Here is a 144,179-nt window from a genome sequence, read left to right as displayed (position 1 = left end):
AATCCCTGTTACATCCCCTATCAGGGGACGTGTATATGGCATCGATTTTAGGAACCGGGAGATGGAAAAAGATGCTTGGTCGGTCCTCCTACTTCAAATTTGGGGCACTGCGCGTGCAATCTAATGTGCCACCAGATATGAGTGGCGTGTTAAGTAGTACTATTCTTATCAGTTTAATCCCTGTTACATCCCCTATCAGGGGACGTGTATGGAATATATTTTAGACAACCGCAAAGAGTTGTCAATAGTTGACACACTCATGACATAAATGTTATTTCTCTGCGTCAATCTTGGTGTATCTTTTAGGAGATTGCAGGTGATGTTTTTTTTTCAAAGTCTATGGTCGTGCTGAGGTAGTTCAGTGACAGTTAAGTGACCCAGAAAACAATGATTCTGCAGTGTGGGCCCATTGTTGGCCTAGTAGGCTTTAATGATCCCCTTAGATGATCACAAAGAAAATGTATGTTTTTTCTATGCAAAATTATCCAGCCGATCGCTTTTGGTCTGTTCACAATGAAGCAACAACCTTATCATCTGGGGTGTGCCAACATTGCCATTGCCACCACACATAGAGGTGGTCGCTTCATTGTGATACGCAAGCCCCTTCACCACAACAAGGTAACGATCACGAAGGGGAATTGACGCATGTATGTGTCTTTTTTTTGTTTGTTTTTTGAAGCCACAGTGCAGCACCAGAGGCCAGAAAAATTTATGTTTGTTTCCCAGGCAGAAAGTGCCCTAAAACATTGCGGTTTGAACCCTAGTTGGTGGCGGATAAGTCACGCAAGTCATCCGGCATTCAGAGATAAAATACAGCAGCGTGTGGACCATTTTTAGCCCTAGGCAGATCATCTCATCACTAGGCCTTTTTAAGTCGAATGTATCGCCCACTGTCATTCCCTTCGGGATCCATCCCTCATTCATCTTAATAAAGGTGAGGTAATCTAGACTTTTTTGACCAAGGCGACTTCTCTTCTCAGTGACAATACCTCCTGCTGCACTGAAGGTCCTTTCTGACAGGACACTTGAAGTGGGGCAGGCCAGAAGTTCTATCACAAATTGGGATAGCTCAGGTCACAGGTCAAGCCTGCACACCCAGTAGTCAAGGGGTTCATTGCTCCTCAGAGTGTCAATATCTGCAGTTAAGGCGAGGTAGTCTGCTACCTATCGGTCGAGTCGTTCTCTGAGGGTGGACCCCGAAGGGCTGTTGCGATGCGTAGGACTTAAAAAGCTCTGCATGTCCTCCATCAACAACACGTCTGTAAAGCGTCCTGTCCTTGCCGGCGTGGTCGTGGTAGGAGGAGGATTACTTTCACCTCTTCCCGTGTTAGATGCCCATTGTGCTGTGACATCACCCTTATACGCTGTGTAAAGCATACTTTTTAATTTATTTATTTTTTATTTATTACATTTCAGGCACTTTCTGCTTATACCGGGGGGTCTAGTAGCATGGACACCCAGTACAGGTTGTTCTCCTTCAGCCTTTTTTACGAGGGTCCCTCAATAGGAACGACAGCATGAAAGACCCCATTTGCACAAGGTTGGATGCCGAGCTACTCATGTCTCGTTCCTCGTCCTCAGTGATCTCACTGAAGGTATGTTCTTCCCCCCAGCCACGTACAACACCACGGGTACCAGATAGGTGACAATGAGCACCCTGGGATGCCTGTTGTGGTTGGTCTTCCTCCTCCTCCTCCTCCTCAATGCCACATTCCTCCTCTGACTCCTCTTCCTCACACTCCTCTACCATCGTTGCCGCAGGTCCAGCAAGCAATGCTTATAAGGCTGTTTCTGGTGGTGGTGATGGTGACCACAACTCTTTCTCTTCACGCTCATCTACGGCCTGATCCAGCACTCTTCGCAGGGCACGCTCCAGGAAGAAAACAAATGGGATGATGTCGCTGATGGTGCCTTCGGTGCGACTGATTAGGTTTGTCACCTCCTCAAAAGGACGCATGAGCCTACAGGCATTGCGCATGAGCCTACAGGCATTGCGCATGAGCGTCCAGTAATGTGGCAAAAAAATTCCCAGCTCCGCAGAGGCTGTCCTAGCACCTCGGTCTTACAAATACTCGTTGACGGCTTTTGGCATGTTGTTTCGCCGCTGGATGTCTGATAAGTGCGCCATGGCCGTGTAGGAATGCCTGAAATGGCCACACACCTTCCCAGCCTGCTTTAGGACGTCCTGTAAGCCTGGGTACTTATGCACAAAGCGTTGTACGATCAGATTACACACATGTGCCATGTACAGCACATGTGTCAACTTGCCCAAATTCAATGCCGCCAACAAATTGCTTAAATTGTCACACACTTCTTTGCCGATCTTCAGTTGGTGCGGAGTCAGCCACTGATCCACCTGTGCGTTCAGGGCGGACAGGAGTGCTGGTCCGGTGTGACTCTCTGCTTTCAGGCAAGTCAACCCCAAGACGGCGTGACACTGTCGATTCCGGGATGTGGAATAGCCCCTGGGGAGCTGGGGGGGTGCCTTTGATGTGGAGCAAGACGCAACAGAAGAAGAGGACTCAGCCGAGGAGGTTATGGAAGAGGATGGAGTAGGAGGAGTAGAGGAGGTGGCAGCAGGCCTCCCTGCAAGTCGTGGCGGTGTCACCAACTCCACTGCAGAGCCACGCATTCCATGCTTGCCAGCCATCAGCAGGTTTACCCAATGCGCAGTGTAGGTGATATACCTGCCCTGACCGTGCTTTGCAGACCAGGTATCAGTGTGCCAGACATGCCATTACTTCCTTTTGCATAATCGAGTACAGGTTGTGGATTGCCTTTTGTGCAAAGAAATTTCGGCCGGGTACCTTCCACTGCGGTGTCCCAATAGCTACAAATTTTCTGAAGGACTCAGACTCCACCAGTTTGTAGGGTAAAAGCTGGCGGGCTAAGAGTTCAGACAAGCCAGCTGTCAGACGCCAGGCAAGGGGGTGACTTTGTGGCATTGGCTTCTTCTGCTCAAACATGTCCTTGACAGACACCTGACTGTGGGCAGATGAGCAGGAACTGCTCAAGGCGAGAGACGGAGTGGCGGATGGTTGAGAGGGGGCAAGGAGGACAGCAGTGGTTGACGTGGCTGAAGATGCTGGATCAGGAGGAGGATGGCGGCTTTGTGTTTGTGTGCTGTTTGTACTCATGTGTTGATCCCATAGGCATTTGTGATGTGCGATCATGTGCCTTCCAAAGCAGTTGTACCTAGATGGGTGTTGGACTTCCCACGACTCAGTTTCTTTTGGCACAGGTTGCAAATGACATCGCTGTTGTCAGAGGCAGACACACAAAAAAAATGCCACACTGCTGAGCTCTGCAATGACGGCATTCTGGTGGTGGCAACAGCATGCGTTGATTGGCGTGCTGTCTGGCTGACCCCGGGTGCCGATACATGCTGTCTGACTGTGCCACTAGCTCCTTGCGATGACCTCCCCCTGCTTCCAACTCGTCTCCTCCTCCTCTCTGTCTCCCCATCTGAACTTTCCCCTGTTCTACTTCTCTTCTAGCGGGCACCCACGTGACATCCACGGACACATCGTCATCATCAACCGCTTCACTTGTATCTGACAACTCAGCAAAGGAAGCAGCAGCGGGTACAACATCATCATCATCATCACACCGTACGTCCATGTTTGTAATGCTACCTGACTGAGACATATCCCTGTTATCTACATCCTCTGGCAATAATGGTTGCGCATCACTCATTTCTTCCAACTGATGTGTAAATAACTCCTCTGACAGATCAAGTGAAGCTGCTGAGGTGCTATTTTTTGTGGTGGCGGCAGGCGGGCGAGTGGTAACTTGAGAGGTGCCCGAAGCTGAGCTGGAGGAGAATGGTGCGTCAAGGTTCCTAGCGGAAGCTGTAGAAGATTTGGTGTCCTGTGTTAGCCAGTCAACTATGTCCTCAGAACTTTTCGAGTTCAGGGTATGTGGCATCTGAACACTGGGCATCATTCTACAGCCAAAGGGAATCACAGGACCATGACCACGACAGCCCCTGCGGGGTGGCCTGCCTCTGCCTGTCATTTTTTTTTCCGATTAGTAGTACTATGCGTGCAAGCTACTGTGACACCAGATATGAGTGGCACTGTGCACTGGCAGAAGTTGGCAGAGTAGACACTGTAGGCCTGACACACACGCTTGCAAACAACTAACTGCTATTTAATCTATTACAGTCAAATTTCTAGTTTTTTTTATTTTATGTACACTACTGTTACACCAGATATGAGTTGCACAGGTGTGACACTGTGCCCTGGCAGGCCCTGAAACGCACATGTGTGAAGGATACTGACTGCAATTTATTTCACAGTCAATAAAGTTTTTAGTTTTTTTTATGCAAGCTATTGTGACACCAGATATGAGTGGTGGCACTGGGCAAGTGGGCACAGTATACGCTGTGAGCCTGACACACCCGCTGGCTGGCAGGCAACTGCAATTAGATTGCACAGAAAAAAAAAAAAAAGCAGACTGATGTTCTAGCCCTAAAAACGGCTTTTTCGGGTGCTGTCCTTACAGCAGAGATCAGATGATGTAGTGGACACTGAATACAATTGCCTAGCTATTGATTTCCCTATTAAATCAGCAGCAGCTACACTGTCCCTCCTCTCACTAAGAATGCAGCTTCCGAATGAATCTAAAATGGATGCTGTCCAGGAGGTGGGAGGGTCTGGGAGGGAGGGTCTGCTGCTGATTGGCTGGAATGTGTCTGCTGACTGTGAGGTACAGGGTCAAAGTTTACTCAATAATGACTAATAGGGGGCGGACCGAACATCGCATATGTTCGCCCGCCGCGGCGAACGCGAACAAGCGATGTGCGCCGGGAACTATTTGCCGGCAAACTATTCGGGACATCTCTACTGGCCTCAGCTGATTGGCTGGTGTCCTAGGTGTCGGACCCCCACTGATCTGATATGATAGATAGGGGTTCGACAGGTCATCAATATAAATTCCAGGGTAACACATTTAAATGCATTAATTCACTGTGCATAAATCCTTTTGCTAAAGGGGGCACTGACCGGAGAGCTGCCTCCCAGCCAAATAGACAGCATTACAGTTTAAATGCAATAATATGAACTTTTCATCACAAGCAATAAGAATGAAATTATGTAATAAAACAATGTAGAAAATGAACATATACATGAGCATAACATTTAGCCATCATCATCATAAAAAAGATACCCCTTGATAAACTCTTACATCCTCACAATACCGTGCCGTGCTGCTCTTCCAATCTTACATCATTGATCATTACTTGATTATCGTACTGTCATAGTGCCCTTATAAATAATAGTGATACCCCTTAAAATAAGGGTGTCTAACAGCTCAGTCATTATTTGTTCTCATGGATGAGACCTAGCGTGCAGTCTTAATTTCTGGCAATGTTTCTTGGGAAATAGTATGCAATGCAGCTTATGTTAGTCAAGTCAGAAACTGCTCCAAAAAGAAGAATGATGGGTTGCTGTTTCTTCTGGAGGAGTCTCTGGTTTGATTGACATTAACTAATATACATACTATTTCCTCATTTGTCCACGAGAATAGTCAACAGAAATAATTAGTGCCAAAATAATATTACTGTCACAAAAATTGTGCCCATTAAAAACAACAGTGTAATGTAACTAGGGTTCCCAAAATAATGCCACCACACATTGTCCCTGATATGTCCGTCACCTTTAAGTCTGCCATCATGGTTCTGTGGCACAATGAGGGAGCTCAACCCCCTGTTAGCATCATGGATGTCACTGTAGCTACTCAACCCATCATCTAAGGGGTGAAAAAGATGGGATCGGTGCCAGCAGAGTGTCAGCTGTTTGCTACAGCTGACACCTGCTGCTCATGGTGGCAGTTCAGTGACTGAGCCTCTGCCATCTTGATCATTGGGGACAGCATGGCATGGATGGGCACAGAGGGGGCAGCCATTACCTTTATTCTGGCTCAGATCTCCACCCTCACAAATGTTGGAGATTGGACACTGAAAGCAGCAGTTTTAACTGTTATAGGCTCTGATTGTTTAGCCTGTACAGTGACAGCGGAGACTCCAGGGCTGTGACACTTTACACTGTCACAACCCTTTGTAACAGTTCAGACGTAGCTGTATGTCTGATTGCAGAAACTGATATGCAATCTGGATGTAACGCTATCTTCATTTGCATCAAAGCGGACTGATAATATAGACAATTATGGGGGAGGAGCATTTGTAGAAATTGCCTCCACTGTTATCAGTAGTGATGAGGGGCATTGCGAAAATTGGCAAAGTAATATTCGAGTAATGCACACGCAATACAGGCGTGGGTCACTGTTGCTACATTTTCCAAGCTGCTAGAAGTTTCCGGAGACTGAAAATAATGGTTGGTACGGCAGAATATAAAAAATGGCTTTATATGCAGATAGAGTTCTCCAATATATTTGCGATTGCGCTAATTGGCACTAATGATGCGAATATTTTGGCACAGCACGTGAAACTTCACATTTTATCAGGTCTGACTACATATTACTGATTGGTGCACATAGCAAAGTACAAAGCACAGCAATGACAATGTCTCTCTGAGAACTTTAAAAAACTGTAGAAAATGGCTGCTGGGGAGGTTCTTATATAGTAAGGGGTAGGCAACTTTCCTATTGGTTGCTAGGGATGCTTCTAAGCTCAGACAAAGACATTGCAGCCTTCTCATTGGCCCACAGCAAGAAGAAGGGAGGGATCATGTGTTCAGATGAAAATAAATTTAGAATATTCGAAAATACGAATATATATCACTATATTCTAAATATTTCCGAATTCTCGAAGTGCCGATATTCACGATTAATATTAGAACATTCGTGCCCGACACTAGTTATCATAGATATAGGGAATGTTTGGTTTGTTCCGAATAATTGATTGAAACACTAGTATTGGAAATTAGAGAATCAAAAATCTAAACTTGCCACTATGAAAATGCAGTGGAATTTGCAGGTAGTCTGTTATAGAGCAGGAGGAGCTGAGCAAATTGATATTGTATATACTTTTTTTGAGAAAACATTCATAACTTCTCATTTATTCATTAAAACTTCTACTATTTCTATTATTAGGAGTCATGTGGATAGTCCTAATCAGTGACTGATAGCTAACTGTGCATGCCTATCAGTAGGTAGGACCGCCCACGTGACTCTTAAACATAGAAAGTGAAGGGATTTAAATGAATACATGACATTATATGGAATGTGTATCCATAAAACTATATATCAACCTGCTCAGCAACACGTGCTCTATATCACGATGAGGTTGCAGCTCTTTGCTTAGTGTCACAGCCAATCTCTAAGCAAATTGTGTCATGCTCATCAGCTTATGCGCAGCTTAATCCTATTCAAGTGAATGATCCTGAGCTGCAATACAAAGCACAGCCATTATACAAATTCACAACACTGTGCTGAGTATGATGTGAGGAGGTCGCAGTGCTCACTAGGGCGCCACAGCCTCTTTAAACAGCTGATAGGTGGCAGTCATAAAGCAATACAATACTTCCAGTACGTAAATAGATGGAATGTGCAGCGAGTCTCCAAAGTGATGTGGGTTCAGTTCACATGGAGCATAAATGGACAAGTGAGACCGCGTGTTTTCCCTCCTCTTAAAATCTAGGTGTATTCCCTCTCACCACGTCAAGAGAAAACCAGGGTCCACAGATGTCCTTTCCTTTAAAACGTTGATGTTCCACAGGACGTTTTAAAGGAAAGGACGTCTGTGGACCCCGGTCTTCTCTTGACGTGGTGAGAGGGAATACAAACGGTCTCATTTGTCCATTGATGCTGGCAGTCAGATTTCCACCTATCAAATATAGGTCATCAATAACCCACTCCAAAAAACAACCGTTGTAATCACATAACCGTTTTGACTGAGCTGGGCTCAGTACTTTACTTTTCTGCCTGAGTGGAAGGGGGAGGAGGTGCTTAAGCTGCTGATATCTCCTGATTGGTAGCAGCTAGAAGCATAGACCTGGTCTTGTTTGAAAGCTGGCATTTCAGCCAAATGACATTAGCCCAAGATAAGCAGGAGATATCACTGTTCGAAATCAAGTCAGGAACAATCAGGGGTAAAACCTGCTTTTACTTTCACTTTAAGCTTTATTCACTGCATCCCGATTTCTAACAGTGATAACTCCTCATGTACTGAATATAATGCTATCTTTCTTGTATTGTTTGAAAGGTTTGAATGTCAGCTTTTAAATATGCAAAGCACATATTTGTAGCTGCTACTAAACCAGATATATAAGAAGCTAGTTATGCCACTAGGGGTTAAAATGCTATTGTGTCACCTGAGTTGTGCATCAATAAGATTTACTGCAAACGCATATTAAAAATCTACAATAAAAAGTGGGAGTGTTTTTTCCAATTTTAATGTGACTGTTAGGAGGTTAATGGAAACCTGTCGTTATGAAAATGCAATGTAATCTACAGGCTCTCAATCACTGATAGGACCACCTCGTTGACTTCAAAGGTCAGAATAAGCAGGAATTAAAATGAATACATTGCTGGTTATATTAAATGTTTTCCCGTAAAACTCTATATGAATCTGCTCCTGCTCTATAACATGCTGCCTTTAGCTCAGACATCATGTTCAACATGACAAATTGCCTTTTTCAAGGCAGACTGGCCATAGACCTTACAAGAAAATTTCCAGGTGGGACGATGCCTGGTTGAACACTCCTCCTTCATAGCTCCCGGCTGAATACATAATGATCTGATGCTCTCAGCATTAGTTAATGGTAGAAATATCAAGCACTTATGCACCTGGCTGGAGGCAATAGGTCCTCTTCTGAATTCAACCAAATCACCATCCTCAAGATTGTTGATACTTTTGAATACTGTAGTGGGGGCAGCAGTGCTTTGTGCTGCACTGTGGAATTTTGTTCTGTTGGGGTGGTACTTTGTGCCTCACTAAGGTATTTCTGGCCCTGCCTCCTTACTTGTATGTTGCCCTGCCTTCTGTCAATTTCGACCCACCTACAGTATAACACAATGGACTACTTTGAATTTTTTTTTTTTTTTTCCAGGGCCACTTTAGGTTCCCAGTCCGCCCCGGTTACCTTTAATTGCTAAGTTGCTACATTGCTTATTTTAGATCCCTTGGGGCAATTCAAGAAATCCTATAGATAAAGTCAGTGTTATTAGCCATTTGCAATATGATTTTACATCAAGGGGAGCCATATGGGTATATGAGGCTTCAAATAAGTTTGTTGGAAATTTTCCATAGGTTGGCAAAATCTAACTTTTTATGCCATTATTTTTAAATCCCTCCTGGGCACTGTAAATAAAATTATGAGCTCAATATAAAACTTATGTTCAAAGTATTTAATTTGCTGAGGTCTGTATTGCAATTAAAAAAATTAAAAAAAAGTTGGGATTTGAAGCTTAAGTACCTTTATGAGAAAGGGGACTTCTGTGAATAGGACATTAAAAGCTGTTTACTTTAATGTCTTCCATAAATGCGATAAACAATATGGAAATTGAGAACTTACTTTCAGCAACAAATTGTTACTTGACACATTTTCTAATCATAATAAGACACTCCAGGGCTGGCGGTGTTTTTGCAATAATTGCGTCTCTCAAGTGATTTAAGATGCAAGAGCAGCATCCTGTACTCTGACAATACACCTGAGGGATACATTTAGGGCACAACAAATCAGTATCCTGTTGTGCCTCATTGCTCAATTAACTGTTATTATGAATGACAAAATCATATGGTAAAAGAAAATGAAGAAATTAATACAATGACTTCCTCCTTTAAAAATACCTTTGGGACTGAATAAAGATCTCATAAACATAAAAGCTTATGCAACAGGAATAATTTGCCGGGGATGAAGACAGGCGTGCACTTTGAAAGCACTACTATACTATGAGTGACAGTCTGGAATAGATTGAATATTTTCTGAGCTTTGCTTTTGATTTATTTATTTTTTTCTTGAATTTTTTTATTTTTTTATTCCCTTTTTAAAAATGGTGGAAAACATTATGAAATGTCATTAAATGTAGATTTCATGCCCATTAAAAGAATCCCGTCATCAGTTCATGGTGCCCTAATCATGGGATCTGGGATCCCTTGTGATGGAGTACCAGGTTTTACTCTAAAATACTGCAAAAAGGAGGTGGAAACAGTGAGATGAGTCCACTGTATGACCTCCAAACAATCTGAACCTTGCTCTGCTTGATTTACAGGTATCTCACTATATGTCAGGGAGAAGTCCCAGAATGGAGTTTTTTTTCAATGCCATGTTTAAAGGATTCATCTGGATCTATTTGTGCGAAAAAGATATAAAAAATGTTGTGCATGCACCATACTTGACCACTTTAAAGTCACAAGAAACTTGAAGCTGCTTTCATTATAATTTATGGTAGTATCTATAAATCGTTTGTACATTGTTTGTGTAGTCTGATGGTATAGAGATGAGCGAATTGCTGTAAGTTTGATTAGGTTCAGATTCAACTGGACTTACTGGCCAAAAAGCTGTGGATCAAATCTGTCTTGGGTCAAATTCTGACTCTATTAAATCAATTCACTCACCTTTATTTGCAATACCCAAACAGCCATCACAAATTGTAATGATGCCAGTTGTCCACAAGACAGCAGAACTAAACTTTGTCTAGAGCAGTTGCCTTTCCCAAATCCTATCAATGGCTCTTGGTACTCAGATACACCAAGGACTTACAGTATGGCTGAATTGTATAACAACTGGAAAGTCACAAAAACAACGTATATAAAGCACAAATCAACAGTAGCAGAAAATAAGACCTTTGAAATAACCTCACCAGTGGAAGACAAAAAAAAAACAAAAAAAAATAACTAAGGGTCAAAGAAGGAGTAAAAGAACCACTGACTGTTGATGACATATGTGAAATACAGATATACAGTGGTGAACAGAAACAGAGCAATTCTGAACTGACCTTATTTGAATTCTAATCAGAAAATGAGCGTAGACAATACAACAGCACAGCAACAAACAAAGGGTGAACACAGTAAGAGACAGTAGAAATATGGATCCCAGAATACACAAAAGGCACAAAGAACTAGAATAAGGTACAGTTAAGAAGTACCAAGTCCAGAATGAAGACCTAGCACAGAATAACTAGAAGAGAATGCTCCTAACAAATGTTATAGCTAACAACCAGAAGGCTCAGCAATCAGCAACTCTACTCTAATCAAACAAGTAAAGTAGGCAATAATCAAACCCAGATTCAGATTCAAGGCAGTTGCATAGCAACTAGTGTTGAGCGCGAATATTCGAATTGCAAATTTTTTTCTCGAATATCGTAACTTCGAGATTTCGCGAATATTTAGAATATAGTTCTATATATTCGCAAAATCGAATATTCGTTTTTATTTTTATTTTTTTATTGTTATATTTTTTTCTTTCCCACTTCCCTAAAGTAGTTCTTGCCTGTCCTTAGGATTCCTGGCTTCCTGGCTGCTCCAGTCAGTGCCCGTTGCCGCTTCTGCCGACTTCCGTGCTCATGGAGCGTCCCCATCACCATGGGAACGTCTCCATATACTAGATAGTACTGTCGGATTTGAGAATTACGTTGAAATCGCAATTCGATTAATTCAAGTTATAATAATCGAATTGCGATTTCAACTTGGACCTGGTTTACTATGGTTGGCTTGGTAGAATTAGCGAATATGACAAATGTATTCGTCATATTCCACAAAACGAAGATAACAAAGTATTCTCCATCTTCGTTTTAGCTACCTATTCATCAACTTCGCTAATTCTAGCAATCATATAGGAAAGTTTACTATAGAGACATCTAAGTTTAATTCGCTATGCGATTATATTACTTTGCTTTTTGTATTATAAATAGATTATAATAATTATCAGGTATTATAATTATTCCATTTATTTTAAAAAAAAGCAAAGTAATAAAATCGCATAGCATAGTGAATTAAACTTAGCTGTCTCTATAGTAAACTTTCCTATATGATTGCTAGAATTAGCGAAGTTGATGAATAGGTAGCTAAAACGAAGATGGAGAATACTTTGTTATCTTCGTTTTGTGGAATATGACGAATACATTCGTCATATTTGCTAATTCTACCAAGCCAACCATAGTAAACCAGGTCCAAGTTGAAATCGCAATTCGATTATTATAACTTGAATTAATCGAATTGCGATTTCAACTTAGCACTGCTATATTCCATATTAGGCTAGAATGAACGAATATGGAAAATAGCAGTACTAAGTTGAAATCACCATGCGATTACTTCGAGTTATATTAATCGCATTGCGATTTCAACTTGATGCTGCTGCTGGGTCTCTCTAATGGAATGGGTCTAGAATTAACGAACTGATATTGAATCTAGCAGTGCTAATTTTTAATCACAATGTGATAATATTTGCTATTATTATTAACCACATTGTGAATCCAACTTTTATAAGGCACTATTCTGACATACAGTACTATATTTGTTTTATTAGTTAATTCTACCAATACCACCTATAGCAAAATCTCCAAAGCTGGAATTGCAATGCAATAAAAATTTTTTGCATTTTGAATTCAACACTATTGCTAAAATATTCGTATTGCTTGTATTGTTATAGTGACCACTACATCTTATAGGTTAAATGTCCACCATCGGTATTACTGGCGGTCACGGACATTAGCCGTGGGTTTATGCAGCCACACCAAGCAGGTGGCCACGACGCCCGCATAAGGATTGATCTATGTTTAATTATTCTGCTGGATGAAGTATAGCTACGTCATTGGGTGTGAAGCGGTAAATGATTATGGCACAAATTATAGTGGTTACATCACACTACAATGTCTGTAACATGTATGTATGGATAGCAGACAAATGTCTCTCATATGCACATAGCACCTCTATTTACCTGCTACACACTGTATATCCTACGCTATAAAACCCACACCAACCTCCCCTCCCCCCTTAAACCCTCCACCACCTTAAACCCCCCTCCATCATGTCCCCCCCCACCTCCTCACTTACACACAGTTTATGAGAAGTAATGATTGACCTCCAGTATTTCAGTATTCGCTGGTTCATTTACCATAACCCAGGGTGCACCACGTGGAGGCGAACCAGTGTACACGCCATACCATTCCGTCACCTCACTACACAGGTACACCTCTCCTTAGATGGCCATTGGCCAATACCCCATTGCTCATACCTCACACACATGCAATTTAAATACAATGGAATGTTATAACGGTAACCTAAAATCACATTTTTTCCATTTAAAGACATAATTATTATTGTTTTTTTGATGACATGATCACATTAAGTACAAATACTTGTATTTTAATAGTTTTGGATTACATGTATGCATGTTGTACAACAGGGATGTCAAACTCGTGGCCCTCCAGCTGTTGCAAAACTACAACTCCCATCATGCCTGGGCATACTGCAGCTATCAGGGAATGCTGGGAGTTGTAGTTTTGCAACATCTGGAGGGCCATGAGTTTGACATCCATGTTGTACAAGGTCTATGATTGGACCTGGTCCCGTCACGCGTGCTGCTAAGAGCGCCACAGTCCACAGTATTCGGTTTGAATTGTGGCACACACATGACCACCGGCACAAGAAAATAGTCATAGTGAATAAGTGGTGCGAACATAAGCGGCGCCATGTCTATTACCTTGTTTCCATGTAACGGCGGCTGCTGTATGTAATGATAATGAATTATTACTTTGGCCCAGACTAAATTGTCCGTACTGTAACACCATTGGTTACAATAAAACAAAATACAACAAATTTTATAGAACAATAAAGTTTTATAAAACAATCTTTAAATAAAAAAAAATATTAAGAATGTATAACAGAATCCCCCCCCAAAAAATGAAAAAAATAAATAAATTAAGGCATTTTTTTAATTTCTTGGAGCTTTTGGAGCAGTCCAGCCATGGCCTTTTGGTTGGCATCCTCTGCTAGGGTCAGCTCATCCCTCACCCTTTTCAGCAGCTGCGCCCTCAACTTTTTCATCCGGTCGCACTGCTCCCGCTGCACATTTTTGACTTCTTTAATTAAGTTGTTTATTGCTGTAAAAGTAAAGGAAATATAAATGTAAAATCTACTTTAAAAGACAATCATTGTTTGGTGTATAAAGCAGATAAAGCCCTGTCTGACCCAGGAAGAAGTACATCAGCGACTTAAAAAGATTAAAATAGACAAATCGCCAGGACCGGATGGCATACACCTCCGTATCCTAAAGGAATTAAGTAATGTCATAGCCAGACCCTTATTTCTGATATTTGAAGACTCTATACTGACATGGAATGTCCCACAGGATTGGCGCATGGCAAATGTGTTGCCAATATTCAAAAAGGGTCCAAAAACAGAGCCTGGAAACTATAGGTCGGTAAGTTTAACATCTGTTGTGGGTAAACTGTTGGAAGGTTTTCTGAGAGATGCTATCTTAGAGCATCTCAACGGAAATAAGCAAATAGCGCTATATCAGCATGGCTTCGTGAGGGATCGGTCATGTCAAACTAATTTAATCAGTTTCTATGAGGAGGTAAGTTCTAGACTTGACAGCGGCGAACCAATGGATGTCGTATATCTGGACTTCTCCAAAGAATTTGACACTGTACCACATTAAAGGTTAGTATATAAAATGAGAATGCTCGGACTGGGAGAAAACGTCTGTATGTGGGTAAGTAACTGGCTGAATAATAGAAAACAGAGGGTGGTTATTAATGGTACACACTCAGATTGGGTCACTGTCACTAGTGGGGTACCTCAGGGGTCAGTATTGGGCCCTGTTCTGTTCAATATATTTATTAATGATCTTGTAGAAGGCTTGCATAGTAAAATATAAATTTTCGCAGATGACACTAAACTGTAAAGTAATTAACATTGAAGAGGACAGTATACTACTACAGAGGGATCTGGATAGATTGGAGGATTGGGCAGATAAGTGGCAGATGAGGTTTAACACTGACCAATGTAAAGTTATGCACATGGGAAGGAATAATGCAAGTCACCCGTACATACTAAATGGTAAAACACTCGGTAACACTGACATGGAAAAGGATCTAGGAATTTTAATAAACAGCAAACTAAGCTGCAACAACCAGTGTCAGGAAGCTGCTGCCAAGGCCAATAAGATAATGGGTTGCATCAAAAGGGGCATAGATGCCCATGATGAGAACATAGTCCTACCACTTTACAAATCACTAGTCAGACCACACATGGAGTACTGTGTACAGTTCTGGGCTCCTGTGAACAAGGCAGACATAGCAGAGCTGGAGAGGGTTCAGAGGAGGGCAACTAAAGTAATAACTGGAATGGGGCAACTACAGTACCCTGAAAGATTATCAAAATTAGGGTTATTTTAGAAAAAAGACGACCGAGGGGAGATCTAATTACTATGTATAAATATATCAGGGGTCAGTACAGAGATCTATCCCATCATCTATTTATCCCCAGGACTGTGACTGTGACGAGGGGACATCCTCTGCGTCTGGAGGAAAGAGGGTTTGTACACAAACATAGAAGAGGATTCTTTACGGTAAGAGCAGTGAGACTATGGAACTCTCTGCCTGAGGAGGTAGTGATGGTGAGTACAATAAAGGAATTCAAGAGGGGCCTGGATGTATTTCTGGAGTGTAATAATATTACAGGCTATAGCTACTAGAGCGGGGTCGTTGATCCAGGGAATTATTCTGATTGCCTGATTGGAGTTGGGAAATAATTTTTTATTCCCCTAAAGTGGCTTCTACCTCACAGTTTTTTTTGCCTTCCTCTGGATCAACTTGCAGGATGACAGGCCGAACTGGATGGACAGATGTCTTTTTTCGGCCTTATATGCTATGTTACTATGTTAATCCATTATATATTTGTTTAGTTAGGATTATTAATAGTTCTTTAGATTTTAGGGTTATGGACTTAGTAGTTAAATTAATGCTTTTGATGTAGATTAATTACTTTATAGTGTTCATGTTTTATATTACTGTTGTGTGTTGTACGTTCTTTGTTGACAGTTTCATAGTTTTTCCACCATTTTTTAGATAAATATTAATATGGTTTTGTGCACTTTATTTTTTAGTCTAGGAAAAATTTTATATTTTGGATGCTCGTTACATCCAATATTAAACAGTATGCCTCATTCAGATACTTTACGGAAATCAGTACACCAGTAACATCAGCTAGCTGTAAAAAAAACTTTACGTGGAATTAATTGGGGTCCGGGTTTTTGGACTGAGTCCCCAGACAGATATACTGGCATAGGTCACTCCCGTACTCCATCAAGCCTTTTTAATAAAGTTTGGATTAAAAATGCTGTTCTTTTCAAGTGTGGACAGGAGATGTGAAAACTGAACCTGCAGAGAAATGAGCATGGTCTCTGACAGACCCTAAAGAGTGGTGATATACTAATAGTTTTGCTACACTTCTTGGAGTAAACGCAAAGTGGGGGACTTTAGGTTATGCAATATCTGAAGTCTGAATAACAATTAGAGGTTGAACTTGAACTTGTTTATAATACTTTTCTTGAATAAAATCTGCCTGTGGTGAAGACTAAACTCACACCTGTATATGTGTGGGGACATTTTTTAAATTAAAACATCAACAGAACATATTTACCCTCCTGGTGGGTTGTGGTCACCACCTCGTCTTCTTCCTCCTCCTCCTCCTCCTCATCCTCCTGAACCTCAACTGCCTCAGGTGGGCTATGGGCCTGATGCCCTGATGGTCCTGCCTGCTCCTCTTCCTGCTCCTCTTCCTGCTCCTCATCCTCCTCATCCTCCGTCATCGCCTTCTCTTCCACCACCTTCTTCTTATTCGAGCGCTTAGGGCGCACTTTAGGAAGAGGCAATAATGAACAAATTAAACAAATTTGTAATGAACAAATAAAAAAAAAAAAAAAAGATAAACAAGCAAAGCAAAAAAAAAAAGCTAACGGTACACAAATTAATCTATGGTGGGACCTGGATGGGATAATGATTACCCCATGTTTGATTTCACATGATTTGGTGTTTGATGAAACTATGAATGAAGTCTTTCAGATGGTTTACAGTTGAGTATGTTAATAGCTAGAATGAGGTAGCGGGGGGTATTGGGATATTGAAATGAGTTGGACCAAGTCAACTGTTTTGACATTGGATAAGGCTTTACATCATATATCTGTATCTCGCTGTGAGTGTATGTATATATTGTAAAGGGATAATCGGCTACGTGTCCCAACATTTATAAAATTCATGCTGGAGAACTTTTAGGCAGAAGAGAAACCCAACTAAATTATTAACGTTACCATTGTACCTGAATACCAGTATAGTCTGTCTTCCACACAATTATCATTTTGCTGTAACAGCTGCCTACATTCAATACGCTGACTGTGCTGTTAATAGTGTGCCTGCCAAGCTGTATGGTAGGAAATGTCTAAAGCCGATTAGTACGCCTTAGACCTTTTCAAGGGTATGCAGCCCACAGAGAGGGCTCTGAGTGTCGCCTCTAGCACCCGTCCCATCGGTTTGACACCACTGAACTAAGTTATCAGTTGTAAAGGGATATAAATACTTATTTGCATAACTGAACACATAAATAACAATAGGTGGGCAATAGAAAATTAACGTAAGCATCATACCTGGACAGTTTTTGTCTCTGGCCTCTTTGATCAGATCCATGCGATGCCGTTTAAGGTCTGACCATTTTTTTAGCATTGCATTTTTGGAGTGTATTTTTCCATGCAGGTGCCACAGCCGGCGTGCCTCTCTACACACTATAGCCTGCTTCTCAAAATGGCATTTTAGGTCATCGTACCCCTTCTCCAACATAGTCTGCAAGATAATAATGAAAGGATGTAATCCCAAAGTAGTAAAATACAATTATTAGTAATTATAGTCATGTCAACCATCAAAAATATAATGTAATATAAAAACGGTAAAAGAGTAGATATTTATATAGTTCCCTATGGAACTATATGAAAGTTAAAAAAAACTCCATAGTGGCCTCCCCTTTAACAGTGACTTTGACAGTGGCCTCCCCTTTAACAGTGACTAGAACTGTGGCCGCCCCTTTAAGAGTGACTTGAAAAGTGACCGCCCCTTTAACAGTGCCTAGAACTGTGGCCGTCCCTTTAAGAGTGACTTGAATAGTGACCGCCCCTTTAAAAGTGACTTGAACTGTGGCCGCCTTTTTAAGAATGACTTGAATAGTGACCGCCCCTTTAACAGTGACTGGAACTGTGGCCGCCCCTTTAAGAGTGACTTGAATAGTGGCCTCCCCTTTAACAGTGACTTGAACTGTGGCCACACCTTTAAGAGTGACTTGAATAGTGACCGCCCCTTTAACAGTGACTTGAACTGTGGCCTTCCCTTTAACAGTGACATACTTTTTTTGGTAGAATTACTTACAGTGATCAAAGCTTCCAGCTCTTCTTGATTGAAATTGCTCTTTGCCATTTTCGAATAAACTTATCTCTGTCTCTAATCGGTCTCTCTCCACTCCCCTTGCGATCCAAAGACAGGCACGCACGCACATACGGACGCACAAACACGATTATTTAAATGACGTATTATCTCGATAAACAAAACATGGTAGACTGTATAAGTTGAAATCGCAATTCGATTCATTCAGGTTATAATAATCGAATTGCGATTTCAACTTACTGCTATATTCCATATTCGTTAATTCTAGTCTAATATGGAATATAGCAGTGCTAAGTTGAAATCGCAATTCGATTAATTCGAGTTATAATAATCGAATTGCGATTTCAACTTTTTATGTATATTCTTAATATTGCTCTAACTTCATCTTTTAGAATATTCGTAATATTCTAAAAGACGAAGTTAGAGCAATATAACGAATATTCTAAAAGACGAAGTTAGAGCAATATTAAGAATATTCGTAAAATACACATATAGATTGTAATTTAGCTAATATACTGCTATAGTAATTTTTTTAATAGTGTACATATTTTACAAAACTTAAGTTCAGAAGAGGCAAAAAAAAATTTAAGAAAAAAAAGGATTATAGCACTATATTAGCTAAATTACAATCTATATGTGTATTTCACGAAAATTTGTAATATTGCTCTTACTTCGTCTTTTAGAATATTACGAATATTCTAAAAGCCGAAGTTAGAGCAATATTAAGAATATTTGTAAAATACACATATTAGCCTAGCCATAGTCAATTAGTCATAGGAACGTTGCCTTATACTATCAAAAGAAAAAAATCGCAATACGCGATTAATTATATCGCATATTATTCGCGGTAATTGGAATAAATAGGAATATTCGATTTCGACGAATATAACACGAATATTCAATCGAAATATCGCGAAATATCGCGACATCGAATATGGCACCTCCCGCTCATCACTAATAGCAACTTCCTAACGACAGTTTGTAACTAGGTAAACAAAGCAAATAGTACAATGGGAAAAGTAAGGCTCTATTCAACTATACAATATGAAATGGAAATTCTCCTGATGCTTATGAAATTATAGCTGAGATGTATTTACCTGTTGAAGTTACATATGGCAACCATTGATTTCCAATATAAAATAATGTATGGTGTATTCAGCACATTATCCTTTTTGTTGTTGTTTCATGATAACTTAGTATTCATTACAGTAGTTGAATACACTTTTCAATACAGTTAAAAAAGATATGCCAACATATGCCACCCAGATTTATGCCATGTCATATAGTGGGTCAGAGATCTAAACTGATGCTCTTGGGCTCCAATACAAAGTTTGTAACCCTTCCATCTACCACATACCACTTTTAATACTTGAAAAGATTTTCCAGAATTATTAGAGTTTTTAACAGGCATATTCATGTAGTGGCTTATAACATGTACATCTTCCCCATGATTATTATTATTATTTATTTATTTCAGTTTGGACCTGTTTTCACCATGTAAAAAAATCACTTTGGTTTGTTTCCTTCCTGTATGTAGCATTTACTAACAAAACCCATGATGCACTTCTCCTTTTTCTGATACAGCTCCAGCACTGCCTGTAACAATTCCCAGCTAGTTTATATATCGCCTGCATACATTCCCCCTGTTGCTTCTTCGACACATCCATGGACATAACATCACAGGAAATAAGAAAGAGCTGCATGGACATGGTCACGTAACCACTGTCCAGAACAGATGGTAGGAGCAATAAAGGTAAAAGAAAGATGTTACAACTTTATAGCTACCTTCATAGGAAAACCACTTTAAGCCTATCAACACCAATGCATATGGAGAGAGCATTCTTCACTTTATATGTCAAGCATACACTGTGTAGGTCAAGCCGGACTTCATAATACAGTGAAATAAATAGAAAGGTCATAAACTAATCATCAATTTATATCCTCTAGCCGGTTTACCAGAATGCTTGAGTGTGAGGAAATCCTTTAAAACACAGAGAGAAAATAAAGGCTATGAAAATCTTTTGGGCACATTTTTTTTAATGATTAGAATTTTACTCATTTCTGACTAAAAACTATTTTTCCAATTAGCCTTTATTAAAAATGTTTAGCTGTTTTTGATAAACAATGATTAAAAAAATCTGTCTGTTTGCAGCTTTAATACTTTATCTCTGATCTCCTGACCTCATAAACAATCAATTAAGCATATTCTTATAAGTTTTATAAGAGTTTCGTGATAATGAGTGTTTGAGTAGAGTTAAGAGATGAGAAAATTTTTCAAAAATGTGATTCTATTTTTCGGTTCGATCCGAATAAATTTGCAGCAAATTACATACAAGAACAGCTATTTCCGGGCTGCAGAGAGCCTTTATAGTGGTGTAGAATCACTGCACACTTCAATTATTTGTGCAGTCACGGGACCAAAACTGACCAAATAACTCAAGTATAAACTCAGCCTTACAGGTCGATGTTAGCACCAAGAATAAGTGCACTTCTTTTACACCATCGCCAGCTGATTCCACATAGATGTTTACAGAACCTGTTCTATTAAACACTTCTTCAAGTAGAGCTCCCATGTCAGCAGTAAGTTTGTGTTAAAATCACTAATTCATTTGCCCTTCCTCTGATCCGTCAGAACAATAACCCACAAAAAATGGATCCTGTCTGTGGAGTATATGCCTTAATTCGGTCAGCATTTGCTCAATAATCCATCAGTATTGCTAATGCCAAACAAAAACAGGGGTGGATCTAAAACAGAAATGACACGTGAATGGATTATTTGCATGTCTTCTGTGTTTTGTACCCACTCCTGCTTTTGGCTACCAAATCATAAGCAAATTCTGATGGGACCATACAGGCCTTACAGCTGCTACACGTACAGGATCAGTTTTGCATCTCATTTTCCCTTCCTTCTGACAGATCAGAAGAAATCCCAAATAAATAATGTCAGCCAGGCCGAAAGGCAAAATAATGGCCCATTCATGAAGTGGGGAGGGTGGGAACAGCATGAGGAGTCCACAGAGTGGATCTATGACATAGTGGTGAGGTGGAAACAGCACAAGGATACCACAGAGTGGCAAATGACAGAGCATGGAGTTGGCAGCATCAGGATAAGGCCACTGAGTGGCATAATGGCCGAGTCTGGAGTTGGCAGCAGCAGCATCAGGAGAAGGCCACCGAGTGGCACAATGACAAAGTATGGAGTTGGCAGCATCAGGAGAAGGCCACCGAGTGGCACAATGACAGAGTATGGAGTTGGCAGCAGTATAAGGAGGCTACCGAGTGGCACAATGACAGAGTCTGGAGGTGGCGGCAGCAGCATCAGCAGAAGGTCACCGAGTGGCACAATGACCGAGTCTGGAGTTGGCAGCATCAGGAGAAGGCCAACAAGTGGCACAATGACTGAGTCTGGAGTTGGCAGCAGTATGAGCAGGCCACCGAGTGGCACAATGACAGTGTATGAAGTTGGCTGCATCAGGAGAAAGCCACCGAATGGCACAATAACAGAGTCTGGAGTTGGCAGCAGCAGAATCAGCATCAGGAGAAGGCCACTGAGTGGCACAATGACCGAGTCTGGAGTTGGCAGCATCAGGAGAAGGCCACTGAGTGGCACAATGACCGAGTCTGGAGTTGGCAGCATCAGGAGAAGGCCACCGAGTGGCACAATGACCAAATCTGGAGTTAGCAGTAGTATGTGGAGGCCACCGAATGGCACATTGACAAAGTATGAAATTGGCAGCATCAGGAGAAGGCCACCGAGTGGCACAGTGACAAAGACTGGAGGTGGCGGCATCTAGAGATAGCCTTGCGGTTCGCCCGGTAGTTTTTTCGCGGCAAACTTTGCTCGTTCGCGGTTCGCCGAATGGGCGGACATATGGTGATGTCCTTGTATTGTAGATAGAAAATAAAGTAGGCGGCACTCATCACTGGTACAAATTACCTCTTCTTTATTGAAGACTCAAATCCAATATGGTGGAGCTGGGGCGGACCAAAGGCTTCACAGAGCGCTTGTTCAAGCGCTCTGTGAAGGCTTTGGTCCACTCCAGCCCCATTGTGTTGTATTTGAGTCTACAATAAAGAAGACATGATTTGTACAAGTGGTGAGTGCAGCCTGGTGAGTGCCGAGTGCATCACTGTGGAGCTTCTGCCTTACCCCAGGCATTTGAACGCAAGCGCAAATACCCAGCCACCCACCCACAAGCCATAGCACTAAATGCGCAACTTTCCAAATTACTGGCCCTGGAAATGTTGCCATTTAGGCTTGTGGACACTGAGGCCTTTCGCAGCCTGATGTCGGCGGCCGTCCCTCGTTACGCAGTCCCCAGCCACCACTATTTTTCTCGGTGTGCCGTGCCCGCCTTACACCAGCATGTGTCCTGTAACATCACCCGTGTCCTGACCAATGCAGTTACTGGGAAGGTCCACTTAACCACTGACACATGGACAAGTGTTTTCGGGCAGGGACACTACATTTTCCTGATGGCACACTGGATGAACGTTGTGGAGGCCGGGAGCGAGTCGTACCCTGAGATGGCACAGGAGCTACCGACGCCAAAGATTGCGGGCCATAATTTCATCAGGGTTTGAGCCACCACCTACTTTAGTGGCTCCAACCCCCACTTCTCCTCCTCTGCCTCCTCCTCCACTTCCACCTCAGAATTATCCTCAGTAGCTGGTAGCAGTGTAGCACTGTAGTGGGGAAGCGTCAACAGGCCGTGCTTAAGCTGACCTGCTTTGGTGACAAACAGCACACCGCAGCAGAGCTGTGGCAGGGGATAAGAGATCAGACTGAGCTGTGGATCTCTCCACTCAACCTAGAACAAGGCATGGTTGTGTATGATAATGGCCGTAACTTGGTGGCGGCTTTAGAGCTCGGCAATCTTACACACATCTCATGCCTAGCCAGAGTTTTCAATTTAGTGGTTCAGCGGTTTCTCAAAACCTCCCCCATTTGTTTGAGCTACTGGTGAAGGTCGCGTGTGTGCCCATTTCCGCAAGTCACCGACAGCCTCCGCAGGTCTGGCAACGCTGCAGCAGCGCTTACAATTGACAGCTCACTGACTGTTGTGCGACGTGAGCACGTGCCGGAACTCCACATTCCACATGTTGGCCAGGCTTTGTAGGCAGCAGAGGGAAGTAGTGGAATATCAGCTGCAACATACATAGTGGTTGCCTTTCTAGTCAGCTTCCGTTCTTCACAAGGGAGGAGAGGGCATGGATGTCTGACCTCTGTGAGGTTTTAAGAAACTTTGAGGAATCAACACAGATGGTGAATGGCAATAACGATATTATCAGCGTCACAATCCCACTTCTGTGTCTACTCAAAAGCTCACTACTCACAATTAAGGCCGACACTTTGCATGTTGAAGAGGTGGAAATGGGAGTAGACAACACACAGGGTGATTGCCAGACCACCCTCAGTTTGTCTTCTCAGCGCAAATTGGACGATGATGATGAGGATGAGGAGCAGGAGACGGTTGCCTCCGCTACAGAGGGTATTATCCATGGAAGTTTTATGCCATCTGTTCAGCATGGATGAGCAGAAGAGGATGAGAAGATTGAGAGTCATTCTCCTGATAAGGACAGTGAAGTCTTGCCTGTTGTGACTCTGGCACACATGACTGACTTTATGTTAGGTTGCCTTTCCCATGACCCATGCATTTCACGCATTTTGGACAACACCGATTACTGGTTGTTCACACTTCTCAACCACCGCTACAAAGAGAACTTCTCATCTCTAATTCCTGTGGTGGAGAGGACGAGCAAAATGGTGCAATACCAGAAGGTCCTTGTGGAAAAATTGCTCCAAAAATTTCCAGCTGACAACTCTGGCGGCAGAGTACGTAGTTCCTTGGGCAACAGAGGAGGGGAGACGAGGGGAACACAGAGTAGTTCCAAAAGAGAGAGGGCAACACTCTCCGAAGCCTCGGACAGTTTCATGACACCCTGCCAGCACCCTCACCCTGATGCATGGCCTAGTGTCACAAGGAGGGAAAATTTTGGGAAGATGGTGAAGGAGTACATAGCAGACCTTGTCAGCATCCTCAATGATCCCTCTGTGCCTTACAACTACTGGGTGTCCAAGATGGACACAATGTACGAACTGGCACTCTATGCCTTGGAGGTGCTGGCCTGCACTGCCTCCAGCGTTTTGTAAGAGCAGGTATTTAGTGCTTCTGGGGGCATAATAACTGATAAGCGCATCCGCCTGTCAACTGAAAATGCTGACAGGTTGAGTCTTAAAAATGAACAAGGTCTGGATTGCCCCTCACTTCTCTACTCCACCAGAGGAAAGCGGCTGAACATAAAGGCCCTTTAAATGTGTTTTTTAAAATGTACTGAATACACTGTATTCCCATGCACCCCTTCCACCACAAAAAAAGGTATTTGGTTCAGTTTTTCTTTTCTCGTCCTCCTCCTCTTCCATCATTTCAACATGCTTATTAGAGTGCCTTCGCTCCTAATGTTGTAGACGGTCAGCTCACCTGTAAGCCCTAGCACATAATGTTTTAAAGGGTCAGCTCTCCAGCAGGCCCTCAACCATAATGTTTTACAGGGTTAGCTCACCAGCAGGCCCTCACCTACAATCTTTTAGAGGGCAGCTCACCAACAGGCCCTTGCAAATACTGTTTATGAGGATCAGCTCACCAGCAAGCCCTCACCTACAATCTTTTAGAGGGTCAGATCACCTGCAGGCCCTTGCATATAATGTTCATGAGGGTCAGCTCACCAGCAGGCCCTCGCATATAATGGTTTTGAGGGTCAGCTTACCAGCAGACCCTCAAACATATTGTTTTACAGGGTCAGCTCATCAGCAGGCCCTCGCCCATAGTTTTTTCAATGGTTAGATAAGCAAGCAGGCACTTGCCCATATTTTTTTCAATGGTCAGCTCAGCAGCAGGCACTCGCCCATAATGTTTTAGAGAGTCAGCTCTGCAGTAGACCCTCGCCCATAATGTTTTTGAGGGTCACCAGCAGGCCATCATAATTTTTCAAGGGTGTATGATGCCCTACTTTATGTGTAATAAAGGGTGTATTGGAGTGCCAGTTCCTTGTAATTTTTGGAAGCCATTTCCCTTAGTGCATAGACTTTATGAGTGTAGGAGTCCCACTACTCTTCTATGTTTCTATACTGCTACAAGAGGACATAGTTTTAAATTAGCGGGGCAAAGGTTTAAAAGTAATATCAGGAAGTATTACTTTACTGAGAGAGTAGTGGATGCATGGAATAGCCTTCCTGCAGAAGTGGTAGCTGCAAATACAGTGAAGGAGTTTAAGCATGCATGGAATAGGCATAAGGCCATCCTTCATATAAGATAGGGCCAGGGGCTATCCATAGTACTTAGTATATTGGGCAGACTAGATGGGCCAAATGGTTCTTATCTGCCGACACATTCTATGTTTCTATGTTTCTATACCTGAACAATTGTACCACAATGTGAATGAGGCTTTCCTTTATGTGATATACAGGTTGTATCGGAGTGCCTCTTCCTTGTAATTTTTGGCAGCACTTGCACTTTATAGACAAGTAAATATACAGGAAAGAATGTTTCCTAACAATTTTTCCTCTAAAATCGATTTTATCTTTGGTTTGGTGCGAATTATTGTCAGTCTGTAAAAGTGGCGTACTACTCGGACAACATTGTTCCCAGCAGTAACCTGGGAGTCCAAGATACATCCAGACATCCTCCCTATGCCGTTCCCAAACCATTTTGATGGTGTTTCCATCAATTTCTGACCTTTTCCTATGAACCAGACAACATCCCCTCTTCAGAGCAGGGGTTGCCTGGTTTAATGCTTGGGCTCTCCCATTGACCTCCATTGTGCTCGGTAGAGCACCCGAACACCCGAGCACCTTGGTGCTCGATCAACACTAGTGCAGAGTCCACCACTTGGAAAGGGAGCACCAGCAACTTGGCCAAAAGCACATTCAGCTTCTGCGCCGTTTGATGAGTGCACACATACTGTTGTGTCTTGGCAGCTTAACTGCCTGAAATCGGGTGCATACCACTGGGTGATGCAGCGGTTGCTGTGGCAGGCTAGACTACCACATGGGAGCCACGGTTCTCCCAGGCTACTTTATAGTGATGCTGCATATGTTGACGCAGGGCCGTGGTGCCAACATTGGAACCCTGGCCACACTTCAACATTTGGCCACAAATTCTACAAATGGCCATGTTCACCTTCTCCAGCGGCTTAACAGAAAACTGCCACACCGCTGAGTAGGTGATTTTACCCCCAACACTCCGCACTGAGTGACTGCTACCGCCGCTGCTTCTGTTAACCCCTGCACCACTACTTTCCGGGCAGGTAGGCTCCTGCGAAGCAAGTGGTCTACCCCGAGCATGTTTGGCTCCCGCCTCCCACTGCTGCCAACCTGCTCACTCCAAGCCACGCTAGCGATTTGCTGGCTGCACCACTTCCTCACAGGCAAGCTGTGACCCTCTTCTCACGATGATGATGAAGCCCCTAATTCAACCGGGTTATAAGTGCGATCAGCTACATCATCATCATCATCAAGTACTGTCCTCAACGATCTCTGGGTAAGGAGCCTGACCGCTCGCAACACCAGCTCCCACGCCACTCTCCTCATCACTACTTGTCTGCCTACTGGAGGAAGTGGCTGATGTATCCTCTACATCTTGGCTGGCCAGTAGCTGCTGACTGTCCCCTAGTAGCTCCTCCTCGCTGTATAGTGGAGCTGAGCCCACAGCATATAACACTTGTATGGCTGAGGACACAGAAAAGGACAGAGGCAGGTTGAGGACAGGTGAGGGCACAGGGCCTGCTCTCAGGCCATGCCAACTAAGGGTTGTGTCTGACGAACTCACCGACTCTTGGCTGGGGGTATCTGATGTCACTTGCAACGAAGTAGATGACCGAGTCAACCATTCAAGAACCGCTGGGTTGCTGGTCAAGACATGGCCGCTAGATGACACCAGAAGCTCAGGCCTCTCACTGAGACTTCTGCTGACACGCCCCCTTACTCTGCTGCGATCTCTGCCTGAGCCAGAAAAATTAAGGCCTCTGCCACTCCCCTGTGCAGGGCCTGGCACTTTTCTGTCTGACATACTGTTAGATCAAATAAATAAATAGTAAATTAAAACACCCCAAAAAAGTCTGTAATTTTCTCACTTCATCACACAATGGCTAATAAGCCCTTTTTTCCAACTAGTACATGCCAAAAAGGGCTTTAGAACATATAAATGCACCGCTGAACGACAAATAGGCCCTTCGTTTTTTTACACTTATAGACGCCACAAAAGGCTTTAGAACATATAACTGCACCGCTGAATGGCAAATATATATATATTTTTGCCACTAATACACTCCAAAAAGGGCTGTAATTTTCTCACTTTACCGCACATTGGCAAATACTTTTGTTGTGCCACTAATACACACGAAAAAGTGCTCTAGAACATATAACTCCACCGCTGAACGGCAAATAAAATATATATTTTTTGCCACTAATACACGCCAAAAACCTCTTTAGAACACATAACTGTACCGCTGAAAGTCAAATAGGCCCTTACTTTTTTCCACTTATACACTCCACAAAAGGCTTTAGAACATATAACTGCACAGCTGAACGGCAAATATACAGTATATTTTTTGCCACTAATACATGCCAAAAAGGGCTGTAATTTTCTCACTTCACCACAGAATGGCTAATAACTCCTTTTATTCCCACAAAAAAATGCCAGAACCAAAAAATGCTTTAGAACATATAACTGCACCGCACAAGGGTAAATGACGTAGAAATATTTCCTTGTAATAAACCCTGTTAATGGCTGTATCAAACAGCACTTGCACCCCAATAACAAGAACGGTTTGCTAGAATTACAGAGCTGTATAATGGTAATTTGCATCTGCAGTCAGTGCAGCAAGGTGTAATAGGATTGTTCCTATTACACAGGCTGTAACCTCTCCCACTGAAACCTGTTCTGTTTCAATATTGTGGAATGATTCCTCCCTATCCTTTCCCCAAAGTTCTATACAGCAAAATTAAAGTTTTAAAGTCTTTTCTACCACTGTCCCTAATGACTGCTGAGTTTGATGTCTCTCCCTGCACTAAGTACTCTGGAAAATGGCTGAACCCAAGATAGCTGAGGCTATTTATAGGGCTGTGACATCACAGGGGCTGGCTGGCTGCTGATTGGCTGCATGCATGGCATTGTGGGTGACCCCTCATTCTCAGAGTTTCTTGCTCCATGTCCAAACACGTGCAGCAGCCATTTTAGGAAAAAATTTGATTCGTTACCATGAAGCATGAGGAAATATGGATTCGGTGTGAATCAAATTTTTCCTGAAATTCGGATCAAATTCCACTTTGTCAACTTCGATACGCTCATCTCTATTTATGAGGTCAGGGGATAACAGGTAAGAGCTACACGTGAGCCATCAAGTGATACTCTTCAAACAGACAGATTTTTTTACCCATGTGCTCAAAAATTGCTGACCATACAGTTAAGATTGTTGCTGGCATTTTTGGTCAACAGCAATTCCCCCTAACCCCTCCCCCCCATGTTCATAAACATGTATACTTACCCAAGCATGTGGTGTGTTCTCAATGGGAGGGGGCGGTAAGCCATGGTCAAACTCCTCTGGTAGAATCTTATCTTCCCTGAGAGCAATAGGATCGGACATGTTGAATTTCAATATACCAAAAAGTAGTTTCTCTTTACATCTGCCATTGGGGGAAACATTCATCTAATGTCACCCTGGTCACATTTAAAGCCCAGGACCCAAGAGCCACTATACTGATCACTGAGACATCATAAAGACCAATTAGTGAATTGATTAAAAAATACTAAATATTTTATTACATTTTGGCCACTTGTTTGAAAATTTGTTCTAACATCCATCTTTTGGAAGCATTTAATTTAAAAAAAAAAAGAATTTGTTTCTGTAACAAGCAAGATCCTGGAAGTATTTTAATGGTGGAGCATGTACTGTAGCTGAAACTTTTCTTACGCTTCCCAGAAGTGCACTTTCCAAAACCCATTGTACATTAACATAAAGGTCTGCAATCTGTCAGCTAATATGAATGTGGTCATTTGTTAGGAAGTTGAAATAACATGATGCACTTGGGGCCTGCTATGCTGAACTTTTTGGCTATGATCATAGATTAGTGGATGATTTACGGAAGAGGAACACTTGGGTAGGCTATTTAAATTTTAAGAACAAAACTGACTATATAATTTCAGAAAATAAAGCACCCAAGGTTATTCATTGAATGGGATTTGTGCAAATGAAAATATTTTAACATTTAGCTGCTAATTAGATGTGCTTAATTAAATGTCAAAATATCTAAATTCTGAATGTTCTACATGAATTTGATGAGCCATCTACTGGTGTTTTTGTACTAACAAATGTGCCACCTGCTACCATCCTAGGTGTCAAAACATAAATTTGACTATCAATTTGACTATCAAATTAATTAATTGACTATCAAATTAATTGACTATCAATTAATTGACTATCAAATTAATTAATTGACTATCAAATTGACTATCAAATTAATTGACTATCAAATTAATTAAATAGCCACATTACTAACCAGCCTCCTACTTAAAAGGAATTTGTAATCAGAAAAAAAAAACTATTTTTTAAATCAAATTTTTTTGAATTTTTGTAGTTAATTTTTTTTTTCATGTCCATTTTCACACTGGCCACCAGACCTTATAATGGGCCATATTTTCCTGTTCTGTAAAGGCAACTTTTCTGTAGCTGTTCTCATTATCACCTCAGACAGAATTTCAACAACAAATAACATCTCTGTATACTGTAGATAACATAAGAACCACCATTAAAAATAGGTAATATAATAGCTTTTCAGCTCCCTCCTAACTTCTCCTATTGGACCATGTAGCTGCTCTCAAAAGGAAGTCTTAACTCAGCCCAATCTAAGTATGTATTGTTAATACCCACCTGTTCACTGAGCCAGTTACTTACTCACGTACACAAATTTTCCCCCAGTACAAGCATTCTCATTCTACGTACCAACCTTTTATGTGGCACAGTATCAAATACTTTAGAAATTAGCTATTTTTTCAAAAAATGGATTTGGACGGTTCGCAGAATTTTCTGAAAAATTCGGTTTGATCCGAATTTTTTTGCGGCGAATCGCATTAAAAAACTTATATTTCCTGGCTGCAGAGAGCCTTTATAATGGCTGAGATCGCTGTGCATTGCAGTAACATGCATAGGGAGTCTGCTGTGGTAGTGAAATAACACTGTGAGTCAGTATGATACGCAGATGACAGGCTTCGCTCTTGGAATCACTGCACACTTCACTTATTTGGGCAGTCACAAGGCCAAAACTGACCAAATAATTCAAGTATGAAGTACTTATAGGTCGATGTTAGTGCCAAGAAGCGCACTTCTTTTTACACTGTCGTCAGCTGATTCCACATAGCTGTCTATAGAACCTTTTGTATTAGGCGCTTATACACGTAGAGCCCCCTGACAGAATGAAGAGGGTGTCAGCAGTAAGTTTGTGTTTACGTCACAGATTATTTTGCCCTTCCTCTGATCCATCAGAACAATAACCCTCAAAAAATGGATCCTGTCTGTTGATCATCAACCTTTACTCGGTCAGGATTTGGTCAGTAATCCATCAGTATTGCTAATGCAAAAAAAAAAAAAACAGGAGTAGATCCAAAACAGAGATGACACATGAATTGAATATTTGCATTTGTTCTGTGTTTTGTACCCACTCCTGCTTTTGGCTACCAAATCATAAGCCAATTCTGATGGCACCATACAGGCCTTACAGCTGCTACACAGACAAGATCAGTTGTGCATTTCATTTTTCCTTCCTTCTGACAGAACAGAAGAAGGGTCAAATAAATGATGATGTCAGCCAGGCCAAAAGGCAAAATAGTGGCCCAATCATGAAGTGGCAAGGGTGGGAACAGCATGAGAAGTCCACAGAGTAGCCCTATGACATAGTGGTGAGGTGGATGCAGCATGAGGAGGCCACAGAGTGGCACAATGACAATTTGAAGGTGGCATCAGCAGCATCATAAGGAGGCCACAAAGTAGAACAATGACAGTATGAAGGTGGCGGTAGAATCAGGAGGCTGCAGAGTGGCAAGGTGACATAGTGTGGAGGTGGCAGCAGCATGAGAAGACCACAGAGTGGCAAGCTTGCATAGTGTGTAGGTGGAAGCATCATGAGGAGATCTCAGAGTGATCCATTGACATAGTGGAAAGGTGGGTGGCAATAACACTACCCGCTGACGATGGTGGGTGTAAGAAGAAGCACTTGGTATCAGATGTGTTACATCAGGCGAGTGGCAGCATCAGAATAGTAGATGAGGCAAGTAGCCAGAAGAAACTGGTCTCTTTTGTCAAAGTGTTGGTGTGGCACCATGGATAATTTAGTCTGACGCATCAGGCATTGTTGGGTGGAAATCCTGGCTGACCCACTCCTGATTCAACTTTACAAAGGTCAGTCTCTCCACATTTTGGGTGGAGAGGAGAGTTCTTCTTGGGGTAACTATGTACACGCTGCAATACAGTAAACACCCGCTCTAATGCCACACTACTGGCCGTGCAGGACCGCTTCTACAGGGCAAACTCTGCTAGTTGCGGCCACAAATCCAGTTTGGCTGTTCAGTAGTACAGCGGATGATCTTCAATGTGGGTTGGCAGGGTATTTTCGAAGTATGCCACAACATGCTAGTTCAGGTCCTGCTCCAGGTCCTGTGTGACTCCGTTCTCCCAGGAAAACGAGGTGCAGAACAGTGTGACACCTCCGTGCCCTGCACATGTGGTATGCTGGAGGGGCACTGTGAATTTTTCCTGCAGTGGAGGCTGAGGACATGGTGGAGGATGCGGAGGCAGAGGCGGACATTGTCGCAGGACCAACAGCTTGAGAACGTTGAGAAGGAAGCGGCATCACCTGGCCAAGTTGCTGGTGTGGCTGTGCAGGAACCACATTCACCAAGTGGACCGTAAAGGACATGTATTGTCCTTGACCGTAGTTATATCTCCACACATCAGAGCTGCCGTGCACTTTTGTAAACACTGATTGGCTCAAGGACTGGCCCACCTTCTGTTCTACATGTGTGTGCAGGGCTGGTACTGCCTTTTTGGCAAATAAATGAGGGCTTGGTACTCTCCACCTCGGCTCGGCACAAGCCATCAGTTCTCTTAAAGGTGTAGAGTCCACCACTTGGAAATGGAAGGACTGCAGCACCAGCAACTTGGACAGCAGCATGCTCAGCTTCTGCGCCGTTGGATGAGTGCACTTATACTGTTGTCTCTTGGCAATTGCTTCGCTGATCGATTGCTGATGGAATAACTGATGAGGAGTAGGAGGGTGAGGAGCAGGAGCATGAGGACAAGCAGATGATGGGAAGGACAAACAGCTCCCTTCAACTGAGGTGGTGGAGCCTTAACTGCCTAAAATCAGCTGTGTGCCACTGGTTGATGCAGCGGTTGCTGCGGCAGGCTGGACCACCACATCGGAGCCACGGTTCTCCCAGGCCACTTTATGGTGACGCTGCATATCTTGACACCCTGTTGACACCCTTGCCACGCTTCACCTTATGCCCACAGATTCTACATATGGCCATGTTCATCTCCTCCAGTGACTTAACACAAAACTTCCACACCACCAAGTAGGTGATTTTACCCCCAACACTACGCGCTGACTGACTGGTACCGCCGCTGCCTCCGTGAACAAGTGCAACGCTACTTCCCGAGCAGGAAGGCTCCTGCAAAGCAGGTAGTCTACCCCCAGACACGTTTGGCTCCCGACCTCCCACTGCTGCCACCCTTGTGACTCCCGGCCATGCTAGCGATTTGCTGTCTCCACTGCTAATGAAGCCACTTCGTCACCTGGCTTCCAAGTGCAATCAGCTAAATCATCATCATCGAGTACTGTGTGCACATCACTGATGTCCTCCTCAACGGTCTCTGGGTTAGTAGCCTGACCTCTCGCAATACCAGCTACCACGCCACTCTCCTCATCACTACTTGCCCGCCTACTGGATGAAGGGGCAGATGTCTCCTCCACATCTTGGCTTGCCAGTAGCTGCTGACTGTCTTCTAGTAGCTCATCCTCAATGTATAGTGGAGCTGAGCCCACAGCATACAATACTTCTCTGTCTGAGGGAACAGAAAAGGACAGAGGCAGGATGAGGACAGGTGAGGGCACAGGGCCTGCACCCAGGCCATGCCAACTAAGGGTTGTGTCTGACTAACCCACTGACTCTTGGCTGGGGGTGTCTGATGTCACTTGCGACGAAGTCGAAGATCGAGTCGACCATTTAAGAACCGCTGGGTTGCTGGTCAAGACGTGACCGCTAGCTGACACTGGGAGCTCAAGCATATCGAAATGACCCTTGCTGTCACGGCCCCTTACTCTGCTGCGACCTGTGCCTTTGCCAGAAACATTTAGGCCTCTGCCATTCCCCTGTGTAGGGCCTGGCACTTCTCTGTCTGACATACTGTTATCTCAAATAAATAAATAAAAAGGAAATTAAAACACCCCCAAAAAGTCTGTAATTTTCTCACTTCACCACACAACGGCTAATATGCCCTTTTTTTTTACACTAATACACACAAAAAAGGACTTTAGAACATATAACTGCACAGCTGAACGGCAAATATATTTAACTTTTGCCACTAATACACGCCACAAAAGGCTTTAGAACATATAACTGCACCTCTGAACGTCAAATATATTTTTCTTTTGCCGCTAATACACAACAAAAAGTGCTGTCATTTTAGTACTAAGTACTAATAAGCAATTTTTCCCCCACTAATACAAGGCAAAAATGCTTTAGAACATATAACTGTACCACAGAAGGGCAAATATTTCCTTGTAATTAACCCTGTTAATGGCTGTAAGACCGAATAACAAGAACGGTTTGCTGGAATTACAGAGCTGTATAATGGCAATTTGTGTCCCCAGTCAGTGCAGCAAGGTGTAATAGGATTGCTCCTATTACCCAGGCTGTAACCTCCCCTACGGAACCCTGTTTAACATAAATGATGTGGAATGATTCCTTCCTATCCTTTCCCTACAGCTTGAATAATCTTTCGCTGCACTTGTTAATCGTTTTTTTAGCACAGTGAAGTTTTTTCGAGCACCGTCCCTAGCACCTGCTGATGTCTCTCCCTGCACTAAGTACACTTAAAAATGGCAGAATCCAAGATTGCTAAGGCTATTTATAGGGCTGTGACATCACAGGGCTGGCTGCTGATTGTCTGCCTGCATGGCATTATGGGTGATCCCGCCTTCCCAGAGTTCCTTGCTCCATGTCCTTACACGTGCAGCAGCCATTTTAGGAAAAAATTTGATTTGTTACCACGAAGCGTGAAGAAATTCGGATTCAGTGCAAATACATTTTTTCCTGAAATTCTGAACGAGTTCCACTTGGTCAACTTCAATTCGCTCATCTCTAGTCAAGATATATGGCATCCATTGGCTCACCCTCATAAACTCATGCTGAAATGGTATCATATGCTTATATTCATTGAGATACTCCAGAATAGCATCTCTTTTGTCAGACCCATACATTTGCACCATATTTCTTTCCACATTAGCCACTGTGTATCTTTTACATATACAAATTCCTTCCATGTCTCCCTCCTCAAGCCTGTGGTGTTAAATCACTATTCCAGAGGTTCTGTTCCTGCTTCTGTCAGTATTGATCATGTATTCAACATCAAGACTAGTGATGAGTGGCAGGGGCAATATTCGAATTTGCAATATTTCATATATTTGCAAATTTGCAATCTTTTTATTGCGAAAATTGGCAATGTAATATGCGCTTATTGCGCACGCTATATAGACGTGGGTCTCTGTTGCTACATTAATTAATCATTAGTACAGGGGGGGATCAGCAGCACAGCAACACGCTGGAAGAGGCAGTGGGGTGGCAAAAGGGAGAAGGCGCGCCACACCAAACAGGCACGCAACTGTTCCCGGAGCAACCCCTTTGTGGCAATATTCCTTGCCAAGCGGTAAATGTTCCACAGTCTGGCACTTTTTTGAGGAAAATGCGGACGATAAGAAAATGGTCATTTGCAACCTGTGCCGTACCAAAATGAGCAGGGGTGTGAACACTAGCAACCTCACCACCACCAGCATGATCCGCCACATGACATCCTAATAGGTGGGCCGAACACCTGCGTTCACAACCAGTGTCTGTGGGTAACACCACTGCCTCCTCTTCCCCTGTGTTATGTGCTGTCCAATCCCCTGTCTAAGACGCAGGCCCAGATGCCTCCCACCATGCACCTGTACCTTCGCAAGCACCATCAGCTAGCACATCCACTTCTGTATTCCAGCACAGCGTACAGATGTCTATACCCCAGGCCTTTGAACGAAAGTGAAAATACCCAGCGACCCACCGACAGACCATAGTACTAAATGCACACCTTTCCAAATTGCTGGCCCTGGAAATATTGCCATTTAGGCTTGTGGACACTGAGGCTTTCCAAAGCCTGACGGCAGCGGCTGTCTTGCGGTACTCTGTCCTCAGCCGCCAATATTTTTCACGGTGTGCAGTCCCAGCCTTACAACAGCATGTGTCCTGTAACATCACCCGTGCCCTGACCCAAGCAGTTTTTGAGAAAGTCCACTTAACGACTGACACATAGATAAGTGCTTTTGGCCAGAGATGCTACATTTCCCTGATGGCACACTGGGTAAACGTTGTGGAGGCCGGGAGCGAGTCGTACCCAGGGATGGCACAGCTGCTACTGATGCCAAGGATTGCCGGCCCTACTTCCATCCACCACCTCCTCCTCCACTTCCACCTCTGAATTATCATCTTGCAGCACCAGTCAGACATCAGTCAGTAGCTGGAAGCAGTGTAGCATTGCAGTGGGGAAGCGGCAACAGGCGGTGCTTAAACTGATCTGCTTAGGTGACAAAAAGCACATCACCACAGAGCTGTGACAGGGTATAAGGGACCTGATTGAGCTGTGGCTCTCGCCACTCAACCTAGAACCAGGCATGGTTCTGTCTGATAATGGCCATAACTTTGTGGCGGCCGTGGAGTTCGGCAAGCTCACACACATCCCATGCCTAGCCCACGTGTTCAACCTAGTGGTTCCTCAAAACCTACCCCAATTTGCTTGAGCTACTAGTGAAGGTGCGCAGCATGTGTTCCCATTTCCGCAAGTCATTGCATTGCTATACCAGCTTCCGCCGGTCTAGCAACGCTGCAGCAGTGCTTATAATTGTCAGCTCACGGACTGTTGTGCAACGTGAGCATGCGCTGAAACTCCATGTTCCACATGTTGGCCAGGCTTTGTGAGCAGCAGAGGGCAGTAGAATACCAGCTGCAACATGGTCATCGCCTTTCCAGTCAGCTTCCGCTCTTCACAAGCGACGAGTGGGCATTGCATGTGGAAGAGGTGGAAATGGGGGAAGAAAGTACACAGGGTGATAGCCAGACCACCCTCAGTTCGTCTTCACAGCGCAAATTGGATGATGATGAGGAGGAGAAGCAGGAGATGGTTGCCTCCTCTGCAAAGTGTAGTACCCATGGAAGTTTTATTCCACCTCTTCAGCGTGGATGGGTAGAAGAGGAGGAAGAGGATGAGGAAATTGAGAGTCATCCTCCTGATAAGAACAGCAAAGTCTTGTCTGTTGGAACTCTGGCACACATGGCTGACTTTATGTTAGGCTGCCTTTCCCTTGTCCCTTGCGTTGTACGCATTTTGGCCAACACTGATTACTGGTTGTTCACCCTTCTCAACCTCTGCTACAAAGAACTTCTCATCTCTCATTCCTGAGGTTGAGAGGACAAGCAAAATGGTGCAATACCAGAAGGTCCTTGTGAAAAAATTGCTCCAAATATTTCCAGCTGACAACGTTGGCTGCAGAGTACGTAGTTCCTTGACCAACCGAGGAGGGGAGACTAGGGGAACACACAGCAGTTCCAACAGAGGCAGGGCAACACTCTCCTCCAAAGCCTGGGACAGTTTTATGACACCCCGCCAGTGCCCTCAACCTGATGCGTGGCCTAGTGTCACAAGGAGGGAAAAAATTTGGAAGATGGCGAAAGAGTATATAGCAGACCGTGTCAGCATCCTCAGTGATCCCTGTGTGCCTTACAACTATTGGGTGTCCAAGCTGGACACGTGGCACGAACTGGCGCTCTATGCCTTAGAGGTGCTGGTCTGTAGAGATGTCCCGAACTATTCCCGGCGAATAGTTCCCGGCGAACATAGCTTGTTCGCGTTCGCCACGGCGGGCGAACATATGCGATGTTCGGTCCGCCCCCTATACGTCATCATTGAGAAAACTTTGACCCTGTACCTCACAGTCAGCAGACACATTCCAGCCAATCAACATACCCTCCCTTCTAGACCCTCCCACCTCCTATCAAATAGCAAGGACAACATCCATCTTAGGGACAGCATCCATCTTAGATTCATTCTGAAGCTGCAGTGTCACAAATTTGACTAAGTTGTAATCGCAATGCGATTAATACAGGTTATATTAATCGCATTGCGAATTCTACTTAGAGCTGGGTTCCTAATGGTTACAGTGGCGTGGTGTCACCCAGTGCGGTAGAAAATGGTGTCACCCCTGCCCCCCCCCCCCCGAAGCCATAATAAAGAGATAAAGAGAAAAAAAAAGAAGTCACTAAGTCAGCTCCAATCAGATATCTGCATAGACCCAGAGTCTTGGTCTATGTGCAGATATCTGATTGGAGCTGACTTCTTATTTTCTCTTTTGCAAATAAACGTTTAAACTATATTCCTTACTAAAAATGACCAGTCCACACCATGTGGGTCTATATTTATGAGGGCCCCCCTGAGCATAGATTATTAAATGTGGCCGGGTGGCCCCAGCCCACAGTTCAACCCAACCCCTTATGTCTCCTGGCCATAACCCCTTATGTCTCCTGGGGCCGTCTCTATAATAATCCACAGAAATTTATTAATGGGGCTAGGTTATTAACTTATTATTATTGGGGTATTATTAAAATAATTTGGTCTATAAAGTCAGAGCCGCTCTACCTACCTCCTCCTCCCGGCACCAGAGACTCCTGCAGGGCAGCTGCCGCGGTGCCCCACCGCTCACCAGGCTGCAGTGAGTCACACCCCCGTCCCCCTTTACCACGTGACGGTGCGACAAATACAACCATTATGAACTCAGACTGGTTATATTAATCGCATTGCGAATTCAACTTAGAGCTGGGTTCCTAATAGTTGTATTGCTAGAATATAACGAAGATTGAGACTATAGTGCTACAGACGTGGACAAAATTGTTGGTACCCTTTGGTCAATGAAAGAAAAAGTCACAATGGTCACAGAAATAACTTTAATCTGACAAAAGTAATAATAAATTAAAATTCTATAAATGTTAACCAATGAAAGTCAGACATTGTTTTTCAACCATGCTTCAACAGAATTATGTAAAAAAATAAACTCATGAAACAGGCATGGACAAAAATGATGGTACCCCTAGAAAACACAGAACATAATGTGACCAAAGGGACATGTTAATTCAAGGTGTGTCCACTAATTAGCATCACAGGTGTCTACAACCTTGTAATCAGCCATTGGGCCTATATATATGGCTCCAGGTAATCACTGTGTTGTTTGGTGATATGGTGTGTACCACACTCGACATGGACCAGAGGAAGCAAAGGAAAGAGCTGTCTCAAGAGATCAGAAAGAAAATTATAGACAAGCATGTTAAAGGTAAAGGCTATAAGACCATCTCCAAGCAACTAGATGTTCCTGTGAGTACAGTTGCACATATTATTCATAAGTTTAAGATCCATGGGACTGTAGCCAACCTCCCTGGACGTGGCCGCAGGAGGAAAATTGATGACAAATCTAAGAGACGGATAATCCGAATGGTAACAAAAGAGCCTAGAAAGACTTCTAAAGAGATTCAAGGTGAACTTCATGCTCAAGGAACATCAGTGTCAGATCGCACCATCCGTCGTTGTTTGAGCCAAAGTGGACTACATGGGAGACGACCAAGGAGGACACCATTGTTGAAAACGAATCATAAAAAAGCAAGACTGGAATATGCCAAACTACATGTTGACAAGCCACAAAGCTTCTGGGAGAATGTCCTGTGGACAGATGAGACAAAAATCGAAGTTTTTGCCAAGGCACATCAGCTGTATGTTCACAGACGAAAAAATGAAGCATATCAAGAAAAGAACACTGTCCCTACTGTGAAACATGGAGGAGGCTCTGTTATGTTCTGGGGCTGCTTTGCTGCGTCTGGCACAGGGTGTCTTGAATCTGTGCAGGGTACAATGAAATCTCAAGACTATCAAGGAATTCTAGAGAGAAATGTACTAGCCAGTGTCAGAAAGCTTGGTCTCAGTCGCAGGTCATGGGTCTTGCAACAGGACAATGACCCAAAACACACCGCTAAAAACACCCAAGAATGGCTAAGAGGAAAAAATTGGACTATTCTAAAGTGGCCTTCTATGAGCCCTGACCTCAATCCTATTGAGCATCTTTGGAAGGAGCTGAAACATGCAGTCTGGAAAAGGCACCCTTCAAACCGGACACAACTGGAGCAGTTTGCTCATGAGGAGTGGGCCAAAATACCTGCTGAGAGGTGCAGATGTCTCATTGACAGTTACAGGAAGCGTTTGATTGCAGTGATTGCCTCAAAAGGTTGCGCAACAAAATATTAAGTTAGGGGTACCATCATTTTTGTCCATGCCTGTTTCATGAGTTTATTTTTTTACATAATTCTGTTGAAGCATGGTTGAAAAACAATGTCTGACTTTCATTGGTTAACATTTATAGAATTTTAATTTATTATTACTTTTGTCAGATTAAAGTTATTTCTGTGACCATTGTGACTTTTTCTTTCATTGACCAAAGGGTACCAACAATTTTGTCCACGTCTGTATATCGTTATATTCGTCAATTCTAGCAATACAACCATTAGGAACTCAGATCTAAGTTGTAATCGCAATGAGATTAATGCAGGTTATATTAATCGCTTTGCAAATTCAACTTACCACACTCTGCGTCAACTACGTAATTTTCCATGGGAGTTTTGCCATGGATCCCCCTCCGGCATGCCACAGTTCAGGTGTTAGTCCCCTTGAAACAACTTTTCCATCACTATTGTGGCCAAAAAAAGTCCCTGTGGGTTTTAAAATTCGCCTGCCTATTGAATTCTATGACGGTTCGCCCGGTTCGCGAACATTTGTGAAAATTCACGTTCGCCGTACGCGAACGGAAAATTTTATGTTTGTGACATCACTACTGGTCTTCCCTTCTGCCAGCGTTTTGTCAGAACGGGTATTTAGTGCTGCTGGGGGCATAATAACTAATAAGCGCATCCGCCAATCAACTGAAAAAAGCTGACCAGTTGAATCTTATAAAAAATGAACAAGGCCTGGATTGCTCCTGACTTCTCTACTCCACCAGAGGAAAGCAGATGAACATAAAGGCACTCTAAATGTGGCTTTTATGACGTATTGAATACACTGTATTCCCATGAACCCCTTCCACCACTAAAAAGGGTATATGCTTCAATCTCCCTTTATTTGTCCTCCTCCTCCTCCTCCACATCATATCAACATGCTTATTAGGCTGCCCTCACTCATAATGTTTTAGAGGATCACCAGCAGGCCCTCACCCATAATGCTTTTGAGGGTCACCAGCAGGCCCTCGCTTATAAAGATAGTCAGCTCGGCAGCAGGCCCTCGCCCACAATTTTTTTTAGATGGTCAGCTCTGCAGCAGGCCCTCGCCCACAAAGTTTTTTAGATGGTCAGCTCGGCAGCAGGCCCTCGCCCACAATTTTTTTTAGATGGTCAGCTCAGCAGCAGGCACTCTTCCATAATGTTTTAGATGGTTGGCGAGGGCCTGCTGCTGAGCTAACCATCTAAAACATTATGGGTGAGTGCCTGCTGCTGAGCTGACCATCTAAAAATTTTTAGATGGTGTCACGAGAAAACAATCTCTGAATCGCTTGAATAAGTGAAAGCATTCCAAAGTTATTACCACATAAAGTGAGATAGGTCAGATTTGCCAAATTAGGCCTGGTAAGGAAGGGGGCAAATGGCCAGGTGTGAAGTGGTTAAGCGAAAGCTGAGGGCTAACACAATAGTTCCACACCCAATGAGGCAATTTAAGACTATCTGTCTAGACTTTCTCTTTCTTACTTTCCAATATTTTATCACTGATTGTGCTAATTAACTTAAGGCAAACACATTGAAGTATTATACAGAATGATCTAGATGTGCTTCCTATTCTACTTCCTCTTCTCTGGCTAAAATTGGGTTACAGCTGTAGCCAGTAATAGGTTGAGCAAGCAGACTAAGCCATTTCTGGTGTTTCGAGTCTAAGAAGAGGAAGTAGAGAGGAGAGGAGACTGGAGCAATGGTGAAAAAATAGTGGAGGGGGTTGTTAAGGTAAATACTCACTGTTTTTAGTTTTTGATTTTTCCAAACCCATTTTAGTTAAACTCATTGCACCAGAATACCTTTTTAACATATGGTCCCATAACAGAGATTTCTAAGAGATACACACATAGACAAGTTCCTAATTTCCTTACATATGAAGTAACTCACACTTAAAAGGTTATTCCTCTCTTAAAATTTCACCATGACATGACATTATTATAGATTGAGTTCCAACCTCTGGTGACCCTTGCTGATTTAATGAAAGAAAGAACTAAGGTCCCTTCAGCTTATTCCCAACCACCCACTGTGCAGGGAACTGCAACATAAACCCATTATTGAGGTTGTTCAATAAGGTTGTATTGTAGTTTACTGCAGAGGGGATGAACAGGAGCAGCGATGTGCAGAGACAAGTTGGTTTGTACTGCAGTGCTTTCATTCTAGGAATTAGTGGAGGATCTGAAAGCTAGAACCACCCTGATCAGACAGTGATGGTGTTCTCCAGTGGTTTGCCATTGCTTCTAATTATAGGGAAGTCCCTTTAAATCAATGCCCTTCAGCTATTCAACACCAACAGAAATTGACAGTGCATTTCATGGCTGTCAATATACATTATGCTTGCCTTCTAATCAATACTTTCACTTGCTTCAGACGGCAGTGCATAAACTAAACTTTACGAGATGTCTACACAATAAATGATGTTAACTAAACCTGATTGATTTAGAGACATGTAAGAAAGCTCCACATGTAAGAGAATAATATGGAATAAAAAGCAAATGAAAAACAGGTTGTTTGTTCAATGTAGTTGATGGGAAAAGCTCTATCGAGGAATAAAACTTCCTGACACAGGCTTTTCTGACTGTTTCATCTTTTTTTTATTACTAGTATTATCTCATTGTAAGGATAAGTGGAATGGATTTTAACATTTCTATGGGACTATTCAAAATGTGATATCTGTAGGTAGTTTTAGATTTTTTTTATTTAATGTGGGATTGCTAAAATTGCATGGGTATGCTCTTCATGATATTATGTAGGAGCTTATGTGTATGCCTTTAGGCAATCAGATATATCTGCACACAGTAGCGTACACACAATCCATTGGGCTCTAGTGCAAAACTGATCCATGGGGCCCCCTCCCTTTCAACCCCCCCCCCCCCCACTACCTCCCCTACCAGTGGTGTAACTACAGTGTTATGGGCCACAGTGCAAACATTTTTACAAAGAACAGGCAGATTTTCTTACTAAGGGCTCTTTCCGTGCGGCTAATCCGCTGCGTGAATGACAGCCAAGTCCCGCTCCGGACAGCAGAGACACGGAGCAGTAACATGATTGACTGTGATCTTTTTACTACAAAATCACGGTGACAACTTTATCTCACTGTGATTTTGTAGTAAAAAGATCACAGAGAGGCACGGAGCATTATCAATCATGTTACTGCTCCGTGTCTCTGCTGTTTGGAACAGGGCTTGGCTCTCTTTCACGCAGCGGATTCCACACACAGGATCCTCTCGTGTTAAAGAGCCCGAAGCCCAATGCATGGCTACACTCACCCAGTCCTAATAAAATCTAGTCCTACCTCATCCAGGGTGTCACTGTCATCGGCGTGATGTCCGCTGGATCCAGAACAAGTACCCTGTGGTGAGAAAAAAAGAATAATCACATAAGGAAGGGATGGTGACTGCCCCTGTGAAATCACCAGCAGGGTGCACTGTGCTGGCCTGTAAAACTGAGCCATGCCAATGTATAGCAGGGTAATCTAGGACATTTCCCCTAAGTGCAACCACACACTACTAATGCCCACCTTCTGGCCCCTCACAGTAGTTATGCCCACCTTTGTTCCTGTCACCGTAGTTATGCCCCAGATATGTGCCCCCTCATAGTAGTTATGCCAAATATGTGTCCCCTTACAGTAGTTATGCCCAGATATGTGCCTCCCTCACAGTAGTAATGCCAGATTATATGTCCCCTCACAGTAGTAATGCCCAGTTATGTGCCCCCTCACAGTAGTAATACCAGATTATGTGCCCCCTCACAGTAGTAATGCCAGATTATGTGCCCCTCGCAGTAGTAATGCCAAATTTTGTGCCCCTCACAGTAGTTATGCCAGATTATGTGCCCCATCACAGTAGATATGCCCAGATATGTGCCCCCTCAGAGTGGTTATGCCAGATTATGTGTCCCCTAACAGTAGTAATGCCAGATTATGTGTCCTCTTATAGTAATAATGCCAGATTATGTGTCCCATCACAGTAGTAATGCCATATTATTTGCCCCTCACCTAATATTGCCAGATTATGTGCCCCTCACAGTAGTAATGCCAGATTATGTGCCCTTCACAGTAGTTATGGCAGATTATGTTCCCCTTCACAGTATTTATGCCTAGTTATGTGCCCCCTCAAAGTAGATATGCCCAGATATGTGCCCCCTCAGAGTGGTTATGTCAGATTATGTGCCCCTCACATTAGATATGCCCACATATGTGCCCTCACAGTGTTTATGCCAGATTACATGCCCCCTCACAGTAGTTATGCCTTCATATGTGCTCCCTCATAGTTTTGCCCCCCTCACAGTAGTTATGCCAGATTAGGTGCCCCCTCAAATTAGTTATGGCAGATTAGGTGCCCCTGAGTAGAGATGCCAACTTTTGTGCCCCCTCACTCTAGTTGTGCCCATCAAACACCCCCCCTGCCCCCAGTCTGAGGCAGATTCCCGGGCTTTCAGCTCTCCTCCCACAGCCAGCAGCTCGATTTGGGGCCAGCAGGGGGAGCTCCTGAGCTCTGAAGATCAGTGAAGCAGGGAGCAGAGAGGTTTCCCTGCTTCACTATGGAAACAGAACTGCCTGGCCGTGTGAGTGAATGCACGCTCCCCCCCTCTTCCTTGACCCTCTGCCCCCCCCTTACATATTATACATGTAATGGAGGCATTGAGCGCTCTGATGGGGCCTGAAATTGTGACTGTACTTCATGCCGGGCCCCATCAGAGTGCTCCATTACATGTGAGTACAGCGGGGCCCCTGCCAGTGGCGGGGGGGATCAGTCCACAGGCAGCCAGGCCCCCTGGAGTGTCGGGCCCGGTCGCAGCTGCAACCCCTGCGACCCCTGTATGTACGCCACTGTCTGCACACCTCTTGCTCCATACCTCACAGCATGCAGTCTCAGAGAGAGAGAGAGAGAAAGAAAGTGCAGCTGCATCTCCCACCTCCCCTTTTTTTTTAAAGGCCATACTTATTGATACAATGGCAGATTTAAACTTCAATTCACATGCATGCAAGCTGCACAGTGTTATAGGTGTAGAAAAGCTTGCTATTGTTCTTGTCCATACTATTAGATCAGATGGGTTGATCACCTTCTCACACAAGTACTGGCAACTAGTGATGGTCAGTTCGCAGTGTGTTCGCCAGCGAACACATGCGGGCTGCCATCTTGAATCACCCGTCCGGCGATGCACAGATAAGCCCTTACCTGTGCCTCTGTCGGGAGCCGGTCTGAAATCAAATGCAGTCACTGGGAGCAGGCAGTTCTGAGAACAGCCCGATGAAGGCCCCCGGCGGCTGATCTCGGAACTGCCTGCTCCCGGTGACTGCATTTGATTTCAGACCGGCTCCTGACACAGGCACAGGTAAAGAAAGCATGCAGTCAAGGAAAATAGAGAAACATGGTTTTGGAAAGAAGATGCTAAGGCTACTTTCACACTAGCGGCAGGACGGATCCGACAGGATGCCGCTATTTTGCCGTGCCGCCAGACTGGCGCTCCATTCCCATTGACTATAATGGGGACGGGCGGAGCTCCTGCACAGCATGGCAGTGAACGGCGAGAGGCCGCCGGACTAAAAAGTTGGACATGCAGTACTTTTAGTCCAGCTGCCTTTTGCCGTGCACTGCCGTGCTGCATCGGAGCTCCGCCCCCGTCCCTGATATAGTCAATGTGGACGGAGTGGCAGTCCGGCGGCACGGCAAAATAGTGTCAGGACGGATCCGACAGGGTGAACAACCTGTCGGATCCGTCCTGCCGCTAGTATGAAAAGTACCCTAAACCTTCCTAATAGTGTTGAGCGAAGTTTTGAATAATTCGATTCAGCTGCTTTGCCGAATTTCACAAAGAAATTAGCTTTGTGATAAATGATCTTGTCACAAAGCACATCCTTTGTAAGTAGTGATTGCAATGATGGGGAACGGTGATTGCGCCATCCCCTGACATTGAACCCCCCAAGATTGCTGCGGTACTCTCTTAGCGCTCATAGGTGACTATATATATATATATTTATTTTATTTTTTTACCGCCATTTCAGGGAAAATTGATCAGTTGCTAGAAAACACAAGGAAATTCGGCATCACGGTGAATCAAATTTTTCAGGAAAATTCAGATCGAAGTCCACTTTGCATACTTAAATTCACTCAACACTACTCCCTAAGGCTACATGCACACAACCGTGCCGTTTTTTGCGGTCCACAACGGAACGGGCGGACCATTGTAGAAATGCCTATTCTTGTCCGCAAAACAGACAAGAATAGGACATGCTATATTTTTTTGCGGGGCCACGGAACTGTGCAACGGATGCGGACAGCACACGGAGTGCTGTCCGCATCTTTTGCGGCCCTATTGAAGTAAATGGGTCTGCCACAAAAACAGTCGTGTGCATGAGGTCTGACATTGTTATTTTATGTATTTGTAGTCACAAATGCAATAGTATCTACAATTTAAGATACAATATAGTTAAGTAATTAAAAATTACCATTGATATTTTAGATAGAAATTTAGCATTTGTTATATGACTTCAAATCTATTTGATTCAGTCAAGTTGTGTTCTGTTTGCAGAAATAATAATACACTTGTAATATCATGCCTGACCACATGGAATGCTGTTAAAGAAAAGTACGTCTACAGTCGTGGCCAAAAGTTTTGAGAATAACACAAATATTAGTTTTCACAAAGTTTGCTGCTAAACTGCTTTTAGATCTTTGTTTCAGTTGTTTCTGTGATGTAGTGAAATATAATTATACGCACTTCATGCGTTTCAAAGGCTTTTATTGACAATTACATTACATTTATGCAAAGAGTCAGTATTTGCAGTGTTGGCCCTTCTTTTTCAGGACCTCAATCGACTTCTGGGCCAATTCCTGACTGATAGCAACCCATTCTTTCATAATCACTTCATGGAGTTTGTCAGAATTAGTGGGTTTTTGTTTGTCCACCCGTCTCTTGAGGATTGACCACAAGTTCTCAATGGGATTAAGATCTGGGGAGTTTCCAGGCCATGGACCCAAAATGTCAACTTAGTTATCACTTTTGCTCCATCGTGCTGGAAAATGCATTGTTCTTCACCAAACTGTTGTTGGATTGCTGGAAGAAGAAGTTGCTGTTGGAGGGTGTTTTGGTACCATTCTTTATTCATGGCTGTGTTTTTGGGCAAAATTGTGAGTGAGCCCACTCCCTTGGATGAGAAGCAACCCCACACATGAATGGTCTCAGGATGCTTTACTGTTGGCATGACACAGGACTGATGGTAGCGCTTACCTTTTCTTCTCCGGACAAGCCTTTTTCCTGATGCCCCAAACAATCGGAAAGAGGCTTCATCGGAGACTATGACTTTGCCCCAGTCCTCAGCAGTCCATTCACCATAATTTCTGCAGAAGATCAATCTATCCCTGATGTTTTTTTTTTGAGAGAAGTGACTTCTTTGCTGCCCTTCTTGACACCAGGCCATCTTCCAAAAGTCTTCGTCTCACTGTGCGTGCAGATGCGCTCACACCTGCCTGCTGCCATTCCTTAGCAAGCTCTGCACTGGTGGCTCTCCTATCCCACAGCTGAATTCTCTTTAGGAGACTTTCCTGGTGCTTGCTGGACATTCTTGGACACCCTGAAGCCTTCTTAACAAGAATTAAACCTCTTTCCTTGAAGTTCTTGATGATCCTATAAATTGTTGATTGAGGTGCAATCTTAGTAGCCACAATATCCTTGCCTGTGAAGCCATTTTTATGCAACGCAATGATGGCTGCACGCGTTTCTTTGCAGGTCACCATGGTTAACAATGGAATAACAAACACCCTCCTTTTAACAGGTCAAGTGTCATGGAACCATGAACCAGACGTACAACAAGAGATAAGTGGAAATAAGAAGGCTTTATTGCAAATCAAGCTGTAAGCAAAAGTCCAAACGGATGGCTAAACCGAAGCAGGGTCTTGCGTAGACAGGGGTCAGGAACTAGAAGGGTAGTCAGACGAAGCCTGGATCAGGAACCAGCAGGGTAGTCAGACGAAGCCAGGATCAGGAACCAACGGGGTAGTCAGACGAAGCCAGGATCAGGAACCAACGGGGTAGTCAGACGAGGCCAGGATCAGGAACCAGAAGCAGCAGCAGTCTTAGAAGCATGTGAACACAGGAGGACCAAGCAAGGAACTGAAGCCACAGACCTCCTATATAAATGAGCTAGGCATCCAGCTCCTCCCAGTGGGAAGGAGAAGCCGCAGGGTGGGAGGCTACAAGAAACCCAGAAACCAAGATGGCCGCCAGCACATGTCAAACGAAGGAGAACAGTGAGAAGGTAAGACCATGACAGTACCTCCCCCTCAAGGGCCCCTCCTCCGCGGAGTAAGGAACGGTTTCTGAGGGAAGCGTGCGTGGAAGGCTCGGAGCAAAGCAGGAGCATGGACATCTGCGGAGGGAACCCAGGAACGCTCCTCTGGACCATAACCACGCCAATGGACCAAAAACTGCAACCGACCGCGGACCAGGCGTGAGTCCAGGATATTGCTCACCTCATATTCCTCACGATTGCCCACTTGGACCGGACGGGGCCGAGGAACCGAGGAAGTGAAACGATTACACACCAATGGCTTCAACAGGGAGACATGAAACACGTTGGAGATCCGCATGCCAGGAGGAAGCGCAAGGGCATAGGCTACCGGGTTTACCCTGCGAAGCACTCGGAAGGGACCAACAAAGCGAGGCGCCAGCTTGGGAGTGGGCACTCGAAGGTTGAGGTTGCGGGTGGACAACCATACACGGTCTCTGACCTGGTAGGAAGGAGCGGGCGCTCGTCTGCGATCAGCCTGGAGTCTCTGGCGCTGCGCAGAGACCTCAAGGGACCTCTGGATCTGTACCCAAGAAGCACGTAGGACGGAAAGGTGATCCTCCACAGCCGGAATATCCTGGGGAGAGAATACCTCCGGTAACACGGCAGGTTGGAACCCATAATTGGCCATGAAGGGAGACGTCCCAGAGGAAGAGTTCACCGCCGTGTTCCTGGCAAACTCAGCCCAAGGCAGGAGGTCAACCCAATTGTCTTGGTGATCGGAGACATAGCAACGAAGGAATTGCTCCAAGGCCTGATTGGATCGTTCTGCGGCCCCATTGGACTGAGGGTGGTAGGCCGAGGAGAAAGAGAGATGAATCCCCAACTGGGAGCAAAAGGCGCGCCAGAACCTGGACACAAACTGACTCCCCCGATCCGACACAATCTCCTTGGGCAAACCGTGCAACCGGAAGACCTCCCTGGCGAAAATCGTGGCCAACTCTTGTGCAGAGGGTAACTTCTTGAGAGGAACACAGTGGCACATTTTGGAAAACCGATCCACAATCATGAGAATGACCGTATGGCCTCGGGATGCAGGGAGGTCCACAATGAAATCCATCCCCAGGTGTGACCATGGGCGCTCCCCGGTGGCTATGGGTTGCAAAAGGCCCAACGGAAGGTGCCGAGGGGACTTACTCTGGGCACAAACAGAGCATGCCGCTACATATGCGGCGATGTCGGAACGTAGAGAAGGCCACCAGAACAGACGTGAAACAGCCCAGGACAGCTGATTCTTACCAGGATGCCCTGCGGCCTTGGAGTTATGGTAGGTTCGCAACAACCGAGTGCGCAACTCCTCAGGCACAAAACACCTGCCGTTGGGTCTCCCAGAGGGAGCACCAGATTGAGCCGCCAAAATCTGCTCACCCAGGGGAGAGGTCAGGCTGGTGCGAATGGCGGCCAGGATCTGATTCGGAGGTATGACCGAAGTCGGAATCGACTCCTCCCCGGACAGCTCGGAGTACTGCCGTGATAAGGCATCCGCTCTGATGTTCTTGGAACCGGGTAGGTAGGAGACCACGTAATTAAAACGTGACAAGAACAGAGCCCATCTGGCCTGACGTGGTGTCAATCTCTTGGCCTCAGAAAGGTAGGTCAGATTCTTGTGGTCCGTCAGGATGAGAACCGGAACCACCGAACCCTCGAGCAAGTGCCTCCATTCTTTAAGGGCCTGCACGATGGCCAATAACTCCCTGTCACCAATCTGATAGTTGCACTCCGCGGAAGACAGTTTCCGGGAGTAAAACCCACAGGGAAGCAGAGGACCCTCTGGTGTTCTACGCTGAGACAGAAGGGCGCCTACTCCCGTCTCAGACGCGTCCACCTCGAGGACAAAGGGCAACCCAGGGTTGGGATGCGACAGAATCGGAGCCGACACAAAGGCGGACTTTAGAGCCTCAAAAGCTCGGATGGCCTCGAGCGGCCAGACCTGGAAATTACTGCCCTTCCTGGTCAGATCCGTGAGAGGCTTGGCTAGCATAGAAAAGTTCCTGATGAACTTCCGATAATAATTGGCGAAGCCCAAAAAGCGCTGCAGGGCACGGAGACCACTGGGCTGGGGCCACTGTAAGACAGCCGAAACCTTCTCAGGATCCATGGAGAACCCCTCAGCGGAAATGATGTAACCTAAGAAGGTTACCTGGGATCGGTGAAATTCGCATTTCTCAAGCTTACCGAACAGCCTGTTCTCTCGTAACCGTTGCAACACTCGTCTGACATCCATAATGTGGGCCTCCATGGATTCAGAATATATCAAGATGTCATCCAAATAGACCACCACACACTGCTGCAACAGGTCACGGAAAACATCGTTGATGAATTCCTGGAAGATTGCGGGCGCATTGCACAACCCAAAGGGCATAACCAAGGATTCATAATGACCGGTCCTGGTGTTAAACGCGGTCTTCCACTCATCGCCCGCCTTGATCCTTACCAGGTTATATGCCGCCCTCAGGTCGAGTTTGGTAAAGACCGTGGCCCCTTTGAGGCGATCGAACAGCTCGGAAATCAAGGGTATCGGGTAAGCGTTCTTGATCGTGATGCGATTGAGACCCCTGTAATCGATGCAAGGCCTCAACTCACCGCCCTTCTTTTTCACAAAGAAAAATCCAGCCCCTGCCGGGGACGAGGATTTGCGAATGTGTCCGCGTGAAAGCGCCTCCCTCACGTACTCCTCCATGGCCTCATTCTCCGCTACCGACAGTGGATAGACTTTGCCACGAGGAGGAACGGCACCAGATTGTAACTCTATGGCACAATCGTATGGGCGGTGCGGAGGTAGGGCAACCGAGCGCACCTTATCGAATACATCCCGGTACTCTTTGTATTCAGGAGGCAACAGAGAGTCCGAGGAAGTACACAGCAACTTGACAGGCCCATGGATGCAACTAGCCCCACACTGCGGTGACCACGAGAGGATCTCGGCCGATCTCCAATCGAAAGTCGGATTATGCTTCTGGAGCCAGGGGTACCCCAAGACCACCGGGTAGTGTGGAGACGAAATCACCTGGAGACAGACCGACTCTCTGTGAACGGCACCAATGGCTATCCCCACTGGAAGGGTCTCATGAGTCACGTGTGGCGGCAGAAGGGGTCTGCCGTCTATCGCCTCAAGAGCCAGTGGGGAACCTCGAGGCTGCAGAGGAATGGAATTGGCGGCAGCGAACACACTATCAATGAACAAACCACCAGCACCAGAGTCCACCAACGCCTGGGTCGTCACCGAGCCCCCGACCCAGGAGAGGACAACAGTGATCAGTGGTTTGTCAACACGGGAAACCGGGGACGAGGAGACTCCACCCAAGATCTGCCCCCGACAGGATCTCAGGTGCGAGCGTTTCCCGGACGGTTCGGACATGCCAACCGAAAATGCCCACCGAGACCACAGTACATGCATCGGCCCTCGTGTCTCCGGAGTACCCTCTCCCCCTCGGACAGGCGAGCAAACCCCAGCTGCATGGGTTCACCCCCAGACAAGTTATCCCCAGGAGGCATGGGAGGAGAGGGAGGCACGGGTGGGACAGCAAACGTAGGCGCCAATCTGTTAGAAGACCTCCGCAGGCTCTCCTTAAAGGAAGGCCTCTCCCTGAGTCTGGTGTCAATCAAAATCAGGAAAGAAATAAGAGACTCGAGCTCCACTGGTAGGTCCTTAGCTGCAACCTCATCCTTCAAGGCATCCGAGAGACCATGAGAGAAAGCAGCGACCAGAGCCTCATTATTCCAGCCCACCTCTGCTGCCAGGGTACGAAACTCAATGGCGTATTCAGCTACGGATCGTGAACCCTGTCTGATGGACATAAGGAGCTTCGCAGCAGAGGCAGCACGAGCCGGCACATCGAATACCTTCCGAAGAGAAGCAACAAAACCGGAAAACTCGGCAACCACCGGATTGTTGTTCTCCCATAAAGGGCTGGCCCAGGCCAAGGCCTTGTCCGAGAGCAGCGAGATCAAGAAGCCCACCTTTGATCTCTCAGTAGGAAAGGCATGTGGCAGCAACTCGAAATAAATGCCCACCTGGTTAAGGAAACCTCGGCACTGAGTTGGCTCTCCCCCAAAGCGCTGTGGAAGGGGGGCAGAACCGGTCATACCCCGAGACACCGCAGGCGCAGCAACCGGTGTCGGGGTAGACTCTTGCGCAACAACTGGAGCAGCAGTAGGAGCGGGCCCAGGAGCGACAACCGACCCATCGGCAACGGAAGCGAAATGAGCCGTGCGTTCAAGCAGGGTTTGCAACGCCACAGCGAACCGACCCAACAGGTGATCCTGCTGATCAAGTCTGGCAACCAGCGTAGGTAGCGAGGATGGCCCTGTACCGTTAAAATTCATGGCTTGGTCCTAATGTCATGGAACCATGAACCAGACGTACAACAAGAGATAAGTGGAAATAAGAAGGCTTTATTGCAAATCAAGCTGTAAGCAAAAGTCCAAACGGATGGCTAAACCGAAGCAGGGTCTTGCGTAGACAGGGGTCAGGAACTAGAAGGGTAGTCAGACGAAGCCTGGATCAGGAACCAGCAGGGTAGTCAGACGAAGCCAGGATCAGGAACCAACGGGGTAGTCAGACGAAGCCAGGATCAGGAACCAACGGGGTAGTCAGACGAGGCCAGGATCAGGAACCAGAAGCAGCAGCAGTCTTAGAAGCATGTGAACACAGGAGGACCAAGCAAGGAACTGAAGCCACAGACCTCCTATATAAATGAGCTAGGCATCCAGCTCCTCCCAGTGGGAAGGAGAAGCCGCAGGGTGGGAGGCTACAAGAAACCCAGAAACCAAGATGGCCGCCAGCACATGTCAAACGAAGGAGAACAGTGAGAAGGTAAGACCATGACATCAAGTCTGCCATTTTAACCCAATCAGCCTGACATAATGATCTCCAGCCTTGTGCTCGTCAACATTTTCACCTGAGTTAACAAGACGATTACTGAAATTATCTCAGCAGGTCATTTAATGACAGCAATGAAATGCAGTAGAAAGGTTTTTTCGGGATTAAGTTAATTTTCATGGCAAAGAAGGACTATGCAATTCATCTGATTACTCTTCATAAAATTCTGGAGTATATGCAAATTGCTATTATAAAAACTTAAGCAGCAACTTTTCCAATTTCCAATATTTATGTAATTCTCAAAACTTTTGGCCACGACTGTACATGCAATAGTCAGAACAAAGGAGACTCTTGGATACATTTTGTGTTTAATAAAACACAATTATAGGGGTTGTATCATCTCAGACATTGGGGGCATATCGCTAAGATATACCCCCAATATCTGGTAGGTGTGGGTCCCACCTCTGTGAGCCTGCACATGCATGGCACTCCCTCCATTCATTCTTATGGGAGTGCCAAATGTAGTCCAGCTTCAGATTTGTTCACCTTTTCTGCCGCAAGGAACCATAAAAAACGGACATAGGAAAAAATATTATTTTATTTTAGTTAAAAATAAAATTAAAATAAAAAAACAACACGTTTCTGGGATCAGCAGGTCCCCTTCATCAGATTAGCGTTGCATACCTGGTTAGGAGGAGAACAGGGTGCAATAGGAGAGTGTACAGCCTGGGTAATAGGAGTGATTCTATTACACCTTGCTGGAAAAATTGGGTATCCAAATAGCAGTTATACTGCTGCTTTTAGGTTGTTTGCACTATATGATACATCAGTAATTCCAGAAAACCTTTCTTGTTATTGGGGTGCAAGTTCTATGTAATACTGCCATTTACAGGGTGTATTACTAGGAAAGATACGTACATCCTATTAGCCGTTCTGTGTTGATTTTATATTGTTTTACTTTTGTTGGGGTGTATTAATAGGAAAAAAAGGGAAAACATATGTCATAATTGCTGTTCAGCAGTGAAGTTACATTGTACTACAGCCATTTACGGGGTATATTAAAAGGAAATATACATATGTCCTATTAGCCGTTCTGCGGTAAATTTTGATTGTTTTACTTTTTGGGGGGGCTTTATTAATAGTAAAAAGAATACATCTTAATTGCCATTCTGCGGTGAAGTTACATTGTACTACAGTTAAATACCCATAAATAAACAGAAAAAAACATGTGTGGGACCATATCAAAACCTCCAAAAAATGTATGCACAAAACCATACATAAAAGTACAAACATTATATCTTTATTAGAATGAATATCAAAGACAATCATAAAAAGTTGCAGAAAATACTGGAATGTAGAATAGAAAGGCCCCCTAAAATGGATATACCGTGGTCATTAGTAAAGAGATTAAACCACATACGGGGAAGAAGTGCACCAGCGAAACGTACGTTGGGCTTTTGGCCTTCCCTAGAGTGGTTAGTTACTCTCACTTATATGACATCAATTGTTTGGTTTTTACTATCTTTGCCATGGGTCTTACTTTGTGGTCTATATTAATATTTATCTACTCTTAGCAACATAATAGCCACTGTAGGCTTGTGTTTAATATTGTAATGATGGTCAACCAGATCCCCTTGTTTTGACCATTTGATATCCTTGACTTCTTGTCACTCCATATCATTGGCAATGTTTACTTTGTAGGATTATTTTATCCACAATTATTATTTTATATATATATATATATATATATATATATATATATATATACAGTACAGACCAAAAGTTTGGACACACCTTCTCATTCAAAGAGTTTTCTTTATTTTCATGACTATGAAAATTGTAGATTCACACTGAAGGCATCAAAACTACACATGTGGAATTATATACATAACAAAAAAGTGTGAAACAACCGAAAATATGTCATATTCTAGGTTTTCAAAGTAGCCACCTTTTGCTTTGATTACTGCTTTGCACACTCTTGGCATTCTCTTGATGAGCTTCAAGAGGTAGTCACCTGAAATGGTTTTCACTTCTCAGGTGTTCCCTGTCAGGGTTAATAAGTGGGATTTCTTGCTTTATAAATGGGGTTGGGACCATCAGTTGCCTTGTGGAGAAGTCAGGTGGATACACAGCTGATAGTCCTACTGAATAGACTGTTAGAATTTGTATTATGGCAAGAAAAAAGCAGCTAAGTAAAGAAAAATGAGTGGCCATCATTACTTTAAGAAATGAAGGTCAGTCAGTCAGAAAAATTGGGAAAACGTTGAAAGTGTCCCCAAGTGCAGTCACAAAAACCATCAAGCGCTACAAAGAAACTGGCTCACATGCCGACCGCTTCAGGAAGGGAAGACCAAGAGTCACCTCTGCTGCGGAGGATAAGTTCATCCGAGTCACCAGCCTCAGAAATCGCAGGTTAACAGCAGCTCAGATTAGAGACCAGGTCAATGCCACACAAAGTTCAGGCAACAGACACATCTCTAGAACAACTGTTAAGAGAAGACTGTGTGACTCAGGTCTTCATGGTAGAATATCTGCTAGGAAACCACTGCTAAGGACAGGCAACAAGCAGAAGAGACTTGTTTGGGCTAAAGAACACAAGGAATGGACATTAGACCAGTGGAAATCTGTGCTTTGGTCTTATAAGTCCAAATTTAAGATCTTTGTTTCCAACCACTGTGTCTTTGTGCGACGCAGAAAAGGTGAACGGAAAAGGTGAACGGATGGACTCTACATGCCTGGTTCCCACCGTGAAGCATGGAGGAGTTGGTGTGATGGTGTGGGGGTGCTTTGCTGGTGACACTGTTGGGTATTTATTCAAAATTAAAGGCATACTGAACCAGCATGGCTACCACAGCATCTTGCAGCGGCATGCTATTACATCCGGTTTGCGTTTAGTTGGACCATCATTTATTTTACAACACGACAATGACCCCAAACACACCTCCAGGCTGTGTAAGGGCTATTTGACCATGAAGGAGAGTGATGGGGTGCTGCGCCAGATGACCTGGCCTCCACAGTCACCGGACCTGAACCCAATCGAGATGGTTTGGGGTGAGCTGGATCGCAGAGTGAAGGCAAAAGGGCCAACAAGTGCTAAGCATCTCTGGGAACTCCTTCAAGACTGTTGGAAGACCATTTCAGGTCACTACCTCTTGAAGTTCATCAAGAGAATGCCAAGAGTGTGCAAAGCAGTAATCAAAGCAAAAGGTGGCTACTTTGAAGAACCTAGAATATGACATATTTTCAGTTGTTTCACACTTTTTTGTTATGTATATAATTCCACATGTGTTAATTCATAGTTTTGATGCCTTCAGTGTGAATCTACAATTTAAAGAAAACTCTTTGAATGAGAAGGTGTGTCCAAACTTTTGGTCTGTACTGTACATCCCTTGGTCTCCACCATTCATGGATTGTTACCATCTTAGCTCATAGAGCATGTTACACCATAAATAGCTGCGAGTCTTTTCTAAAGGACATATTTTAGACAAGGTCTCTATTTTAAGATGTGTAACATCCCCTGAAACTTACGGTTACTTAAGCGAGGATCACAGTATCATAATAGTCCCTTCCACCGATAGCAAGAGATGACTGACAGGAGGAGGTTGTGGCAGCCAGTACAGATGCACCTCATTGGCTGCTGTTTTCGAGGCTTGGCAAGTCAGTGGGAGGAGAGTTCTCTATTTATACAACACAGAAATTGCCCACGCAACGGCCCTCATAGTGCCGGAGGCTCTACCTTGCTGCACGCACGCTATCAGAGGCTTGCAGTGTTTGTTTGCCTGAATACATGTAGTTAGCCCTAAAAATATCACAGGCTAGCATCTTGTATGTCTTCATCACTATACACTCACCTTTAGAGTGATGTAGTAATATATCTGAGCAACACCCTCTATGATAGGTTGCTATTTGCTCCTGAGGAAATACCGATCAATATCGGCAGAAAAATAAGTCGAGCAATATAGAGCGCCTTTCATCAACATCGGCAGGAAAACGCGGCGAGCAATATAGAGCGCCTTTCCATGTTCAGTTTTAACAGAGCAACACCAGTGCAGAGTAGAGATGTCCCAAACTATTTGCCGGCGAATTGTTGCCGACACATTCCAGCCAATCAGCAGACCCTCCCTCCCAGACCCTCCCACTTCCTGGACAGCATCCATTTTAGATTAATTCGGAAGCTGCATTCTTAGTGAGAGGAGGGACAGTGTAGCTGCTGCTGATTTAATAGGGAAATCAATAGCTAGGCAAGTGTATTCAGTGTCCACTACAGTCTTGAAAGACTTATCTGTTGTCTGCTGTAAGGACAGCACCCCAAAAAGCCCTTTTTAGGGCTAGAACATCAGTCTGCTTTTTTTTTTTTCTGTGTAATCTAATTGAAGTTGCCTGCCAGCGTGTGTGTCAGGCTCACAGCGTATACTGTGCTCATTTGCCCAGTGCCACCACTCATATCTGGTGTCACAATAGCTTGCATAAAAAGAAAATAAAATAAAAACTTTTTGGACTGTAATACAATAGCAGTCAGTTGCCTGCACGCGCGTGTGTTTCATGCCCTGCAAGTGCATAGTGTCCCCAGTGCAACTCGTATCTGGTGTAACAGTATAGTACATTTAAAAAAAAAATATACAAATTGACTGTGAAATAATAGCAGTCAGTTGTCCTGCACGTGTGTGCGTTTCAGGCCCTGCCAGGTGGTCACAGTGTCACACCAGTGCAACTCATATCTGGTGTAACAGTAGTGTACGTTTAAAATAAAATAATACAAATTTGACTGAGAAATAATAACAGTCAGTTGCCTTCACACGTGTGTGTTTCAGGCCCTGCCAGGGCACAGTGTCACACCAGTGCAATTCATGTCTGGTGTAACAGTAGTGTACATTTACAAACCGGATTCCCAAAAAGTTGGGACACTAAACAAATTGTAAATAAAAACTGAATGCAATGATGTAGAGATGGCAAATGTCAATATTTTATTTGTAATAAAACGTAGATGACAGATCAAATGTTTAATCGGAGTAAATGTATCATTTTAAAGGAAAAATACGTTGATTCAAATTTTAACGGTGTCAACAAGTCCCAAAAAAGTTGGGACAAGTGGCAATAAGAGGCTGGAAAAAGTAAATTTGAGCATAACAAAGAGCTGGAAGACCAATTAACACTAATTAGGTCAATTGGCAACATGATTGGGTATAAAAAGAGCTTCTCAGAGTGGCAGTGTCTCTCAGAAGCCAAGATGGGTAGAGGATCACCAATTCCCACAATGTTGCGTAGAAAGATAGTGGAGCAATATTAGAAAGGTGTTACCCAGCGAAAAATTGCAAAGACTTTGCATCCATCATTATCAACTGTGCATAACATTATCCGAAGATTCAGAGAATCTGGAACAATCTCTGTGCGTAAGGGTCAAGGCCGTAAAACCATACTGGATGCACGTGATCTCCGGGCCCTTAAACGACACTGCACCACAAACAGGAATGCTACTGTAAAGGAAATCACAGAATGGGCTCAGGAATACTTCCAGAAACCATTGTCAGTGAGCACAATCCATCGTGCCATCCGCCGTTGCCAGCTGAAACTCTACAGTGCAAAGAAGAAGCCATTTCTAAGCAAGATCCACAAGCTCAGGCGTTTTCACTGGGCCAGGGAACATTTAAAATGGAGTGTGGCAAAATGGAAGACTGTTCTGTGGTCACACGAGTCACGATTCGAAGTTCTTTTTGAAAATCTGGAACGCCATGTCATCCGGACCAAAGAGGACAAGGACAACCCAAGTTGTTATCAATGCTCAGTTCAGAAGCCTGCATCTCTGATGGTATGGGGTTGCATGAGTGCGTGTGGCATGGGCAGCTTGCATGTCTGGAAAGGCACCATCAATGCAGAAAAATATATTCAGGTTCTAGAACAACATATGCTCCCATCCAGACGTCATCTCTTTCAGGGAAGACCCTGCATTTTTCAACAAGATAATTCCAGACCACATTCTGCATCAATCACAACATCATGGCTGCGTAGGAGAAGGATCCGGGTACTGAAATGGCTAGTCTGCAGTCCAGATCTTTCACCTATAGAGAACATTTAGCGCATCATAAAGAGGAAGGTGCAACAAAAAAGGCCCAAGACGATTGAACAGTTAGAGGCCTGTATTAAACAAGAATGGGAGAGCATTCCTATTTCTAAACTTGAGAAACTGGTCTCCTCGGTCCCCAGACATCTGTTGAGTGTTGTAAGAAGAAGGGGAGATGCCACACAGTGGTGAAAATGGCCTTGTCCCAACTTTTTGGGGATTTGTTGACACCATGAAATTCTGATTCAACATATTTTTCCCTTAAAATGGTACATTTACTCAGTTTAAACTTTTGTTCTGTGATTTATGTTCTATTCTGAATAAAATATTAGAAGTTGGCACCTCCACATCATTGCATTCAGTTTTTATTCACGATTTGTATAGCGTCCCAACTTTTTTGGAATCCGGTTTGTAAAAAAAAAAATACAAATTTGACTGTGAAATAATAGCAGTCAGTTGCCTGCACGCGTGTGCGTTTTAGGCCCTGTCAGGGCACAGTCTTACACCAGTGCAACTCATATCTGGTGTAACAGTAGTGTACATAAAAAAAAACTACTAATTTTACTGTAATAGATTGAATAGCAGTTAGTTGTCTGCATATCTGGTGTCACAGAAGCTTGCACGCATAGTACCACTAATCGGGAAAAAAAAATGACAGGCAGAGGCAGGCCACCCCGCAGGGGCCGTCGTGGTCGTGGTGCTGTGATTTCCTTTGGCCCTAGAATAATACCCAGTGTTCAGAGGCCACGTACCCTGAACTCGAAAAGTTCTGAGGACATAGTTGACTGGCTAACACAGGACACCCAATCTTCTACAGCTTCTGCTCGGAACCTTGACGCACCATCCTCCTCCAGCTTAGCTTCCGGCACCTCTGAAGTTACAACTCGCCCGCCTGCCGCCACCACCAACACTAGCACCACAGCCGCTTCACTTGATCTGTCAGAGGAGTTATTTACACATCAGTTGGAAGAAATGAGTGATGCGCAACCATTATTGCCAGAGGATGTAGATAACAGGGATATGTCTCAGTCAGGCAGCAATACACACATGGACGTACGGTGTGACGATGATGATGTTGTACCCGCTGCTGCTTCCTTTGCTGAGTTGTCAGATACAAGTGAAGCGTTTGATGATGACAATGTGTCCGTGGATGTCACGTGGGTGCCCGCTTGAAGAGAAGAAGAACAGGGGGAAAGTTCAGATGGGGAGACAGAGAGGAGGAGGAGACGAGTTGGATTCAGGGGGAGGTTGTCGCAAGGAGCTAGTGGCACAGCATGCATCGGCACACGGGGTCAGCCAGACAGCACGCCAGTCAACGCATGCTGTTGCAACCACCAGAATGCCATCATTGCAGAGCTCAGCAGTGTGGCATTTTTTTTGTGTGTCTCCCTCATTTGCAACTTGTGCCAAAAGAAACTGAGCGTGGGAAGTCCAACACCCACCTAGGTACAACTGCTTTGCGAAGGCACATGATCGCACATCACAAACGCCTATGGGATCAACACATGAGTACAAGCAGCACACAAACTCAAAGACGCCATCCTCCTCCTGGTCCAGCATCTTCAGCCACGTCAACCACTGCTGTCCTCCTTGCCGCCTCTCAACCATCCGCCACTCCGTCTCTCGCCTTGAGCAGTTCCTGCTCATCTGCCCACAGTCAGGTGTCTGTCAAGGACATGTTTGAGCATAAGAATCCAATGTCACAAAGTCACCCCCTTGCCCGGCGTCTGACACCTGGCTTGTCGGAACTCTTAGCCCGCCAGCTTTTACAATACAAGCTGGTGGAGTCTGAGGCCTTCAAAAAAATTGTAGCTATTGGGACACCGCAGTGGAAGGTACTCGGCCGAAATTTCTTTGCACAAAAGGCAATCCCCAACCTGTACTCGATTGTGCAAAAGGAAGTAATGGCATGTCTGGCACACAGTGTTGGGGCAAGGGTCCATCTGATCACTGATACCTGGTCAGGGCAGGTATATCACCTACACTGCGCATTGGGTAAACCTGCTGACGGCTGCCAAGTCGACGATATCCAAAACGACATCCTGCTAGCTCAACAGGCAACTGTCCCCCCCATAGAGAACAACGTGACAAACCCTAATCACACCTTCACCCTATGCCCATTAAAACTTGAAGACCTAACAAAAAGCATGAAAAACATGTCCAAACTAACTTATCCCCTGTCCAATATCCAAACTAAATCTCTTATTGAATGCACGACCACCATTGCCCCATTAATTCTAACAATTATAAATGACTCCTTTCTCAGTGGCAACGTCCCTGAGACTCTCAAGTTAGGAATCATAACTCCCCTCCTCAAGAAACCAGGAGCAGACATAAATATAATGGCCAACTTCAGACCGATTACCAACATCCACCTAATAGCTAAAATCATGGAGACAGCAGTGGCAAGCCAACTCCAGCTGCACGTAGAAAAGCATCGACTTCTAGATGAACACCAGTCGGGCTTTAGGCCAACACACAGCACGGAATCAGCCCTGGTCAGCCTATGGGATGAAGCCCTAGGGGTCGCAGACGAGGGAGGGGGGACCTGGTTGGTCCTCATAGACATGTCGGCAGCTTTTGACACTATCAGTCATCCCATCCTCCTAAATAGATTAAAAGCTGACATCGGAGTAGATAGCCACGGACTTGCCTGGTTTGACTCCTTTCTGAAAAACAGAACTCAGAGAGTCAAACTGGGCTCATTCTTTTCCCCAGTCGAGAAGGTGGAGTGGGGAGTCCCTCAGGGATCTCCCCTCTCGCCATTACTCTTTAACATATATGTCCGACCTCTGCTCGCTATTCTGAAGGAGAATAACATCAGCTATGAGTCTTATGCGGACGATACACAGATCCTTTTGAAAGTATCGAAATCCGCTGATGACTACAAGCTCACGCAAGAAGGACTAAATAAGGCCAGGAACTGGCTAGCACATAACCACCTCAAACTCAACCCGACCAAGACTGAGCTTATTGCACTACATAAAACACCTGAGGCTGCCGCCCCGTCTATCTTTGGGGAAAACGTTGCCATCGCCACACAAGGAAAGAGTCTGGGGATAATCTTGGATCAAGAAATGAGCCTCCATCCCCAGATTAAAGAAGTAATACGGAAAGCAAACTTCGCCCTATTCCTTCTAAAAAAAAGCCCTACCGTTTCTCCCCAACACATGCAGACAGGTCGTGGTGGGAGCTCTAGTCAACTCCCACCTGGACTATGGTAATGCAATGTATGCGGGGCTGCCAGAGAAAGATCTGGGAGCTCTGCAACACTGTCAAAACAGAGCCATCCGGCTCATCAAGAAACTAGACTGGACAGATTCTGTCACAAAAGCACGCAGGGAACTCCACTGGCTCCCAGTGAAAGAGAGAGTGCAGTTTAAGCTGTGCTGCTTAACACACAAAGCTCTCTACAAAACAGGTCCCATCTACCTGCAAAAAAAGATAACACGTCACCATCCTCCTATGGAACTGAGATCCACCTCAGCCTCCCTTCTGTCGGTGCCAAGAACCCGCCTCAAGACAAGGGGGGACAGACGTTTCTCAGTATTGGCCCCCAAGATCTGGAACTCCCTCCCAGAACACATTAGAACAGCATCAAATTACCTGGAATTTAGGAAGTTGGTTAAGACCTGGCTTTTTGTGTAGGATGACGTAGGGGCCCACCAATATAGCCGTCGACAAGCGCTTTGATCGGATTGAGTTCCTCTAGAGCGCTATACAAGGACTTAGTAACATAACATAACTGGAGATCGTCAAAGTGGTGTGTGACAATGGAAGCAATTTGTTGGCGGCATTGAATTTGGGCAAGTTGACACATGTGCCATGCATGGCTCATGTGTATAATCTGATCGTACAACGCTTTGTGGATAAGTACCCAGGCTTACAGGACATCCTCAAGCAGGCCAGGAAGGTGTGTGGCCATTTCAGGCGTTCCTACATGGCCATGGCGCACTTTTCAGATATCCAGCGGCGAAACAACATGCCAGTGAGGCGCTTGATTTGTGACAGCCCGACACTTTGGAATTCAACACTCCTAATGTTCGACCACCTGCTCCAACAAGAAAAAGCCGTCAACGATTATTTGTATGACCGTGGTTCTAGGACAGACTCTGTTGAGCTGGGAATTTTTTTGCCACGTTACTGGACGCTCATGAGCAATGCCTGTAGGCTCATGCATCCTTTTGAAGAGGTGACAAACCTAGTCAGTCGCACTGAAGGCACCATCAGCGACATCATCCCATTTGTTTTCTTCCTGGAGCGTGCCCTGCGAAGAGTTCTGGATCAGGCCGTAGATGAGCGTGAAGAGGAAGAGTTGTGGTCACCATCACCACCAGAAACAGCCTTATCAGCATTGCTTGCTGGACCTGCGGCAACGCTGGAAGAGGAGTCTGAGGAAGAGGAGTCAGAGGAGGAATGTGGCTTTGAGGAGGAGGAGGAAGACCAACCACAGCAGGCATCCCAGGGTGCTCGTTGTCACCTATCTGGTACCCGTGGTGTTGTACGTGACTGGGGAGAAGAACATACCTTCAGTGAGTTCAGTGAGGACGAGGAACGGGACATGAGTAGCTCGGCATCCAACCTTGTGAAAATGGGGTCTTTCATGCTGTTCTGCCCGTTGAGGGACCCTCTTATAAAAAGGCTGAAGGAGAACGACCTGTACTGGGTGGCCACGCTACTAGACCCCCGGTATAAGCAGAAAGTGCCTGAAATGTTACAGAATTACCAGAAGTCGGAAAGGATGCAGCAGTTCCAAAATAAATTAAAAAGTATGCTTTACACAGCGTATAAGACTGATGTCACAGCACCACGGGAATCTAACAGGGGAAGAGGTGAAAGTAATCCTCCTTCTACCACGACCACGCCGGCAAGGACAGGACGCTTTACAGACGTGTTGTTGATGGAGGACATGCAGAGCTTTTTAAGTCCTACGCATCGCCACAGCCCTTCGGGGTCCACCCTCAGAGAACGACTCAACCGACAGGTAGCAGACTACCTCGCCTTAACTGCAGATATCGACACTCTGAGGAACGATGAACCCCTTGACTACTGGGTGTGCAGGCTTGACCTGTGGCCTGAGCTATACCAATTTGCGATAGAACTTCTGGCCTGCCCTGCTTCAAGTGTCCTGTCAGAAAGGACCTTCAGTGCAGCAGGAGGTATTGTGACTGAGAAGAGAAGTCGCCTAGGTCAAAAAAGTCTAGATTTCCTCACCTTTATTAAGATGAATGAGGGATGGATCCCGAAGGGACTGACAGTGGGCGATACATTCAACTTAAAAAGGCCTGATGACTGAGATGAGCTGCCTTGGGCTAAAAATGATCCACACGCTGCTGTATTTTATCTCTGAATGCCGGATGACTTGCATGACTTATCCGCCACCAACTAGGGTTTAAGCCACAATGTTTTAGGGCACTTTCTGCCTGTGAAACATCAATTTTTCTGGCCGCTGCAACAATACCTAATGTTCTGTAGCAGCGGCTGCAACAATACCTAAACTGTAATGTACTGTGCAATCCCAATATGAGTGGTGTGTTAAGTAGTACTATTCCTATCAGTTTAATCCCTGTTACGTTCACAAGTATTAATATTATTATTATTATAATAAGGTGTGTTAAGTAGTACTATTCCTATCAGTTTAATCCCTGTTACGTCCCCTTTTAGGGGACGTGTATGGAATAGATTTTAGGAACCGGGAGATGGAAAAAGATGCTTGGTTGGTCCTCTTACTTCCAATTTGGGGCACTGCGCATGCAATATAATGTGCCACCAGATAGGAGTGGTGTGTTAAGCATTGCTATTCCTATCTGGTGGCACATTATATTGCATGCGCAGTGCCCCAAATTGGAAGTAAGAGGACCAACCAAGCATCTTTTCCCATCTCCCGGTTCCTAAAATCTATTCCATACACGTCCCCTGACAGGGGACGTAACAAGGATTAAACTGATAGAAATAGTACTAGTTAACACACCTTATAATAATAATAATAATAATAATAATAATAATACTAGTGAATGTAACAGGGATTAAACTGATAGTAATAGTACTACTTAACACACCACTCATATTGGGATTGCACAGTACATTACACGGCGCACGCGCAGTGCCTCAAATTGGAATTAAGAGGACCGACCAAGCATCTTTTTCCATCTCCCGGTTCCTAAAATCTATTCCATACATGTCCCCTGATAGGGGACGTAACAGGGATTAAACTGATAGGAATAGTACTACTTAACACACCACTCCTATCTGGTGGCACAGTATATTGCACGCGCAGTGCCCCAAATTGGAAGTAGAAGGACCAACCAAGCATCTTTTTCCATCTCCTGGTTCCTAAAATCTATTCCATACACGTCCCCTGATAGGGGACGTAACAGGGATTAAACTGATAGGAATAGTACTACTTAACACACCACACATATTGGGATTGCACAGTAAATTACACAGCGCACGCGCAGTGCCCCAAATTGGAATTAAGAGGACCGACCAAGCATCTTTTTCCATCTCCCGGTTCCTAAAATCGATTCCATATACACGTCCCCTGATAGGGGACGTAACAGGGATTAAACTGATAGGAATAGTACTACTTAACACACCTTATAATAATAATAATAATAATAATAATACTAGTGACTGTAACAGGGATTAAACTGATAGAAATAGTACAACTTAACACACCACTCCTATCTGGTGGCACACACAGTACATTGCACGCACAGTGCCCCAAATTGGAAGTAGGAGGACCAACCAAGCATCTTTTTTCATCTCCCAGTTCCTAAAATCTATTCCATACACGTCCCCTGATAGGGGACGTAACAGGGATTAAATGATAGGAATAGTACTACTTAACACAACACTCCCATCTGGTGGCACAGTATATTGCACGCGCAGTGCCCCAAATTGGAAGTAGAATGACCAAACAAGCTTCTTTTTCCATCTCCCGGTTCCTAAAATCTATTCTATACACGTCCCCTGATAGGGGACGTAACAGGGATTAAACTGATAGGAATAGTACTACTTAACACACCTTATAATAATAATAATACTAGTGAACGTAACAGGGATTAAACTGATAGGAATAGCACTACTTAACACACCACTCATATTGGGATTGCACAGCACATTACATGGAGCACGCGCAGTGCCCCAAATTGGAATTAAGAGGACCGACCAAGCATCTTTTTCCATCTTCCGGTTCCTAGAAATCTATTCCATACACGTCCCCTGATAGGGGACGTAACAGGGATTAAACTGATAGGGATAGTGCTACTTAACACACCTTATTATAATAATAATAATAATAATAATAATAATTATAATACTAGTGGACGTAACAGGGATTAAACTGATAAGCAATAGTACGACTTAACACACCACTTCTATCTGGTGGCACAGTATATTGCATGCACAGTGCCCCAAATTGGAAGTAGAAGGACCAACCAAGCATCTTTTTCCATCTCCAGGTTCCTAAAATCTATTCCATACACGTCCCCTGATATGGGATGTAACAGGGATTAAACTGATAGGAATAGTACTACTTAACACACATTATAATAATAATAATAATAATAATAATACTAGTGAACGTAACAGGGATTAAACTGATAGGAATAGTACTACTTAACACACCACTCATATTGGGATTGCACAGTACATTACACGGCTCACGTGCAGTGCCCCAAATTGGAATTAAGAGGACCGACCAAGCATCTTTTTCCATCTCCCGGTTCCTAAAATCTATTCCATACACGTCACCTGATAGGGGACGTAACAGAGATTAAACTGATAGGAATAGTACTACTTAACACACCACTCCTATCTGGTGGCACAGTAAATTGCAAGCCGTACGCGCAGTGCCCAAAATTGGAAGTAAGAGGACCGACCAAGCATCTTTTTCCTTCTTCCGGTTCCTAAAATCTATTCCATACACCGGCCCCTGATAGGGGACGTAACAGAGATAAAACTGATAGGAATAGTACTACTTAACACACCACTCCTATCTGGTGGCACAGTAAATTGCAAGCCGTACGCGCAGTGCCCAAAATTGGAAGTAAGAGGACCGACCAAGCATCTTTTTCCTTCTTCCGGTTCCTAAAATCTATTCCATACACCGGCCCCTGATAGGGGACAAAACAGAGATTAAACTGGTATGAACAGATTTTTTTAATAAAAAAAAAGAGAGGACAGCCTCTGTGGAGCTGGGTATTTTTTGGCCACGTTACTGAACGCTTATGCACAATGGCTGTAGGCTCATGCGTCCTTTTGCGGAGGTGACAAACCTGGTCAGTCAAACCCAAGGCAACATCATCAACCTCATCCCATATGCGTTTTTTCTGAAGCGTGCCCTGCAAAGCGTGCTGGATCAGGCCGTAGATGAGCATGAAGAGGAAGAGTTGTGGTCACCATCACCACCAGAAGCAGCCTTGTCGTCGATTACTGAACCTGCGGTAACGCAGAGAGAGGAGTCTGAAGACGAGGAGTCAGAAAAGGAAGGTGGCTTTGAGGAGGTGGAAGACCAAACACAGAAGGCGTCCCAGGGGGCTTGTTGTCACCTTTCGGGAACCCTTGGTGTTGTACGTGGCTGGGTAGAGGAAGAGACCTTCAATGACATCAGTGAGGACAAGGAACGGGACATGGCTAGCTTGGTATCCAACCTTGTGCAAATGGGGAGTTTGCGGTTGTGCAAATGGACTGTTTGCGGTTGTTTGTGGTGCGTTAAACGGGGAGTTTGGTCTGTCAGAGTTTGGTCTGTCACTGTAAAGCGGGCGTAACCCTTGCACTACCTGATCGATACAACATCATACCTGATCCTATACACACACTGGAAGTTTTTAAGCACGTTATTACAAACAATTTAGGAATGTTAGGTGATTTATGCCCTTTATGGATTAAAACCCGACTCTGCGTCAACTACGTAATTTTCCATGGGAGTTTTGCCATAGATCCCCCTCCGGCATGCCACAGTCCAGGTGTTAATCCCCTTGAAACAACCTTTCCATCACTATTGTGGCCAGAAAGAGTCCCTGTGGGTTTTAAAATTCGCCTGCCTATTGAAGTCTATGGCGGTTCGCCCGGTTCGCCCGTTCGCAAACATTTGCGGAAATTCGCTTTCGCCGTTCGCAAACAGAAAATTTTATGTTCGCGACATCTCTAGTGCAGAGCCGCTAATTTAGTGGATACGCGGTCTATTGAAATAATATTACCAGTGGTCATATCCTTTACTCCAATATCTATAGAGGAGATTGTTCACTTAAAGGATAGACCACACATGTATTGGTTTGGACCAAACCACTCCACTATCCCTGTGGGCTTTATGTAGCTCCTACATTTTTTAAGGGAGATGCTTTATGGGGGGGTGAGTTGTGGAGATAGTGTATACATATTTACTTTCCATACTCCGGCTCGCACCACCAGCCTGATTGTTAGATTTGGTGGAAAACCTATTTTTATTAATATTTAATAAAATGTTCTTAACATACTTTATTCAGGCAGTTAATAGTTTGCAAATGTAGTATGCAAATTGGTTACCAAGAAGTAGTTAATCATTAATTATTAACTTACCATGGTGGACATATTTATTGTATTTTGGGAAGGCTGAAGCCACTGTTAACTTTTCTAGAATCTTTATTTAGTTTTGGAAGCCAAAATCAGGAGTGATTCATAAAAGGAGAGAAAGTATACAGGACAGATACGACTTTTCCTCTTTTTTTAACCCATTTCTGGCCTTTGTTTCCAAAACTGCCTGCAGAAAACTTACCGTGTGGCCATACCCTTAGTATGGGCTACACTTTAAATTAGGCTGTCATACGCATTGCACAGCCAAAGGTCACAGTGTAACTGTCATGGTCAAAGAAACTAGTAACAATGCTCTACTATTCACTTTTATTATTTTCTGATGCTGCAGTGCTACACCGTGAACTTTGACCATGTGATGTGTGATGTGCCCAAGGTCCATGTACTTCCTGTACTTATACAGTAATGTTCTGCTAATTGGAAGACGTGTTGTAAATTAAACAGACTTTCTAGTACTTATATTTAGGGATGACTAAACTTTGCAAATTCGGGTAACCAGACCCCGAACCCGGAGTTTTTCACTGAAGTCCGGGTTCGATGTTCGGGTGATTTTATTATTTTCCGTTATAACATGGTTATATCGGAAAATAATAGCATTCTTAAACACAGAAAGCAAAACAATATGGTCATATATAGGGGTTAAAAAAAACTCACCTCTTCAACTTGATCTTACTGCAGCAGCTTCTTCTATCTTCACTGTACAGGACCCCTGAACAGGACTCTCGCAAGTGGTGACATCATCGCGCATATTTCAGGTCCTTTGGCAGGTTCTGTTCAGTGAAGATAGAAGAAGCTGCTGCAGCATGATCAAGTGGATGAGGTGAGTTGCTTATTTATTTATTTTTAACCTCTAAATGGCCATATTGTTTTGCATTCGGTCTTAAGAATGCTATTATTTTCTGATATAACCATATTTTAAAGGAAAATAATAAAGTTATGTTTGTGTTCCTATTGACTTCAATGGGGTTTGGGTTTGGGGTCAAGTTCGGGTTTCTGAACCCGAACTTTGACCTGAAATTCAACCGAACCCAGCGAACCCAAACTTCCACAGGTTCACTCAACCCTACTTACATTAGCTCTACTCTTGACTCCAAGGACTCCAATTAATCACAAAACCAATTCAATGCTATTGGTTTCTCATTACCCTTTACCCACATCCCCTCCCAATTCTTTTGTTGAACATTGACAATACTGTATGTCTTTTTTGAACTGTAATACATATGTAAATATGTAACTATCAGCAATTCACATCACATCCACTTTGTAGCCACACAGAGACTTGCTTAGGATAGACATCTTGTGACATAATATCACAAAAAGTATCTTGTTTTGAAAAGCTGGTTATCTTGTGCCACACATATCAGGATGTGTCCAGCCAAGAAGAATGAAAAGGAAAAAGTAATCTGTAATTATAGGAGAGGCAAATTGCACTTGTATATATTATATACTCTAGTGTCTACTTCACTAAAGCACGTCTTTGAGAATCAAGCCACAAAAGTAACATTTTCGCTTTCTGATGTTTCTTGATTTTCCCATTTACACTTCTTAAAACCCAGATTTGCATGAGATAATTACACTACTCAAATGTAGATGAGAAATTTTGTCGAGAAAATGAACTTCTATTACATGTAAACCTAGGATATTAGTAATATCTCCACGCTGGTATTATGTAGTCTGACTCATTTTTTTTTGTTAAGTGATTTATTATCCAAATGTCCTTTCCGAGCAATTTGTAATTGAACACTTGACCACATCAAGGAGATAAGTCACAATTCATACTTGCAATTCATTAGCGGTGATCACAGCCATCAATGGCCAAGGTACTTTTAATGTACTTTCCAGTGATTTATACAGAGAGATAATTTGCATGTGCATAAGACAAAGACGGTTAAAAAAAAAGAAAACCGGAAAAAATGGTCATGAACTAACCATCTCCCATCCTAATAATAATAATTTGTTCACCCTCTAAGAAAAAATCATAATTAGCGAGGAAGAGATAAAATGTGAATATCGATCATAGGACGCTAAAGGGCAAACTGATGGAGTGTGGAAGAAGACTTCACTAAATGTGTTTGTCCACATTGTGCTCCCTTCATATGACATCGAACAAAGCCTAAGTCGTGAACAAGCAGCAATAACATAGCAAAGTCTTATAAAAATACTGACTATTCAAATGGCTATGCACTTTCCAAAATGCGAGCAAATTAGGTGCAGGTGATAAATAAAGTGATTAACATTTAAAGTAGGCTCAGATGGCTGTAGTAAAATATCCATTTATCTCATCCACACACTGGAATGCTTAATTAGTAACATTGTGCAAATGACACTAAAGTCTTATCATCCATATTACCCAACCTCTTTTCTATTTTTGCTATTTAGTCTGGCTGAGGTAGAATGCACGCCTATAAAGCCACCATCAAAGGTGTCCTGCACTGAAGTATTTCTGATAATAATGCGGCCATAGAGGAGCACAACATCTCCACTGTACCTGGATTTGACTTTGATTTCATAATAAGACATACAAGGTGTCATGAAAGGGTAGGGAACAGATCCTGGATGACAATCCCTTCGTAGCAAAGTGCAGGGGACTTAAAACAAAACTGGAAAAAAGTAGTCAGACAGAAAGAGGTGACGGGCAAAACCAGGACCAGATTAGAATCAAAAATGTGATACAAATACACAGCAACTGATACCAGGAGAAAACTTCAGAGCAAAATCAATGAGTTCAAAAACTAGTAGAGTAAAAAACCAGGAGGTAACATCAGAGGCAAAATCAGTAACCAAAGGCAATGTTATAGAAACAGGCAAAAGTCAGTGATCCAGAGTAGCAAAGAAACAAGTAGCTAATGAGGCTTAGAAAACAAATCACAGGTACCTATGGCCATAAACTGCCTGTTTTAATAGCCCGCCATAGAAAGCATGTACAGACATACAATGCACACTTGGTAGAATCACACAGTGCCCATAAACTGCATGATATTACTCAAATAAAAACCTTTAAAATGTACCATGAGTAAAGTTATGTGATATTGCTAAAGGGTTACTCATTTCCATTTGAACTCTAGCAAAAGGAAAAAATATCAAACTATTTTGGGGATTCTAATGAATACATGTTTAGCTGCAGTGGCCTAAATAAGTCCAGATCATTACCTAAAAAAACAAAGTACTTAGCTGACAGATAACATCATAGGATACAAACACTATAGGTACAATGAGTTGTAAGCAGGAGTAGTCGACCAGCTAGGGTAAATTCCAATGACATGGTATTTTATTTTATTTTTTCTAGAGTTTCACAAATATGGTATCTATCTGCCTCTAAATACACTTATTGACACTCTAGCTTGGTCTAGATACTAGATGAGATACAATTGGGCATGCATGTTCTGCATGGGCTCCTGCAACACATTTGCTCACAGATGTTGCATCTGGGCCTATAGTTCCTGCACAGTAGGTTTCTGAAGCTGGTGTCCCAGCTGGTCCCATAAATGCTTGATTTGCAATAAATCTGGTGACCAGGCAGGCCAAATAAGTGTTGTAATCTGGCCTAGACATTCCTGCGAAACCCTTGTTGTGTGTATGTAGGTATTTCCCTGCTGAAAAATGGCAGTTGGAAGCCCTGTCATGAGAACCACCACACAAGGCTGCCGGATGTCCTGCACATATTGCTGAGCTGTTAGTGTCCCTTGTATCACAACTAGGGGTGACCCACTTTCGTATATGTAATGGAAAGCAAGATCATTACACCAGCTACTGGGGCAGCATGTTGTTCTAAAGGCAGGAAGTACCCACCATGAGGCCTCCATACTCAAACACACCATTGTCATATCCCAAACATGGATTGGTTGCTAAAGATACAATTCCAGTCTATAGTAGCCCAGGTTTCTCTCATGCCACAGCTGAAAATGGAGGCAGCGGTGGTTGGCTGTCGATGGCAGAACACATATATGGGTGCCGTGACACCAAATTTCCTTCTGTTAATTGCCTGGAAATGGTCCAGGCAGAGACATGGGTGTCTATTGAAGATGCCATCTGTGTTTGGATGGTAGAACATGAAACTGTGGGACACTTTTAATTAATCAATCCTATCTACTGGTAGTCTGTGTAGGCCAGCCGAATCTTGTTTGCTGGGCATGCATGCCCACACATAACCACTGCTCCTAACACCTTCTAACAGGTAGATCAGAATGGCAATTTGTCGAAATGATCATCCTGCTTCTCTCAGTCTAAGGATATGCACCCTCTCAAAGTCTGTCAAATGGGCAACATTTTTTGAGTGCATTGTCGGGGCATGCCTAGCATTGAACAATCTCTCACCCAGAGGCATACTATCCAAAAGTAGTCTCTGAGAGCATTTTTTTCTGCCCATAGAGAAAGCACTTGTATGCCTTCTTGTGGCAAGATCCTGTGTCTAATCTGACCACACCTTTGATTAATTATATATCTGCCTGAGACATATCTGCATGCCAAGTTTTGCAGCAATGTTTCTATCTGGGCTTCTTCTTTTTCTTCTCCTTCTTATTTTTCTTGTTCTTCTACACGAAGGATTAAATAAGTAATGGAATGACAGGGAGCAATATAAAACTATTGGACTATGGGAAACCTCAATGGACAGGAAAGTGGACCATTGAGTTACCATGCACCATGCATGGTAACTAGAGTATGTTCCATAAGTGGATCACTATAGTAATACTGAGAACAAGGCCACTGGATCCAAAATATTACTTTTTTTGAAATGCAACCAAAACTGTAAATGTCATACTAGATGGCAAAGAACGCAAGATTTACATCTGATAAAACTTAAAAGTGAATTTGATCAAATTACAAAAATTACAAGAAGACAGGAGAACAATTACTCTCAATCTTTCTTTATAGTACACTACCTAAACATTGGTCTGAGGTTTTGTAGTTTTGGGAAACGTCATGAAACTCCATAATAGTAGATAAAATGGTAAATTAAACCAGGCACTGAAAGATACAGTAAGACTCCGGTTCTAAATATTTCCCTGTATGGAATCATTTTAATGATGAATGTAATGTGTTATGAAACATTAGTTTTACAACAGTTCAGAATAATGAAAGCACAATGTTGGGCTGCAGTAACGCACACCTCATATTGTGAGATAATTATTGGTCACATAGTTATTGTGTAATTAGTCATCTAGAAATTGACGGTGAATAAAACACTCCATGGGTTTGGGAACTAACAGAGAAGCAGGCTTCATAATGTATGGAAATTGATGTAGATGTTATTAGAGAAGAAATTGTCCAGAACAAAGGAAATTTATGAACATGAACCGTTGTGGCCTTAAAGGCATTGTCTACGATTAAAAAAGCGGTCTTCTTCAAGGTATAAACTGTAGTACTCATACCAGAATATAATCAATAGTTGATCTGTTTGTTTTTTTAAGGTGAATTTTTTCTAATCCTAATTTTTTGCTAAAAAGTTGCATATTCTAAGCATTTTTCAGGCATTACCCCTGAGAGCTGTAGTTGCGTGTTTCTAGTGTTCTTCTAGTTTTAGAGTGTCAAGACCTGCTATGCCAAAATTTCCGTAACTCCGCCTACTTTAATTGAGTATTGTAACAATTAGTTCATGTACAATTTGCACTTTATTTTGGCTTTATTCTGCCGTGATGACCTTATGCACTGACACCATGAGTTTATTTCCTCTGTTTATTCTTCCTTACTTTGAAAACAATAAACAGATTTTGAAAAGAAAGAATGTGCATCCATCTTACCCATGTGTGAGCTGTTAGATTGTGCCTATGTCCCATGTATGAGCTGTCACAGTATATGTGTCCCATGTATGAGCTGTCAAAGTATATGTGTCCCATGTATTAGCTGTCACAGTATATGTGTCCCATGTATTAGCTGTCAGAGTATATGTGTCCCATGTGTGAGCAGTCAGAGTATACGTGTCACATGTGTGAGCTGTCAGAGTATACGTGTCCCATGTATTAGCTGTCAGAGTATACGTGTCACATGTGTGAGCTGTCAGAGTATACGTGTCCCATGTGTGAGATGTCAGAGTATACGTATCCCATGTATTAGCTGTCAGAGTATATGTGTCCCATGTGTGAGCAGTCAGAGTATACGTGTCACATGTGTGAGCTGTCAGAGAATATGTGTAAATCACAGAAAAAATGCACCAAACGGATATGCCACTGACTATACTGGCTAGTCATAAATGCAGATATTAAAAGCTGAGACTTTTGCCAATATATTCCTGTCAGGAAGATATCGGAGCCCACATGCACCACGTCACAGCTCTCAGCATGGCAAGGGGTCCTACCACTACGCTACCTATGGTGTGAACAAGGTCTGAAGGTGATGTAATCCAGCTCACAGCCAAGCTTCCACACAACCGCCTAGCAGGACAACTAGTGCAATGTGAACAAAGCCAGACTGTGAGCCACACCCATATGAGACCATGTGATGGAGGCTACCAGGTGCAAAGGATAGTGTTTGAATGCCAGGTAAAGGCACATACACTACATATAAAACAAGACAAAAACACAGAAATATAGTGGCAAATCTGGGGGAGCTGCTCAACCCCTAACACTGTAGCGTGTTTTTCATTGGGGGAGCAGCCCCACCGCATGTGGACTGCAGCAAACGACTATCCCCAGCAAAAAATATTTTGCATACGGTGGAGGATGTCGGCGCGGTCCACATGCACCACAAAGGCATCCTACACAAAACAGAGCATTGTGCGGATGAAAATATAATCATAAATCACAGAAAAAATGCACCAAACGGATATGCCACTGACTATACTGGCTAGTCATAAATGCAGATATTAAAAGCTGAGACTTTTGCCAATATATTCCTGTCAGGAAGATATCGGAGCCCACATGCACCACGTCACGGCTCTCAGCATGGCAAGGGGTCCTACCACTACGCTACCTATGGTGTGAACAAGGTCTGAAGGTGATGTAATCCAGCTCACAGCCAAGCTTCCACACAACCGCCTAGCAGGACAACTAGTGCAATGTGAACAAAGCCAGACTGTGAGCCACACCCATATGAGACCATGTGATGGAGGCTACCAGGTGCAAAGGAGAGTGTTTAAATGCCAGGTAAAGGCACATACACTACATATAAAACAAGACAAAAACACAGAAATATAGTGGCAAATCTGGGGGAGCTGCTCAACCCCTAACACTGTAGCGTGTTTTTCATTGGGGGAGCAGCCCCACCGCATGTGGACCGCAGCAAACGACTATCCCCAGCAAAAAATATTTTGCATACGGTGGAGGATGTCGGCGCGGTCCACATGCACCACAAAGGCATCCTACACAAAACGGAGCATTGTGCGGATGAAAATATAATCATAAATCACAGAAAAAATGCACCAAACGGATATGCCACTGACTATACTGGCTAGTCATAAATGCAGATATTAAAAGCTGAGACTTTTGCCAATATATTCCTGTCAGGAAGATATCGGAGCCCACATGCATGTGTATGTGCCTTTACCTGGCATTTAAACACTCTCCTTTGCACCTGGTAGCCTCCATTACATGGTCTGATATGGGTGTGGCTTACAGTCTGGCTTTGTTCACATTGCACTAGTTGTCCTGCTAGGCGGTTGTGTGGAAGCTTGGCTGTGAGCTGGATTACATCACCTTCAGACCTTGTTCACACCATAGGTAGCGTAGTGGTAGGACCCCTTGCCATGCTGAGAGCCGTGACGTGGTGCATGTGGGCTCCGATATCTTCCTGACAGGAATATATTGGCAAAAGTCTCAGCTTTTAATATCTGCATTTATGACTAGCCAGTATAGTCAGTGGCATATCCGTGTCGGTGCATATTTTCTGTGATTTATGATTATATTTTCATCCGCACAATGCTCCGTTTTGTGTAGGATGCCTTTGTGGTGCATGTGGACCGCGCCGACATCCTCCACCGTATGCAAAATATTTTTTGCTGGGGATAGTCGTTTGCTGCGGTCCACATGCGGTGGGGCTGCTCCCCCAATGAAAAACACGCTACAGTCGCTGTCAGAGCATACGTGTCACATGTGTGAGCTGTCAGAGTATACGTGTCCCATGTATGAGATGTCAGAGTATACGTATCCCATGTATGAGCTGTAGAGTATACGAGTCCCATGTATTAGCTGTCAGAGTATACGTGTCCCATGTATTAGCTGTCAGAGTATACTTGTCCCATGTATTAGCTGTCAGAGTATATGTGTCCCATGTATGAGCTGTCAGTATATACGTGTCCCATGTATGAGCTGTCAGAGTATACGTGTCCCATGTATGAGCTGTCAGAGTATACGTGTCCCATGTATGAGCTGTCAGAGTATACGTGTCCCATGTAGGAGCTGTCAGAATATACGTGTCCCATGTATTAGCTGTCAGAGTATACGTGTCCCATGTATTAGCTGTCAGAGTATACGTGTCCCATTTATGAGCTGTCAGAGTATACTTGTCCCATGTATGAGCTGTCAGAGAATATGTGTCCCATGTATGAGCTGTCAGTATATACAAGTCCCATGTGTGAGCTGTCAGAGTATACATGTCACATGTATGAGCTGTCAGAGTATACGTGTCCCATGTATTAGCTGTCAGAGTATACATGTCACATGTATGAGCTGTCAGAGTATATGTGTCCCATGTATGAGCTGTCAGAGTATACGTGTCACATGTATGAGCTGTCAGAATGTGCATCTTGCCCATGTTGAAGTTTGCATGTTGCCCATGTTTGGTCTGTCATAGTCTGCCTGTGTCCTATTGTGAGCTGACAATATGTACATGTGTCCCTTATGTGAACTGTAAGTGTTACCCATGTGTGAGCTGACAATATGTGCATGTGTTCCTTATGTGAACTGTAAGTGTACATGTTACCCATGTGCGAGCTGTCAGTGTGTGCATTGAGGGGATTAATCCATTTGATCGCGTAGAGTGCACCACGGACATCTTAGATGAAGACGTCACGCTGGACTCTTCGTGCGCAAATGGATGAAGAGAGTATGATTATTTTTTATTTTTTGCTTTTACCGTCCTTTCATGACTTCAATACAAATTTCAGGATAAATTTGATTAGCTGCAAATCCGAATTTCTTAGTGCGTCGTGGTAGCAAATCGATTATTTATATCAGATGCCGCAATCAGCTATGAACCCGACATTTGAGGGGTACAATGACAGGGAGCGGCGCAATCACTGCTCCCTGTCATTGCACCCACTACTTACCAAGAAATGCACTTAGTGACAATTTATTGACAAGTAATTCATCACAAAGCAAATATTTTGGAAAAATTCGGGAAAGCAGTCAAATCAAATTTTTCAATTATTCGCTCATCTCTAGTAACCATGAAGCGCAAGAAATTCGGCTTCATGGCAAATCAATTTTTTTTCCTGAAATTCGGGTCGAAGTCCACTTTGAATACTTCGATTCGCTCAACACTGTTCATGACCTATCCTGAGGAGAGGTAGTCACTATCTGTACCCTGGACAACGCCAATAACTTTGTATCCATTTGGATATGCAAATTCTAACAAAAAAATATATGTAAACGGAGAATCCGCATTATTTACAGTTTAGCAATCTCAAACTTTGAACATGAAGAAAAAAAACTATTTGACTTTTCAGTTAAAACATTCTGAGTTTGGTTGATAGCGGTACTTTGTCAATATTTTCGTAATGCATTTTTACAGATGGATAAACCTAGCTTCAGTGCAACATATTGCGTCTCTCCACGGACCAACAGAAAGCAATTTCTGAAGGACTGAAACCAAAAATAAGTATCTTGTGTGTGTGGTACACGGCGCTATCCCAGACACCGGAGTTAAACAATGTACAGTTCATTTATAATTTAGTGATGTGCTGAGAAGATTCTCTCTCCAACATATAAAATCTATCTGTAAGCAATGGACTTATGAGAACAGCGAGGACGGCCGCTTTGGCTTATTATATTACGCTAAATTTAGAGCAAAAGTCGTTTCTCTTAAACGCTGGCAATATCCTGACTTCTTGAAAATGCTTCATTGTATTCAACGAATATTTACAGCACGTATTCCGGCAGCTATTTTCCGTTATGTCCTAGGCTCGACTCACCCTGCCTGTACTTTATAGGGCTCTTAAATATACTGGATATGCGGAGATATATATACAAATGAGATATTTCTTGGGTTAAAAGGGGCTCATAAATAAGGAGCTGTATCGGGCTTGGCTTAGTGGAGTTTTACAAATCTCATAAAGCAAAGATATATTTGTGACCTTGCTGTACATGAAGACATCCCATCTTTATCAACACAGACGCTCATTAGTAGTTCGCCGGAAAGAACAAATTTAAAGTGCGTGCCTGACCTTGACGGGGGACTCGCAGGCAGAAAATATTACAATTTGTGCACTTAAAGAATATGTTGTATATTAGCGAAGCTAAGAGGTGTGCTTAGTGGAGGGATACCTCATTCTGATTAGATACACATCAAGGCAAAACACGCATCCAAATTCTACGTGATGGATTTTAGCATCTCTGTCACCATCTTCTTCGATGCTCTGGCAAATAAGTAGTAAGGATAAAAAAGAGAGTGGAAACAGTCACATACGATACTTCAAATTAGTAAGAAATACTGGAAAGCAGGGTTGCCAACCATCCAGAAATTTCTGGACAGTCCGTAAAAATAGTCTTTTCTTGTGTCCGTGAAAAAAATAAAATAAATAGATGTGTCTGGGATTTTTTTTTTTTTTCAGGCTAGTGGTACATGACTAGATTATTTTAGTGGTAATTATCATAATTTTACAGCTCACAGTAAATGCTGATACTGAGGTTTATCAGAATATTGAGCTATAGATCTACTGTATATCTATAATCTTTATCATTCAATATGGTTTCCCAAATTGTCTGTAAAAAATATTGGCTGTACATGATTTTGGGATACGTTGTCCAGAAAAAAAAATTCTGCTGGAAAGGCACAAAAATAAAGCTTAAAAAAACAATAAAAACATATAAAAAATAGGAGTACTGTAATTTTTAAGTTGCAGCATCCTAGTGTTGCTACCCGGCGGCTCTGTAGCATGGAGTCCTGTGTACTTGGCACCATGTTATAGGGTTATTTTCCTACCTGCTGATGTAGCAGACCTGGTATTTGACCATACTGAGCTCAACAATACAAACCCTAAGGCCCCTTTCACACGGGCAAATTTTCAGCGCGGGTGCAATGCGTGAGGTGAACGCATTGCACCCGCACTGAATCCGGACCCATTCATTTCTATGGGGCTGTTCACATGAGCGGTGATTTTCCCGCATTACTTGTGCGTTGCGTGAAAATCACAACATGCTCTATTTTGTGCGTTTTTCACGCAACGCAGGCCCCATAGAAGTGAATGAGGCTGCGGGAAAATCGCATCGCATCCGCAAGCAAGTGCGGAAGCGGTGCGATTTTCACGCATGGTTTCTAGGTGACGATCGGGATGGGGAACCGATCATTATTATTTTCCCTTATAACATGGTTATAAGGGAAAATAATAGCATTCTGAATACAGATAATACTTAATTCCAATGTACTCAGATGTATCCAGCTGTACTGAGCGCAGTCTGTATGTGTGAGCATATAGAGTAGTGACCACTACGATATACAGCGAAGTGTGAGATGACATATGATGTGGAGCGTTATATCAACCACTCAAGCGTGTTCAGCTATATAGAGTGTTGTGTATATGTGGGAGTTTTTGTAAGCAGTATAATTAGAGCATTTGGATTTATCTCCAGTACCCTGTGCTGTCGTTAACAGTAAAAATACAGGGTGCACACTGTAATACCAACCAGTGAGCCAAATAAGAATAACGATAAGAAGGAATCGTTATATGGAGATGATGATATAATATCACTAAAATACACCACTCACCCATAAAATTGTGGTTATCAACAACACAGTGCTGCAATATAAAGCACTGACCCTATTGCCGCCAGTATTTGCGAAACAACATATGTACCCAGCTAATGTCTGATAGTTTTATTCAACACAAATTTTCTTTTTTATATTAGACATTTTAACAGAATCGAATAAAGATGTTGTTTTATCATATACATGAGCTAGGACCCCTAAAGGGACTTTTTGGTCTTTTGACCTCTATTTTCTTTTCAGTGAAAACAGATTACAGCCGGATTCAATGCCTTTTTTACTGATGGTTGCTAGGAGATGTAGATTGTTATTCTTCTATTTTTTTTTCACGTGAAAAACACATCAAAAACTGATTGCACCCGCACGGACAAAACTGAAACACTGAACGCATTAAAAAAAAAATTGACTGAACTTGCTTGCAAAACCATCCGTTTTTTCCTGAACAGCTCCTGAGTGAATCCGTAATGCTCGTGTGAAAGAGGCCGTACAGTTTGATCATTTTGCACTGCCTTAGGGCTCATGCGCACAAACTGATTTTCTTTCCGTGTCTGTTAAATTTTTTTCAGACTATTCATTTCAATGCAGCCGGAGAAAATAATCCAGCTTCCAGGATGGCAGTGGTAATTCGTGATAATCCTTATTTCATGGGTGCAGAATAAAATCCAACATGTACATCTACGCGTTTCAGATCGTCAGGTTCGGATCCTTACTCATGACAATAGTATATGCCGAGTGCCGGTCTTAAATAGAAAGTGGGCCGGACAACTCAGGTGGAGATAATTAGCAGCAACCACTCCTTCTTACATGCAAATAAAAAATTCTGAAAAACCAGTAAAAGACAAAAAAGACAAAATGTGCAAGGATCAATAGTGCAAAATTAAATCCTGTCTGTGATTGAGTCCCTTTGGTTTTCGTGTATCCATAAAGAAAATCCAATAGGATTCTCTATTTAGAAGAGCACGCCTGTGGTCGCCACCTCGCTTAGGACAATTAACTCTCTCCACTGCCTGTACTCTTAAGCCCGTGACATCACCGGCATGACATGCCACGTAGTGTGCACTGACAGCAGACACATTTGTGGATAAAACAAAGGGTATATCCGATATGTGTCTCCGTATGCTCACCTTGAGGTTGTTAGTAGTACAGCCAATGTATTGTATTTGGCACAATGTGCAAGTAATGCAGTAAACCACGAATGTGGTATTGCAATTAACATACTGTTTCAAAGTATATACTTTATTATTGGCTGTGGATTGTATAGTTGGACTCGGTTGTAAAAAGTCGCAACACATACAAATGCGATGACCGCATTTGAAAGTGCCCTTGAACTGTAGCCATCACTGTGATGTCTGAACAGAGTCCAAGAAAAGACTGGGACAAATTTTTTGCAGGTGATACCTGGGCGCACTATTTATGACCATTGTGGATCATGACGTAGCATAGATAGGTGTTTACGGATGATGAGGCAGATTTTAGAATATTCCAAACTATAACTAGTAGTAAATATGGGATTCTTGCAATATTTGTGTTTACTTTTTGATTTTCTGCCTCGACCATATAAGACCTAGCAGCCTCAAGGGAATCATTTTAGTATCCACGTGCCCTAAGGCGATCAGAGGCCGAATCCAACTCTCTGGAAAACACTTTATCCTTGGAGCAGTTTCTCATGAGACGTGTGAATTCGCCCCTAGGAATGTTGCGTGTAACATGACCTGGATGACAAGAAGAGGCTAAGATGCTAACAAGGTAGTGTTTCCCGCAGTGTTTTTAAGGAAACTGTGAGTAATAACTGTGTGAGTAATGTCATCCCCTACCAACTTCAAGTCCAGAAAGGAAATTGAAGCCCTGTCAGAATGAATGGTAAATTTAAGTTTAAGGGGATTGTCACTGAGAAATTGTCCAAACAGTGGTATGGTGTCATGGTCACCTGACCACACAAGCAGCAAATCATCAATGAAGCGCCCGTACCACTGTATGGAGGTTGCCCATGGATTATTCACTTTTCTCCTGCTGCTTTCCTCTACGCCTGGTTCCTGGCATTCTTCTGGGTCTTCCACTGGTGGTGACTCAGGTGAGCTCCGCCACATTCTACTGTATTCATTTCAATGGGTCAAAAAAAAAACTGAAGTTACTCCATGTGTATTCCGTTTCCGTATGTCTGTATTTCCGTCCTGCAAAAAAAATAGAACATGTTCTATTTTTGTCCGCATTAAGGACAAGAATAGGACTGTTCTAGTAGGGGCCGGCTGTTCCGTTCCATAAAATACAGAATGCACACGGACGTCATCTGTATGTTTTTGCTTATCCGTTTTTTGCAGACCACAAAATACATACGGTCGTGGAAATGTGCCCTTAAGGCCCATTCACACTATGTTTTTTGGCACCGTTTTCATGCATTGTCCATGTAGAATCTGTTCCAAAAAATGCCTCACATTCATCTCAATGGGAGGCAGAGCTGAAAAAAAACTGCCTGGAAAAAAGAAGCAGCATGGTCTATCTGGGAGCGGAATGCACGCTAATTCTCCCATTGAATTGAATAGAAAGCTGAAAAAAATTCAGCAAGCATTCTGTGCTGATTTTTCTGTGCGTTTTCAAAATACGTCACATGAACATACCCCTACTGTGTCAAGATCTTAATCCATATCTTATGTTTTTTCTTTTTCTGTGTTTCTTGCATTTGTCTGCCATCTTCTGATCCTTGTTTCCAGTCCTTCTGCCATATGGAAGCGCCGCATCATCACCTGTGACTTTGTAGGACCTCCCAGTCCACCTCTGTGCTGTAGATCCTGCTCACTGGATACTTAACCACTTGAGGTTTTTTCATATTTGCGTTTACATTTTTCTTTCCTGCCTTCGCAGAGAAATCATTTAATACAGCCTACAATGTAGTGGGAAGCAGGGAAGAAATTCAAAATGGAAAATAGCGCAATTCTACAGTTTTACAGGTTTTGTCCCTTTGGCGTTCCCTATGTAGCAAAATTAACCCACCTTTCATTCTCTGGGTCAGAACGATTACAAATATACCACATTTGTGTTATAATTATTAATTTTTTATACTATTTTTTTTTCATCACCATTTTCTGACCCCTATAACTTGTTTATAGTTATGTCTCCTTAGGTGTGTGGGGCCTCATTTTTTTGCAGGTCAAAAACTAGATGTACAGGACCTGTGAGCTTTAGCTTTCTCCACTGATGATAGGCATACTATACTGGAGCTGGACAGTAATGTGTGTAATTAGGGGGTGGGACCTTTGGTTCACCGTGGGCTCCAGATGGAGGATCAGAAGGGGATTTAAAAAAGTAAAAATCGATCCAATCTTCTAAAAATTTTGTTTATTTTCCTTAAATATAAATAGTCAAACCGATGCAAAAATGTACTTTAAAAAGTCTTAAATACCCTACTCGTTTCGCACTAACCATGACTAGTCATAGCATGCATATGGACCAAATCAGAATTAAAACCATATGGACCAATGGATACAGGCTGATCTGTAACATCATAAAAGAGGGAGGACACAAAACAAACCCTATACAGTACATAAAGGAAATACACATGTATAGTGATATTGAATACGCAAAATACAATCATGAACAAAAACGCAATCCTGTTCCCAAAAATAGACAAGATCCTTTTTTCCAATTTAAACCCACAGGAAACCTTGTATCAACAGTGTGTATCCAAGAAGCTCCCTTCTTGAAGAACCAACCTTTGCCAATCTACACCTCTTACAGGACTTCTTAAACTTTTCAATGCCAAAAAACCATAAAGCTCTTCAAATTGCCTCCATGTGGCTCCAAAAAAATGTTTTGAAACCTGAGGCTTTAGTCTGATTTTTATTTATATAATCAATGGGCCAGATTAATCGGTGGCTTGAAAAAGTTGCACGTTTGTGACTTTTTAAATGCCATTTTTTTCACAAGTGGCATTTCTCCACTGGCCTTGCCACTTTCCCAAAAAGGAGGAGTGATGATGGCCAAGAGGGGGCAGGACCTGCATTCCCGCCACATTTATTATCTTCTATGCCGGTTTTCTGGTGTAGAAAACACTGAAACCTGCACCATTCACAGGCTGGCGCAGATTTTAGTTTAGGGGCATGGATTGCCAGTAGAGATGTCCCGAACTATTCGCCGGCGAACAGTTCCCGGCGAACATAGCTTGTTCGCGTTCGCCACGGCGGGCGAACATATGCAATGTTCGGTCCGCCCCCTATACATCATCATTGAATAAACTTTGACCCTGTACCTCACAGTCAGCAGACACATCCCAGCCAATCAGCAGACCCTCCCTCCCAGACCCTCCCACCTCCTGGACAGCATCCATTTTATATTCATTCGGAAGCTGCATTCTTAGTGAGAGGAGGGACAGTGTAGCTGCTGCTGATTTAATAGGGAAATCGATAGCTAGGCTAGTGTATTCAGTGTCCACTACAGTCCTGAAGGACTCATCTGATCTCTACTGTAAGGACAGCTCCCCCAAAAGCCCTTTTTAGGGCTAGAACATCAGTCTGATTTTTATTTTTTTTCCCTGTGTAATCAAATTGCAGTTGCCTGCCTGCCAGCGTGTGTTTCAGGCTCACAGCCCTGCAAGTGCATAGTGTCACCAGCGCAACTCATATTTGGTGTCACATTCGATTCCATTTAAAGAAAAACAACAATTTTGACTCAATAAATAGCAGTCAGTTACACACGTGTTTGTGTGTTTAAGGCCCAGTGCAGTGCATAGTGTCACTTCAGCGCAACTCATATCTTGTGTCTCAGTAGCTTGCACGCATAGTACAACTTAACTAATCTAAAAAAAATGACAGGAAGAGGCAGGCCACCCCGCATGGGCCGTCGTGGTTGTGGTGCTGTGATTCCCTTTGGCCCTAGACTAATGCCCAGTGTTCAGAGGCCACGTATCCTGAACTTGAAAAGTTCTGAGGACATAGTTGACTGGCTAACACAGGACACCTAATCTTCTACAGCTTCCGCTCGGAACCTTGACGCACCATCCTCCTCCAGCTTAGCTTCGGGCACCTCTGAAGTTACCACTCGTCCGCCTGCCACCACCACCACCAGTAGCACCACAGCCTGCTTCACTTGATCTGTCAGAGGAGTTATTTACACATGAGTTGGAAGAAATGAGTGATGCGCAACCATTATTGCAAGAGGATGTAGATAACAGGGATATGTCTCAGTCAGGCAGCAAAACACAGATGGACGTATGGTGTGATGATGATGATGTTGTACCCTGCTGCTGCTTCCTGAGTTGTCAGATACAAGTGAAGCGGTTGATGATGACGATGTGTCTGTGGATGTCATGTGGGTGCCTGCACTAACAGAAGAAGAACAGGGGGAAAGTTCAGATAGGGAGACAGAGAGGAGGAGGATACAAGTTGGAAGCAGGGGGAGCTGGTCGCAAGGAGCTAGTGGCACAGTCAGATAGCATGTATCGGCACCTGGGGACAGCCAGACAGCACGCCAATCAACGCATGCTGTTGCCACCACCAGAATGCCATCATTGCAAAGCTCAGCAGTGTGGCATTTTTTTGTGTGTCTGCCTCTGATAACAGTGATGCCATTTGCAACCTGTGCCAAAAGAAACTGAGTCGTGGGAAGTCCAACACCCACCTAGGTACAACTGCTTTGCGAAGGCACATGATCTCACATCACAAACGCCTATGGGATCAACACATGAGTAAAAGCAGCACACAAACTCAAAGCCACCATCCTCCTCCTGGTCCAGCATCTTCAGTCACGTCAACCACTGCTGTCCTCCTTGCCCCCTCTCAACCACCCACCACTCCGCCTCTCGCCTTGAGCAGTTCCTGCTCATCCGCCCACAGTCAGGTGTCTGTCAAGGACATGTTTGAGCGTAAGAAGCCAATGTCACAAAGTCACCCCCTTGCCCGGCGTCTGACAGCTGGCTTGTCTGAACTCTTAGCCTGCCAGCTTTTACCATACAAGCTGGTGGAGTCTGAGGCCTTCAAAAAATTTGTAGCTATTGGGACACCGCAGTGGAAGGTACCTGGCCAAAATTTCTTTACACAAAAGGCAATCCCCAACCTGTACTCGATTGTGCAAAAGGAAGTCATGGCATGTCTGGCACACAGTGTTGGGGCAAGGGTCCATCTGACCACTGATACCTGGTCTGCAAAGCACGGTCAGGGCAGGTATATCACCTACACTGCGCATTGGGTAAACCTGCTCACGGCTGCCAAGCATGGAATGCGTGGCTCTGCAGAGGAGTTGGTGACACCACCACGACTTCACCTTCTCTACTCCTCCTACTCCATCCTCCTCCATAACCTCCTCGGCTGAGTCCTCTTCTGCTGCTGCGTCTTGCTCCACATCAACGGCACCCCCCCCCAGCTCCCCAGGGGCTATTCCACATCCCAGATACGACAGTGTCACGCCGTCTTGGGGTTGACTTGCCTGAAAGCAGAGAGTAATACTGGACCAGCACTCCTGTTGAGGGACCCTCGTATAAAAAGGCTGAAGTAGAACGACCTGTACTGGGTGATCACGCTACTAGACCCCCGGTATATGCAGAAAGTGCCTGAAATGTTATTGAATTACCAGAAGTTGGAAAGGATGCAGCAGTTCCAAAATAAATTAAAAAGTATGCTTTACACAGCGTATAAGGGTAATGTCACAGCACAACAGGAATCTAACAAGGGAAGAGGTGAAAATAATCCTCCTCCTACCACGTCGGCAAGGACAGGACGCTTTACAGACTTGTTGTTGATGGAGGACATGCAGAGCTTTTTAAGTCCTATGCAATGCCACAGCCCTTCGGGGTACACCCTCAGAGAACGACTTGACCGACAAGTAGCAGACTACCTTGCCTTAACTGCAGATATCGACACTCTGAGGAGCGATGAACCCCTTGACTACTGGGTGTGCAGGCTTGACCTGTGGCCTGAGCTATCCCAATTTGCGATAGAACTTCTGGCCTGCCCCGCTTCAAGTGTCCTGTCAGAAAGGACCTTAAGTGCAGCAGGAGGTAGTGTCACTGAGAAGAGATGTCGCCTAGGTCAAAAAAGTCTAGATTACCTCACCTTTATTAAGATGAATGAGGGATGGATCCCGAAGGGACTGACAGTGGGCGATACATTCGACTAAAAAAGGCCTGATGACTGAGATGAGCTGCCTTGGGCTAAAAATGATCCACACGCTGCTGTATTTTATCTCTGAATGCCGGATGACTTGCGTGACTTATCCGCCACCAACTAGGGTTCAAGCCGCAATGTTTTAGGGCACTTTCTGCCTGGCAAACATCAATTTTTCTGGCCGCTACTACAGCAGCGGCTGCAACCAGACCTAATTTTTCAGGCCTCTGGTGCTGCACTGTGGCTTAAAAAAAAAGGCACATACATGTGTCAATTCCCCTTCGTGATCGTTACCTTGTCGTGGTAAAGGGGCTTGCGTATCACAATGAAGCGACCACCTCTATGAGTGTGTTGGCAATGGCAATGTTGGCACACCCCAGATGATAAGGTCGTTGCTTCATTGTGAACAGACGCAAAGCGATCGGCTGGATAATTTTGCATAGAAAAAACATTCATTTTCTTTGTGATCATCTAAGGTGATCATTAAAGCCTACTAGGCCAACAATGGGCCCACACTGCAGAATCATTGTTTTCTGGGTCACTTAACTGTCACTGAAAAATCCCCATCGCCTGCAATCTCCCAAACATGCGCACGAGCACAGTCATCACTACACTAAGATTGACGCATAGAGGAATACAATTTATGTCATGAGTGTGTCAACTATTGACAACTCTTTGTGGTTGTCTAAAATCTATTCCATACACGTCCCCTGATAGGGGACGTAACAGGGATTAAACTGATAGGAATAGTACTACTTAACACACCACACATATTGGGATTGCACAGTACATTACACAGCGCACGTGCAGTGCCCCAAATTTGAAGTTGGAGGACCGACCAAGCATCTTTTTCCATCTCCCGGTTCCTAAAATCGATGCCATATACACGTCCTCTAATAGGGGACGTAACAGGGATTAAACTGATAAGAATAGTACTACTTAACACGCCATTCATATCTGGTGGCACATTAGATTGCACGCGCAGTGCCCCAAATTTGAAGTAGGAGGACCCACCAAGTATCTTTTTCCATCTCCCGGTTCCTAAAATCGATGCCATATACACGTCCCCTGATAGGGGACGTAACAGGGATTAAACTGATAGGAATAGTACTACTTAACACACCTTATAATAACACAGAGAGAGGCAACGCAGAGAGAGGAGTCTGAAAAAAAGGAGTCAGAGGAGGAAGGTGGCTTTGAGGAGGTGGAAGACCAAACACAGCAGGAGTCCCAGGGGGCTTGTTGTCACCTTTCGGGGACCCTTGGTGTTGTACGTTTGCAGTTGTTTGCGGTGCGTTAAACAGGGAGTTTGGTCTGTCATAGTTTAGTCTGTCACTGTGAAACGGGCGTAACTGTTACACTACCTGATCGATACAACATCATACCTGATGTTTTAAAGCACGTTATTCCAAACAATTTAGGAATGTTAGGTGATTTATGCCCTTTATGGATTAAAACCCGACTGCGTCAACTACGTAATTTTCCATGGGAGTTTTGCCATGGATCCCCCTCCGGCATGCCACAGTCCAGGTGTTATTCCCCTTGAAACAACTTTTCCATCGCTATTGTGGCCAGAAAGAGTCCCTGTGGATTTTAAAATTCGTCTGCCCATTGAAGTCAATGGCGGTTCGCCCGTTCGCGAAAATTCGCGTTTGCCGTTTGCGAATGGAAAATTTTATGTTTGCGACATTTCTACTTGCCAGATGCTGCTCCTAATTTATTATGAAGTGTACGCCTCATTATAAATTAGACGCAGGATCAGGCACCGATCCTGGTTATTATAGACAGGCATCTCTCCCAATGTGTTCAGCAATTACGTTTTTTTTTTATTTTCCTGGTCATGCAAGCCATGTAAAAAGAAGATATATATATATTTTTTTTCTATTCATTTAGCTGTATAAGGACTTTTTTTTTTGTACATTTTAATGGTACTATTTAATATTGTATATAATGTAGTGGGGAGCTGGAAAAAAATCCCAAATGGGTTAAAATTGGAAAAATATACAATCCCACAGCAGCCTCCACCTTAAAGAGGTTGTCTCACTTCAGCAAATGGAATGTATCATGTAGACATGGTTAATACAAGGCACTTACTAATGTATTGTGATTGTCCATATTGCCTCCTTTGCTGGCTTTATTCATTTTTTTCATCACATTATACACTGCTCTTACGACCACCCTGCTGGATTGTAGGGTGGTTATAACCCCCGGAAACGAGTGGTGTATAATGTAATAGAAAAATGAATCAAACCAGCAAAGGGGGCAATATAGACAATCACAATACACAATACAATACATTAGTGAGTGCCTTGTATTAACTTTCTCTACATGATAAATGTCACTTGGAAAATACTGTAATTATTCTCATGAATTATGTCAGCTCATTATTATGTCTGTGGGATTCCTCCTATCTAATAAATATTTAGCATTTGATGTAGTTTAAGAAGGTATCCCATATTGGGAGAAATTTGTTTTACGATGTGATAGTCAGGTATCGGTGTTACATCAATAATTTGCTCCTTACGTGCCGTGGTGATGTAGTGAAGTTTACAAAACTTTGATTTGGCTGCTGCTGCTTGTGACGACTTGCTATGTCACAAAGTGCATTTATTTGTGAGTAGCAATGATGGGGAACTGCAATTGCACCCCCCCCCCCTCCCCTCGATCATTGAACCCCCCAGATGTCGCGTTGATCGCTGATCAAGGCATCTGAGTAGGGTTGAGCGAACCCGAACTGTAAAGTGAAATTTCAGGGTTCGGGTTCATTGTTCAGCGAGTTAATGGCGCTTTCTGAAAGCGTTTAACTCTGTGCCCTTAGAAGCCATCACAGCCATGCCTACTAATGACATGACTGTGATTGGTCAGTGTGGCATGTGACCCAGCCTCTATATAAGCTGGAGTCACGTAGCGCTGCACGTCACTCTGCTGTTACTAGTGTAGGGATAGGATGCAGCTGCTGTGAGGGAGAGAATAGGACAGAATCTTTAATCAGAAGTGCTTGTTAACTCAGCGATCTACCTAGATTTTGTTGTGTGGGTGCAGTGCACAATCTTTTAACCCTGCCCTGAGCCCAGTGACCCAGAAAAATAGCTTTTATCCGTCTGTTAGTTAGGTGGGTGGCAGCGGCCATTTCATGCAAGTTCTGTACAACAGCACAGCATATGTGCATTTGTGACAGTCAAATAGAAGCTTGAAATACTGCAATTATATTCTGGGTTTAAAAAAATCATCCTTTTTTGGCAATACCCTACATCTGTGGCCTTTACAGCATTTGTCTGTGTGCAATTTAAGCTTGAAATACTGCAATAATCTTCTGGGTTTTAAAAAACACCCATTTTTGGTAATACCCTCCATCTGGGTCCTCTGCCGCATTAGTCAGTGTGCAATTTAAGCTTGAAATACAGCAATAATTTTTTGGGTTTTAAAAAACATCCTTTTTGTGCAAAATACTAAATTTTACAGCCCTTGCTGCATCTGTCAGTGTGAAATTCAAGCGTTATATACTGCTGTCATATTCTGTTATTAAAAAAACACCCATTTAGGGCAAAATACTAAATTTGCGGCCTTGGCTACATCTGTCAATGTTAAATGCAAGCTTGAAATACAGCAATAATTTTCTGGGTTTAAAAAAGCACCACTTTTTGGCAATACCCTCCATCTGAGGCCTATGCAAGCTTTGTCAGTGTGCAATAATATAAGCTTGAAATACTTCAATAATTTTCTGGGTTTAAAAAAGCACCCATTTTTGGCAAAATACTAAATTTTATAGCCCTTGTTGCATCTTTCAGTGTGAAATACAAGTATTAGATACTGCTGTCATATTCTGTTATAAAAAAAACACACCCTTTTTGGGCAAAATACTAAATTTTACAGCCCTTGTTGCATCTGTCAGTGTGAAATACAAGCTCTAGATACTGCCATCATATTCTGTAATTAAAAAAACACCTATTTTGGGCAAAAAACTAAATTTTGCAGCCTTTGCTGCATCTGTCAGTGTGAGATAGACGCGTTAGATACTGCTGTTCTATTCTGTTATTAAAAAAACACCCATTTTGGGCCAAATCAGGGGCGTAGCGTGGGGGGGCCGGGGGGGCATTGCCCCGGGCGCCACACTGCAGGGGGGCACGGCTGTCCGCTGGGCTGGCACAAGTTAAACACAAGTTAAAGGGATTCTGTCACCAGGTTTCACCACTGTCAGCTAAACATATGCTGATGTTCAGGGCCTCATCAGGATTCCTAATGTGGGCTTCTAAATGTGATCCGTAGCCTTATTTTGCTAAAAAAACTGGTTTTACTAACCTGTCACTCAAAGAAATAAGGTGCCCAAGGGGATGTCAAGGGATGCAAGGTCGGCCGCACCCACCGCCGCCTTTCCAGACTTCTGCACCGCCTCCTAATTCTCTGTGCCGCCTCTCGCTCTCCCTCCCTCCCCCCTACTCCTGCTGTAAGATCTCGCTCGTGCGCACAGGGCTCTGAGAGGCTGGCGCCAGAGTGCAGGCCATACCTGGGTTGAGCGAAGTGCCGGTGCATGTGCAGTTCGCTTTAAGAAGCCAAATCGAGAAGTCCGCACGGGCGCATCAGGCAGAGCCCTGTGCGCACGCGCGAGATCTTACAGCAGGAGGAGGGGGGAGGGAGGGAGAGCGAGAGGCAGCACAGAGGATTAGGAGGCGCTGCAGAAGTCTGGAAAGGCGGCGCTGGGCACGAATGGCGGTGGGTGCGGCTGGCACCTTGCATCCCTTGGCATCCCCTTGGGCACCTTATTTCTTTGAGTGACAGGTTAGTAAAACCAGTTTTTTAGCAAAATAAGGCTACGGATCACATTTAGAAGCCCACATTAGGAATCCTGATGAGACCCTGAACATCAGCATATGTTTAGCTGACAGGGGTGAAACCTGGTGACAGAATCCCTTTAAATCTAGCCTGACACTGTGTTTTTATTTTTTTTCACACAGCGCCCGGCTGCAGAGCAGAGTGAGGAGGGGAGGCGGGGCACGAACGGCAGTTAGTTTCTGATAGGCTCTGCCCACCTTCCAGGCAGGAAAGGCAGTGCAGAGCCAGTAGCCAGAGCATGAAGATGCAGAAGATGGCTGCTGCACTGTCGCTGATCTGCTGAATCAGTACTAGTAGACAGACTCACTGTAGACAGTCCAGACTCCAGGCCAGGCAGAGAGACAGTGATTCAAGCGACCCAGAGTGAGTGACAGTCAGAGTCAGTGACTGTCCCAGAGTGCAGAGTCCCACCCTGTGTAATTAGGTGACATAGTAATAAGAGTAGAGAGGCGGCCATTATATTAATAACAAAGAGGGGGACATTATATTAATAACAAAGAGGGGGACATTATATTAATAATAAATAGGGGGCCAATACATTAGTATTAATATAATGGCCCCCTCGTTATTATTAATATAATGTCCCCATCTAATGTTATTAATATAATGTCCCCCTCTTTATTATTAATATAATTTCCCCCTCTTTATTATTAGTGTAATGTCCTCCTCTTTGATATTAATATAATGTTCCCCTCTTTATTATTAATATAATGGCCCCCTCTTTGTTATTAATATAATGTCCCCCTCTTTGTTATTAATGTATTGGCTCCCTCTTTATTATTAATGTAATGGCACCCCTCTTTATTATTAATATGATGGCCCCTCTTTAATAACAAAGAGGGGGCCATTATATTAATAATAAAAAGGGGGCCATTATATTAATAATAAAGAGGGGGCCATTATATTAATAATAAAGAGGGGGCCATTATATTAATAACAAAGAGGGGGCTATTATATAAATAACAAAGAGGGGGCCATTATAATAATAATAAAGAGGGGGCCATTATAATATACAGGGGGAAATAATATTATGGGGAATATCTGTCTGGCTCTAGCACAGTATTGGGGGGCAGCAGGAGGAGTTGTTGAGAGACCAGGAAGGAGAGGATAATAGTAAAGTGAGGAACCTAAAAAAAAATTATGTGAAACTCTGCAGAGACGAGAAGCGGCTGAAAGACGGTATCATGGCGGTCTTATCTCTGAATGAAGACGTTCAGGAAAGTCTACATCACAGGAGACGTCACTGGATGTAACAGGTATAGTGCGGTATTCTACTGTAATAATAATGTCCATGCACATATCTGTTTCACGGTAGGGTTGGAGGAGGAGATTGAGAATATGGCCCACCCTGCCGCATCCTGGCCACAGACTTCAGGTCACACTGTGTGTGTTCTGAATTCTGGGGGCTCACACCCATCTACTACATTATCTATACACATAGAGAGTTATCACTGTGTTATCTGTGGTGTTACATAGGACTGCTAGTGATCTACTACAGTATCTGTTAAAAGGGGCGTGCCCGGGGTGGGGGGGGGGTACAATTTTTGGCTCGCCCCGGGTGCTGGCAACCCACGTTATGCCACTAGGCCAAATACTAAATTCTGTCAGTGTGAGATGCAAGCTTGAAATACAGCAATACAATTCTGGGTTTAAAAAAACAAAAGTTTTGGGCAAAATACTGAATTTTGCAGCCTTTTCTACATCTGTCAATGTGAGATACACGTGTTAGATACTGCTGTTCTATTCTGTTATTTAAAAAAAACACCCATTTTTGGCAAAGTACTTAATATTGTGGCCTTTGCTGCATCTGTCAGTGTGAAATACACACATTAGAGACTGTTGTTCTATTCTGTTATAAAAAAAAACACACCCATTTTGGGCAAGATCCTAAATTTGAGAAATATATGAGGAGAGCGTCAAAAAAGGGACGTGGCCCCAGTTGTGGTGCTGCTGGTGGAGCTCTGGTTGCAGGGAGAGGACATGGTCGATCTGTGCCAGCTACACCCACAAGTGAAACCCCTTCCTCAGTAGGCGACAGAACCTGCAGCGGTATTTGGCCGGGCCTAATGCGGCTCTACAAATGGTGAGGCCTGAACAAGTACAGGCGATAGTAGATTGGGTTGCTGACAGTGGCTCCAGTTCCTTCACATTGTCTCTTACCCAGTCTCCTGCTGAAAGATTTGAGTTGGCACCTGCAGCCGATGTCCATCAGTCTTTCACCTGACCCCCTTGCAAATCAGCCAAGCAGTCTGAGCCCCAAGTCATGCAGCAGTCTCTTCTGCTTTTTGATGACTCTGCTAGCAGGGTTTCCCTGGGCCATCCACCCAGCCCTGCCCCAGAAGTGGAAGATATTGAGTGCACCGATGCCCAACCACTTATGTTTCAAGATGAGTACATGGGAATACCACCGCAGCACGTCTCGGTTGATGACGAAACATACTTGCCAACTGCTGGGGCTTTCGAAAGTGTGCAGACCAACAAGGAGGGCAGGGGTGAAGACTGGGTGGAAGATGATGTGGAGGACGATGAGGTCCTCGACCCCACATGGAATCAAGGTCATGCGAGTGACCTGTGTAGTTCGGAAGAAGAGGCTGTGGTCGCACAGAGCCACCAGCACAGCAGAAGAGGGAGCAGGGTGAAAAAGCGGAGCAGCCATCCCCTAGACAGTACACCTGCTACTGCCCACCGCAGCAAGGCAGGCAGTTTTAAAAATTTGGAGGACAAACCCCACACCGCGCAGGAGCTGTGGACAGGCCTTGAACAACAGACCGGTGAGTGGTTGGTGCCAGTGAGCCTCAAGCCCGGCCTGGTGGTGTGCGATAATGAGCAGAATCTCGTAGCAGCTGTGAGACTAGATGGTTTGACGCACATCCCTTGCCTGGTACATGTGCTGAATTTGGTGGTGCAGGGGTTTCTTAAAAATGACCCCGATATGTCAGAGCTGCTGCAGAAAGTGCAGGCCGTCTGTGCGCGTTTTTGGCGTTCTCACCCTGCTGCTGCTCGCCTGTCAGCGCTACAGTGTAACTTTGGCACCACCAATCACTGGGCCTTCATGCGAGACCTGTGTTATTTGTTGCGCTGTTTCGAGTACTCCACCAACATGGCCAGTGCCGATAACGCCGTTCTCAGCGATACTATCCTACTTCTATGCCTCCTTGAAAAAACGCTGCTGGCGATGATGGAAGAGGATGTGGCACAGGAGCAGAAGGAGGAAGAGGGATCATTTCAAAGGGTTTTCGGCCAGTCATTCACAAGTCGCTCAAAAGGTTTGTTCCTGCACCCACAAACGCCAGGTACACAATTGTCCAGCCAGGGCACAGTTCTGGAGGATGACGAGGTGGAGGATGAGAAGATGGAGGAGGAGGAACCGTGTTCACAGCAGGGTGGCACCCAAACCAGCTCATGGCCATCACTGGTGCATGGCTGGGGGGATACAGAGGACACAGAACATACACCTCCCACAGTGGACAGCTTTTTGTTGCCTCTGGGCAGCCTGGCACACATGAGCGATTACATGCTGCAGTGTCTCCGCAACGACCCCCGAGTTGCCCACATTCTAACTTGTGCTGATCACTGGGTGGCCATGCTGCTGGATCCCCGTTACAAGGACAACGTACCGTCCTTAATTCCGTCACTGGAGCGTGATCGTAAGATGTGCGAGTACAACACGCTGGTAGATGCGTTGCTGGTGGCATTCCCACCTGACAGCGGGGGCACAGTGGAAGCACAAGGTGAAGGCAGAGGTAGTGGAAGAGGTCTCCAACGCAGCTGGGGCACCACCAGCACCTCAGAAGGCAGGGTTAGCATGGCCGAAATACTTTGTCAGTACCCCATAACAACCAGCACCACCACCGTCTTAGCAGGAGGCAGCATTTCACCGACATGGTGGAGCAGTATGCGTGTACACATACTGAATGACTGATCTGCCCCCTTCAACTTCTGGGTCTCCAAATTGGGCACATGGCCTGAGCTTGCCCTTTACGCCTTGGAGGTGCTGGCCTGCCCTACAGCCAGTGTATTATTTGAACGTGTGTTTAGTACGGCAGGGAGCGTCATCACAGACAAGCGCAGCCGCCTGTCCACAGCAAATGTGGACAAGCTCACGTTCATTAAAATGAACCAGGCATGGATCCCACAGGACTTGTCCGTACCTTGTGCAGAATAGACATGTATACCGGCACTAACCAGCCATTGTTTCACTGCAGCGCAATTGCTCATTGTTGTATTTTGGATATTTCACACTCTTTTGGAGTGTACCCTAATTAAAAAAAAAAATAATTAAAATTAAAAACCTGTGTTGGCTACCTCATCCTCCTCCACCGCCGCTTCCACCTACACTGCTACGTTCCACCGCCTACTCAAACTCCTTCTCCATATGGACCTCCACCTCATAAATCAAGTTTATTTATTTTTTATTTGTACGTATTTTATTTTATGTCATTTCATTAGTTTGTTACATTTTCGGGTGAAATTCACTAATTATTTTGTGTGATATACCACTGCTATACCTAATAGACAGGTAACATTTCACAAATTTGTCTATTACATATTCGAGTGAAATTCAACAATTTTTGGCAGTGATATGCCTCTGCTATACCTATTAGACAGTTAAAAAAAAATCACTATTTTGTCTGTTACATTCTTGGGTGACATTTGACCATTTTTGCCGTGATTAAACCCCTGCTCTGCATAGGTGACAGGTTATTACATTTCTAAAATTCTTCTTTAATTGATGCACGCCCACTCCTTTCATTCAATGCTTAAACTTTAACAACTTGTCCCACATTTGCCCTTCAATAATTTGTCCCACTTTTCCGCTTGATCATATTTAATTTCAAACAATTAACCTCCCTTGGATGTGGTCTCTCTTTCTCATGCTCCCTCTCCGGCGTGGAACCCTGATTCGCCGCTAACCGTGATCAACATGGTAGGCGCAGAAAAGAACATCGAAAGTTGATAGAGCAGATAACCAATTGGATCGTGGACATTATGGGGATGTGCGACATGGTGGAGCAGTATGTGGGCACACGCCTACAAGTACTGACTGATGGGTCTGCCCCCTTCAACTTCTGGGTCTCCAAATTGGGCACATGGCCTGAGCTTGCCCTTCACGCGTTGGAGGTGCTGGCCTCTCTGCAACCAGTGTATTGTCTGAACGTTTGTTTAGCATGGCTGGAGGGGGTTATCACAGGTTATATTTTTCAATGTTTTGGTGTGTACCCTAATAAAAATAAATAAAAATAAAACCAAAAATCAGTGTAAGCTACCTCCTCCTCCACTGCCGCTTCCACCTCCACCGCCACATCCACTGCCTCCTCAACCTCCTACACCATATGGTCCTCGTCCTCCTAGATCAAGATTATTATATATCTTTTTTACATATTTTATGTTATTTGAAGTAATTTCCCTATCCACATTTGTTTGCAGAGCACTTGGCATGCTCTTAACCACATTGTGCTGGCATTTGCAGCCCTCTAGCCCTTTCCATTACATTTTTAGAGCCATTTTAGTGCTCAAAAGTTTAGGCCCTCATTGACTTCAATGGGGTTCGGGTTCGGGGTCAAGTTCGGGTCCCGAACTCTAACTTTTTTGTGAAGTTCGAGCGAACCCGTCGATTCCGAACATCCAGGTGTCTGCTCAATTCTACATTATCGGTTAAAAATAAAAAATATTACCTTATCCATTTGAACGTGAAAAGGCTGCCGTGGCCTTCTTAATTTAAGATTCTGCACAAAATCTTGCACGGTGCGTGATGACGTCCTGTGGCAAGGCTTCATAGGAACATAGTAAAAATCTCATAGACTCCAATGCTAATGTATTGGAGTCTATGAGAATAACAATCTAATGATTCTTTATTATAGTTCCCTATTGGAACTAAAAATAAAAGTGTTGAAAAAAAAATCAATATTTTTAAAAATTTTAAAAATAAAATATAAAAATTCATCCCCCTTTCCCCAAAATAAATATACATACATATAAAAAATACACATCAAGGACATTTTCGAGTGCAAAAATGCCCTTACTATTAAGATCTAAAAATATTTTTCCCATATCGCAAACTTTGCAGTTTCTTTTTGCTACTTTTACCTCCCACAATTTTTTTTATTAAAATGGATCAAAAAGTCAAACACACCCCAATATGGTATCAATAAATAGTACAGATCGCCCTGCAAAAAAAATAAACCCTTAAATTAACTCTACGTACACATAACTGCTAAAAAGTTTTAGTGGTCAGAATATAGAGACTAGAGATGATGCTACATCAAAAGCCGCTTCGCAAAAAACAAAGTTATAATACTGTACGGAGATTTGTCTCCCTACAGTATTAGAATGTATGGGCTCCGATGAGCCAAAGTAAGTTATTCACGAAGTCGTGCAGGACTTCATTGAATAACTTTGGTAATTCATTATTACATAGAAAAAACATTTTGAAACTTCAATTAACAAAGTTATTCAATGAAGTCTCACACAACTTTGTGAATAGTAGTGTTGAGCGCGAATATTCAAATTGCTAATTTTTTCTCGAATATCGCAACTTCGAGATTTTGCGAATATTTAGAATATTGCTCTATATATTCGCGAAATCGAATATTCTTTCTTTTTTTTTTTTATTGTTATATTTTTTTCTTTCCCACTTCCCTAAAGTTGTTCTTACCTGTCCTCCATGAGCCGACTTCCGTGCTCATGGAGCGTCCCCATCACCATGGGAACGTCTCCATATACTAGAATGTACTGTCAGATTTGAGTATTACGTTGAAATTGCAATCCGATTAATTCAAGTTATAATAATCGAATTGCGATTTCAACTTAACACTGCTATATTCCATATTCGTTAGTTCTAGCCTAATATGGAATATAGCAGTGCTAAGTTGAAATCGCAATCCGATTAATTAAAGTTATAATAATCACATTGCGATTTCAACTTAACACTGCTATATTCCATATTCGTTAATTCTAGCCTAATATGGAATATAGCAGTGCTAACTTAGCTAAGTTGAAATCGCAATCCGATTAATTCAAGATATAATAATCGAATAGCGATTTCAACTTTTTACGTATATTCTTAAAATTGCTCTAACTTCGTCTTTTAGAATATTCGTAATATTCTAAAAGACGAAGTTAGAGCAATATTACAAATATTTTAAAAGACGAAGTTAGAGCAATATTACGAATATTCTAAAAGACTAAGTTAGAGCAATATTAAGAATATTCGCAAAATACACATATAGATTGTAATTTAGCTAATATACTGCTATAGTAATTTTTTTTATAGTGTACATATTTTCCAAAATTTAAGTTCAGTAGAGGCAAAAAAAAATTGAGGAAAAAAAAAAGGATTATAGCACTATATTAGCTAAATTACAATATATATGTGTATTTTACGAAATTTCGTAATATTGCTCTAACTTCGGCTTTTAGAATATTACGAATATTCTAAAAGACGAAGTTAGAGCAATATTACGAAATTTCGTAAAATACACATACGTTGCCTTATACTATTAAAAGAAAAAATCGCAATACGCGATTAATTAAATCGCATATTATTCGCGATAATTGTAATAATTACGAATATTCGATTTCGACGAATATAACACGAATATTGAATAGAATATTTGCGAAATATCGCAAAATCGAATATGGCACCTCCCGCTCATCACTAGTGAATAGCTGTCACGAGGGTGTCAAGAGCCACGTCTGACTCCATTATACCCGGGGTCAGGAAGTCGCTGCGGGTGGCTGCACACTCTATGTCTAAAGATAGTGCTGTTACTTAATTGTAGCTTTCTGGGTTTGCCTTGCAATCCTTTTTGTCTCACTCAGGTATCCGTAGCTTCTTCTCCTCAGCTGTTTTTTGTCCAGCACTCCCAACCTCCTTATATTCCCCTCTCCCACTTCTCTGGTTGCTAGATATAGAGCTTCCTGCCGGGACTTCTATACTGACCCCACTGGAGCTGAGTTGCTGTTATCCCTGGTTGTCGTACCAGAGCATTACCCTCCGGATCCCTGTTGGTTGTTTGTTGCCTCCCACCTGGGATTATATGTTTTGTCAGTATTGTCTGTCTTCTCCCTAGTGTTTCCCTTTAGTGTTAGTGGTGCGGACTAGTGTTCCCACCGCCCTATTCACTACGTAGGGCTCATCTTAGGGAAAGCCAGGGTTTAGGAACGTGATCGGCGTACGGGCAAGAAACCCGTCTAGGGACGTCAGGGCAGTCAGGTGCCAGCCTCAAGGTGAGTTAGGGGTCACCATCTTTCCCTCTCCCTTGGACAGGGCCTTCCTTTTCCCTCCTTTTGCGTCACGTATGTGATCGGCACGCCGGTCGTGATAATAGCTTACTTCAGCTCATCTGAGCCCATACATTCTAATACTGTAGTGAGACGAATCTCCGTACAGTATTATAGCAAATTTTTTAGCGAACCAACTTCGGATGTAGCATCCAAAGTCATTTTGCCCGTCTCTAATGGCGGCAAAAGCACTACAGATATTAGCTGGTGACGGCTCATGCAGCTTTATATCTATTCCCCTAGTGTGAGAAGATGGCTGGACCATTGTACAAAACAATTACTTGCTACCTTTTGTGTCATCCCATCTCCACATAGATTGCAAGCTCTTGAGAGCCGAACCCTACTTCCTCTTGCTTGTTGGTATGTTATTTATGAATTTGTACATGAACCCCAGAGAGTGAAGAACTGCAAAATATCGAGCCATATAGATAAAGATCATATATTAATAGTATATATTATTTTTATTATTATTATTATTAGCAAAGTCAAAAACAATTTTTTCATATGGCACTGAATTATTACCGGAGTTCCACCTTAAGAACTCGCTATCCCTAGGAGAGGGCAATTTAGACCTTTTGCAATTGTTAGATTAGCAGAATCAACGAGCACCGGTGGTAAGCATGCTACAATTATTTAAGGCGATATTACACAAGCACCCCATGCTCCAGCAAAATAATTAAGTTATAGCAACAATACCATAAAACACCATACGGAAAAAAATATCAGAAATAATTTAATATAAAAGAATTTAATTTATTGCTATTGCTGCTATCTCATTTCTTACCACTGAAAGTGTAGTCATTATATAAACATAATTACATTTGTGGGTATTTGTGAGATTTGAGACACAAACCCATTACCGTTAAATAGATTTACATTAGATGTAACTTTGCTGAATTTCATTGTTTAAAAATAAAATTACATTGTAAGAATAAAATCTCGAGATTTCAAGCTTCAAGTACTTTAAAAAAAAAAAAAAAAAAGCTTTTAGTCTTGTGAATAATTAAACATTTTCCCAACAGTTTTGTGATTATGATTATATACAGAATGCCATTGGAAGGTCTGGAGATAATCTCCATCTGTGGCTTTGTGCTTTATGATATCAATATATTACGGAACCAGAGTTGTATTCTGTAGTTCAGCACAGTTAATTTTCTATGTCACCCTATGAAACTATTACAACTTTTGACTATTGCAGTACTTTAGTTTAGCATATTGATGTGTGCTTTGTATTCCCATTAGTCCCTGGCATTTTATATTTGGTTTGGATGATTTTATTTTTTTATAATAATAAGCTTGAACCACGAGTTGTTTTGTCTCAAGTGTTGCTAGAGAAATACTTTGGAAGCCCAAGTTATGCAGATGAAGTCATGCTTAATTAAATTCTGTAAGCATTTATGTAATTACTATGGTTTTTAACCTATATTTTTCCATATAGATTAATTTCAATATTATTGTTATCTCATTGATTATGACCTAGTCTAGCCCTAAAAGGGTGTCCCAGCTAATCGAAAATAGCAAAAAACATAAAAGAACAGCTACTTCCACCAATCCTTTGACACTGCTGTCCCTGCTTCTCTTCACTTTCGAGAACAGTGGGGACCTGGGCAGCACTGGAAAGGTAACAGGAGAGGATTATATTATATTATAAGCACCTCTGCCAAAATATTTTTTGATTAACTGGAACACCCCTTTAGAGGGTGGAAAATGAGCTACTGTTAAAATGTATTTATTTTACTCACTTATTTAGCGCTTCCAGCATTTTAAAGACATCATCATCACTTGCTGTCCCCAGTGGAGCTCAGAATCCAAGTTCCTTATCAGTATATGTTTAGCGTGTGGGAGGAAAACAGAGTACCCAGAGGAAGCCCACGCAAACACAGGGAAAACATACAAACTCCATGCAGATAATGTCCTTGGTTGGATTCTAGTTAAATCAAATTTTAGTTAAAGGGAACCTGTCACCACAAAATATAGTCCAATCTACAGATGTAGCAGGGGTAACACTCACACTCTTAACTCAAATTTCTTTACTCATTGCGTTATCTTGTTCAATTCAATTCAATTGTTCTATCAATTGCTTAACGCATTTAGTTTAGATAACATGTCTCATAAAGCATGTGTATTAACCCTTCTACATCCATACAGTCAGCATGTTATAGAGCAGAGAGAGCTGAGCAAATTAATATATAGCTTTGTAGATAAAAAAAATCCAGTAAAACCTAAACCACCCCTGTGAATAGCTCTCCATACATGAGGGAGGTGTTATCTGTGATTGATAGCATTCTCTGTGTAAGCTGTAAATTCTCTGTGTAAGATGTACACGGGAAGGTGTTTTCAGTGATTTTCAGATGAGCAAATTTTTCAAAAATTCGATTTGCCGGTTCGCCAAAACTGACAAAATAACTCAAGTATAAACTCAGACTTACAGGTCGATGTTAGCGCCAAGTAGAAACGCAGTCCTTTTACATCGTCGTCAGCTGAGTCCACATAGATGTCTACAGAACCTGTTCTATTAAACGCTTATATAAGTAAAGTACCCCGACAGAGTGGAGAGAGTGTCATCAGTAAGCTTGTGTTGACGTCACTGATTCATTTGCCCTTCATCTGATCCGTCAGAACAATAACCCCAAAAAAACAATCCTGTCTGTGGAGCATCTGCCTTCACTTGGTCAGCATTTGGTCAGTGTCATGGTCTTACCTTCTCACTGTTCTCCTTCGTTTGACATGTGCTGGCGGCCATCTTGGTTTCTGGGTTTCTTGTAGCCTCCCACCCTGCGGCTCCTCCTTCCCACTGGGAGGAGCTGGATGCCTAGCTCATATATATAGAAGGTCTGTGGTTTCAGTTCCTTGCTTGGTCCTCCTGTGTTCACATGCTTCTAAGACTGCTGCTGCTTCTGGTTCCTGATCCTGGCCTCATCTGACTACCCCGTTGGTTCCTGATCCTGGCTTCGTCTGACTACCCCGTTGGTTCCTGATCCTGGCTTCGTCTGACCACCCTCCTGGTTCCTGACCTCTGTCTACGCAAGACCCTGCTTCGGTTTGGCCATCCGTTTGGACTTTTGCTACGGCTTGATTTCCAATAAAGCCTTCTTATTTCCACTCATCTCTGTTGTACGTCTGGTTCATGGTTCCATGACATTAGGACCAAGCCATGAATTCTGACGGTACAGGGCCATCCTCGCTACCTACGCTGGTTGCCAGACTTGATCAGCAGGATCACCTGTTGGGTCGGTTCGCTGTGGCGTTGCAAACCCTGCTTGAACGCACGGCTCATATCGCTTCCGTTGCCGATGGGTCGGTTGTCGCTCCTGGGCCCGCTTCTACTGCCGCTCCGGTTGTTGCGCCAGAGTCTACCCTGACACCTGTTGCTGCGCCTGCGGTGTCTCGGGGTATGACCGGTTCTGCCCCCCTTCCACAGCGCTTTGGGGGAGAGCCAACTCAGTGCCGAGGTTTCCTTAACCAGGTGGGCATTTATTTCGAGTTGCTGCCACATGCCTTTCCTACTGAGAGATCAAAGGTGGGCTTCTTGATCTCGCTGCTCTCGGACAAGGCCTTGGCCTGGGCCAGCCCTTTATGGGAGAACAACAATCCGGTGGTTGCCGAGTTTTCCGGTTTTGTTGCTTCTCTTCGGAAGGTATTCGATGTGCCGGCTCGTGCTGCCTCTGCTGCGAAGCTCCTTATGTCCATCAGACAGGGTTCACGATCCGTAGCTGAATACGCCATTGAGTTTCGTACCCTGGCAGCAGAGGTGGGCTGGAATAATGAGGCTCTGGTCGCTGCTTTCTCTCATGGTCTCTCGGATGCCTTGAAGGATGAGGTTGCAGCTAAGGACCTACCAGTGGAGCTCGAGTCTCTTATTTCTTTCCTGATTTTGATTGACACCAGACTCAGGGAGAGACCTTCCTTTAAGGAGAGCCTGCGGAGGTCTCCTAACAGATTGGCGCCTACGTTTGCTGTCCCACCCGTGCCTCCCTCTCCTCCCACGCCTCCTGGGGATGACTTGTCTGGGGGTGAACCCATGCAGCGGGGGTTTGCTCGCCTGTCTGAGGGGGAGAGGGTACTCCGGAGACGCGAGGGCCGATGCATGTACTGTGGTCTCGGTGGGCATTTTCGGTTGGCATGTCCGAACCGTCCGGGAGAACGCTCGCACCTGAGGTCCTGTCGGGGGCAGATCTTGGGTGGAGTCTCCTCAGTCCCCGGTTTCCCGTGTTGACAAACCACTGATCACGGTTGTCCTCTCCTGGGTCGGGGGCTCGGTGACGACCCAGGCGTTGGTGGACTCTGGTGCTGGTGGTTTGTTCATTGATAGAGTGTTCGTTGCCGCCAATTCCATTCCTCTGCAGCCTCGAGGTTCCCCACTGGCTCTTGAGGCGATAGACGGCAGACCCCTTCTGCCGCCACACGTGACTCATGAGACCCTTCCAGTGGGGATAGCCATTGGTGCCGTTCACAGAGAGTCGGTCTGTCTCCAGGTTATTTCGTCTCCACACTACTCGGTGGTCTTGGGGTACCCCTGGCTCCAGAAGCATAATCCGACTTTCGATTGGAGATCGGTCGAGATCCTCTCGTGGTCACCGCAGTGTGGGGCTAGTTGCATCCATGGGCCTGTCAAGTTGCTGTGTACTTCCTCGGACTCTCTGTTGCCTCCTGAATACGAAGAGTGCCGGGATGTATTCGATAAGGTGCGCGCGGTTGCCCTACCTCCGCACCGCCCATACGATTGTGCCATAGAGTTACAATCCGGTGCCGTTCCTCCTCGTGGCAAAGTCTATCCACTGTCGGTAGCGGAGAATGAGGCCATGGAGGAGTACGTGAGGGAGGCGCTTTCACGCGGACACATTCGCAAATCCTCGTCCCCGGCAGGGGCTGGATTTTTCTTTGTGAAAAAGAAGGGCGGCGAGTTGAGGCCTTGCATCGATTACAGGGGTCTCAATCGCATCACGATCAAGAACGCTTACCCGATACCCTTGATTTCCGAGCTGTTCGATCGCCTCAAAGGGGCCACGGTCTTTACCAAACTCGACCTGAGGGCGGCATATAACCTGGTAAGGATCAAGGCGGGCGATGAGTGGAAGACCGCGTTTAACACCAGGACCGGTCATTATGAATCCTTGGTTATGCCCTTTGGGTTGTGCAATGCGCCCGCAGTCTTCCAGGAATTCATCAACGATGTTTTCCGTGACCTGTTGCAGCAGTGTGTGGTGGTCTATTTGGATGACATCTTGGTATATTCTGCATCCATGGAGGCCCACATTCTGGATGTCAGACGAGTGTTGCAACGCTTACGAGAGAACAAGCTGTTCGGTAAGCTTGAGAAATGCGAATTTCACCGATCCCAGGTAACCTTCTTAGGTTACATCATTTCCGCTGAGGGGTTCTCCATGGATCCTGAGAAGGTTTCGGCTGTCTTACAGTGGCCCCAGCCCAGTGGGCTTCGTGCCCTGCAGCGCTTTTTGGGCTTCGCCAATTATTATCGGAAGTTCATCAGGGACTTTTCCATGCTAGCCAAGCCTCTCACGGATCTGACCAGGAAGGGCAGTAATCCTCAGGTCTGGCCGCTCGAGGCCATCCGAGCTTTTGAGGCTCTAAAGTCCGCCTTTGTGTCGGCTCCGATTCTGTCGCATCCCAACCCTGGGTTGCCTTTTGTCCTCGAGGTGGACGCGTCTGAGACGGGAGTAGGCGCCCTCCTGTCTCAGCGTAGAACACCAGAGGGTCCTCTGCTTCCTTGTGGGTTTTACTCCCGGAAACTGTCTTCCGCGGAGTGCAACTATCAGATTGGTGACAGGGAGTTATTGGCCATCGTGCAGGCCCTTAAAGAATGGAGGCACTTGCTCGAGGGCTCGGTGGTTCCGGTTCTCATCCTGACGGACCACAAGAATCTGACCTACCTCTCTGAGGCCAAGAGATTGACACCACGTCAGGCCAGATGGGCTCTGTTCTTGTCACGTTTTAATTACGTGGTCTCCTACCTACCCGGCTCCAAGAACATCAGAGCGGATGCCTTATCACGGCAGTACTCCGAGCTGTCCGGGGAGGAGTCGATTCCGACTACGGTCATACCCCCGAATCAGATCCTGGCCGCTATTCGCACCAGCCTGACTTCTCCTCTGGGTGAGCAGATTTTGGCGGCTCAATCTGGTGCTCCCTCTGGGAGACCCAACGGCAGATGTTTTGTGCCTGAGGAGTTGCGCACTCGGTTGTTGCGAACCTACCATAACTCCAAGGCCGCGGGGCACCCTGGAAAGAATCAGCTGTCCTGGGCGGTTTCACGTCTGTTCTGGTGGCCTTCTCTACGTTCCGACATCGCCGCATATGTAGCGGCATGCTCCGTTTGTGCCCAGAGTAAGTCCCCTCGGCACCTTCCGCTGGGCCTTTTGCAACCCATAGCAACCGGGGAGCGTCCATGGTCACACCTGGGGATGGATTTCATTGTGGACCTCCCTGCATCCCGAGGCCATACGGTCATTCTCATGATTGTGGATCGGTTTTCCAAAATGTGCCACTGTGTTCCTCTCAAGAAGTTACCCTCTGCACAAGAGTTGGCCTCGATTTTTGCCAGGGAGGTCTTCCGGTTGCACGGTTTGCCCAAGGAGATTGTGTCGGATCGGGGGAGTCAGTTTGTGTCCAGGTTCTGGCGCGCCTTTTGCTCCCAGTTGGGGATTCATCTCTCTTTCTCCTCGGCCTACCACCCTCAGTCCAATGGGGCCGCAGAACGATCCAATCAGGCCTTGGAGCAATTCCTTCGTTGCTATGTCTCCGATCACCAAGACAATTGGGTTGACCTCCTGCCTTGGGCTGAGTTTGCCAGGAACACGGCGGTGAACTCTTCCTCTGGGACGTCTCCCTTCATGGCCAATTATGGGTTCCAACCTGCCGTGTTACCGGAGGTATTCTCTCCCCAGGATACTCCGGCTGTGGAGGATCACCTTTCCGTCCTACGTACTTCTTGGGTACAGATCCAGAGGTCCCTTGAGGTCTCTGTGCAACGCCAGAGACTCCAGGCTAATCGCAGACGAGCGCCCGCTCCTTCCTACCAGGTCGTTTGGCCATCCGTTTGGACTTTTGCTACGGCTTGATTTCCAATAAAGCCTTCTTATTTCCACTCATCTCTGTTGTACGTCTGGTTCATGGTTCCATGACAGTCAGTAATACATCAGTATTGCTAATGCAAAAAAAAACAGGAGTGTATCCAAAACAGTGATGACACTAGAACTGATATTTGCATGTCTTCTGTGTTTAGTACCCACTCATGCTTTTGGCTGCCAAATCATAAGCTAAATTCTGATGGGACCATACAGGCCCTTACAGCTGCTACACAGAGAGGATCCATTGTGCGTCTCATTTTTCCTTCCCTCTGACAGATCAGAAGAAGAGTTGAAATAAATGATGATGTCAGCCAAGCCAAAAAGGCTAAATAGTGGCCCAGTCATGAAGTGGGGAGGGTGGGAACAGTATGAGTAGTCCACAGAGTGCCCCTTTGACATAGTGGGGAGGTGGCAGCAGCATGAGGATACTACAGAGGGGCAAAGTGACATAATGTGGAGGTGGTGGCAGCATGAGGAGACCACAGAGTGGCAAGGTGACATAGTGTGAAGGTGGCGGCAGAATCTGAAGGCCATAGAGTGGCAAGTTGACATAGTGTGGAGGTGGGTGGCAATACCAGTACCCACTAAAGATGGTGGGTGAAATAAGGAGGACTTGGCATCAGATCTGTGGCATCAGCTGGGTGGCAGCATCAGAATAGTAGCTGAGGCAGGTAGTCAGAAGAAACTGGTCTCTTTTGTCAAAGTGTTGGTGTGGCACCATGGATGATCTAGTCTGATGAATCAGGAATTGGTGTGTGGAAATCCTGGTTGATCCACGCCTGATTCATCTTGACAAAGCTCAGTCTCTTCACATTTTGCATGGACGGGCAAGTTCTTTTTGCGGTAACTATGGCCCCCGCTGCACTAAACACCCGCTCTGATGCCACACTACTGGCCTGGGCAGGACAGCTTACATGGCCAGTTGCTGCCACAAATCCAGTTTGGCTGCCCAGTTGTCCAGCGGATCTTCAATGATGGCTGGAAGGGTGCACTCCAAGTATGCCACCACCTGCTGGTTCAGGTTCTGCTCTACATCTATCTGCTGGTGAGTAGTTTCTTTACTAGGCGGGTGAAGAAAGCTGTTCATCAGCGGCTCCAGACTCAGGCTGCTGCTGATAGTTCTGGTACTGCTCCTGCCACCCCACCCCTCCTAGCAGCCATGGCAGTGGAACGTGAGCGCAGAGGGCTCCACCGGTCAGACCTGAGAGAGGATGGACGATGGCGCAGATAGGCAACGGCCAACTGACTACAATGGATGTCTCTATAGTAGTTCAGTTTGTCCTCCCTCTCAGCGGGTGTAAAAAAGGCTCCTATTTTGGACCGGTAGCAAGGGTCCAACAAGGTGGAGAGCCAGAAGTCATCCCTCTGCCGAATGGTGACAATTCGGCTGTCACTACACAAGCAAGTGAGCATGCAGCGGGCCATTTGCGCAAGTGACTCGGAGGGACTCCCTGCCTCCATCTCTACTGCATACTGAGAGCGTGTTTCTGGGTCCTCTGCCTCGTCTTCCTCATTGCCCTGTAGCTCCTCCAGCTGCTTCTGCACCTCCTCTCCTGTCACCTGTGTAGAAAAAACACCCATTTTGCTACACATTGCTTGTGCTCCAATGGCCACCTCCTCCTCCAGTTCAGCCCCCACAAGGCTCATGTGACCGTGAGATGTAGGCGCCACATTTTTAGTCCCCTGACCAGCCAAATTTAACAGTATCTGTTCCAGGATATGAAGCAGTGGAATGACATAATTCTTCCCGTACTCCTGGCGAATGACAAATTACTTGGCCTCCTCAAAGGGCCTGAGCAAACAGCAGGTGTCACGCATGAGCTGCCACTGGCTGACATCAAATTTACACAGGGGAGTACTCCTGTCCACTTGAATCATCAAGAAATCGTTGCTGGCCTTTCTCTGTTCGTATAGTCAGTCCAACATATGGAAGGTGGAATTCCAACTGGTGGAAACGTCACATATAAGCCTATGTTGGGGATGCTGTTCTGCCGCTACAGCTCAAGGAGGGTGTGCTTGGCGGTGTACAAATAAATAAAGTGCATGCAAAGTTTCATGGCCATTTTTAAGAAGTCTTGCAGATGGGTGGAAGACTTCAGGAGCTGCTTAAGAACCAGATAGAACAGGTGTGCCATGCAGGGTGCGTGGCTCAGCCCTCCTTGACGCAGCTCCAACACCATGTTCTTCCCATTGTCGGTCATCATGGTTCCGATTTTGAGTTGCTGCGTAGAAAGCCAGGATTTGATTTTTTGCTGAAGGACACGGAGCAGTTCCTCCCCTATGTGACTCAGTTCGCCCAGACAAACCAGGTTCAGAACAGAGTGAGAGTGATGAGAGGGGCCGAACATGGCTTGTATACACTACATGCCTCCAACATAATTTTTGGATCTCTACATGAAAATTATGTATGTGCTGTAAATTGTGAGATGGGCATAGTTGGAGACATTGACTTCACAAGAGATACAGAACAGCAGAGTTTGCTTTGAAATGAAAAATTGCACCAGCAAAAGGAGGTGTACAATCACCCATCAATTTTTCCCAAACAGGCCTATTTCACATAAAAAATTTCAAGACTATGTAATTTGGCACATACAGCAAAAGGAGGTGTACAACCACCCATCAATTTTCCCCAAAAAACATGTTTGAAATTAAAAAAATCACCACTGTGTAATTTGGCCCATATAGCAAAAGAGGTGTACAATCACCCATCAATTTTCCCCCCAAAAACATGTTTAACCACTTCAGCCCCGCTAGGTGAAACCCCCTTCATGACCAGGCCACTTTTTACACTTCGGCACTACACTCCTTTCACCGTTTATCGCTCGGTCATGCAACTTACCACCCAAATTAATTTTACCTCCTTTTCTTCTCACTAATGGAGCTTTCATTTGGTGGTATTTTATTGCTGCTGACATTTTTACTTTTTTTGTTATTAATCAAAATATAACGATTTTTTTGCAAAAAAATGACATTTTTCACTTTCAGCTGTGAAATTTTGCAAAAAAAACGACATCCATATATAAATTTTTCACTAAATTTATAGTTCTACATGTCTTTGATAAAAAAAAAAATGTTTGGGCAAAAAAAAAAAATGGTTTGGGTAAAAGTTATAGCATTTACAAACTATGGTACAAAAATGTGAATTTCCGCTTTTTGAAACGGCTCTGATTTTCTGAGCACCTGTCATGTTTCCTGAGGTTCTACAATGCCCAGACAGTAGAAAACCCCCACAAATGACCCCATTTCGGAAAGTAGACACCCTAAGGTATTCGCTGATGGGCATAGTGAGTTCATAGAACTTTTTATTTTTTGTCACAAGTTAGCGGAAAATGATGATGATTTTTTTATTTTATTTTTTTTCTTACAAAGTCTCATTTTCCACTAACTTGCGACAAAAAATAAAAAATTCTAGGAACTCGCCATGCCCCTCACAGAATACCTTGGGGTGTCTTCTTTCCAAAATGGGGTCACTTGTGGGGTAGTTATACTGCCCTGGCAATTTAGGGGCCCAAATGTGTGAGAAGAACTTTGCAATCAAAATGTGTAAAAAATGACCGGTGAAATCCGAAAGGTGCACTTTGGAATATGCGCCCCTTTGCCCACCTTGGCAGCAAAAAAGTGTCACACATGTGGTATCGCCGTACTCAGGAGAAGTTGGGCAATGTGTTTTGGGGTGTCATTTTACATATACCCATGCTGGGTGAGAGAAATATCTTGGCAAAAGACAACTTTTCCCATTTTTTTATACAAAGTTGGCATTTGACCAAGATATTTTTCTCACCCAGCATGGGTATATGTAAAATGACACCCCAAAACACATTCCCCAACTTCTCCTGAGTACGGCGATACCAGATGTGTCACACTTTTTTGCTGCCAAGGTGGGCAAAGGGGCACATATTCCAAAGTGCACCTTTCGGATTTTGCAGGGCATTTTTTACACATTTTGATTGCAAGGTACTTCTCATACATTTGGGCCCCTAAATTGCCAGGGCAGTATAACTACGCCACAAGTGACCCCATTTTGGAAAGAAGACACCCCAAGGTATTCCATGAGGGGCACGGCGAGTTCCTAGAATTTTTTATTTTTTGTCACAAGTTAGCGGAAAATGATGATTTTTTTTTTTTCTCTTTTTTCCTTACAAAGTCTCATATTCCACTAACTTGCGACAAAAAATAAAAAATTCTAGGAACTCGCCATGCCCCTCACGGAATACTTTGGGGTGTCTTCTTTCCAAAATGGGGTCACTTGTGGCGTAGTTATACTGCCCTGGCAATTTAGGGGCCCATATGTGTGAGAAGTACTTTGCAATCAAAATCTGTAAAAAATGACCGGTGAAATACGAAAGGTGCACTTTGGAATATGCGCCCCTTTGCCCACCTTGGCATCAAAAAAGTGTGACACATCTGGTATCGCCGTACTCAGGAGAAGTTGGGGAATGTGTTTTGGGGTGTCATTTTACATATACCCATGCTGGGTGAGAGAAATATCTTGGCAAACGACAACTTTTCCCATTTTTTTATACAAAGTTGGCATTTGACCAAGATATTTTTCTCACCCAGCATGGGTATATGTAAAATGACACCCCAAAACACATTCCCCAACTTCTCCTGAGTACGGCGATACCAGATGTGTCACACTTTTTTGCTGCCAAGGTGGGCAAAGGGGCACATATTCCAAAGTGCACCTTTCGGATTTTGCAGGGCATTTTTTACACATTTTGATTGCAAGGTACTTCTCACACATTTGGGCCCCTAAATTGCCAGGGCAGTATAACTACGCCACAAGTGACCCCATTTTGGAAAGAAGACACCCCAAGGTATTCCGTGAGGGGCATGGCGAGTTCCTAGAATTTTTTATTTTTTGCCGCAAGTTAGTGGAATATGAGACTTTGTAATGAAAAAAGAGAAAAAAAAAAAAATCATCATTTTCCGCTAACTTGTGACAAAAAATAAAAAATTCTAGGAACTCGCCGTGCCCCTCACGGAATACCTTGGGGTGTCTTCTTTCCAAAATGGGGTCACTTGTGGCGTAGTTATACTGCCCTGGCAATTTAGGGGCCCAAATGTGTGAGAAGTACCTTGCAATCAAAATGTGTAAAAAATGCCCTGGAAAATCCGAAAGGTGCACTTTGGAATATGTGCCCCTTTGCCCACCTTGGCAGCAAAAAAGTGTGACACATCTGGTATCGCCGTACTCAGGAGAAGTTGGGGAATGTGTTTTGGGGTGTCATTTTACATATACCCATGCTGGGTGAGAAAAATATCTTGGTCAAATGCCAACTTTGTATAAAAAAATGGGAAAAGTTGTCGTTTGCCAAGATATTTCTCTCACCCAGCATGGGTATATGTAAAATGACACCCCAAAACACATTCCCCAACTTCTCCTGAGTACGGCGATACCAGATGTGTCACACTTTTTTGCAGCCTAGATGCGCAAAGGGGCCCAAATTCCTTTTAGGAGGGCATTTTTAGACATTTGGATCCCAGACTTCTTCTCACGCTTTAGGGCCCCTAAAAAGCCAGGGCAGTATAAATACCCCACATGTGACCCCACTTTGGAAAGAAGACACCCCAAGGTATCCAATGAGGGGCCTGGCAAGTTCCTAGAATTTTTGTTTTTTTCGCATAAGTTAGCGGAAATTGATTTTTTTTTGTTTTTTCTCACAAAGTCTCACTTTCCGCTAACTTAGGACAAAAATTTCAATCTTTCATGGACTCAATATGCCCCTCAGCAAATACCTTGGGGTGTCTTCTTTCCAAAATGGGGTCAGTTGTGGGGTGTTTGTACTGCCCTGGCATTTGAGGGTCTCCGCAATCATTACATGTATGGCCAGCATTAGGAGTTTCTGCTATTCTCCTTATATTGAGCATACAGGTAATGAGATTTTTTTTTCCGTTCAGCTTCTGGGCTGAAAGAAAAAAAATGAACGGCACAGATTTCTTCATTCGCATCGATCAATGTGGATGAAAAAATCTCTGCCCAAAAAAAAAATGGAGGGGAAAGGCGTCTGCCAGGACATAGGAGCTCCGCCCTACATCCATACCCACTTAGCTCGTATGCCCTGGCAAACCAGATTTCTCCATTCGCATCAATCGATGTGGATGAATAAATCATTGCCGGGATTTTTTTTTTATATATATATATATATACAAAATGCTTGCCAAAGCATAGGAACGCCGCCTCCTCCTCAGCTCGTATGCTTCGGCAAACGTATCTGTCACTGCAGAGGAGAAAATCCCGTCTTGCAGCGCCGCATACACCGACTTGCGTGTAATCTGACAGCAGCGCAATGCTTCTGTCAGAATGCACATCGGTGCTGCAGCTAGTTCATCGGTTGGTCCACCTGGAAGGTAAAAAGACAAAAAAAAAAAAAAAGAAAAAACCAGGCCACAACGCAATAATTTTATTAACTTTGGAACAGAACATGTAACTTTAACTTTTGGAACTAAACATTAACCTGTTTGCTTACCTGTTTTTTTTTTTTTTTTTTTTTTTTTTTTTTACCTTTATAGAACAAACCTCTCCTCCCCCATGGGTCAATGTGCAAAGCGCAAATCGCCCAAAGATGTGGCGAAGTGCGTTATGCACTTTGTCCCATGTGAAAGGAGACGTTTGCAGCAGCTGTGTGAGTGAATGGGCCCTAATAGCCCTGTGTGCCTATCCTGGTGAGATGTGATCCCTATGCTAGGTGTACCTGTGTGTGGTACTTTCGGAAACAATCCCCTAAGCATAGGGCAGGGTGGTCAGGACAGTCAGGACAGAAATACCGGGTGTCACGCCTTATTCCACTCCTGCTACAGACACGACATCTTTTTCGGGGTGACGGTTGGGTTGAGGTACCAGCAACGACATTGGGGAAATGTCGCTCGTGTAGACGGCTAACTACACTGGTGGATGGGGCCACGGAACCTTCTGGATACAGGAGGTTCTCAATGATCTCTTCCTGAAATTTGAGGAAGGATCCAGTTCTCCCAGCCTTACTGTAGAGAACAAAACTATTATACAGCGCCAATTGAATCAAATATACAGACACCTTCTTATACCAGCGTCTGGTTCTGCGGGAAACTAAATACGGAGACAACATCTGGTCATTGAAGTCGACCCCTCCCATGTGGAGGTTATAGTCGTGGACTGAGAGGGGCTTTTCAATGACACGGGTTGCTCGCTCAATTTGTATTGTCGTGTCTGCGTGAATGGAGGAGAGCATGTAAACGTCACGCTTGTCTCTCCATTTCACCGCGAGCAGTTCTTCGTTACACAGTGCGGCCCTCTGCCCCCTTGCAAGACGGGTGCTAACGAGCCGTTGGGGGAAGCCCGCGCGACTAGTTCGCGCGGTACCACAGGCGCCAATCCGTTCTAGAAACAAATGCCTAAAGAGGGCCACACTTGTGTAAAAATTGTCCACATAAAGATGGTACCCCTTGCCGAATAAGGGTGACACCAAGTCCCAAACTATCTTCCCACTGCTCCCCAGGTAGTCAGGGCAACCGACCGGCTCCAGGGTCTGATCTTTTCCCTCATAGACACGAAATTTGTGGGTATAGCCTGTGGCCCTTTCACAGAGCTTATACAATTTGACCCCATACCGGGCGCGCTTGCTTGGGATGTATTGCTTGAAGCCAAGGCGCCCGGTAAAATGTATTAGGGACTCGTCTACGCAGATGTTTTGCTCAGGGGTATACAAATCTGCAAATTTCTGGTTGAAATGGTCTATGAGGGGCCGAATTTTGTGGAGCCGGTCAAAAGCAGGGTGGCCTCTGGGACGGGAGGCGGTGTTGTCACTAAAGTGCAAGAAACGCAGGATGGTCTCAAATCGTGTCCTGGACATTGCACCAGAGAACATGGGCATGTGATGAATTGGGTTCGTGGACCAATATGACCGCAATTCATGTTTTTTTGTCAGGCCCATGTTGAGGAGGAGGCCCAGAAAAGTTTTAAATTCGGAAACTTGGACTGGTTTCCACCGGAAAGGCTGGGCATAAAAGCTTCCCGGGTTAGCGGTTATAAATTGTGTGGCATACCGGTTTGTCTCTGCCACGACTATGTCTAAGAGCTCCGCAGTCAAGAACAGCTCAAAAAATCCCAGGGCCGAACCGATCTGAGCCGTCTCAACCCGAACTCCAGACTGGGCGGTGAAAGGGGGAACTACAGGTGCGGCTGAAGTTGGGGGCTGCCAATCAGGGTTTGCCAGCACCTCTGGGATTCTAGGGGCTCTACGGGCACGTCTTTGCGGTGGCTGCGACGGGGTCACTACTGCTCGTGCCACCGTACCAGCTTCAACTGCCCTTCTGGTGCTCGCTACTTCACCAGGTTGTACGGCAGTGCTGGTACTAGGTCCAGGATGGGCTGGTCTGCTGGTGTATGCCTCACCACGTAATCCGGCAGCACCAGCCCCACTCTGATGCTCTTGAAGCGGATCCTGCGCAACCTGCGGTCTAGCAACACGGGGCCGGGTACGCCTGGTTCTATCAGGGACCTCAGCCTCCTCGTCCGAACTTTGGGTCAGAGAGCCGCTGCTTTCTACAGGTTCGTATTCTGACCCGCTGGATTCATCAGATGAGGGTTCCCACTCCTCATCCGACTGGGTCAGAAGCCTGTAGGCCTCTTCAGAGGAATACCCCCTGTTTGACATGTGGGCAACTAAATTTAGGGGTATTCCCTGAGACTACCCAGGTAAAAAAAGCAAGCCTGTCTTACAAAGGGGAGGCTAGCGAAGTACCGGAGGCCGCTGCGGTTGATAAAAAATATCAAAAGTGATTTTTTTATCGCCGCAGTGCGTGTAAAGTGGATGTGCAGCGATCAAAAAAAAATTTTTTTTTGTCACTGCGGTGGGGCGGGTGTGGGCGAACGCACGTGTGGGCGACCGATCAGGCCTGATCGGGCAAACACTGCGTTTTGGGTGGAGGGCGAACCCAAAAGTGACACTAATACAGTTATAGATCTGACCGTGATCAGTTTTGATCACTTCCAGATACTATAAAAGTACAAATGCTGATTAGCGATACGCTAATCAGCGAATAACGGACTGCGGTGCGGTGGGCTGGGCGCTAACTGATCCCTAACTACCTAACCAAGGGACCTAAACTATACCTAAAACCTAACGGTCAATAACAGTGAAAAAAAAAAAGTGACAGTTTGCACTGATCACTTTTTTTCCTTTCACTAGTGATTGACAGGGGCTAGAAGGGGTGATCAAAGGGTTAATAGGGGTTCAGGGGGGTGATCTGGGGCTAAGTATGTACTGTTGGTGTACTCACTGTGAAGCCTGCTCCTCTGCTGGATCCAACCGACGAAAAGAACCAGCAGAGGAGCAGGCAGCCATATAACAGATCATATTTACAAATATGATCTGCTATACGGCTCTGTGATTGGCTTTTTTGAAAATCAGCAACCTGCCAGCCAATGATCGCTGGCTGGCAGGTCCTGACGAAATACTCCTCTATGAAATGCCGGCCCGCGATGCGCATGTGCGGGCCGGCTGCGGCGAAATCTCGCGTCTCGCGAGATGACGCGCCGATGCGTCCAGGAGGAGAAAAGCAACCACCTTCCGGACGCATCGGCGCGTTAGGCGGTCCGGAGGTGGTTAAAAAAAAAATGTCACTACTACGTAATTTGGTCCTTACAGCAAAAAGGGCTTTACCACATATAACTGCACCCCTGAACAGCAAATAGGCCCTTATTTTTTTCTACATTTACACTAGACAAGGCTTTTCAACATATAAGTGCAACGCTGAATGGCGAATATATTTTTCTTTTGCCTACGGAGTCCTTTTGTTATGGCTTTGCACAGGGAGCAAGAATGTTATGCACAATTCTGTTGGAACTCCTGATCTTAAGAAACTGGACTTGGACTCCAAAGCAGAGGCTCTCCTGTCATGTCTTGTGTGCCGTGGAAATCGAATGCAGATGGAGCAGATAAAAACACAAGAATATTTTTTAATCTGCTTGATTTAATTGTGAATAGATGGTAAAGGCAAAGTTTGCTGATGTGTTGTGATCAGCGTCTTCATTATGTTTACAGCAGGACCCATGACGACGTAATTCGGTCCATACAGCAAAAGGAGGTCTACAATCACCCATCAATGTTCCCGAAAAAAGCCTGTTTCACATAAAAAATGTCACCACTACGTAATTCGGTCCATACTGCAAAAAGTGCTTTACCACATATAACTGCACCGCTGAATGGCAAATAGGCCCTTATTTTTTCACTTTTCAACTACACAAGGCTTTTCAACATATAAGTGCAATGCTGAACGGTGAATATATTTTTCTTTTGCCACTAATACAGGGCAAAAAGGGCATTAGAACAGATAACTGCACAGCTGAACGTCAAATATATTTTTTCTTTTTCTGCTAATGCACGTCACAAAAGGCTTTACAACAGATAACTGCACCGCTTTTGCCACTATATTTTACTTTTGCCACTAATACACGACAAAAAGGGCTGTAATTTTCGCACTTCACCACACAACGGCTAATAAGCCCTTTTTTCCCACTAATACAAGCCAAAAAGTGCTTTAAATCATATGACTGCACCGCACAAGGGCAAATTAAGGCCTCATGCGTTTCATTTTTTTCAGTCTGCAAACCGTGGATCTGCAAAAAACTGAAGCCGCCCATATGCCTTCCGCAATTTACGGAATGGAACGGACGTCCCATTGTAGAAATGCCTATTCTTGTCCACAAAACGGACAAGAATAAGACCTGCTATATTTTTTTTGCGGGGCCACGTAATGGAGCAACGGATGTGGACAGCGCACGGAGTGCTGTCCGCATCTTTTGCGACCCTATTGAAGTGAATGGGTCCACACCCGAGCCGCAAAAACTGCGGACCCGAAAAATGGTCATGCGCATGAGGTCTAAGAAGTTATAAACCCTGTTAATGCCTGTAGTGCTGGTACTGCTCCTGCCACCCCACCCCTCTCCAGCAGCCATGGCAGTGGAACGTGAGTGCAGAGGGCCACACCGGTCAGACCTGCGAGACGATGGATGATGGCGTAGATAGGCAGCGGCCAACTGACTACAATGGATGTCTCTATAGTAGTTCAGTTTGTCTTCCCTCTCAGCAGGTGTATTTTGGACCGGTAGCGAAGGTCCAACAAGGTGGAGAGCCAGAAGTCATCCCTCTGCCGAATGGTGACAATTCAGCTGTCACTACACAAGCAAGTGAGCATGCAGCGGGCCATTTGCGCAAGTGTCTTGGAGGGACTCCCTGCCTCCATCTCCACTGCATACTGCCACCATGTGTCTGGGTCCTCTGCCTCGTCTTCCTCATTTTTCTGTAACTTCTCTGGCTGCTTCTGCGCCTCCTCTCCTGTCACCTGATTAGAAAAAAACACCCATTTTGCTAAACATTGCATTCATCTCCTGTGTTTCGCCCAGGCAAACAAGGTGCAGAACAGAGTTAGAGTGATGAGAGGTGTCGAACATGGCTTGTATACACTACATGCCTCCAACATAATTCTTGGCGCTCTATATGAAAATAATGTATCTGCTGTAAATTGTGGAAGGGGCATAGTTGGAGACATTGACTTCACAAGAGATACAGAGCAACAGAGTCTGCTTTGAAATGAAAAATTTCACCAGCAAAAGGAGGTGTACAGTCACCCATCAATTTTTCCCAAAAAAGCCTATTTCACATAAAAAATGTCACCACACTGTAATTTGGCCCATACAGCAAAACGAGGAGTACAACCACCCATCAATTTCCCCCCCAAAACATGTTTGAAATAAAAAAATTACCACTACGCAATTCGTCCCATACAGCAAAAGTAGGTGTACAATCACCGATTAATTTTCCTGAAAAAAACATGTTTGAAATAAAAAATTCCACCACTACGTAATTTGGCCCATATAGCAAAAGGAGGTGAACAATCACCCATCAATTTTCCCCAAAAAAGCCTGTTTCACATAAACAATTTCACCACTACGTAATTCGGTCCTAACCGCAAAAAGGGCTTTTCCGCATATAACTGCACCGCTGAACAGCAAATAGGCCCTTATTTTTTTCCACTTTTGCACTAGACAAGGCTTTTCAAAATATAAGTGCAACGCTGAACGGCGAATATATTTTTATTTTGCCTACAGAGTCCTTTTGTTATGGCTTTGCACAGGGAGCAAGAATGTTACGCACAATTCTGATGGAACTTCTAATCTTAAAAATCTGGACTTGGATTCCAAAGCAGAGGCTCTACTGTCATGTCTTATCTACTGTGGAGATCGAATGCAGAGGGAGCAGATAAAAACACATGAATATTTTCAACTTACTGAAGCTGCTTGATTTAATTGTGAATAGATGGTAAAGGCAAAGTCTGCTGGTGTGTTGTCATAGAAACATTTGGCCCATCTAGTCTGCCCAATATACTAAATACTATGGAGTATCATCAGCGTCTTCATTCATTATGTTTCCTGCTGGACCCTTGACAACGTAATTCGGTCCATACAGCAAAAGGAGGTCTACAATCACCCATCAATGTTCCCGAAAAAAGCCTGTTTCACATAAAAAAAACTTCACCACTACATAATTCGGGCCATACCGCAAAAAGGGCTTTACCACATATAACTGCACCGCTGAACGGCAAATAGGCCCTTATTTTTTTCACTTCTCCACTACACAAGGCTTTTCAACATATAAGTGCAATGCTGAACGGCAAATATATTTTTCTTTTGCCACTAATACAGGGCAAAAAGGGCTTTAGAACAGTTAACTGCACAGCTAAACGTCAAATATATTTTTTCTTTTTCTGCTAATGCACGTCACAAAAGGCTTTACAACAGACAACTGCACTGCTGGGCAGCAAATATATTTTACTTTTGCCACTAATACACGACAAAAAGGGCTGTCATTTTTGCACTTCACCTCACAACGGCTAATATGCCCTTTTTTTCTACTAATACAAGTCAAAAAATGCTTTAGAACATATAACTGCACCGCACACGACCGTTCCATTTTTTGTGGTCTGCAAACCGTGGATCTGCAAAAAATGGAAGCCGCCCGTATGCCTTCCGCAATTAACGCAACGGACGGCCCATTGTAGAAATGCCTATTCTTGTCTGCAAAACGAACAAGAATAGGACATGCTATATTTTTTTTGCTGGGCCACGGAACGGAGCAATCTTTTGCGGCCCTATTGAAGTGAATGGGTCCGCACTCGCGTCTTGGATGCGGACCAGAACAACGGTCGTGTGCATGAGGACTAAGACATAGAAATATGCATTAAGTTGTTCAGTTTTTTCCGCGCGAGTGCAATGCGTTTTGATGCGTTTTTCACACGCGTGATAAAAAACTGAAGGTTTACAAACAACATCTCTTAGCAACCATCAGTGAAAAACGCATCGCACCTGCACTTGCTTGCGGATGCAATGCATTTTTCACGCAGCCCCATTCACTTCTATGGGGCCAGGGCTGCGTGAAAAACGCAGAATATAGAACATGCTGCGATTTTCACGCAACGCAGAACTGATGCGTAAAAAACACTCATGTACACAGACCCATTGAAATGAATGGTTCAGGATTCAGTGCGGGTGCTATGCGTGGAAATCTCGCCCGTGTGAACTCAGCCTAATAAGAACGGTTTGCTGGAATTGCAGAGCTGTAAAATGGCAATTTGGATCCCCAGTAAGTGCTGCAAGGTGTAATGGGATTGTTCCTATTACCCAGGCTGTAACCTCCTCTACTGAACCCTTTTCCACATAAATGCTGTGAATTATTTCCTCCCTATCCTATCCTTTCCCTTCACTTTGAATAATCTGCACTTGTAAATAGTTTTTTTAGCACAAAGAAGTTTATTCTAACACTGTTCCTAGCGCCTGCTGACATCTCTCCCTGCACTAAGTACAGTGGTAAATGGCAGAATCTAAGATAGCTGATGCTATTTATAGGGCTGTGACATCACAGGGCTGGCTGGGTGCTGATTGGCTGCATGCATGGCATTATGGGTGATCCCGCCTTCTCAAAGTTCCTTTCGACATGTACTCACACGTGCAGCAGCCAGTTTAGGAAAAAAATTTATTTGTTACCACAAATTGATTTGGTGCGAATCAAATTTTTCCTGAAATTCTGAACAAATTCCACTTCGTAAGCTTTGATTTGCTCATCTCCAATTTAAAGCATTCTCTGTGTAAGTGTGTATACAGAGATATCTGTCAGCCACTGATATCTGTATACAGGGGAGGTGTTATCAGTGATTGATAGCATTATCTGTGTAAGTGTGTATACAGAGATAGCTGTCAGTCACTGATAGCTGTACACAGAGGTGCAATCCATGATTGAAAGCACTCTCTGTATTAATGTATAGATAGCTGTCAGTCACTGAAAATTCCTTCCCCTCGTACTGAGCTATTCACAATGGTCGTCTTAGGTTAGAAAAAGTGGATATATAAATGTATAAATTACAAGTTATATTCACCTTTTCCACAAAAACATACAGTACAGACCTTTTCATTCAAAGAGTTTTCTTTATTTTCATGACTATGAAAATTGTAGATTTACACTGAAGGCATCAAAACTATGAATTAACACATGTGTACGGCATACATATTAGGACATCGTCAGACATCATCCACAACTCCATCCTCCGTCAGGCAAAACTCCATCAGCCCTCAGACATCAGACAAAACTCCGTCCTCCGTCAGGCAAAACTCCATCAGACATCAGACAAAACTCCGTCCTCCGTCAGACAAAACTCCATCAGACCTCAGACATCAGACAAAACTCCGTCCTCCGTCACCCAAAACTCCATCAGACCTCAGACATCAGACAAAACTCCGTCCTCCGTCACCCAAAACTCCATCAGACCTCAGACATCAGACAAAACTCCGTCCTCCATCAGGCAAAACTCCATCAGACCTCAGACATCAGACAAAACTCCGTCCTCCGTCACCCAAAACTCCATCAGACCTCAGACATCAGACAAAACTCCGTCCTCCGTCACCCAAAACTCCATCAGACCTCAGACATCAGACAAAACTCCGTCCTCCGTCACCCAAAACTCCATCAGACCTCAGACATCAGACAAAACTCCGTCCTCCGTCACCCAAAACTCCATCAGACCTCAGACATCAGACAAAACTCCATCCTCCGTCACCCAAAACTCCATCAGACCTCAGACATCAGACAAAACTCCGTCCTCCGTCACCCAAAACTCCATCAGACCTCAGACATCAGACAAAACTCCGTACTCCGTCAACCAAAACTCCATCAGACCTCAGACATCAGACAAAACTCCGTCCTCCGTCACCCAAAATTCCATCAGACCTCAGACATCAGACAAAACTCCGTCCTCCGTCACCCAAAACTCCATCAGACATCAGACAAAACTCCGTCCTCCGTCAGGCAAAACTCCATCAGACCTCAGACATCAGCTAAAACTCTGTCCTCCCTCAGACATCAGCCAAAACTCCGTCCTCCCTAACTCAAAATACGCCCTACTACACACACTCTTCACCTGACGGAGCTGCCAGCTGCTGGAGAGGCAAAGGACCTGTGATGACGTCATGACCATGTGACGAGTCACGTGTGTGGGAGGGGTCAGATGTGCACAGCAGCTGGTAGAGTGTACAGAACAGTAGCCATCAAATAGAGCTCTGTACTAGAGATGTGTGTGTAACCTGCATGTAGCAGAGCTGTGTACTGTGTTACAGAGATGTATGTGTAACCTGCAGGTAGCAGAGCTGTGTACTGTGTTACAGAGATGTACGTGTAACCTGCAGGTAGCAGAGCTGTGTACTGTGTAGCAGATCTGTATGTGTAACCTGCATGTAGCAGAGCTGTGTACTGTGTAGCAGAGCTGTATGTGTAACCTGCATGTAGCAGAGCTGTGAACTGTGTAGCAGAGCTGTATGTGTAACCTGCATGTAGCAGAGCTGTGTACTGTGTTACAGGGATGTATGTGCAACCTGCAGGTAGCAGTGCTGTGTACTGTGTTACAGAGATGTGTGTGTAACCTGCATGTAGCAGAGCTGTGTACTGTGTATATAGAGCAGTGTGTGTAACAGCATGTAGCAGGGCTGTGTACTGTGTTACAGAGATGTGTGTGTAACCTGCATGTAGCAGAGCTGTGTACTGTGTTACAGGGATGTATGTGCAACCTGCAGGTAGCAGAGCTGTGTACTGTGTATATAGAGCAGTTTGTCTAACCGCATGTAGCAGAGCTGTGTACTGTGTATATAGAGCAGTTTGTCTAACCGCATGTAGCAGAGCTGTGTACTGTGTTACAGAGATGTGTGTGTAACCTGGGAACTATAAAAAAGTGTAAAAAAAACATAAATATTCAGATCACCCCCCTTTTCCCAAAATTAAAATAAAAGACACATCATGGGTTTCGTAATGTGTAAAAACGCCCATTGTATAAAAATATATTCCCCATACGGCAAACAGCAAAACAGAAAAAAAAAAGAGTCCAAATGTCCGATTCGCCGTTTTTGGTCACTTCATTTGCTACAAAAATGTAAATAAAAAGTGATCAAAAAGTCTTAAACACCCCAGAATGGTATCAGTAAAAAGTTTAGATTGCCCCGCAAAAAATGAGCCCCCATCCAGCTCTGTACACATAATTACAAAAAAGTTATGGGGCTCAAAATATGGCGACAAAAAAAATCGGATATTTTAATTTTTTTATCACTATTAAAACGCAAGAAAAACTATACATATAAGGTATTGCCGGATTCGATCTGACCTGTAGAATAAAAGTAACCAGTCAGTTTTATCGCACATCGAATGTCGTAAATAAAAATCACGTAAAACTGTGGTGGAATTGCTTTTTTTTTTTCAACAGGAAGAATGGGCAGTTTTACCATCTGAGAAAACAAAGACCCTATCCATAACTACCACAAAAGACTTCAAGCTGTCATTGATGTTAAAGGGGGCAATACATGGCATTAATAACTGGGGTGTGTAAACTTCTGATCAGGGTCATTTGGGGAGTTTGTGTTGTGATTATGATTTATAAAGAGTAAACACCGTTGTTTGACATAAATGGCTTCAGCCGACCACTAACCATGAGCGAGAGAGAAGTGTCCGTGGTATCAATCATATTCTTTGAACAATGGTTAAAGGGGTATTCTCATCTTAATGATCACCGGTAAATCTGTTAATGATTTGACAGTGATAATTTTTCTAAATATCTTTTATTACCCAATTCCCATCCTTTTTTAGAAAATAAGTCCCCTCTTACCTGATGTTGTCTTTGGTCTCCCCTGGTCACAGCCACCTCTCCTGTCGAATCCAGCCGGGCCACGCTTGCGCAGAAGACGGAAAATTCTCTCCCGGCTGGGCCGCGCAATGTCCTGAACGCGCATGCCGCCGCGCATGCGCCATGATGACTTCTTCCTGGCCAGTATAGTACAGAGCCGCGAATGCGCACGCCGACTCTGTACTATACAGGCCAGGAATAAGTCACCATGGCACATGTGCGGCGCTGTGCGCATTCAGGACATTGCCCGGCCGGGAGAGAATCTTCAGTCTTCTGCGCAAGCGCGGCCCGGCGGGAGAAGAATACAGGAAGTGAACCTCACGCTCAATGAAGGTAAGTATGAAAAAGGGAAGATGAGAATACCCCTTTAAGAAATCATAAATTCTGCAGGGGTATGTAAACTTATCAGCACAACTGTAAGTAGCTGTGTGATATAAATCTGTGGAATATGGGAAGCACAAGAGGATGTGCACCATAAATCCCATCTTTGTAAGGCCTCTTGCACATGGTCGCTGTGTGCCTGTGGTCGTATTGTGGACCACATACGGCGGTTCCGCAATACACAGGGCACCAGCCGTGTGCATCCCGCATCCGTGATGCCGACCCATTCACTTGAACGGAACAGAAACACGGATCGGATCCCCACAGAAGCACTACAGAGTGCTTCCGTGGTGTTTCTGGCCATGCCTCCGCACAGCAAAAAAGTAGAACATATTCACGGACCTATTCAAGTTGAATGGGTCTGGATCTGTCCCGGCTGCTGCACGCACGTTGCCCGTGCATTGGGGACTGCAAATTGCTGTCCCCAATGCACGGAATGGACCAACAACGTTCATGTGCAAGAGGCCTAACACTTGTGATCTGTGTGAAGCGGCATATATGCATTCATGTTGCATGTATTTATTAATTAGGGCTACCAATTCTGAGTAACTCGGAGTGACAGGAGATTTACAGAATCAGATTTTTTTTTTTTGTAGTCATATTTTGAGCTCTATAACTTTTTTGTAATTATGTGTACGGAGCTGGGTGGGGGCTCATTTTTTGCGGGGCAATCTGAACTTTTCACTGATACCATTCTGGGGTGTTTAAGACTTTTTGATCACTTTTTATTTACATTTTTGTAGCAAATGAAGCAACAAAAAAAGGCGAATCGGACATTTGGACTGTTTTTTTTCTTCTGTTTTGCCGTTTGCCGTATGGGGAATATATTTTTATACAATGGGTGTTTTTACACATTGCGACACCCATGATGTGTATTTTTTTAGTTCTTTTATTTTCATTTTGGGAAAAGGGGGGTGATCTGAATTTTTTTGTTTTATTTTACACTTTTTTATAGTTCCCAGGTTACACACACATCTCTGTTACACAGTAAAAAGCTCTGCTACATGCGGTTACACACACATCTCTGTAACACAGTACACAGCACTGCTACATGCAGGTTGCACATACATCCCTGTAACACAGTACACAGCCTGCTACATGCAGGTTACACATACAGCTCCGCTACACAGCACACAGCTCTGATACATGCAGATTACACATACAGCTCTGTTACACAGTACACAGCTCTGCTACATTCAGGTTACAAATACAGCTCTGCTACACAGTACACAGCACTGCTACATGCAGGTTACACATACATCTCTGTAACACAGTACACAGCTCTGCTACCTGCAGGTTACACATACAGATCTGCTACACAGTACACAGCTCTGCTACCTGCAGGTTACACATACAGATCTGCTACCTGCAGGTTACACATACATCTCTGTAACACAGTACACAGCTCTGCTACATGCAGGTTACACACACATCTCTAGTACAGAGCTCTATTTGATGGCTACTGTTCTGTACACTCTACCAGCTGCTGTGCACATCTGACCCCTCCCACACACGTGACTCGTCACATGGTCATGACGTCATCACAGGTCCTTTGCCTCTCCAGCAGCTGGCAGCTCCGTCAGGTGAAGAGTGTGTGTAGTAGGGCGTATTTTGAGTTAGGGAGGACAGAGTTTTGGCTGATGTCTGAGGGAGGACAGAGTTTTGTCTGATGTCTGAGGTCTGATGGAGTTTTGCCTGACGGAGGACGGAGTTTTGTCTGATGTCTGAGGTCTGATGGAGTTTTGCCTGACGGAGGACGGAGTTTTGTCTGAGGTCTGATGGAGTTTTGCCTGACGGAGGACGGAGTTTTGTCTGAGGTCTGATGGAGGACGGAGTTTTGTCTGATGTCTGAGGTCTGATGGACTTTTGGGTGACGGAGGACGGAGTTTTGTCTGATGTCTGATGTCTGAGGTCTGATGGAGTTTTGGGTGACGGAGGATGGAGTTTTGTCTGATGTTTGAGGTCTGATGGAGTTTTGGGTGACGGAGGACGGAGTTTTGTCTGATGTCTGAGGTCTGATGGAGTTTTGCCTGACGGAGGACGGAGTTTTGTCTGATGTCTGAGGTCTGATGGAGTTTTGCCTGACGGAGGACGGAGTTTTGTCTGATGTCTGAGGTCTGATGGAGTTTTGCCTGATGGAGGACGGAGTTTTGTCTGATGTCTGAGGTCTGATGGAGTTTTGCCTGATGGAGGACGGAGTTTTGTCTGATGTCTGAGGTCTGATGGAGTTTTGCCTGATGGAGGACGGAGTTTTGTCTGATGTCTGAGGTCTGATGGAGTTTTTGCCTGATGGAGGACGGAGTTTTGTCTGATGTCTGAGGTCTGATGGAGTTTTGCCTGATGGAGGACGGAGTTTTGTCTGATGTCTGAGGTCTGATGGAGTTTTGCCTGATGGAGGACGGAGTTTTGTCTGATGTCTGAGGTCTGATGGAGTTTTGCCTGATGGAGGACGGAGTTTTGTCTGATGTCTGAGGTCTGATGGAGTTTTGGGTGACGGAGGACGGAGTTTTGTCTGATGTCTGAGGGCTGATGGAGTTTTGTCTGACGGAGGACGGAGTTTTGTCTGACGGAGGACGGAGTTTTGTCTGATGTCTGATGGAGTTTTGCCTGACGGAGGATGGAGTTTTGTCTGATGTCTGAGGGCTGATTGAGTTTTTCCTGACGGAGGATGGAGTTGTGGATGATGTCTGACGATGTCCTAATATGTATGCCGTACATGTGGAATTATATACATAACAAAAAAGTGTGAAACAACTGAAAATATGTCATATTCTAGGTTCTTCAACGTAGCCACCTTTTGCTTTGATTACTGCTTTGCACACTCTTGGCATTCTCTTGATGAGCTTCAAGAGGTAGTCACCTGAAATGGTTTTCATTTCACTGGTGTGCCCTGTCAGGTTTAATAAGTGGGATTTCTTGCCTTATAAATGGGGTTCGGACCATCAGTTGCATTGTGGAGAAGTGAGGTGGATACACAGCTGATAGTCCTACTGAATAGACTGTTAGAATTTGTATTATGGCAAGAAAAAAGCAGCTAAGTAAAGAAAAATGAGTGGCCACCATTACTTTAAGAAATTAAGATCAGTCAGTCCGAAAAATTGGGAAAACTTTGAAAGTATCCCCAATTGCAGTCACAAAAACCATCAAGCGCTACAAAGAAACTGGCTCATATGCGGACCGCCCAAGGAAAGGAAGACCAAGAGTCACCTCTGCTGCGGAGGATAAGTTCATCCGAGTCACCAGCCGCAGAAATCGCAGGTTAACAGCAGCTCAGATTAGAGACCAGGTCAATGCCACACAGAGTTCTAGCAGCAGACGCATCTCTAGAACAACTGTTAAGAGGAGACTGTGTGAATACTTTGAAGAACCTAGAATATGACATATTTTCAGTTGTTTCACACTTTTTTGTTATGTATACAATTCCACATGTGTTAATTCATAGTTTTGATGCCTTCGGTGTGAATCTACAGTTTTTATAGTCATGAAAATAAAGAAAACTCTTTGAATGAGACAGCAAAGTCCTTGTATTGCAAAGCATAACTTGTGTCACGAGGGTGTCAAGAGCCACGTCTGACTCCGTTATACCCGGGGTCAGGAAGTCGCAGCGGGTGGCTGCGCGCTCTATGTCTAAAGATCCTGTTTCTTTATGGTAGCTTTCTGGGTTTGCCTTGCAATCCTTTTTGGCTCACTCAGGGATCCGTAGCTTCTTCTCCTCAGCTGTTTCTTGTCCAGCAATCCCAACCTCCTTATATTCCCCTCTCCCACTTCTCTGGTTGCCAGATATAGAGCTTCCTGCCTGGACTTCTATACTGACCCACTGGAGCTGTGTAGCTGTGATTCCTGCTTGTTGTTCCAGAGCGTTACCCTCCGGATCCCTGTTGAGCTTTTGCTGTCCGCTGTTGTCGCCCACCTGGGATTATATGTTTTGTCTGTCCTCTCCTTGGTGTTTTCCTTTAGTGTTAGTGGTGTGGACTAGTGTTCCCACTGCCCTATTCACTATGTAGGGCTCATCTCAGGGAAAGCCAGGGTTTAGGCACGTGATCGGCGTACGGGTGAGGAACCCTTCTAGGGATGTCAGGGCAGTCAGGTGCCAGCCTCAAGGTGAGTTAGGGGTCACCACCTTTCCCTCTCCCTTGGACAGGGCCTTCCTATTTCCCTCCCTTTGCGTCACGTATGTGATCGGCACGACGGTCATGATAACTTGCTTGAGAAAGTCTCATATGAAGATGTAAAGATGTAACATTATATTGGGTACAATAAAGAATTGAACACTGAGTGCTTATACACTCACCTAAATAATTATTAGGAACACCATACCAATACGGTGTTGGACCCCCTTTTGCCTTAAGAACTGCCTTAATTCTACGTGGCATTGATTCAACAAGGTGCTGATAGAATTCTTTAGAAATGTTGGCCCGTATTGATAGGATAGCATCTTGCAGTTGATGGAGATTTGAGGGATGCACATTCAGGTCACGAAGCTCCCGTTCCACCACATCCCAAAGATGCTCTATTGGGTTGAGATCTGGTGACTGTGGGGGCCATTTTAGTACAGTGAACTCATTGTCATGTTCAAGAAACCAATTTGAAATGATTTGAGCTTTGTGACATGGTGCATTATCCTGCTGGAAGTAGCTATCAGAGGATGGGTACATGGTGGTCATGAAGGGATGGACATGGTCAGAAACAATGCTCAGGTAGCCCGTGGCATTTAAACGATGGCCAATTGGCACTAAGGGGCCTAAAGTGTGCCCAGAAAACATCCCCCACACCATTACACCACCACCACCAGCCTGCACAGTGGTAACAAGGCATGATGGATACATGTTCTCATTCTGTTTACGCCAAATTCGGACTCTACCATTTGAATGTCTCAACAGAAATCGAGACTCATCAGACCAAGCAACATTTTTCCAGTCTTCAACAGTGCAATTTTGGTGAGCTCGTGCAAATTGTAGCCTCTTTTATCTATTTGTAGTGGAGATGAGTGGTACCCGGTGGGGTCTTCTGCTATTGTAGCCCATCCGCCTCAAGGTTGTGCGTGTTGTGGCTTCACAAATGCTTTGCTGCATACCTCGGTTGTAACGAGTGGTTATTTCAGTCAACATTGCTCTTCTATCAGCTTGAATCAGTCGGCCCATTCTCCTCTGACCTCTAGCATCAACAAGGCATTTTCGCCCACAGGTCTGCCGCATACTGGATGTTTTTCTCTTTTCACACCATTCTTTGTAAACCCTAGAAATGGTTGTGCGTGAAAATCCCAGTAACTGAGCAGATTGTGAAATACTCAGACCGGCCCGTCTGGCACCAACAACCATGCCACGCTCAAAATTGCTTAAATCGCCTTTCTTTCCCATTCTGACATTCAGTTTGGAGTTCAGGAGATTGTCATGACCAGGACCACAACCCTACATGCATTGAAGCAACTGCCATGTGATTGGTTGACTAGATAATCGCATTAATGAGAAATAGAACAGGTGTTCCTAATAATTCTTTAGGTGAGTGTATATGCGCACCTTATTTTTCACTTTATAAGACACACTTTTTAGCAAGAAAAAAAAAATATTGTTAAAAATTGCCTGCAATTTAGTATTTAAATTCAGGGAGATCCAGGATAGCCAGACACTTTGCTGCATCTGCACACACCTTCCTCTATTCCTGCCAATAAAAATCTGTATGATTAGTGGCAGTCAGAAGAGCAGTCTGAATGATCCCTTCAGCACATGGTGAGGTAGGTCCAACACTGTACTGAATGAAAATAAGAACTCCAAGGCTGGATTACAGGATGGTCTCTCCTAAACCATGGAAACAAGTAGTGTTTCTCTACATGATAAATCAATGAGAGGAGCCAGAGCAGGAAGACTATACAGCCAGCACTAGTATAGGGAAATGTGAGTTTTTATTAAAGGGGTTCTCCGGCCCCTACTTGAATACTTATCCTCCACCGCGCAACCCTTCCTATGATCCTCTCCACGGTCACGTGACTGCTCCTGAAGCTTTTTGAAGTCTTCTAGTCCAGCTCAGTACCTGACGTCGCCGCCTCCTGCTGGCCCTCCTCAGTCCCATGCGCATGCACCGGGACCGCCAGCTGTCTTCTGAATGTACAGGCTTCTATGTGAAGCCAGTACTGACTCATGTACAGGGTGATGTAAGCACTGTACATGAGTGACAGCATAGCGTTCAGCCACAGAGGCTGACCGCTATGCTGTGGAGGTCATTGGGGGAGCGGTGTATGGCACATGGGCACTTTGGGGGCATTGTGTATGGCACATTGGGTCACTTTAGGGGCACTATGCATGGCACATGGGCACTTTGGGGGCAATGTGCAAGTCATTAGGGGCAATATGGATGGCATATGGGCAGTTTGGGGTCACTGTAGATGTCATTAGGGTCACTGTGGATGGCACATGGGGTACTGTGGATGTCATTAGGGGCACTGTGGACGTCACTGTTATGGGGGCGCTGTAGATGTCACTGTTATGCTGTGTAGGAAGGCACAAGGGTCCGTCATTGCCGGAAGGTACGTGTCACCGAGGTTCCTGGCCTCGGTGAGATAGGAACTGGTAATTAGTGCTCGCTGACACCGTTTTTTTTACTTAGTGAGGCTGTAAAGCCGATCCGGGCCGGTTCCCCACGTTCCAGGCCAGGTTTTGGGCTGGGATTTAAAAACCCAGCCAGCAGCTCAGTTGTGTGTGTGGAATGATCCTCCAGGTGATAGTGGAGATGTGGAAGCTTTGTGTTTGGGAGCTGAGGAGTTCCACCATGCTGCAAGGCTGAGAGCCATATGAGAGCCGAATGCTGGGAGTCAGGCTCCCTAAAGTCTGCTGTGGTCTTCCAGGTGACATGTTTTGTTCTGTGGACTCTTGCTGTGTGAATTAACGCCAGGACCCTGCAAAAGATTGTTTTTCTTTTCTACCTTTTTGTGTGAATAAACACTGAACTTTTGCTTTTCAACCGTGGTCTTGCCTCTGTATTGCGTCCGTATACCCTGCCTACCAGAGCAAATCCCTACAGGGGACACTGTGGATGTAGCTGTTATGGGGACACTGTGGATGTAGCTGTTATGGGGACACTGTGGATGTAACTGTTATGGCAGCTCAGTATAAGTGATAGGGATCATGCAAACTACTGTGATCGGCCCAGGAATCCACGTCTCAGTGCATGTGTCAGCCACAATTTCCAGGCCAACCTCGGCTCCCCTGACCAGATAAGAGACTGTCTATATCATACATTACTATCATATCATCAGTTCGGTCAGGAGAGTGCGGTCAGCCTGGGAGATTTGGCGACACACGTACCGGGTTTCCCAGGCTGATCATGGTCTTATCTCAGGTGTATCACACATGATGGCCCAAGATAAACCCTTCAGCAGTCAGGACCAAAAAAGACTAAAATTAGGCCTCATGCACAGGACCGTATCCGTTCTGCTTTCTCCAAGTAGCAGATCTGCTAAATAAGGATACTGCCTGATGTGCATTTGTTTCCAGAGCCATTGAGTTCTATGGGTTTTAGATCTGCATTATGAGGACCAGAATAAGACATGTTCTATCTTTTGCTGTACGGATATACAGATGTGGGAAGCACACTGATTGAAGTCCATGTGTTTTCCACATTCATGTCAGTTCTCCCCCCCCCCCTTTTCTGGTCCTTATAATGCAGACCTGAAATCCATAGAAATCAATGGGACTGGAAAAAAAAATGCGGGTCATACACGGCCAGTATCCTTATTGAGCAGATCTGAATCTCGCGCAAAATAGATCCGGTCGTGTGCATAAGGATTTAGATACACAGCTCAGTAGGCTGTATCATACAACATAGGATTAGATACACCGCTCAGCAGGCTGTATCATACAAAATGGGATTAGATACACCGCTCAGCAGGCTGTATCATAGAGCAATCCATTCAGTATGCATCAGGATGTCCAGTTCAGTCACTGTATGGTTTTTGGACGGAGAAAATACCACAGCATGCTGCAGTATTTTCTCCGGCCAAAATTCCAGAACACTTGCCTTCCGTTGAAATGTATTAATGCCGGATCTTGTATCAAGTGTTCCGGTAAAACGGATCCGTGCAGACCTTTTAAAAATGTGAAAAATAAATACCAGATCCGTTTTTCAGGATGACACCAGACAAACAGATCCGGTATTGCAATGCATTTGTCAGACTGATCAGGATACTGACATGCGTTTGCATACAGTTTTCCTGATCAGGCAGGCAGTTCAGGCCACTGAACTGCCTGCCGGAATCAAACAACGCAAGTGTGAAAGTACCCTCACATGGAGGTATAGGAGGTCATTTACTATGCTGCAATAGGTAGGAGTATTTCAGGCGCAGATAGCAGTGTGACGGTTAGTTGCGCCGCTATCTGCAACTTTGCCCAGCTCACGCAAGGTCTAAAAAAAATTGTGGGAGTGGTGCGGGAGGGAAAGGGGATGGGCTGGCAGGCACACCTGTTTTAGGCATAGAAAAGGGTATAAATGTAAGACAAGCTGTCTTAAATTTACAACTGGCGCTGGATGCACCAAAGTTATGGAGAGGCCGGTGCCTCATAACTTCTGTGGATTCATCGCCAGTTTAGAGCTTTATTAAAGGGGTTCTCCGGGTTTTTAATATTGATGACCTATCCTCAGGATCAAATCTAGGTTCTTTTACCCTGCTTTCACACCTGAGCGTTTCTCAAACGCGCGTTTTATGCGCGTTTTTTGTAATAGTAAACGCGCGTTTGACGCGCGTTTGTGTCATTGACTGCAGTGTCCTATGGCCACAAACGCGCGTCAAAACGCCCCAAAGAAGCTCAAGTACTTGATTATGCGTCGGGCGTTTTACAGCGCGATCGTACGCGCTGTAAAACGCCCAGGTGAGAACCATTCCCATAGGGAAGCATTGGTTTTCATGTGTTGAGCGTTTTACAGAGCGTTTGAACGTGCTGTAAAACGCTCAGGTGTGAACTTAGGGTTAGAGATCCCACTATGGTCAGGTTCGAGTATGTAAGCCTCATGCTGGGCGATTCAATCCTGTCTTTGGAAGTGGAGCAAAACACTGCCTCAACTGCTGGTGTGATGATCTGAGGAGCCATCGCATACAACAGTCGGTCACCTCTAGTAGTCATATGAGGGACACTAGCGGCTCAGAGATATCTGCTGAAAATTCATGTGTTCCTCTCATGGCAGGGCTTCCTACTGCCATTTTTAAGCAGGTTAATGCTCACCCTCACATAACAAGGGTTTTCCAGGAATGCATTTAGAGCACTTGAATGCGTGATCTTTTGATCGTGTGCACAACACACTGTACTACAGTACTACTGCATTACAGAGCATACTGTCATTTTTCTAACGGGCAATCTATTGCTAGTGTTGATCACGAATATTCGAATTTCGAATTTTTATCGCGAATATAGGTACTTCGAAAATTTGCAAATATTTCGAATATAGTTATACAGGTCCTTCTCAGAAAATTAGCATATTGTGATAAAGTTCATTATTTTCTGTAATGTACTGATAAACATTAGACTTTCATATATTTTAGATTCATTACACACCAACTGAAGTAGTTCAAGCCTTTTATTGTTTTAATATTGATGATTTTGGCATACAGCTCATGAAAACCCAAATTTCCTATCTCAAAAAATTAGCATATTTCATCCAACCAATAAAAGAAAAGTGTTTTTAATACAAAAAAAGTCAACCTTCAAATAATTATGTTCAGTTCTGCACTCAATACTTGGTCGGGAATCCTTTTGCAGAAATGACTGCTTCAATGCGGCGTGGCATGGAGGCAATCAGCCTGTGGCACTGCTGAGGTGTTATGGAGGCCCAGGATGCTTTGATAGCGGCCTTAAGCTCATCCAGAGTGTTGGGTCTTGCGTCTCTCAACTTTCTCTTCCCAATATCCCACAGATCCTCTATGGGGTTCAGGTCAGGAGAGTTGGCAGGCCAATTGAGCACAGTAATACCATGGTCAGTAAACCATTTACCAGTGGTTTGGGCACTGTGAGCAGGTGCCAGGTCGTGCTGAAAAATGACATCTTCATCTCCATAAAGCTTTTCAGCAGATGGAAGCATTAAGTGCTCCAAAATCTCCTGATAGCTAGCTGCATTGACCCTGCCCTTGATAAAACACAGTGGACCAACACCAGCAGCTGACATGGCACCCCAGACCATCACTGACTGTGGGTACTTGACACTGGACTTCAGGCATTTTGGCATTTCCCTCTCCCCAGTCTTCCTCCAGACTCTGGCACCTTGATTTCCGAATGACATGCAACAGTCCAGTGCTGCTTCTCTGTAGCCCAGGTCAGGCGCTTCTGCCGCTGTTTCTGGTTCAAAAGTGGCTTGACCTGGGGAATGCGGCACCTGTAGCCCATTTCCTGCACACGCCTGTACACGGTGGCTCTGGATGTTTCTACTCCAGACTCAGTCCACTGCTTCCGCAGGTCCCCCAAGATCTGGAATCTGTCCTTCTCCACAATCTTCCTCAGGGTCCCGTCACCTCTTCTCGTTGTGCAGCATTTTCTGCCACACTTTTTCCTTCCCACAGACTTCCCACTGAGGTGCCTTGATACAGCACTCTGGGAACAGCCTATTCGTTCAGAAATTTCTTTCTGTCTCTTACCCTCTTGCTTGAGGGTGTCAATGATGGCCTTCTGGACAGCAGTCAGGTCGGCAGTCTTACCCATGATTGCAGTTTTGAGTAATGAACCAGGCTGGGAGTTTTTAAAAGCCTCAGGAATCTTTTGCAGGTGTTTAGAGTTAATTAGTTGATTCAGATGATTAGGTTAATATCTTGTTTAGAGAACCTTTTCATGATATGCTAATTTTTTGAGATAGGAATTTAGGGTTTTCATGAGCTGTATGCCAAAATCATCAATATTAAAACAATAAAAGGCTTGAACTACTTCAGTTGGTGTGTAATGAATCTAAAATATATGAAAGTCTAATGTTTATCAGTACATTACAGAAAATAATTAACTTTATCACAATATGCTAATTTTCTGAGAAGGACCTGTATATATTCGTAATTTCGAATATTTGAATTTTTTTTTTTTTTTTTTTTTTTTTTTTTATCAGTACACATGATCCCTCCCTGCTTCTAGCTTGTGGGCCAATAAGAAGGCTGCAATATACTTGACTTTAGGAGTAGTAGTGTTTGCGAATTTTGCTCTATATTCGTTTTTTCGAATATTCACTATATTGCTATATATTCTTGTTTTAGAATATTAAGAATATTTGAAAAAACGAAGTTATAGCAATATAGCGAATATTCGAAAAAAACGAATAAAGAGCAATTTAGCTAATACAGTATATTGCTATAATCTTCTTTGTCTAATAGTTGTAATTTTTTTCTCATCTGAAGTTCAGATTGGAAAAAAATTACAACTATAAAAAAAAGATTATAGCACTATATTAGCTAAATTGCTCTATTTTCATTTTTTTTGAATATTCGCTATATTGCTATATATTTAGAATATTACAAATATTCCAAAAAACTAAGTTATAGCAATATAACGAATATTGGAAAAAAATCGAATATAGAGCAATTTAGCTAATATAGTGCTATAATCTTCTTTGTCTAATAGTTGTAAGTTGAAAAATTCGCAATAAAAATTGGAATCTTAAAATTCAAATTACGAAAATTTTCGAATTTTTGAAAATTATTTGCGAAATATCGCAAATTCGAATATTACCCCTGCCGCTCATCACTATCTATTGCATCCTGTGGTCCCTGGCTTCCATGCCAAGTACTCTGCAGTTCGCAATTGCTTTCGAAGCATGGTAATTGGAGGACAGAGGGAGCTCCCTCTGTCTAATGTCTTGCATTCTGCAGTTATTATTGCCCTCGGTATGTGAGGGGTTAAACTGCTAGTGTCTGCACTACCTCAATTCCTGGCAGTGAAAGCTGCAGTATAAGGGTCCATTCACACGTCCGTAGCGTGTTTTGCGGATCTACGGATCCGTGGATCAGCAAAACACGGACACCGGCAATGTGCATTCCACATTTTGTGGACCGCACATCGCTGGCACTAATAGAATATGCCTATTCTTGTCCGCAATTATGGACAAGAATAGAACATGTTCTATTTTTTTCGGGAACGGAATTGCGGACCCGGAAGTGCGCAATTCTTTATCCGGGCAGCACATTGTGCGGCCCCATAGAAATGAATGGGTCAGCAATTCCGTTCCGCAAAATGCGGAACAAAATTGTGGACATGTGAATGGGGCCTATACAGCTGCCACCCACCAGCAAAGGCGCAGACCCAGCTCCTGAACCTGTGCTATTGCCATGATGTACTATTCTAGCACACAACATTAACTATCAGCGCTCTGGGATATAATAGTATGTTAGTGGTGGAGGACTCCAATTTCTTACTAGACAGGTTCAATACATTATTACAACACTGAACTAGATGCAATACATACCACGTGCACTGGGGGGGTCATTTACTAGGCGTAAAAATGCCTAAATCGGGCGTATTTAAAGGGAGTCTGTCAGCAAATTTACCCCTTTTTAACAGTTGCCATACCGCTGTAGCCGCAAAACAGATGATTAACACAGTACCTTTATATGCTTTGGTGGACTTTTAAATATGCCAAAAACGAACTTTGATGAGAGCTCGCAAGTGCCCAGGGCGGAGTCCACCGGGTTGGAGCCCAGGCAGCTCTGCCTCTTCGGCTCTTATCCCCGCCCAGCCTCCTCCTCTGCTCGCCTATCTGTTGTCTCTCCCCCTCAGCGAGATCCCGCGCCTATGCGATAACTTCCTTGGCCGGGGCATGCGCACTGCCATGCCCATTGCTGACACGGCATCGCAGTAGCTTATGCGCATGCCCCGACCAAGGAAGTCATCGCGTCGGCGCGGGATCTCGCTGAGGGGGAGAGACAACAGATAGGCGAGCAGAGGAGGAGGCTGGGCGGGGATAAGAGCCGAAGAGGCAGAGCTGCCTGGGCTCCAACCCGGTGGACTCCGCCCTGGGCACTTGCGAGCCCTCATCAAAGTTCGTTTTTGGCATATTTAAAAGTCCACCAAAGCATATAAAGGTACTGTGTTAATCATCTGTTTTGCGGCTACAGCGGTATGGCAACTGTTAAAAAGGGGTAAATCTGCTGACAGACTCCCTTTAAGGCACAGGTGGCTGTGCAACGGTTAGCTGCGCCCAGTGGTGGGATTAAAAATTTTAACAGGTTCCCTACTCAACGGTGAACAAGCGGTGTCACAACACATGTTTACATATACTGAACATAAACCATATATATGCAACACACATACACATAAATACGCTACACACACCCAAAAACTTTCATAAAACCTAAGGAGCTAAATTATGGAATGGAAGTGCTCAACTCTAGCTGCCGCTCAGATCATGAGTGAATTATTGGTGACCCCTTTCGGGCCCTAGCAAACTAGCCTTCCCTTATAATACCTCAATTTTATACCCCCTTTTAACCTGCCCCCTTATCAATAAATGACACAGAAACTTGAGTCGGATTTAAATCAGCCACAGCAGCCGTTATTTATTAAACAAAAAATACAAATATATTAACACTGAATTACCCCAGACGAGGGAGGTCCTAGAAGCCCCAAAATGTATACATCCAGAACAACCACCAACTGGACAATCCACCTTGCCTCCAGCCGTAAACACCCAGCTCGGAGCCACCAACTGATGGATGCCTCACCGATTAACCGAGTGCCCAATCCTGAGAGTCCAGCCCCACCATTGAGGCTCTCTCATTCTCAAGCACCAACCCATTCCACCAGCTCCGAGGACCTTCCCCCGCCTCGACTTCCGCGACATACTTAACAACAACCCTCACCTTACCCCATACCTACTGAACCCATACCACTAACTACTAACTAAGCTTTTTTAACTAGCTCTAAAATGGCCTCCGGGCTAAACCCCCCTTAAATAAGGTCCTCCTTAACTCCACCCTTACTATCCCTCCCCCCCGCTTCCCGCCTCACGTTAACCCTACACCTACCAGGCCCCTGGCACCCAAATTCATCATGAAGACCTACCCTTAGGGTCTTACTGGATTCAGGCAGTAACGCGGTTCTCCGATCCGGCTGTAATTTTAACAACCGGAACTGGAGAACCTGAGGGAAGTGGGTGAATCCCATGCCTGGTTGCGCTGCTATCTGCGACTTTGCCCTGTTCTAAAGATGTGGGCGTGGCACTGGCGGGGAAGGGGACAGGCGGGTCTCATTCACCATTTTCTATGCCTGTTTTAGACATAGAAAATGGTCTAAATATAAGAACGCTCAAAAGCTGTCTTACATTTAGAACTGGCACTGGATGTGCCGAAGTTATGGAGAAACCTGCGCCAGAGCAGGGCCTTTATTAGGACCAGTGTTTAAAGCTGAGTTCACACGGGCGAGATTTCCGCGCGGGTACTATGCGTGAGGTGAACGCATTGCACCCGAACTGAATCTGGACCCATTCACTTCTATGGGGCTGTACGTTGCGTGAAAATCACAGCATGCTCTATATTGTGCGTTTTTCACGCAATGCAGGCCCCATAGAAGTGAATGCGGCTAAGTGAAAATCGCAAGCATCCGCAATCAAGTGCGGATGCGGTGCGATTTTCACGCACGGTTGCTAGGTGACAGTCTATTCACTGTATTATTTCCCCTTTATAACATGGTTCTTTAATACAGAATGCTTATCAGGTGGTCAATTGAGGCTTAAAAAAATAAAATAAAATTAACTTACCATTGGACCATGTGATCTGACGTCACCACAGGTCCTTTAGCCGGCAGCTCATGATTAAAGAAGTAAGAAGAGACCGGCAGCTACGCGATCAAGAGGAGAAGGTGAGTTAATTATTATTTTTTTTAACCCTCAATTGACCACCTACTTAGCATTCTGTATTAAAGAATGCTATTATTTCCCCTTATAACCATGTTATAAGGGGAAATAATAACATCTACACAACACCAAACCCAAACCTGAACTTCAGTGAAGAAGTTCGGGTCTGGATCCCACAGTCAGTTTTTTTTATCACGCGCGTGCAAAACACATTGCACCCGCGCGATAAAAACTGAACAACGGAACGCAATCGCAGTCAAAACTGACTGCAATTGGGTACCTACTAGCGCGGGTTTGCCGCAGTACACCTGGGACGCATCCTGAGCATGTCCGTCACACCCTTGTGAACTCAGCCTAAAACGTCAGTCTTGATAAATGTGCCCCCAGCTGTCCACACAGCTATAGCACATGCAACTCCTCGCATAGCATTGTAAAGTCATGTTGTTTCAAGTCTGATCATTTGGAACCACTGGCAAGTGAAGCCAAGAAGAAAGTTTATTTTTTTATTTTTTTTATTTATTTAATTATTTATTACATATTAGAAAAAGCTATTGTGCAGCAGTTTTTGGCACTGCATAGTCAAGAGTCATTTACCACTTAGGAAAACAAGTGTTGCAGTGATTCTAGGACAGCTGCAACATCCTCAACAACATTGTAGGGGGTAAATATATAGTTTAATAGATTTTTAATTGGCTTTTTATATAATTGTACCCAGTGTGCTTGTAATAGATATTAATTTTTTTGTAAGCTTGTAGAAAAAGCCATAATACATAAAGTGACCACTAGGGGCAGTGCTTTATGAGGAGAAAGGATAAATGTAATGCTGTTCTATGGAGTCTCAGAGCTTAATTTATGCTAAACAGAAGTGAAATTTTAAGTGGACTGATTCAGTAGTTAAATGCTGGATTTTATACATTTACATTACCCTTTAGGGCATTTTTTTTACTAAAATACTATAGGTAGTTATAATTAGGAATAACAAAATGAATCTTAAGGACATGCATTTGATACCTACATTGCAAGTTGCTATTTTACACCAAATATTGTGTTCTCTTTTCCTCGTGGTAGTTTTTGTCACAGTCCCCATTTTCATCATGTCAAGCATCTGCCAACCTAAAATTTTTCCCTTGGGCTTTACTCTTTGTTGTTCAATTTTAACTTTCTCGGCTTCAACTCATCTGCTGTCATTTTTCGACCCATTTGCTGAATCATGCGAATTCAGGCTATTTAATCATGTCCTTCTAATAAGAGAAATGTTGGGACCATGTTTCATGCCTGTATTAATACCAGTGATAAAGATTACCCTTCTGTTAGATAATGAAAAGTATATTCCAGACTAAAAGTAACTTACTAATGTCACCCACTGTAACATGATAATATTTATTGTGAACAGCACCCACCAATATTAAAGTGACATTAAACCTTAAAATGAATGATAGGGTAATCAGTTGATTATAGATAATCTTGTACTTAGACGAAGTGGAATTAAATCCGAATTTCTGGAAAAATTAGATTTGCAACAAATGCAAATGTCCTCGCACTTAGTGGCAACGAATAATTTTTTTCCCTAAAATGGCTGCTACACATACGAGGACATGGAGAAAGGAACTCTGGGAAGGTAGGATAACTCATAATGCCATGTATGCAGCCAATCAACAGCCAGCCAGCCCTGTGATGTCACAGACCTATAAAAAGCGGCAGCCATCTTAGATTCTGCCATTCACCAGCGTACTTAGTGCAGGGAGAGACGTCAGCAGGCGCTAGGGACAGTGCTAGGAAAGACTTGATTGTGGTGAAAGGTGCAGGGAAAGGATAGGGAGGAATCGTTCCAGAGCTTTTATGTAGAACAGGGTTCAGTAGGGGAGGTTACAAACTTGGTAATAGGAACAATCCTAATACACCTGGGTGCAATGACTGGGGATCCAAATTGCTATTATACAGCTCTGTAATTCCAGCAAACTGTTCTTGTTATTGGGGTATAAGTGCTGTTTGATACAGATATTAATATGGTTCATTACAAGAAAATATTTCTACAGTACGTCTTATTTGCCCTTGTGCGGTGCAGTTATAGGTTGCAAAGCCCTTTTTGCTGTGTATTAGTGGTAAAAGAAAAATATATTTGCCCTTGTGTGGTGCAGTGATATATTCAAAAGCCCAGTTTGCTGTGCATTAGTTGGGAAAAATAAAAATATGTTTGCTGTTCTGCGTTGCACTTATCTGTTGTAAAAGTAGAAAAAAATTAAGGGCCTAATTGCCGTTCAGCGGGCAGTGGTATATTCTGAAGCCCAGTTTGCCGTGTATTAGTGGGGAAATATAAATATATTCACCGTTCATCGTTGCACTTATCTGTTTAGAGCCTTTTGTGTTGTGTAAAAGTAGAAAGAAATTAGGGCCTAATTGCCGTTCTGCGGTGCAGTGATATATTCTGAGGCCCAGTTTGCCGTGTATTAGTGGCGAAATAAAAAATATTTGATCTAATATTTGATTATTTGATCTAACAGTATGTCCGACAGAGAAGTGCCAGGCCTTGCACAGGGGAGTGGCAGAGGCCTAAATGTTTCTGGCGCAGGCAGAGGTTGCAGCAGAGTAAGGGGGGGTGTGGTAGCAGGAGTCGCAGTGAGAGGCCTGAGCTACTGGTGTCATCTACCGGTCGTGTCTTGAGTTGACCAGCAACCCAGTGGTTCTTGAATGGTTGACTCAGTCATCCACTTCCTCCCAAGTGACATCAGACACCCCCAGCCAAGAGTTGGTGGCTTCCTCCGACACAACGCTTATTTGGCATGGCCCAGGAGCAGGCCCTGTGCCCCCACCTGTCCTGAACCTTCCTCTGTCATTTTCAGTTCCCTCACCGCGAGAAGTATTATATGTCGTAGGCTCGGCTCCACTTTTCAGCGAGGAGGAGATACTAGAAGACAGTCAGCAGCTACTGCCCAGCCAAGATCTGGAGGAGACATCCGCCACTTCCTCAGGTAGGCGGGCAAGTAGTGATGAGGAAAGTGGCCTGGGAGCTGGTGTTGCGAGCGGTAAGGCTCCTGACCCAGAGATTGTTGAGGAGGACATCAGTGACGTACAGACAGTATTCGATGATAATGATGTAACTGATTGCACTTGGGAGCAGGGTAACGACGGGGCTTTATCATCATCGGGAGAAGAGGGTTGCAGCTTTCCCGTGAGCCAGCAGCGCAGCCAGCAAGTTGCTAGCGTGGCCAGGAGTCAGCAGGGTGGCAGCAGTGGGAGGTCGGGAGCCAAAAGTGCCCGGGGTAGACCACCCGCTTCACAGGAGCCTACCTGCCTGGGAAGTAGAGGTGCACGGGTTCAGGGAGGCATTAGCAGTAGCAGTCAGTCAGTGCTTAGTGTTCAAAATCACATACTCGGAGGTGTGGCAATTTTTTTATTAAGCCGCTGGAGGAGGTGAACATGGTCATATGTAAAATCTGTGGGCAGAAGGTGAAGCGTGGCCAGGGTGCCAATGTTGGCACCACGGCCCTGCGTCAACATATGTAGTGTCATCATAAAGTGGCCTGGGAGAACAGTGGCTCCAATCTAGTGTTCCAGCCTGCCGAAGCAACCACTGCATCACCCAGTGGCACGCACCCAGTTTCAGGCAGTCAAGGCTCCACCACCTTAGCTGAAGGGAGCTGTCTGTCCTTCCCATCATCTGCTGGTCCTGATGCTCCTGCTCTTCGCCCACCTACTCCTCGTCAGTCATTCCGTCAGCAATTGATCCCCAAAGCAATTGCCAAGAGATGCCAAGACCCATGCACCCAACGGTGCAGAAGCTGAATGTGCTCCTGTCAAGTGATGGCCAGTTCGCATTGTTCCACAGCGAACATATGTGGGCTGCCATCTTTTTTCACAAGACCGGCGAGGCACAGGTAAGCCCTTACCTGTGCGCGAGCCGGTCTGAAAACAAGTGCGGGAGCAGGCAGTTC

This window comes from Bufo gargarizans, chromosome 1, assembly GCF_014858855.1.
Source record: "Bufo gargarizans isolate SCDJY-AF-19 chromosome 1, ASM1485885v1, whole genome shotgun sequence".
In the NCBI taxonomy this organism is placed as follows: Eukaryota; Metazoa; Chordata; class Amphibia; order Anura; family Bufonidae; genus Bufo; species Bufo gargarizans.
This window is presented reverse-complemented; position numbering follows the sequence as displayed.